Source organism: Raphanus sativus, chromosome 8 (genome assembly GCF_000801105.2).
Source record: "Raphanus sativus cultivar WK10039 chromosome 8, ASM80110v3, whole genome shotgun sequence".
Lineage (NCBI taxonomy): Eukaryota > Viridiplantae > Streptophyta > Magnoliopsida > Brassicales > Brassicaceae > Raphanus > Raphanus sativus.
Genome location: NC_079518.1, coordinates 4020240 through 4141727, shown reverse-complemented (window position 1 = coordinate 4141727; position 121488 = coordinate 4020240). Strand labels below are relative to the sequence as shown.

The following is a 121488-nucleotide window of genomic DNA, read 5'->3' as shown; positions in this document are numbered from 1 at the left end:
CAGAGAGAGAATTACTGGTCTATATACTTGCACAGAATACAATTTAATTTCTTTAAATAGTCGACAGCATATGAAGATTTCATAACGCACTAAATAGAGACATCAGACATACGTACCCGCGTCGATTATTGGTCTATAAGACCAATTCTTTTAAAAACATCCTACGTAAATTAAAATTGTATGCTATTCAGTATTAACTATGAAAAGAATAATTTATCATCTTAAGATTCGAAAGCTAAAAATGTAGATGAGAGAAGTCAGAAGAGGAATGCTTGTTTCGGCATGCATGTCTCCGCCTCTTTGATCTCTTTGATTGCAACATTTATTCTAATGTAAAAGACGAATAGTATATATAAACACGAACAATCATTGTTATGACTTGTGCATTTTTAATGTATTTGAAATTAATTTTCGTGGATGTATATTTAATTTGATAGATATCGGTAAAATTATACTAATAAACGAGTGCTGAAACTGTTGGTCCAGTGGGCTGTCACACTGACAAAAAAAATTAATAACATGGTCAAACCATATAAACCACTCGGACCAATACTAATATGTGAAATATTTTTATAGACATAATACTAATACCAGTATCAATATCCGAAACGATGCTCGATACTTTTAGTTTTTCGAACTTCTCATAGTTTGAAATTCAAAGTATGAGCTGCAAGTAAACCTGTCCAGCGCAATCATCATGCTTACAATAATATTATTGAAATTTATCTTCATTTTTTCTGGGACCATTGATCTATTGACTTTTATCTTCTAATTAGGTTACTTACTAAAGCATACAAGCAGACAATATAATTACAACTTACATTATTTAAAGTTTTAAACAAATAAACTCACGTCGCCTTTTCAACTTGATGTCCTAAAATTTAGAGTTTGCCAACTTGTACCTAGGACCCAAAACTAGACCTGAGTACAAGGTAAGTATCCGCTAATTTTCCTATATTTTATACTCGATTTAACTTATCCAAATTGTTACTTTGATTTGATTTGTTTAAACGAGTGTCTAATTATTCGTCAAAAACTTTAATACTTACAAGTTATTCCTTCCGTTTCTAAATAAATGTCATTATGATATTTTCCACACAAATTAAGAAAATGACAAAAATATATGTAAATTATTACTCCTTTCGTTTTATATTAAGTGTCGTTATTGAGAAAAATTTCCGTTGCAAAATAAGTATCGTTTTAGTATTTCAATGCATAATTTATTAATTTTATTTTTAATTTTATTTATCTATTGGTTGAAATATATGTGTAATGATGTTTTCTTAGAAAATATGCAAAATTAAATAATTTTATAATCTATGTGCACAAATCTAAAATGACATTTAAAATGAAACATATGGCTTACTAATTATACTTTTTTAACTAATAGTATTTAAGATAAATAAAATTATTTATAAAATCAGTGCAGTTTACAATTAATTTTAAAGTAAGTATAATTTGCATTAGAATGGTAAAGTAACATTTTTTGTGTAATAAAAAAAAGTTAAAATTATACTTATTATGAAACAGACAAAGTCAAATACTTTGTCTTGTTTTGTTATTTAATCAAATCTATTATTTGATTTAACATATTTAATTATTTGAATCTGTTACTTATATCTTACGTATTTAAAACTCATTTCTTCTAAATAAAATTGATTATTTGGATTTGATATTATAATGAAGACTTTGATTTTAAAAACACAATTTTTTGGGTTTTGTTGATGACAACACTTATTAAGTATAATTATTATATCAAATAAATGAGTAACAAGTAAATGGGGTAAGTATTAACAAAACTAATAGTACTTGACTACATCAAGTATTTACTTATTTAAACCAGTTATTAGGCAAGTAGCTGATACAAGCCGAGTAAAGAGTAACTATTATCAGCCCTACCCAAAACCAGTTGGTTGATTCACTGGCCAAGGCCACACTGTAACGTTTCATTTTTCACCAACTAGCTTGGTCGAAACTGCTCTTTAATCAAATTGGTGTTGAAAAAAGTCAACTTGCTATGAGCCGTTCGGCAATTCCCAGTTGCCCAGTTGATTGGCTCATCTTATTTAAAAATGTTAATAAGCACTCTTGTTTGCTTAAAGTTCATTTAACTACACTACATTAGCGGAAATTGTTCCAAACTCCAATATAACAACTAGATTAACGGAAAGTGTTTACCATTACGATTAAACGTGTAATTTCTTTTTAAATGCAACTAGTATTCTTGTTTTAGTAAAAAATGCATAATAATAATGTAATCGAGTTTTAACTATACTTAGAGATATATAATTAGATAGATAATTATTGAAAACTTTACCATAGTCTTAATTCAGAAATTTAACTTATTGTTATACAACTTATTGTTATAAGTTGCTCAAAAAAAACTTATTGTTATACAATAAAAACATTGAATTGTGATTTTTCTGCAACACACATTAAACATCAATTAGGACACATGTATATTGTGTTTATGATTTAATGTTGACATTATAGTTTAAGATCCCGTCACCCATGCTAAGGAGATCGTAGAGATATATTTCCATATATTATATATATGCCTTTGTAAGTATTTGTATTAGAAAAAGTTTTCCAAGGCGCATGATTAAGGTATATGGCTTATAGAAGTAAGTGGACAACGGGGTTTGGTAATAGACATAGCACATGACCCCTAACTTTAATCCAATTATACATGTATATAAACTACTATCTTAATTTTACTAGCTAATTCTTTGCTAAAAGGTCTATTTTCTCAATAGACAAGTGTTTGGACTGCAAAGCTTGGCATCTCATGTTTGGTAGCTACTGATTTTTGAAAACGACCAAAAACAAAACAATGCGTTGTCTAATTCTACGAAAGATGACTTTATTATTCTGTGGTTACAAGAAAAAAATAAAATTTTCTTGTTCAATACGTAAGTGAATGGTAAACCTGTCTCCCGCCACCAATTTTCAGAATCAGAATTATTACAAGAAGGAAATAACTGGTTGAGCAAAGACACGAACCTAATCTAGTCGACTATTTTGACTTTCCTTCGGTCTATATATTATCCTAAGCAGTAATGGCAGTAAGCATGATCATAATGATTCGTTCTGTTGTATGACTTTTTTGTTTGCTTACATATATATGTAATATATCAAACAGCACTTTAGCTAAGTAGAGCGTAAGAAACATCATCACAAGCTTGCCTATTTGCTACTTTTTCTATCGAGTGATTAATTAAACACTATATATTTCGTGATTCAAAATTGGAGTTCTCTTATCGCATCATTGCCCAATAAAATTCGAAAGCCAGACCATTGCATATGTTACAAGCTGAAAATAAAGAGGTCCGTCCAGTTTATATATATTTAAGAAAGCCCTAATTGTACCCGATCAATATTACCTATTTCTATGCTCAATACAACTCATAAGCCCATTTATTCTACTAGACTACTAATATTGGGGAAGGTTGAAAGGGCTATAAAGTCTTAACGTAACTTTTATAGGTACACGTAAGTTAGGTTCAGTTAACTCCAAAAAGCCCATGGACGCTGCAGCCCACATTACAAAAGAGTGTCAAGCAGGATAAAAGTCATGCGGCTTTAATGTTCAATCCCAAGTACTGGAGTTTTTTTTTCCCGTCAAAGAAAATATATTAAAACGGGCCAAAAAACCCAACAAATTATAAAGCCCATCGAGTTCGGATCCAACAAACCAACCCAAACCGGGCATACCGCCCAAACTCACTAAACCAACGAAAACCCTAGCTAAACCGGTGGTACCAACACTTGCCGCCGCGCCGATCTTGCAAAGCAGAGAGAGAGAGCGGGCACGTGTGATCATCCTCATCGATGAGGGACACGTGTCGCGCAGGCCTTCACGCCACCACCGATACTAGCTCACACCGGAGACTCACTGTCGGTTCACCGGACACACCGGATCTCCGAATCTCCACATCTTACCAACCACGAGCATCTACAATCTCAAAAGCGACCGTTTCCGGAGAGAATCAAACGCCACCGCACGATTTCGTCCGCCGTCCTTTACCCCAACAACCCAAGAGATAGTCGTCGCATGCATCGCACTCATCCCAACTGAGAACATCTCCGTCCACCGACGAGATCTCAAAACCACCAGATTAAGAACTAAAATCGCAGAGACGCGAAGAAAACGAAAGAGAAACCAATAATGAAAAACAGAACAAAAGAAAACAAAACTCTAAAAAACTAGGGCCAAAAGCCGGCGGCGCGAAACTGTGAGAGCCTTCACTCCCCGGAAGCAAGAGCCAACGCCGGCGGAACTGAAGGAGCTTCCCCGGCCCGGCGGCAAGAAGCGGCGTCGACGAAACTATGTTAGCCTCCGTCTCCCGAAAAGGTGAACGCTAGTGACTTGTTCTCAAGGAAAAACAGACTCCGGCTGCGGAACCGACGCTCATGCGCCGACCGATCACCTGAATCTCGATCCACTTTCTCTCTCTTCGCTCTCTTCTCTCTCTTTCACGGGACCGACCCAAGTACTGGAGTTTAGATGTCCCTTTTTTTGACAAAGAAATGCTATACAATCTACAAAAGTAGATTCCATGTAGAAGCGATAGGAGTCATATCAATGTCCTATCAAATCCTACGAGAAAATAAGGCAAGGTTTCTTACTATTATACTAGCTACTATTATATTATAAACCAAAATTGCAATCAATTTCACTTTCATGGGACTGGATCATTTAAAATCAGTTTGAAGTGGTTATAATAGTAAATCATATAAATGACTATTTTATCATATAACGTAACTGCGATTCTGTTGTACCTCCATAAAAGAGCAAGACGAAAACAGAAAAATAAACTTTATAAAAAGAATATTTCATTTTAATAAAATAGTTCATTTTTCAAAGATATGAACTTTGTCCCCAAGCAATGTGTGCATTATTTGACATACCAACCTTTTCCACGGCACATGAAACATTGAGATTCCTCTGAATATAGATAGTACTATACATAATAGTTTTTTTAATCAAACAAGTAATGATTTAGGAAGAGACATCGGGAAAAAAGTTTAATTTGCTCACATCTAAGTATCTAACAAACAAATAATTTTTATATATCAAAAAACTCTACCACTATCGTCTAATTAACTTTACCATTATCAACAATGTCTTTTAACTAATGATTGTTTATTACCAAAATAAGAAATTCAATGCAAAGATAATCTGTTGGGTTGCAAAATCACTAGATTTTGGTAGTTACTCGCCACTTGTGACATATACATAAGTAAATAAATTGTTTTTTTTTTAACAAAAAAAATATAAACTTTATATGATACAACACGCTTTACATTAATAAAACTTAACTAAAAGGAAAAGTCACATGAAGAAGTCAAAGAAATGAGAAAAAGGCTTCTTCTTCTTTTTTTTCTTTGAAAAAGAAGAAAAAAGCTTCTTCGAACGTATTGCTTCTTCTTTTTTTTCATGTGATCTTTCTAGACCACCCACCTCTTTTACTCCCAAACGTATTGCAGTATTGACATATAATAGTTTCAACTTTATTACAGTAAGTTATCATATTCGTCGTCCATTCTCTCCAAGAAACAAACAGCTTGAAAAGTATAATTACGACTAACTAAAAAAAAGAAGTATAATTACGAGTAGTTAACATAACTTTTTGTTAAATGTATATTAACTAATATATAAAGAGAATTTATAAATGATAAAAATTGTAAAGTATGTATTCTGGACCGTCGGATCAACTGAAACTCCAAAGTGGAATATCAGCATCTTCGTAGAAGTACGCATCGACCATATTCGTCGTCGAGTTCAATAGAGGAGAGTAATTAAACGGAGCTCCATCGTCGAAGAAGAACATCCCGTTATGTTCATTATCATACCACGATGATGATGGATTCATCAAAGACACATGATTGTCCACGAAAGACCCTATCAAAGATTGCATGCCGTCATCATCAGGATGATGATCATGATCGGACGGTGACGAGGCTGCTGATGAAGAAAGGGCAAAAAGATCAGATGAATTGTTTGCAGCTTGAGCGGCAATTTTTTGGATGGATTTAGGGGACAAAATGGTCATTTCATCTAATAGAGGATGAGAAGAAGCAGAACTAGGGAAGTTGAGATTGGCCTGAGGACCTTTGAGACATAAGAGTGCAACATCATAAGCTCTAGCTGCTGCTTCAGCTGTTGAGTAAGAGCCCAACCAAATCCTTGTCTTTTTATTTGGTGCTCTAATCTCAGACACCCATGATCCCCAACTTCTCATCCTCACTCCTTTATACTTCTTAATCTTATTCTTCTTGATCTTAGGAGAAGACGAAGAAGGTGAAGATTGAGATGGTGAAGACAAAGACATTTCCTTTTTGATCTTGAGTTCTTGTTTCACCATTGTAATGTTGTTGTGTGTATTGATCAGGAGCTACGTAGGTTGATTGGACAATGTGGTATTTATCAAGCGACGAGGAGATTGTTCTTGAGTTCTTATTGTTGTTGGTGTTGGATATTGATTTTTGGATGAGTGTTAATGTGAGGAGAGGAGATTATATATAGCGGTAGATTGATATGAAGGGGTATGGGAGACGAGGGGAGAAATATTATTATTTGATATAGATCTAAAATAGGGTCAAATGTGATATAGTATGGTTTATTGTGTATGAATGTGACATTTTGGTGCATGACAGATGTTTTTCTTCTATTTTTTTCGTTTATCAAGCAAACTGTCAATCGTCATTAATACAAATTTGATTCTTTCTCATTTTAAAATAATTATTTTTATCTTTCGAATCTAATTATTTATTTCGAATATGGATGTATGTTAAGTGTTCAAAGTTCGAACAAAGAACCTGAACATGGCTTTTTTTCTTCTTTTTTCTTTTCTTGAACTGTGAACATGGTTTTCTTTTAGCCTTTTTGCTAGATTTGCATCTTCTTATTAAATTCCTGTAATGTTACTTGTTACTCAAAATAGAATAACTAAGAATCTTGAAATTTAGAGGAAACTATATTTACAGATGTCAATCGGTATACTATTACCTAAATATTTATCCATTATAGGAAAACAAATTATGGAACTAATAATTTACACTGGAGCAGAGTTGATCCTTGGTTTGGACCAACATGACAACTTTTCTTATAATGGAAACTACTAAACCAATACGGCGTGGATCGATATTTGTCCAAAGAATAATTAGTGAGTGGAGCCAATATTGCTAGAAATAGTATAATACTATATTGCGTACGGAAATCGGAAACCACTTGATGAGCAAATCGAGAACGACGAGAAATAATTCTACTAAATACAATATTCATTGATTGAGATATCAATTTTCTTTTAGAGTTATTTTCGTTGCAGGTCAGGAGATTATAGTTTTGACTATCACCACTGTCAGGAGATTATAGATTACAGCTACGTTTAACGCGTTAAGTCATATACAATGATCCTTCCAAGAAAGAGATGGATGGTTAGTAAAAAAAGAAAGAAAGAGATGGTTAGTTATGGAGTGTACGTTTACAGATTAAAACATGAGGTCTAATCTCAAGTTAAAACATGTCGTATTCATCAAAAAGCTTGACGGTAAAGTCTCAAAATGCACATAAATGTTCTTTCTCGTAATATTTTATCGTTTGTTTCAGTTAATAAAACTTTATTAAAGTATGATTGGATAGTGTTAAATAAATGAGAGAAAATTAAAGTAGCTAGACGTAGTGGAGTAAAAAAAAAAACAAAAAAAAAAACAGAAAACAGATATCAGCTCAACTTTTTAACTCTGCACTAAACCTACGAAAAAAGAATAATATGTTTTCCTCTGCTTAAACAGTAATTAGAGTAAAAGAAGTCAAAATGATTTTTAAGATTGGCACAACAAAAGCTGAAACCAGAGTAAATGTTTTTCCCATTCAAAATATATCGATAAATATGCTTTCCAATCACATTCTAAGATTGACGTCTACCAAAGCGAATTATTCTAACTATCTAAACACGTATGGTTTTAAACCCGCCATGTATATGTGGCGTCACAATGATTTCTTTTTTATCTTGTTCAACATTAGTATAAAATTCTATTATAAATTCTGCAATATATCACATAAACAATTTTATAACCGATAGTTTATACTCTTATAAAAGTTTACAGAATATTCTGAGTTGTTTTATAAGGATTTATGACTTACGATTATATCTATAATTACTAAAGATCTAAACTCGAAACTGGGCTCTTATAATATAAATGTATTAATAAATTTTCAGTTAAACCACTATAGCAAAACAACTTCTATTTGTTTTTGTATGTCTGATATATTTTACTGTAAACAACTTCTATTAATAAATTTTCAGTTAAACCACTGTAATAAAACAACTTCTATTTGTTTTTGTATATGTCAGTTAAACTCGTCAATTTTATCATTGATCATATTTTCGTTAAAATATTTATTACTGTATTGTGTCACAAAATCCAGTTTAGTATCTTATGAATAATGTAGCAAAAGTCCAAAGAAATAATATATGGTGAGAAATGAGAAGAATGAGTGAAGTAAGAAGAGTGGGAGAAGACGATGATGCTACTGCTATAGATTGATAAGAGAGTGACTTCAAATTACAGCTGTTCTCAATCTGTCTCGTTGCTACCGAAAACCAAACCGCGTTATCTCTCGTCACACTCACTCCTAATCAATATACTATATGCTAAAACTTGTATAAACAATTGTAAAGGAGAAAGCAAGCATATATATATAGACTTAAGAAATAATAAAAGCATATATAGCTTTAAGACGCGCAAAGATGCACATGATCTTATGGGAGGTGACATGTTCTATGTGGACAGCCTTGACTTCCTCACAAAGCTTACGACTAATCAATCATGAGGTGGTACTTTTGTTCTCTTCGTCTTGAGATTTCACACTTTGGTTCTACGCAAAAAACTCTCCAAATGAGAGAAAATGGGCAAATTTTGTCAGCTTTCCAGCAAAATATATGCGTTTGCATGAAGTTAAAGAAGCATCTTGATAGTGGTTTCTTTCAGTTTCACTTTTTGAAGATTAACACTTGTAATTTCATGTCATAACAAGAAGCTGCTTCTCAATATACGAATTATTTATTATAATTGTCGCATAAGCCATAACTTACACTCGAAAGCTTACATAAGAGTAGAGAATTACCACATATTTACATTTGTCCAAAAATATCTATTTTCCAATGTGGGCAATTGTAGTAACCACCAAATCTTTTATTTGTATATTCAGATCTATGATTTAGTCGGTTTTGAGAAAGTTGTTTTGAGAAAGTTAAAACTGAGGTGGGGACATAAAACATGATAGATCCCCATACATATACGTATGTTTCGTAAACAACAAAGAAGACTCATACATAGTTGTTCCTCTTGCAAGAATAAAGATTTTATTTTATTCGATATTTGTATTTTACGTTGTGATCCTTCAAAACTCAAGATCATATTAATAAAACATATGCTGCAGAAAAAAACATCGTTCATCCAATGAATCAGGCATAGAAACAAAACAGAAAATGACAAAATAATAGCTAAGGCGGGAAGGTTCTTCAAGCCCATTTATGAATTTATATGGGCCGAAGAAATAATCGTGGGTCCAATCTAAAAATCTGTTGTTATCCCACCAAACGGAACCCTCTAAACCGTTCAGAAGGTAAGCGAGATCAATCGATGACGCGCCACCTCCGTTAAAGACACGCCACGTCGACAATTATTCACAACCTGATTGGCTGATTCCACGTTGAAGCAAGTCACTTCGCGTCGTGCAAGACCCCCACGTGCTCGTGAACTCTCTCTTTCTCTTTTAGTTTGGTCCGGTTTTGGAAGGGACTTTGACTTTCTCTTGTGCGCTTAGACTTGGTCGGTCGTAGCTCTCCGATGGCGATCAGAGGAATCGTTGCGATTTCAACGGCGGTGGTGGTGCTGTTTCTGCTGACGATTAATCACGGAGAAGCTATATGGCTGACGATTCCGGCGACGGGAGGGACGAAGTGCGTCTCAGAGGAGATACAGAGCAACGTCGTCGTTTTGGCTGATTACTACGTCGTGGATGAGCAGAACCCTGGAAACACACCTGCTGTTTCTGCTAAGGTACGTCGTCGTATTAGATTGAGTTTTATTTAAAAGTTGTGAACTTTGTGTCGGTAGATATTGTACGGATCAAGAGCAATCATCATGTGATTTGCAAACCTTTCAAGTTCGTTTAGTTTTGCATTGTTAAGACTTATGGTTTGTTGTAGGTTACGTCTCCATATGGGAACGATCTGCATCACCAAGAGAATGTAACGCATGGTCAGTTTGCGTTCACGACGCAAGAAACGGGAAACTACTTGGCTTGTTTCTCGGTTGATTCAAGTCATCCGCTACCTAACCCGTTGACACTTGGGATTGATTGGAAGACTGGTATCGCCACCAAAGATTGGGACTCTGTTGCTAAAAAGGAAAAGATCGAGGCAAGTTAACATTACATTACATTACATCTCCTCTCTTTCCTCTTTCTGATGTGTGCTACAACGTTGTGAATGTGTATTGTTTTTTGCAGGGTGTTGAGCTTCAGTTAACGAGACTTGAGGGGTTAGTGCAGGCGATCCGTGAGAACATCGATTATATAAAGAACAGGTAATCTCTTTAGCTTTCATCTCTTGAAGTATGACAATCAGAATTGGAACATAAAGCAAATTTTGGGATACAGGGAAGGAGAGATGCGAGAAGTGAGTGAAGCAACCAACGGAAGAGTGGCTTGGTTCAGTATAATGTCACTTGGGGTTTGCCTTTCCGTTACGGGTGTACAGATATGGTACCTGAAGCGGTATTTCCACAAGAAGAAACTCATCTAAAGACTTTGGCTTTGAAGGATACTTTGCTATGTTTAGTAACATTACAGATTCCCTCCCACCTTTGAAAAGAGGGAAAATCTCAAAGATTGTAGAGTTAACTGGTTACAATCACATTTACATTTATTATTTTCTTTGAAATTTATATCGATATCAGATAGGCCTGGGATTTTGAAACGAACTGAAATCTCTGAAAATTCGGTAGTTTTTGTAGAAAACTTCTCTTTTTAGTTCAACAATCGATTTGGTTTTCTTTTAGAAAAGAAAATTATACATAAATCCTACCAAAATCCGAACCGAATTAACCGAAAAAACTGAATTTAACTATATGAAATGTCTGAACCAAACAACATAATTTAACTGAAATAAATCAAATCTATCTGAAATTTTAACAAATTTAAACTAAAATCTAGTCGAAATCAATAACTTTGTAATATTTTCTTTGTAAGATATTCAAAAACCGAAGTAACCGAACGGAATTTTATTTCAAGTTAATTCGGTAATATTTATATCAAATCATATTATCCAAACTAACCAAACCAGCAATCATAGTTAGAGATCATAGTTAGAGATCGTTGTGTTTGTGTACAACTCACATTGTGTTCTGATTGATCTCTGTTGGAGTAGAAAAATGTAGTTGTGAAACAGTGAAAAAGGAGTTTTAATGGTCGGATAAATAAACAAATTGTTGTCGTTGATGAATCAAGATGAGAAGACAAAGGAGAATGAAGAGACGGAGATGAGAAACATGATAAAGAAGTAGCTTAGAGAGGAGAAAGTGGCGGTTGAGATGCTTCCAGCTGGACCATTAGCAAAGTTACCCGGCAAGGGACCACCGCCTGGAGGAATCACAGACGATCCTGGTGAAGCTGCTATTGATCCTGGACCATCAAAATCCGGTGAAGGCGCCGGTGCATACATTAAATCCTTAGGAACAGTATCAGGTGGAGCTAGAAGCGGCGCAAATCGTTGAGGCCCTGCATTTAATATATAACATTAGGACCGGCCAATTCTAGCAAGTGGGTTCGGTTCTTCTGTGAAACAGACAATGTTAACTTACCAGGACAGCGTGGTTGTAGAGAGTTAGACAGCCTGCAAAAATCAGGAGAGAAAGAGATGATGGTTAAAAGTCTTGTGATAAGAGAGTTTAAGGTATAATGTGTAAGTTAAACTTACATGGTCAAGATGGTGCCGTTGGCGAAACCATTGTAATCACAAGTCGTTACATTACAGCCAGCGCTACTCTGCTGAACAGTGATGTTACCGAGCATGAGGTTGCTGTTTCTACACTGCATACTCGAGCATGATACGGCTAAAGAAGCAGGCTCACAATACAAACTGCATATCACACAAACACACACCACAACCAATTTAACGTAGCTTGAAAGAAGAAATGATGATCTTGGATATTGTTTTTAATACCTGCGGCTCCCAAGCGCGCAGCTGCATTGCACGCAGTGACCCGCGGCTAGAGCGTAGCTACCATTTGGAACTATCAATCCAAAATCCGAAGCATACTTGGGGAAGTTTGATGCACAAGCTGAAGATGATGATGATACATAACCAATCATTAAAACTCACACCAACACACAACAACTAAAGAAACATTACTAACAATAGAAACTACTAAATGCAAAAACTTTATATAGACTAGACCAAACCTGACAAAGGAACGGCGAGGATATCACCGGAGCTAACATCAGGAGCACCCATAGCATTCACATTCATCAAATCAGAAACAGTAGTCTCATACCTCCTCGCTATCCCCGCCAACGTATCAACCCCTCTCACCACATACGACAGATAAACAGCAGGGAGAGAATCATCACTCCCGTTGAAGCAAGCGCAGGGGAGAGGCACGACAAGACTCGTCCCGACATCGAGCAACGACGGATCAGCAACCGAGTTAGCCTCCTGGATCTGCTCGGCGGAGACCAGACCGCCGTAGACGGAGCCGGCGATGGAGGCGAGCGTGTCGGAAGGGCGGGTCTTGTAGCGCGTGGAGAGTGATTTTCGGATGCCGTCGAGGCAGGAGCAGGTGAGGGGGATTTTGAGGAAGAGGTTGGAAGGGAGGATGTGGTTGTCGACGTCAGGGTAGGAGATGTCGATGGCGTTGGCGAGGAGGATGGAGATTGGGTCTGTTTGGAAGAGGGACGCGACTTCCGAGACTTTGAGGTCGGTGTAGAGGGTGTAGCCGAGTAGGGAGTTGCAGGTGTCGTTGCTTGAGCATGGCTCGATTGTTGATTTAGCCGTTGTTGATGTGAGGAGTAAGCTCGAAGCTAGGAGGAGAAGGACAATCTCTCTCATGCTCTCTCTCTCTCTATTACAGAACAATGGACAGAGTAAGAAGTCTCAGGAGTTTGGTAGAGATAGAATCTTTCTTCTTTTTCTTGTTGAGGAGAGAGAGTGAGAGTCAGAAGAAAAGTAGAAACTTTTTTGAAATGGAGGAGAGAGAGAGAGAGAGTAGTAGACAAGTGTGTTGTACAGAGTGAACAGAGAAGGGTCGATCTCCGAGACAGGACAGGCTTTTGTGTGTTTGTTATGACTGATTTGCCCTTTGCTCTGTAACTCGTTTGACCGGTTAAAGACAACCCGTTGCCATGAATGAGAAAACCGGAAGAAGGATATGGCGGTAAATTAATGACTTTAAGGCTGAGGCCCACTTTAAAAGGCCCATTTTACTTTTTAGAGGAGCGAAAGCAAAGAATCTTCTTTGAGCTAACTAATATTCTTTACTTTGGGAGAGCAGAGAGCTACATAATATTTTAGAAACCTAAAAATGGCTTAACTGGTTAAGTTTAAATCTTGTGATACATTAGAGCAAGAGCAGGTTTTGAAAAACATTCAACTTGATTAAGAAAAATATATGTATTGATTACTTAGTTTTCATTACGTAATTGTTTCAAGTTCTATAAATTAATTTCAGAGCCAATTAATAAAAGTAGGGTGAAAGCATTAGTATAACTGAATAACAAAATGGGCATGCGTTTATTGAGGATGTTCAATATTAAATCTAAATCCTTTTTTCTTTTCTTTTTATTTGGCTTTCAACAGTAGCTCTATGGCTTGAAGAATTCAATTACACACGTTGCATGTTCAAACTTTACCCTCGACTTTATCATTAACAAGAGGGATCAGGAGTTCCATCTTGTTCCTTGGTGTACAAGGAGTCCTAGGAGTTCCAGGTTGTTGCTGAGACAGCATGTGACTTACATATCCATAAAACGTGCATCCCACGAGTGTGATTCCACATCCAACACCATTCATCGGTGATATCGGGTTTCGGAATATCATCCATGAAACCAGAACAGCCACTGCAACCTACAAAATCATCACATCTGATTAGTTAGGTTTCAAAATTTGTTTGGAACAGCTAAAAGACCAAAAGGGTTACGAGTTGTTTCGTTATTTTACCTTAAGGTTTCCAGCTACATTGAATGTAACTGCTGTTGTGGAGTGAATGACATAGAAGATGGAGAAGTTAAGACAGAAAGCAACAACACCTGAGCTTAAAATCATGATGAGAGCCGACCATGGAGAAGAGTGTGCTTCAAACCAATCCAATATCCCGTTGCCTTCGAGTAAAAACGCCGGTACTCCAAGAATCATTGTCGCAAAAGGAGCCATATAGTACACCGTGTTGATGCTAAAATATAGAGACATGATCACAACGAGGAGGAAACAAACACTAAGTTTCATACTTTCAAAACACATTATGTGAAACTAAATATCAAAAACCTAAGCATGATCGGAACTGAACATAACTCACTAAAAAAATGGTTTTGGCCTTAAAATTTTTAGAGGTTATATACATAGACAGTTTACAACTTATGAAAAAAAATATTTATTAAAATTATTAGTAAAATGTTTATGACCCTAAAATCTCATATCCGGAAACTTAAGGAGACAGAACACTGACCTATCAAATTTGTAACCGTGAAGAAGAGATTCAGCAAGAATGGTCTTAGTAGAGGTAGCTAAACAACCAAACAGAGCAGCACAGAAACCAAACACGTTAAAGCTAAGTTCTGTAATAGAAGTCAGAAAAATCCCTCCTACAATTGGAACCAACGACGCCCAAATACGCCAATTGAAATATTTCCTCCATACCAACCACTGTAACACAACTGCCCTCGCAAGAAAAAAAAAACATAACATAAAAGACTTATCAGAACAAGAAACAAAAGATCACTGTGTTTCTTGTTGTGCAAGTCTTGTTAAAAAACCTGTTGTTGCTGGAGTGAAGGATTTGATTGTCTGCATAAAAGAGACAGGGATGTATCTAAGACTGATGTTTCCTAACACAATGTTGATACAGAAGACGAATGACATTGGGAAGATCCTCTTCCATCGATCTTCTGGATCAACAACGATCAATGGTTTAATCTTCAGGACTTTGATTACAATGTATGCTCCGATCGATGAACATATGAAATGAACGCATGAAACCGACAGAGGGAACTTGAAATCCAGTTTCTGCAACATAATGTTTTCAATCAAAAACGTCTTAGAAAAAGACGTAAACTCATTCTGTATCAGAAGTTGTTATTATGTACCTGGAAGATCCATTTGTTCATGATGATAACTGTAACGTTGAAACCCCACCATTGAAGAATGGCTAACAGAGATCTGATCATGCTCCATTGATGCCAAAGACTACCTTCCTCCATCATTTCTTTTCTCACTCTCTAACTCAGTCGAAATGAATCTGAGAGGAGAGAAGATGAGGAACGTTTTAGGAAGGTGGCTTAGGAGATGCAAAATAGGAAAGGCCGTAACGGTAAGCTCTCTGCTTCCATGCGATTTGTTTCGGATTCTCTTCTCTTCATCAATGTTAAACGTTTCCCTTTCTTGTTGCCATGAGAATAATGTTTTGCTCCCACGTAGGTTTCCTTGTGATTAAAGAAACTTTCCCTCTTTAATGCTTATAGTCATTTAATAATGAATATTAAACCAATTCAGTGGTTACAACTTACTATAATTTTAGAAATAAAAATAAATAAATAGAAGTCTAACTCTTGTCCGAAAGAAGAAACTTATTTTTCACTGAAGAGAAACTTCATTAGACTTGGCAACAACTGATAGTGTTCTAGGCTCGAAAAACAGTAGAGCATGCACAAACTCGCTGAGAAAAACAGAGTATACACGAACACGCTTTTAAAAACAACACTTTTATCCTATTGTTATCTTCTTCCTCACTTATGTGTTTAATTACTATAAATGCTAAATGAATACTATAATTTATTTATTTTTGTTTAGAATTGTGAATAAGATAATTTGGTGAGTAATGTTAAATTGAATAATATCTCTAGAGATCAAAAGATACATAATCGTCTGATCTCGATTGCTAGTGTGGTCTTATCCTATTGTTTTCTTGTCTTTTCCCATGTGATGCTAAAAGCTTGACAAAAAAAAACTGTAGGACTAAAAGAAAAAGGTTCGAATTGAAAACAGAAAAGTGACCAACAGATATATGATGCCCATACTACAGAACTTCAATAACAAGAACATGACTTGAATCCTATCCAAAGATTCCCATTCCTAGCATGTGCTCACTCCTTTTAGGTTTTTATTTTATTTTGCTTCACCTTTCTATATTATAAAGTTCCTTTTTATGTGTTCTGTATATAACCTTGTAGGACTACTTTTATTTCCCTCAAAATTGATAAGATCGTATAGATACACGGATTATCTACCACGAAGTGGGTGAGCAAGACTTGTAGCCAATTAACTAGGCAGTAACCAGCTACTTGAAATCTATTTTGGTTTTTTAAAAAAATATATCTATCTGTAGGCATAGCATTGTGTTTAGGAAAAGGTATTTATACGGTATGTACATTGTAAATAAGAAACTGCAATATTAAAATCCCACGACCCAAAAAGAAAAATTCAACCAACAATTATAACATTTTTTTCTTTTGGTTCGACGTATCAGAGCACTCCGCACTCCGGTAGTTTTAGGTAATTTTTTTACAAGTGAATTACATACAGTATCAGTATGTAATTAACCACATCTGATTTTAGGAATTTTTATTTTAGATTTTAACCACTTCGGATCCTCTAGTACTCTTACTGTATATCTTAGTTTACATAAAATCAGCATAAAAAGTTGAACCCTGGACTTCCTTGTATGAGAAGGTCGGACCAATCCGATCCAACCGGTTCATATCGGTTTGTATTGGTTAAAGACATAATAACTTTGATAACTGTGAGTCAAATAGTATAAAGGAAGTATGTGGGATGGTCTAATTGAAAAAGTGATGATACATTGAAACTCATCACTACACAATCACATCACATGTCAATGTCTTGTTTCAAGTGTTGGGGTGTTTTAGCTCTTTGATATTGAAGCCTGTCTGTTCCTTCTCCTTTTTCTTTAGATCACGTGAACGCTCAAAAACTTGACCTACACGTAAATGTTATCACACCCCCCCCCCCCCCCCCCCCCCCAACTTTATGAATTAGGTCAATCTAGCTCCAAAACTTTAATTATTACTTATTCCCATTTGTTGGATATATGAGCACGTGATTTCAAGTTTGTGAATACAAATAGAATACTTAAACTTGGCGATTTTCAAGATCATTAGCAAATAGGGAGAAGTTTCATCAAACCCTAAGATAAATCTGATTTTGTTTCGCTCAAAGAAGAAAGAAGTGTAGATGAAGCGATATGTGGTCTTGATAGTGCAGATTTTGCCCATGTGATGTGAGATAGCCATTTATATTCGAGAAGCAAACATAATAATTCTCGCACGGAAATAATATATGCACTAAAGCAAATCAATCTATGTAAACACACATGAGTCAACTGATTTTGAGTTTCTAACTGAAACTTGAACATGATGAAGTTGTGTTTATATTTATCAAAATTACGTTCTATATTCATCTTTTTATGCTAGATGCAAATAGAAATAGTATCCAACTATTATACAAACACCAAGATCATATAAATTATTAACAAGGTAATTTCTTTAGCATTCATAACTAGAAGAGAAAAAAGGAAAATTATTTAAATTATCAATATCTGACTAGTTTTAGCTTGAGTTTTAATCCAAATAGTTTATATGGTAGGTGATAACAGATGATCAGTGCCGTGCGAAGGCATGTAGAAACCTAAGGCAGAGTCTAAAATCGGGGCTTTTTTTAGTGTAGATTAATAAAACATAATATATTATTAATATAGTTTATAATCATATAAAATATTAATAAACAGTTAAACACATCCATAAGCTAACAAAGAGAAAGAAAAAACAATGTGTAAAAGAATGGTTGATGATTCCAATGAACAAAAACAATACAGGCATTTTTTTTTGTCATCGAAACATTTTCTTTTCTATATAAGCTTTTGTTCAACAAATTACAAACATACACATAGGAGATTCTAACTTGTTCAACATCATTGAGAATTGGAAAACTTAAATTCTAAACCACTTATACTACATACTACATTTTGGTAATTTATGGGGCCCTAAAAACTTATATGGATTTAGGGCCTGTGGCAAATGCCTTTTTACAAACACACTAGGCACGGCTCTACAGATGATCGGTCAATCTCATGACATTAGTTAGAAGGTATTCTAAATTTAGATTAGACAGTATGTTACCTTTTCCGGATAATCTAATATGTAGCACTAAGTACGTTTTTTCGGAGCCAATCGAATTAACCGATAAGATTTATCAAAAGAAAAAAAGAGAAATTATGTTATCAAAATTGAAATATCGATCGATAATCTTTTTCATGGTTAAGTCTTATTTTGATAAAAATGTGAATATTACCAATTTTCAGGTTTGTGACAGAAGTATATAGGTGATAAGAAGCATAGGAAAATGAAAAGAAACACTTAAATAGAGACTCGATTGTAGTTAAGTTTCATCATCTTCCATGGGACTCTGTGGAGAATAAATTCTATATAGATAAATATAACATATATGTATTTGCTACAAAACATTTTTGACCCATATTTTTAGTGGAATTATTTAGGAGCTTCAACGTTCGCGCCGATGTCCTATTACTCCTACTGCAGGAAATTATAATTAGATGTGTTTTATTTTTTCATATAACCGAACATGGTATGATAGTATTAGTTTTATCGGCCTAAATTTGGTTTAAGAATAGTTAACAAAAATACAAAAAAAATTTGAAGTAAATTTTGTCAGCTCCCAAATAAAAACTTGAAGTTAAGGTGAGTAGATATAGAATTGAATTATGTCGAGAATGGAGAGAGACCTCCAAAATCACTCACACATTTCAAGAGAATGATGACTTGTCTTGGTAGGTCCCTTGGATTTCGGATACATTCTCTTCTGAGTTTCGAATACTACAAGTGGATTTTCTCGGCCAGAACGCCCAAACTTCTTAAAAAAAAGAAGCATATAATATCTGTTCGCAGTATATATTTTCTAGATTATTGATTAGTTTTAAATAATACTATCTGATGCACATGCCACGGATCCACATGCGATCAATCATCCAATGTCAAGTATCTGTTTAATTTTATATCTGGCAAGAAGATCGGGACACTCTTCCTCTAATCGGTAAATTAATACAAAAATGGATTCAAATTACTAATTACTTGCTGAATCAAAGTCCCTAGATACTAAAATCGGTTAATGATAGTATCATAAAACCTTGATATGTTCATTTCGCAAAAAAATAATAATTACACAAATACACTCAGAGATATGTTCTTTGATGTTTGCTAAAAAAAGAAGCTTTTTTGATAAACCGATGCATGACTTGCACCAATTTACTTGGCTCAAAAATAAAAATATAAACTTTAGGTCTATATTAACTTTAGGTCTAAAATGATTAATTTTCTAGATTAAGTCAGTATCTGAGGTGCACAAAAATGTCAGTATCCGAAAACTACGATGTCCGTAGGATCTCTACTAATTAAAATAAATCAGCCTATTTAATGGATTGTAGATTAGATATTAACTAAAATCAAATCGTAAATAAAGGCTCGTCTATTTTTCTTCCTTTCATTTTAGTTTCTTTGAGCAACTAAAAGGCTTATTTACTTGGGAATAGTACGTAATATAAAAAAGATATATTTGGTATATATTATTTTTCTTTTTGGAAAACTATTTGATATATATTACAAAGCTTCAATTTCAGACCTCAGCACATCTCATTTATTACGAATCTTATTTCTCTCTTTCTCTTATTTCGTCTCTCCTTTTTTTGTAAATTTTTACGTCTCTTCTTTGGTAGTGAAGATGGATATGTACAACGATGATAGCTCTCCGTACTGTTATTTCCATCCAAAGGAAGAATATGTTGGAGTGTGTCCTCTCTGTTTGAACGAGAGGCTTCTGGTTTTAGCTTCAAAGCAGAGATCATCAAAAACCAGACACTCTTCATCTTCGCCAATCATTAGCCTCCCTAAGATCTTCACCTTGAGCTCTCTCCTCAGTCGCTTAGATTTCCGTCACCACCGGAAATTCCATCCCTCTTCCGATCTTGAAGTCTCCACAAGCCAAGAAGGTACACAAGTTTATATATACAATATACTTAATAGTATATATGCATGTATATACTACACATGATTTACATATACTTCATAAATAATATACATTCATATTATTGTAATCAACTCTATTATCATCATGATTTCAAAGATTAAGTTACAATTGGATGTTTTCTTCTTCTTTTTCATGCTTTTTTGTCAAAGTCTAATTCCTCTTTTTGTCAAAATCTTCTTCTTCCTCTTTTTTCAAGTTCATAATCGTAAAATTCACTTTATCCAAAAATGAAATTCATAAATACTAAACACGAGATTAATATCTACAAAGTTCCGCAAAAAGACGATAATCCTTTTCTATTTTGCATCTATATACTGTACATAATTTTCTGTATGACCATATAAAAACATTCACATATCTATATTCTACATTTTCCACAGGTATGCGTACATATAATAGCATTATTTAAATCGGCCAATTGAAAGTTTTGTTTTACTCGGTATAATGATTTGTGGGCTATGGCTAATTATATTGTATAGTTGGTGATTGATGCAAGTTATATTGTGTGTGTTTATTTATTCAGATTCTTTTATTTCCATAAAATTCGAAAACGATGGAAACGCCTCTTGGGAGAGGAAAACAGTGTCAAAGGTTTGTGTAGACAACACAAACTCAACATGTAAGAAGCAGCAAGCCCCTCTCACGAGCACTACGAGTATCGTAGAGCACAATAGTGCCAAGTCATCTCTTAAGTGGCGCAGACGTATTGGTCATCTTTTCCGTGTCATCAAACTCAGATCAGGATTTCCCACCTCTTCTTGTCATGTGGCATCATCCAAGGTCGAAGGAACCAAAGCGAGGAAACATGGTTGGATGGTTAGGACTTTAACCAGAAGAAAATCCAGGAAAAATAAAACGTGAATTTTTATTTTTCATATGTTTATTTATTAAACTTAGACAAAAGTTTCTATATTATTTTTTCTGAGTTTAATATTTGGTTTGGTCGTTATTTCAATGGTTGATGCTTTTGTTTAAAGAAGAAATATGTTGAAGCTTTTGTCGTAAGTAATGATGATAATACATGGATTGAAAAACGACAGAAAAATCCATAAATTAATTTATTATAAATTATTATATTTTGTAGAATTAGTTATATCATTTATGTATATGTTTATGTGTGTGTGTAAAAGGGACAAGAGGCTTGCCCTTTAGGCCTTTACCATACTTCTTTGTTGGCATGTGATCTAAATCTGATAAAGTTATTAAAAGATGGGAGAAGGGTCAAAATAGCCTTTCATCATTATTGTCAAGATGACAAAAGAGAAAGTTTTTGAAGAAAAAAAAAAAGAAAAGAAAAAGTAAGGTAAAGAGTTAGTAGAAAAAAAAATACAAAAGCGAGTTGCCTTAAAATAAATAATTTTGCATGGGACTTTTGGAAAATTTCTATGACTTTTATTGCTCACCTTAATTACCTTTTCCAATTTTATAAAGAACATAAATGAGAATAGTACAAATTATAATGTAAGAAAATAGTCCATGTTAGGTTGTTCACAATAGCTAGTGGGAAACATTGTAGCACAAAAACAGACCCCAAAGCATTGCCCCATTCACATTGTCTTGTAGTTGTCTCTTTTGTATACATTGTATATTTCCAAATCCTAAATCAATAGTTTTTTGTGATAAATATTACATAGGAAATTGTTGTGATAGTCATAGCACATCGCTTTATGCTGGAGAATTGTCATATCATATGCATCAAAATTATACCAAGTTCGATTTGATTCGAAATGAAATAGCTTGAAATGTAAAATCAATAGTAAGATTCATTGACAATGCTGATTTTGATGTATGATCTTTATAGTGTGTTTGACGTGACCATTCAAAGAAAAAGTTGCTTTCGTTTTTTTCTAAGCTCGACAAGCTTAGGAAAGCAATGTGACTACTACAAAACCTAATGTGGTAAGACTGATGCGAAAGAAAACCTAATGTTTAGCTTGATTGAACGAGTGGACATTTTTTTGGTTTGTTTACTTTTATCTACTTTTTGCGTCCTTTTTTTAACTTTTCATATTTTATGAAAGTATTATCAAAAAGCTGGATGTCAAGTAACTGAAATGTTTTTATTTTGGTCAGGATTACCTTTTATTCAAATCGAAACTTCAAACAAGTTAGAGTAAACCATGTAAGAAGTCAAGATGATTAACATCGTTTTGGTCAGGAGTATGTTTTTGGTTAGGATGATGATATGCCATCGTTTGGGAGTTGGGGACCTATGCGATTTTTATAGCACATGGGTAATGTTGAAATTGTTATAAATTTTGCGTAAATTCATAAATTTGGGTTTTCATTTGTCGAGAGTGTTGGCTGTAGGGTTAAACGGGACCATTTTCATAGATGATCGTATTCAAAACTAGGAGCAGGACCACGCACCTTTATTTGTTTTACCTAACTAATAGATTTTGAACAATTAAATGAAAATTTTCAAAAAAATTATACCCCTAATTGATTGATCCAATAAAGACCTTTCAATCAATTAGCGCACATACAAAAATATTGGGAAATTTCATATGATGGCCAAGACAAGGATCGTTGATCAGGGCGTGAGTACCGTTGCTCTGCATATATGGATACAATTTACAAACAGATATCACATAGACGAATCATATATTACGATATAGGGGGTTAATTAAATGTTTTGGATAATGAACATGTTACAAACTTATGATCCCATTGAATGGTGATGCATGGTTTCTATTATATATATAAACGTTTAGTCATTGAATCATCTTGAGTGACAACAACATGTGGGATTCAAATTTCAAAGTCTTGAACTACTGAACATGACGTCTGTACTTACTACCTAGAAGAATTACTTCAACTACAACACGTCTCCAGTTTCTTATCTGGCGATATATATGCATATTTGTACTTATTTTCATCAAAATACTCGATTTGCCTTTATTTGTTTTCTTGAAATATTCGGTTTCGGAGAAACAATCATATAGAATTGCTAAGGGGAACTTTTGTTGCAGCTATTTCTACCCTGGTAATCTTGTTTTCTCATCAACTCTTTTCTTCTAGTGCCCTGTTTCAAAAAACAAAAGAAACACAGAAATGTTGTCAATCCCTTTTAATGAAATGTTATGAAGTAACAAAGACTTCATTATCAGGTTGTGTTCTTCTTGTCCAGTTCAGTGGATAGTTAGTTTAATGCTACTGTATTTTGAGAATGGCTTGGATGCAACAACAAAAAAAAAACTGTGAAGCCATTATTAAGCGAAGTAGCCTCTTTGTTTTATATGTTTTCAAAAAGTCCAATGTTATGTTGAGTGTCATGCTCCTTTCAAATTCAAGATTGTTTCAGTTTCTCAGGAGGAAGGCCTGTTTTGGTTATAGTGTATCGAGGATCAAATATGTTTCTGTTTCTATTCTTCAGATCCTTTGAATTTGTGATGATTGGTTAATATTGTGATCTTGGAATCGACAATGGTTTATAAATTTGAGCTTGTGAAACACCATGCCAAGCTTGTAACTTGCTGGTGGTAACCAGTCTTTCCTTTGGAATATGTTTTTCTAGTGTTACTCTTGGGAGAAAGCAGAGAATAAAGTGGCTGAGCTGAAGCAGAAGCTCGAGGATGCGGCTAATGAGAACATTGTGTTACAAATAGGGCTTAAGTCATCTTGATGGGGGGCACTCAAGGAGTAGTGTGTTAGACAACTAACGCGATCAAGAGACGGAACAAAATGAGCAGAATCAGGAAGCTATGAGTCTATGACTGAGAGAACAAAAGAGGTTCTTAGAAACTCGGTCCCAAGGATTGCCTCAAACTACTCATAACATTAAAAGCGAACTGAGTTCAAAAAGGAAAAATTGACCCAAAAGAAAAACAAAAGAAAACAGGCAAAGCCATTATTGTTTAGCCAGCGTGCATGTAAAAACTCTAACGAATAGACACAAACACCTTCTCTCTCTACTGTGTATTTTCCTCAAAACTACCAAACTAGGCTAGCAGCTAAGAGACACAACACACTTCTCCTTTTCAGAGCTCGTCCTTAACGACCTCAGCTGTCGTTTCCTCCTTCTTAGGCTCTCCAGCTGTGTCCTTGTTCTTGTCGATGAAGCTTATGATGTCTTCCTTTGTCCTGTCTCCTTCGTAAACCACAATGTTTCCGCTCGCTGATCTCAAGTATATTGTCGGGAAGCCCTTCACATCGAAGGTATCATTTGGGAAGTCGTTTGCGGTTGCGTCCTGGACAAAGGAAAGTGTAAGAATATCCAGTAAGATAAAACAGCAGATGATCAACCAACAATCTCTTCTGATGCGAGAGAAGGGAAAAGTGACTTACTAGCTTAGCTATGACAACACTTGGGTCGCTTTGGTATGACACAGCGACTTCGTCCAAGATTGGAACAAGCTTTTGGCAGTGTCCACACCATGGTGCATAGAATTCAAGCAAGACTACAAGTAAAGAAGAGGGAACAAAACTGATAATGTGTTCCTTTAGCTATCAGTAAACAGGTGTTTGTGATTTAATAGTGTACTATAACTCACCGTTCTTTCCAGAGTTGAAGACCATCTCGTCAAGGTTCTCAGCAACAACAACCTTTACTGGCTCGTTGTTTTCGGTTGGGATGGGTTGAGATTTTTTATGTGGGGCAACTTTTCCATCTTTGAAGTCCTTGACCCACGATCCAATCTGGTCAATCTCCACATTTGTTTTAAGATATTTCTTGTCGTCAGTAGTCTGGATGATGATGAGAGGAACTTGGCTCTCTTCTAGTCCAAAGTACTGTTTTTGTTTCAGAAACACACAGAAATCTGCTTAGTATTTTGTTACAAACACATGATGGAACGACAGGGAGGGAGATAGATAGTCGAGGAAGACTAACCTGGAATGCGCCTTGGCTGTTCTCAGCATCTCCGAGAAGGAAGCTAAGACCTTGTCCCTTGAAGGATGCAGCAACTTCACGGTACTTTGATTTAAGAGCCTCAGCTCCTTCACCGGTGAAGTTAATGAACAACATAGCCTGAAAATAAAAATAGTATCCAACATAAAAAACCACTACTATCTAGATTCAGCTAATATGGCATGCTATCACACTTAATTTCTACGCATCAGTTCATTTCAGTTATATATAAATTAAAAAATACTTATCCACTAAAAATAAAAGGCCTAACATGAATCCATCTTTGTAGTTTATCATAAACTGGTTACTGCTATGAGTTACCTTGGTGTTAGGGCTGTCAAAGAATTTGATAACATATGGGTGGTTGTTAGGATCCTTGTCAAAGACGGTGATAAGTGGAATGCTTGATTCTTTGACAAATTTCTCCAAAGCTTCTCCATCAAAATCCTGGATTGCACATAAGAAAAAAAAATCAAACAATCATATAACAGGAGCCCCACTCTTATCTACGTCGTACACAAGTGAAAAGCTTTTTTCTCTTGTACCTTGGAATCAACAAACAATTCATCAAAGGGTTTGAACAGCCTGACCACAGGTCCTGTAACAGAGTCTCCACGAGGAAGAAGCTTGGCATCAGAGGTGTGTGCGAAATCATAGTCAGAGCGCAGTTTCTCAGCAGTGGCCAAGAAAGATTCAAACTCAGAGCCAGATAATTTAGGGAAAACACCAACCTAATAAAACAACAGAAAGTAACGTTATTCGAGTGTGAAAATATATTATGAAGAAATCATGAAACAAAATGATACTTACCACAATAACCTTCTTGTCAACCTCAGAAGCATCATCAGCCGACTTGATCTCAAAAGAAGCAGGCCCGCTCTGTTTCTTCAAGTAAGTAACAATACCCTCAGCTTCACGAGGTCCGTTGTACTCCTGAACAGCCTTTCCTCCGTTTCTGAAGATCTTGATCGTTGGGAAGCCCTGAACCTCGTACTGAGTAGCAAACTCCCTGTTGGTCTCCTCGCTCGCGTCGATCTTGGCGAGAACCACCGGAGGCACGTGACTGCTCAACTCCGATGCAGCCTTCTCGTACTGTAAATAAATAAAAAAACCATCACACAATTAGAGTCAACGCTACATGAATTAGAAATGGCTATTCAAAAGACATGCAGAGCCAATATCAAGTGACTGAAAAGCTATATCTACCTCAGGAGCTAGCTGCTTGCAGTGTCCACACCTGCAAGAAGGAAACAGATCAAATGACAATGATTAAGATCCGATACAATTACAGATCAATCATAGATCGAATCGTTCAGATTCCACAACTACAACCAAAAATCTCTACCTAATAAACTAGATCAGCTACATGCAATTCAAGTTCGATCAATTCAGATCCATCAGATTCACAAATCACCAGCAAATCTAACAAGTACTACTACTACTACTAACGGAAAGTGTTTGAATCGAAATACCATGGGGCGTAGAACTCGACGACGATGAAATCGTGCTTGTTGATGGTCTCGGTGAAGTTAGTGTGATCCAAGGTCAACACGAACTCCTTCGTCTCCGTCGCCGCCGCCGTCTCCTCGCTTCTCACGAAGGAAGCGAACAGCGACAATACAAGGATCGAAAACAAAGCGTATCTCCTCATCGCCATTATCTCTCTCTCTCTCTTCTTACTGTAAGCTCTATGGGGAAGCTCTGGGAGATATTTATTAGCTGAATGCTAAATGGTCACGTAACCACGTGGCGGTCTATCATTGGATATAACGTCGTCATAGTTTGGCAAACTTATGTGTATTATTAATGCAGTGTTTTGACGGTATTGACCTTGGCGGTTATAAAATATGGTGTCCGTGACTTCGTGAAAGCAAATGGTCAAAATAAAATAATGCGTTTAGATCTGATCCGTTATTGATTCTTTTAGTTTAGTTTCATGACATTGTTATGGTTTAATTTCATAAGTATATCGTAGATGTTGTTGACTGTCTGTTGCGGTTAAAACCTAACATGTTCATCAGACAAGACCACACTTTTCTCTCCATTGCTGATGTGGAATCAAGAAGCATGTGTTTGATCTACGGTAAAATGTTCTCTGGGATTAAGTCTCTAAACATACCAATGAGCTTCACAGATTGGCTGATAATCTAATCAATACAATTAAAGCATAATGGCCGATTTGATTGGAATGTGGGATATGGTTTGTACTTTCCAAAATGGCCGATTTGATTGTTTTGTGGATGCTTTACATGATCACAGTCATGAAGTTACTGATTTTTCTTTTTATTTTTCTTGTTGTTTGATTATCAGTTTGTTATGTTTTCCTATTTTTTTGTTATGTTTTCCTTATTTTTTACTCAAAACTATCTGAACTTGTTTTGATTAATTAAAGTGAAAGAGAAATTATATACAGGAACAAAAATGCAGAATATATCAATTAATTATAAGTAGATACACAGTAGATTAATCAAAGCTTTAGCAAATGTTTTTATTGATAAGATATTAGTGGGTCACTAGTGTAACCAATTATCCATGAATCAACAACATATTACCTTCAACAGAATTTCGCTAAAGGTAATCTCTTCTAAAAATGCTGTTTTACTTTATTCAATGTAAAATTCGATTAGTTAAGCTGGTTCTATAGTAAATTGTAGTTTCTGCCTAACCCGAGTTTGATTCTTAGAGTCAACACATTACATATGTTTTGTTGTCAACCTTTGTTTTATAACAAGACCAAAAACAGCCCAACAAAAACTAATGATCAAATGCCAAATATAGGAAGATATTCAATCTTTTACTAAGTGTTATAAAAAAATAGAAAATTCAATCTGATACTAATGATAGTAATTTATTGATGGAATTAAAACTACCGAAAATGTGACAAAAAAACAGAGATTGGTGTGAGGTATTTTAATATATATATATATATATAAATGAACTATACATAGCATAACAATTTTCAGCTAAAAAAAATAATAAAACTGTATCAAAAGTCTTTTAAAATATAAAAAATGCTGAATGTTGTTGATAAAAATATAACTAACTTTCGATTATATAAAAATGTCCGAAGGGATTTACAAAAGTAACTATATTTTTAAGTTTTTCATAGTTTCTCATTTAAAAATATATCTAATATTAATGTTTTGTAAATTAAGGAAAAAAATTACAAAACAAAATTGAGGGACCGACTTTCTTTTGTCGCTTGTAACTCTATAAATGTACCGGTTCTGTCACTAACCCTCTCAATTTTTGTGAAACATAAGATATATGTCTTAGGACGCTTTTTGAGGAGCATATTGCTTCCTATGAAAATGGTGAAACATCGCTCGAGAAACTTACTCAAAAGGTATTGGGTGATCGTGTAGAGACGGTTCCTGGAGACAAGATGTCCTCTATATTCGCCGAGAAGAAAGATTACCATGGAAAGAAATGGTATGGCATTCTCAAAAAGAAAAAGCGGTATGGAACAATGAGCTCGACGGCCTTCTACGTCAAACGAGTTCTAGAGGTAACAGAAGAAGCGGTTGTTCATGCTCTTGAAGGGACCTTCTACGAGCTATATCACTCACGCGGCCGCAAAGTCACATTTGACATAATTGAAGCATAGAGCATCCATGGGTCACACTAGTAAACTAAATATATGTCTAAAACAATAGAACCATAAATTATGTTTTTAATATATTGTTGTCTTCTTGAGTTTGGTATTGGTATTTAAAACAATAAAACATAAATTATGTTTTTAATATATATTGTTGTCTTCTTGAGTGTGGTATTGGTATAAAAATGTTTAAAACAATAGATCATAAATTAAAAAAAAAAAACAATAGAACATAAATTATATTTTTAATATACTCTTTTGTGTGTTTTAGATTTGTGTATAAAATATATATAAAAGGTGGGAAAAAAGACATTAGACGTTACGCCTCTTCTAAGCAAATTGTTTTTCTGAAGGAGGCTTTTTATTTTCAGAATCATGTTTCTAAGTTGTATTCTATCATATCTTTATAGTTGAAACATGTATTAGAGTCAGATATGTCTCATGTAGGTGTGAACGTTGATGGTTAATTAAAAGTTTAAGTTGAGCCAAAAAAAGAAAAAAAAATAACAAGTTGCTTTTGTGAGAATTGTTTTATGTTTGTGAACGTTGCTCTTGAGTTTGACATCTATGTGATTCTCTTAGACCACAAAAGAACATCAGTTTCTAAAGTAGTCTGGGTTTGCATCTGGTTAGTTGTTTGATTTCTTTTGGTTTCGGCCACCTAACCGAGCCCAATCCTGGGCTTTGGTATAGGCTTTTTAAAACTAAAAAGCCCCAAAAATTTTGATTAGTTTTGTTTTGATAATTAAATATCAGTTATATAAGACCGGTTTTTAAAAATCAAAGCCAAATCTCTTTATGTTTTAACTAATAGATGATGAGCCGTTTGCCGTCAAAAAAAAAAAAAAAAAAAAAACAAATAGATGATGATGTGAAAAGAGAAACAACAATAACTAGCTAAGATGAGAAGCGATTAAGCCGTTTCTATAATCAAACACTTGGATAGAAGCAGATTGTGATGATAAATCAGAATTAATCCATCCTTCCCTTTAGGATCCTCTCTTTAATCTCCGTTGGTGTTCTGCAACATAAACCAATAGAGTATGTTTAAGATGTAATGTGGGAAAAAAAAACACAGAAGAAATTGGAAAACTTACACAACGTAGACATGCCCTCCCCAACCACTCAGACAATCACGGTCAACTGACGAGAGAAGTGCTTGTGAAATTGTCTCGAACAGTTCCTCGGCTTCCTGAAAAAGTTCCAGTATGTTAACTTAAGCCAGAGTCTTGAGACATAGGTATAGAACAATGGGAGGATGGCTAACAAGATAAAATTTTTGAACACCTCATATAGTACCAAAAGGACAACCTGAAGATATCCAACAGAACAGTAATGGCTATTCTGTTTCCTATGGGCATTAAGCACCCTGGGTTTTCACACAAATTCAAGATTCTACATTTACATAGACTACCACTGAAACTTAAACCTAACAAACTAAACCGTGGTAATTAAAGAATTCGCATCGAATGGATTCAGTAATAATGAACAAAAAAAAACACAGATGATAAAGTTGCTAGTAGACAAACCATGTCTGGCTTGTACATTGCTTCACAGGCTCCATACAGTGATTCTGAAGCAGTTCCAGATACAACAAAATCTTTAGCCAACTCCCTGCAAATTTACAAAATAGAACCACAAGTATCAAAACATGTCCGCCATTATATCAATCATCCAAACAAAATGTAAGAACAATGGAGAACTCATTCTCTAAACAGCCAGAAACAGCAAACACAAGTGATATGAGTATGCATCATAAGACACAAACTCCAACAAAATATAGAACCATAATGAAAACAAATGAACATCCACGAAGCATCCATACAAGTAACCAATCTAAATGACACTGAATAAGAGAAACTACCTACGAAGCAGAGAAGCAACAAAGGAAAGTATATATAACAAGCTTACTTGGCTCCAATGGAGTCCATGGTGCAGATGAAAGGCTTATCATCTTCTCCCAATCCAGCAATCACTGGTTGGCATAAGTAAGGACCAAATCTAAAACCAAAAAAGAAAAACATTCAACCTGTTCATCATCTTTCTAACTCAATGAAAGTAAATCAATTTTTTGACAAAAGTAGCAAACACACACAGCAACAGACCTCTTCTCGTAAAGAATGGCGGATACGAGGCTAGCGAAAGTCTCAGGCTTCATGTCTCTCTCTTCGCGAAGCTGATACAGCTTATGACGAAACACAAGGCGCTGATACAGTGTTTGGACATCGGTGGCGAGGCCAGAGAGCCCGATGAAGACGCGATCATGGATCTTTGAGATCCTCTGGAAATCGGTGGCGATTGTCTGTAGCTGCACACCGAGCCTCCGATCACTGGCGATGGCGAAGCAGTTCTTCCCCACCATAGCCACAACTGCACTTCCATTGTACTCGAAGATCTGCATCGCCGCCAACGATTAGTCACCATCAGAAAAACAGAGAGTTAAAGATTTTTGAAATTCAAATAAGAAAGTGGAGTGAGTAATAAGCTTACCGACATGGGAAGGTTTTAGGGGTTTGTATAGATTGAGATGTGGAGCTTCGAAGAAATCTGAGACGGAGGAGAGACGACAGTTAAGTCGACCGGTGGTGGCTTGGAAGAAACTCCAGTTCTCGTTTGGGCCTTTTAGGGCCCATGAAAACAAACTCGTACACGTGTCGACATCGAGGTTTATACAATAACAAAATACCTGCCGTTTTAGTAGCTTTGCTTATCACGAAAACGGCACGCCGGTTTAAGTCCCAAAAGCCTTGCCGCATCTTGGCTATCGTTTAAGAAACCAATAGGAACCCCAGTTAGTCATTTGATATCACACATATGCTAAAGATGCAAACGGATGAATCTATGTAAAGAACAAAATTATATAGAATGTATATACAACTACAAGTGGCAAAAGTTATATTCTGTGCTTCTACGAAGGTTTTATCCTATCTCTTTGTTCATGCTTTAGATCTCTTAATCTAGTAGTATTACTATTTGCATTGATTGTATTTCAGATAACACGTACACGAAACAATATACTATACGTCTAACAGAATTGCAACTAAACATTTATGTCTACTTAAAAGCTGAAACATCATTCTTCAATATAAAGTTATTTCTACCCCAAAAGGAGACCTCTCAACTAAGCCGCCTCCCCTTTCTTCTTTGTCTCCATCGCTGTTTTCCCGGTGGCCGCCACCGGGAAAGACCCTCTTCCTTCCGGTTTGTTTTTCTTCTCGAATATCTTTCTTTTGCTTTTTTTCGCTGGAAATATTGGTCTCTATTGTTGGGTCTTCAGCGTGTGTAGTTGTGGCGTGACTCTCGGATCTGGGCTTTTGATCCTCATTCCCATCTAGGGGCAGTTCTGCTCTAAATATGGTGTCAGATCGGTGGTGGTGTCTTCGTCTGTGGTGGAAGGCTGTGTTCCAGAATTGTTTGGCGATGGATTTTGTTACGTTAATTGTGGTTTATGTGTTTTCTCTCTCTGTTGTTGGTCGTGGCGCAGTTGATGCTGTCATGATGGGTTAGGTGGGTTGCACTTGTTGCTTCGCCGAGGACTATGTTTGGCCTTGGGACGAGGGTTAAGCAAGAGATTCATCCTCACCTTTATCTCATTATGCTTGTCTGATGGCGCTTTTGACATTCCGGTTATATTATAAGCCTTGGAACGAGGGTTAAGCAAGAGATTCATCCTCACCTTTATCTCATTATGCTTGTCTGATGGCGCTGAAACATAAATAGCTAATTAATATGATCAGACAGAGATTTAGGTAAGAGGCGGGAGGGGGCATCGTTACCACAAGTAAGATCTAGAATGTTGTTCACAGGCAGGTAGAAGACCAAGATGCAACGTGGCATATATAAACATGAAACGAAGATAAGTGATATCTACTAGGGTTTTTGAATATGTAGCCTACAATGTAGAAAAATGGTAATCTAACAGTACTGTAACCATTAATTATGGGCTTGTGGCTTAAGTAATCATTTACAGACACTTGTCAACAGGTGGATTAGTGGTAGAAGTTAATCTGAGCTATTTCGATTGTCTTTGATTGATTGCGTAGTTATGGATTCGTAGTAAAAGTTAATCTGAGCTATATTTCGAACCTAGATTGAAGTTGAATCGTAGTAATAATTCTAACAATTATTTGACCAAGATGTATAATTAAATACGGTAACAAAAAATCCAATTATCCAACTAACTCAAATTTTCAAAGAAGAGCTTACCGCCTTACCCGGTGACTTGGTGGATATTCACAATCTCTTTACCGTTAAGGTGAGCTGTGGCAATGCCGTTGGATTCACGAGTATAATTCATATGTATAACAGAATTCAAGCAGTGATGACTGAAACTTTTGACATTTAATCATGAAAACTACAACCTCTATATAAATAATAGATAATAAAAAGTAGAAACCACCACAAACCAAATGAAAAAGTTCTCCATAGCCACACAAGTTATCTATCGGGGCTGTGTATCTAAGAAAGACTCGAAATTAAGATATCTAGAGGAATGCGGAGAAGAATCAGACATATCAATGTTGTGTAGAGACAAAGGTCCATCGGTGAAGTGACATAGCTGATAGTCGGTGTATATTTCATTGTTATCAAGGGTATTTGTCTTGGCGTGATAGCGTATCAACTGCCCTGTCGATGGTAGTTCGAACAAAACTTGGTCTGACAGAATATCTAGCATCTGCACTTTACCATTCTTGTTTGGACGGGTTCCTCCAAGGTCGATCTTGTGAATCTTGGCCCATCCACTTTCTTCCATCTTCCAGATCTCCATGATTTGAGATGAGACATCAAAATCTACCATCCATAAGTTTCCACGGCTTCCACATAAGGTGAAAAATCTAGATTTTTGTGATCCTTGTGTGTCAAGGTGGAAGCATGAAGGCTTAGAGTTTAGTGTTGAGAAAGTCTCGTCTTGTAGAGAGAAAGAAACGATCTGAAAATCAGCAGTGATCCAGTAGATGAATCCATTGACATGAACCTGAGAAGAGAGTTGTAGTAGATAGGGACACTGCATCTTCAGCATTCTCCAAGGGGATACTATAAGACGACCACCATCTTCCACATTAATATCTATGTTTAATATCTCAAATTTGAGCTGATTGACTTTCTTCCAAGTCGTGACGATGCCATTCGGCAACCTTCTTGTACGGTTTTCATCCAAGTCGTGAGGCCACTTGACGACTTTGTACTGCATCGCGGCGTCAACAAATCCAAAGGAGACGACACATTCTTGGTGGGATCTGTTGAAACACCATGGAGACGAAGGAGAGTCCGGTAGTTTCTTCAACACGTTGTTCAAGGGGTCGTAAAGATGAATCCCAGTTGAACAAGCAACGCATAAGAGCTGGTGTTGACAACTTAGCAATTTGATTCGAAGGCCAATAAAGTCTAACGTGAAATCATGGACGAGGAGGCCCTTGTTTGTCACTTGAAAATTGTATCTTATTGTCCATAAATTTCTCGGATCATTTAATGCGGCCACTGCCGAAACTACCTTGATTTTCTGGCATGCCTTTAGAGTAAAAAGGGAATCACGTGAACGGCTGTGATGGAGGCGGAGGAAATAAGGATCCGAGAGGAGAGACCTAAATTGTTTTGAGACTGAACGGAATCTGGCTAGGGATTTACCTGGGACGCGGGACATGATCTCCGTAACAACAAGGTCACTTGCTACAATGGCCATTGTGGTTAATTTCTGACAAACAAACAAAAACTATATTTGATACTTTTAACCTTATGCCCTTGCTCTATCTACTTATATACCCCCCCCCCCTCCTTTGGGAGAAATTATAAGATCTTAAACGAATTAGGAATCTGTTTCTTTTTCTCCCTATATAGTTAGGGATAAGGAAATACGGATTTTTCTTTATTTTTGAAAATATCCAAAAAAATTCAAGAAAGGAAATTGTGTTCAAAGATCATTGCACATGTATATATTTTTCCATAATGTGTTCCAAAAAAAGTCTATTTTCTTTGCATATACTCTCTTGCATATACTCTCTTCATCTCAGCAACAATAACCTTTCTCTCTGATCTGAAGCTCTTCCTCCTATACGCGTCTTGCTAATTCTATACTAGCCTTCTTAGTTCTTACGTAGGCTTAATCTCACCAATTCACTATTTGGTCAAATCCCAGTACGAGTATCATCACTCGCTCTTCTTCTCTTCAGTTTCTTGCCCTTAACCACAATAACCTCTCTTGTCCTGTCTTAGACACTTGGGTAATAACACTTCTCCTAATATCCGTGTCTTGTCTCTTGATCACAACACTCTCTGCTCCGTTCCAATTTTCACTCTGCAACTTAATTCAGCTACAAGAATTTTTCTTAAACTAAAGATTATTAAGTTCTACATATTAAACATAGTTACTAGTCTAAAGTTTGAAACAGGTTAGAATATTTGTAATAAATTATTGTTAATCACTTAGTGCAGTATATAATCTCAATACTGGGTTTATACATTACAAAAAATGATATCATGATATTTAAAAATGGATTTACAAAATTACAATTGTTACGTCATTTTCATCACGGTTATGCATCTTGTACAGTTTTATTTCACCTGATTACTGCTAATGTCTACGTCAGAAACATCAAGTCGGACTACGGTCAAACGTATGCGTGGCTGGCCCTACGTAAACAAACTTAAAGGTACACTCCTTATATTATTGACTGAATAAACCAATGTAGACTAAGGTACCAGATTTTGACTACATTTTCGATTAGAGCATGTCCAACCATTAGATACCTACAGTATATAGTATCTAAAAAAACACAAATCAATACTATTAATTTTGGAACATGACCAGTTGATATGGGTTATGTCCAACTAATAATATAAATATTTTTAAATATACAAACTGCCATTTATCTATATGTAACTACCTATTAATAATATAATTATTTTCTGATATCTATTTTAGTTCCAACAATTTCGGAACTGACAGTTACGAGATTTATTTGAACGGTGAAAATTAATAACTAACATATGTTTGACTAACATATAACAGTTGATGGTTAGAAGGCCACCGTAAAGTTTCAGAGATTCATGTATTTAATTAGTTATCATCCCAGAACACTACAATAATTTGTTCTGCTTATAATATTTAGTTCTTTCGTTCATATTTTTGGTTATATAAGTAATCTATCAAATATATAATATAACATTAGCTTTAATGGTTTTTTTATTTTTTTATAAGAAACGACCAAATATACATTACAACAACATAACTTATATATCTTATATACACTACAACATAACTTAAAATAAATATACACTACAAATTACGTTAGGTAACTAATAAAAAAATATAATATGTTGCAAATTTAAATATTAATTTAAAAATAATTACTGAATTGCATATAGCACAAGTATATAGTTATGCAGCTTACCAAAAATTATATTAAATTAAGTTAATATTAAACACAAATATGATTATAAATATTAAATTTCTCAAAAAAATAAAAATAAAAATATACTCGACCTTTAAGGGTTGGTCAGAATCTAGGACATATGTTGGTAAATTAAAAAAAACAAATTTTTAATATATAATTTATTATAAATATATTTTTATATTTTTATAATAATTAAATTGAATAATATATTTTTTTAAATGATAACCCGCATATAACCGCAAAATTAAATGGAGCGTGTGCCAATACAAATTATTTGTTTGCGGGTTGTGTAGGTCATATTTTTTGACCAAAACAAAATTGAAACCCGCAGGTTGGCGGGTTCGACCGGCAACCAGCCCTACCGGATCAATTTTTTAGATTGTCATTATTTAATAAAATATATTTTGATTAAGATTTACACATAAAGAAAATACAAATATAATCACAAAGAAACATAAATATGAGAATTAAACTAAAACAAAGAATATATCCGCCATTTAAAGGGCGGATCAGAATCTAGTCAATATTATTAAAACAAGAGAACTTTTTATCGACCATATTTTGGACTATCAAAAAAGTTATAACAGTCCAACTAAAATAAATTCATTAGTTATAATGTTTTTTCTAATCTAACAATTATCATTTAATATTTTAAGATTTGTAAAATAGAATTGATTCAACCTCCTATTTTCTCTTATTACTAACTTAATTATTATTAAATATATACTATAGTCAATCTATTATTTTAATATTTTCAAAATAAGATATCCAAAAAGATATTGTCAAGTATCTTTTTCTAGGATTTTATTTTAAAAATATCCTTTAATATCTTTTTAATTATTATGTAAACATAAATTCTTGTTAATATATAATTTTAAATAATAAAATTCGTAATTAATATTAAATGATTTATTAACGAATATTAATTCTTTCATTATAAAATAAGAAATAATATTCCCATAATATTTACATTCATAATTAAATTAATACATCAAAAATAAATCTAAAATAACTTAATTCATTTATTAAATATTTTATAAATCATACAATTAAAAAATAACATACATTCCTGAATTTTACCACATACTTTAACGTATTAAAATAAAATAGTAAAGTAAGATATATAAAATAATAAATACTTACATATTTAAATTTGAACATTAAAAATATTTCGATATACTATGTTACAGGTCGAATGAAATATATTTTATTTATGTAATAATAAAATATTTTTTTACCAATATAAAAATAAAAAATAAAATTTTACTATAATTTACAGTTTTAAAATATAAGTAAAATTAATAATGCCTACCAACCTAATAGGTTTGGTACTCAATATTTGTGTGTGTTTATGGCAATTATTGTGTGTTTTATGGTAATTTTGTTTTAGGAGAATTTAGTGCAAATTAACATCATCAAAAAGTGGCATAACTGAAATCACATAACCAAATAAATGAGATAAACCGGAATACCAGGGTAAATATGATCAAATGAAATGTGGCTTTTTGTCACAATCCAAAACAGTTCTTTAATGCAACCCATCCCCATTTGTCCTTATGAAATCAACCAAAGGACTTGGGAATGATGAGTAATATCAAGAAAGACAGAAAAAGTCAAAAAGATCGGAACTTTAGCGATTCTTGGTGATTCTTGGAACCAGAGCAAGCAAGAAGAAGAGAGAAGTGATTAGCGCGGAGTAACAGAGCTACAAAAAAGAAGCTTTTATAGCGAGCACATGGAGGAGTGTGATCGAGAAAGCCATTTCCGCCTAATGTAATTTATTTATTTATTCATTTTCTAATTCATGTGTGATATTTAAAAAGATGGACCCTTATTAGAAATAACCATTCATTCATATATTACTTAAGAAATAGAATTATAATATGTCTCTTACACTTCTATAACAAACAAATCAAATAGATATTCATATTTTTTTCTCCCAAATTGTATTTGAATAAAAATCTTTTTATATATTTTTATAATATAATATATATTTCATTTTCATTAAATAAACCTTTTAAATATTTAATTAATTTTTCATATGTTTAAAATAAATGTATATTCCATTTTCACTTAAACAAAACTTTTATTTTTAGTTAATTTCGTGTTTATTTGAAAATTAAATATATATTTAATTTTAACTAATAACATATACAATATTTTACAAAATTTGAAATATTAATTTAATATAATAATTTTCAGTTAATTTTTTGATCCTTAATCAATAAGATTTTTCAATTTAAAATTTTATATCACATGATTTAATATATGCTATCACTAAAAATTTAGAACAAATAAATTAAGTTACTGCATATGAACTATAAAAATTTCTGTTTGTTAAAATGTGATATTAAACAATTTTTAATATGTTAAATATGATAGTTAATCATTTAAAATAAAAAATATGTGTAAATGAAAATAATCCAAAGCCAACTTATCAGTTCCCAAACCGATTGAAAATTAGTTTTGGTTTCGTGTAACCGAAATAATTGATTTCCCTCTTCCAAAAACCTCTGTATCGGTAAGAAGGTTAGGTCTTGATGAATAAATTACAGAGACTAGCGAGAGACAATGGCAGAAAGGTGTTGGTGTTGTTGCTCCAAAGCTGAAATTAGAGAGAGACTCGGAGGAGATAGAAGAAGAGAGGAAAAGCAATTTTTATTACACTTGAAGCTCTCTTTGCCTCAAAACTCAATTCAATTCTCTCTCGAATCAGAGATCCCACAACAACAACAACAACAAAAATGCCAGCGACTGAAGGTAAACAAGACAAAGGAACTCTCTTTCCATTTCAAAATCCGATTTTGGAATTACCCATTTGTAGATCGTATCCATGGGTAATGACTAGATTCTCCTTCTTTCGCAGATAGAAGAGGGAAATGGAAACGGCGGAGGCGAGGCGGGAGGAGACCTAAGCAAGAGGAGGACGATATCGAGGAAGAAGACGACGACAACAACAACGAGGAGATGGAGGATGCTGATAATGCCGACGAGCTTCACCAAAACGGCGCCGCAGCTCCCGATCCAGGTACTAGCGAGGTGGTTGAAGATTCCGTTGGTGAGCGCGTTTCGGGTTTCCCTTCTGTTGTCAGGCGCGTGGTGGTACGCCCTCACGCGTCTGTGACTGCTCTTGTGGCGGCTGAGAGGGGTTGTTTGAGAGGGGAGGAGGTTAAAGGAGCGGGGCAGGGCTTGTTGCTTCCTCCGTCTCTGGAGAATATTTCGTTTGGGCAGTTGCAGGCGTTGTCTACTGTACCTGCTGACTCTTTGTTGGGGTTTGATACTGAGAGGAGTGAATGTGATGGAGCTGCTACTGCGGCTTCTTATGTTATCTCTCCGCCTTCTATTATGGAAGGAGAAGGTGTTGTTAAACGGTTTGGGGATAAAGTTCATGTCTTGCCTATGCATTCAGGTTTCCTTTTTATTCTTTTTTATTCTCCTTCAGCTCATGATTTTGCATATATAAATTGAAGACATTTATAGAGACTTATTGTCCTAAATTCATAAGTTCATGTCTGATTCCTGGTTTATGTTACTCTGGCTTTGAGCAGTCCAGTCTTATGTGTCTTGTGTTATGCTTCGTGGTTTAGGTTACTCTCGTCTGGAGCAGTCTTATGTAGCTTATGTTATGTTGCACCTTGAATGGATTATGCAAAGTGATTATGTTCTTCTAAATTTCACTTAGGCTATGTTCATGTAGTCTTGTAGCTCAGATGTATGTATAATTATCTCCCTGCTAGTCTTTTATTTTTCTAATCATTTTTGTTTCTATTTGAGCAGATTGGTTTGCACCAAACACAGTTGATCGCCTTGAAAGGCAAGTGGTGCCACAGTATTTCTCAGGAAAATCGCCAAACCATACACCAGAGAGTTATATACAGTTCAGGAACGCCCTTGTTTCGAAATATTTGGATAACCCGGAGAAGACACTGACGATTTCTGATTGCCGAGGATTGGTACATGGTGTTGACGCTGAAGATCTTGCAAGAGTTTTCCGTTTTCTTGATCACTGGGGGATAATCAATTACTGTGCCGCTCCCCAGTGTCATCCTGGGCCTTCTAGGGGTGTATCTGATGTCAGGGAGGATACAAATGGTGAGGTCCATGTTCCGTCTGCTGCTTTGACATCTATTGATAGTTTGATCAAGTTTGACAAGCCCATCTGTAGACACAAGGCAGATGAATCCTTGCCATGTTTGGATGTTGACCTCCCTGATTGGGACATCAGGATTCGTGAACACTTATGTGATAACCATTGCTACCATTGTTCTCGACCGCTTCCAACTGTGTACTTCCAATCACAAAAGAAGGTTCCTATCCTACTTCCTCTACCTACTGCTTTTTGTGTTTCATTATCTGTTACTGATCCTTATCATCTCTACTTTCCAGGAGGATGTACTCTTATGCTCTAATTGTTTTCACGATGCAAGATTTGTTGTTGGACATTCTTGTATTGACTTTGTAAGAGTGGATACAAGCAAAGATTTCAGGGACCAAGATGGAGAGAATTGGAGTGATCAAGAAACTCTCTTGCTTCTTGAAGCTGTGGAGCTCTACAATGAAAACTGGGTTCAGATTGCGGACCATGTCGGTTCCAAATCAAAAGCTCAATGCATTCTTCATTTTCTTCGGTTACCTGTGGAGGATGGTCTTTTGGATAATGTTGAGCTTCCAGGTGTTACTGATCCGGAAAACCCTACAAATGGACATGACCACAGAGGAACAGATTCAAATGGGGCTTTACCTGGTGATTCTGTTTACTTCCTCTCAGACTGTGAATTATTCGCCGTGGTTATGCTCTTTGACATGCCTTTCTCATTGTCGACTTGCTTTTGCAGGAACTTCAGAGCAAGGTTCTGGCACTGAGATCAATCTTCCTTTTGTGAAGTCTCCGAATCCGGTTATGGCATTGGTATGTGTATTTTTTTCTGCTGCAGAATTCATATACACATAACTTTTTTTGTGATGAATCGATTGCTCTGAAACCTATATTGTGTGCAAAATTGAGAGTGGGAAAAATGGTGCTCTGTTAGTCTGGAATATGATGATACTGATACCGAAACATGTTAGGTTGCATTTTTGGCATCAGCTGTTGGACCTAGAGTTGCTGCGTCCTGTGCCCACGAGTGCCTCACGGTTCTATCTACGGATGATAGGTTAGTGTATCTCGTGGTCACCATCCATTTTCTTAGTCTTTGTTGTAGCTTTCATTCATTTTCTTTGTTATACATCTATATACTATTCTGAATCTTATCAATCTATCAAGGTTGAAATCTGATGGCTTGCAAGGAAAAGAACCTAGCTTGCTTGATAGAGCAAATCAGCAGCTAGATGGTACGGCATTGTTGCTTGATTGTGTTCTTTACAGTAATTTTTTGGCTCCTTTGGTTTAACCTAATTGTCAATACCTATCTCCTTTGATGGTAAAAGATAACTCGGGAGCACAGAAAACATCCTGTCAAAACGGAGCAGAAGCACCGACTCCACTGCCACAGGACAAGGTCATGGCTGCTTTTAGAGCCGGTCTATCAGCTGCATCAACAAAAGCAAAATTGTTTGCTGATCATGAGGAACGCGAGATTCAAAGGCTTTCTGCAAATATTGTAAATCACCAGGTATATTAGCAGAACATAGTTGCTGTTGATAATTTAAATCTTTGGTTGATTTGTTTATTGCTGATGTGAGTAAACAACTTCCTAATCATCTCACAGTTGAAGAGGATGGAGCTGAAGCTAAAGCAGTTTGCAGAAATAGAAACGTTGTTGATGAAAGAATGCGAACAAGTAGAGAAGACTCGTCAGAGATTTGCCGCAGAACGAGCACGTATGCTGTCAGCAAGATTTGGATCAACACCTGGAGGAATCAATCCACAGGCTAATAATAGTAATAATCTCCAAGGCATGTCTCTATCCACAGGTGGTGGTGGTAACAACATCAATACTCTCCTGCAGCAACAACTACATCAGCAACAGCAAGTTTCAGCTGGCTCTTCTCAACCAAGCATGATCCCAGGGTTTAGCAACAACCCACAAGTTCATGCCCAGATGCAGTTCATGGCACGCCAACAACAACAACAACAACAACAAGCGTTCTCCTTTGGGCCGAGATTGCCTCTTAATGCAATACAGACGAATGCAGGATCAACGGCTTCACCGAATGTCATGTTTGGCAACAACCAAGTTAATAACCCTGCAGGTGCATCCATCAACCAGCCTTCGTTTAGTCACCCGATGGTTAGGTCTTCCACGGGTTCTGGATCCGGGTCTGGCTTAGGCTTAAACTAAGACCCATGTCTTTAGCTTATGTAGCCTATCAGAGTTTTCAAAATTATTTTGAGCCAAGTTATTGCTTTGAGACCTTAGTGTTGTTATAAGTTGAGTGTCTGCATGTAGGTATCATTAACTTTCTGAAATCGTCATTGTGAATCAAAAACAGTTACAAAAATCTCTGCTCAGATTTTTTCTCTACTTGGTCATATGATCAAACATTATAAAAACCATTTCTTTTTGTCACATTTAATAATAATAGCTCGACAAGTGCCATTGTGACAATTCATAAGGTAGAGATACGTTGCAAACTCAACACTAGCAGAACAGAAATGAAAATCAAGATGCAGAGCTTTGAATTTGGCGGTCATTTGCTTCAGAAGTCTTGAGCCATTTCTGAGAGTGCACGAATTGTATTGCTTGCTACGTCCAGAAGCTGCAGATACTCATCCGCACCATCTACAAGTCGCTGTATGCATTGAAAAGGGAACATTATGATGTGACACGCTTTGAGTCAGACTGAAACACATCTAAAAGATCCAAATGACAAATGAAAAATGTGAACTTGACTTAAAATGCTGGTTACTATTTTTCACATGAATCTTCAACTAATTCCATAGAAGGAAGGAAAAGAGAATCCAACAGAGAGAAGTCTCACCTTATCTGTTTCAGCTAGACATTTGCAGATCTTAGCCTTTTGATTGTCTGTTATGTCATCACCAGCCTCAACGACTATATCAAATAACTGAAAGGAGACTTGTATTAGACATGGTTATTACTACAGTTGCGAGACTTCAAGTGCCAAAAAAATAAAGAGGAATAGAAAACCTGATTGGTGATTTGAGATGCAGGATATCCTTCTGCGACTATGTTGTCCACTTCCTTGTTTGCAATATCGAAATCACCACTTTTGCATGCTGTAAAAAATCTCTCTACTACCTCCAGAGGAACTACCTAAACGGTCCAAAAGACATCTAAAATTAACTCTCTTGAGTGAATTTTGTTTTTAATGAAACTACTATACACTTGCGCAAAAAGTGGATTTTCATCAGCCTTACCCCAGACACATCGAGTAAATCTCTAGAAGTTATTGTTGATCCAAACAATCGAGCGCCACTCTGTTATATTCAAGGAGAAAGACTGGATTAAATTTCTTGAATCACAGTCAATTTCGTCCAGTAACAATATTTCACAGACAGTTTAGTTTCCACCTAACCTGCAGATACGTGATGGCTCTACGAAGATCACCTTGTGAGATGGAGCTCAAAGTTGAAAGACCCTATACGGAAAGTAGCTAGTATAAGCAGTTTGGACAAAGACTAAATAAAAGAAAGGCAAACCTTAAAGCATATGTACACACCTCTCCACCAAGGTTGAGACCCTCTTCATTACATATATGCAATATACGGTTACTCATGACTTCTTCAGAAAGTGGTTTGAACCTGAACTTTGCACATCTTGAAGCTAGGGGCTCTATGATCCTTGAGAAAAAAAGAAATGAAAGTTATTAAGGGCTAACTTCAGCGCTCTACAAAATGATCTTCATTGTGAATGAGTACTAGCAGCTCAATCATAAGACTCAAAGAGTCTATAAACGAAAGCAACCATAATAAAAGAGATTACCTGCTGATATAGTTACATATGAAAAAGAATCTGGTGACTTTGGAGTAAGTTTCCATTGTGCGCCTCAAGGCGTTCTGCACAATCGTTAACATAGTTCAATGGTAAACGCATTTACAAAATGTGGTAGTACATAAGATGTTCAGCGTACCTGAGCATCTTCCGTCATAGAATCAGCCTCATCTAGGATGATGATCTTAAACGATGGGCAAGGGTAACCGCTGAAATATGAAATCATGGACTTATTAGATGAAATGCACACTACACACAGAGAACCATAAACGAGAAACTTGACAATAGCCAAAAAAAAAGGAAAAGGTTATTATTTGCATAATAATACCCTTGACGGTAGTTGGAGCCAACAGCAACAGCAGCAAAATCCTTGATCTTTGTGCGAACAACATTAATCCCTCTGTCGTCACTAGCATTCAGCTCCAACACCCTAGACTTGTACAATTCAGGGCTGTAACAAAAAAAAAAAATCTTTAATTAGTTGACCAGTCATAACTGCAGATTTTAGGTTGCAAACCACAGCACAATGAAAAATCAAACCAATGACACTTTGATGATATGCAGACATTATATAAACCTCAAAATGAAGATTAAACTTAACTCAGTTGAGATACATGGAACAAATAAACAATTCAGCTTCAACGAGGAAACACTTACAAGGCCACACCACGTAAAGGCTAGTGTCTACTACTCTCACTATGAATTCAAGCAGACTAAAAAGGAAAAAGATAATATCCCAAGTTTCCACACTAGGTAGCTTAGCTAGACAGTGTATTAGAGGTCACAAGGTATCTCGTACAAGTTAAATGAATGAATCAGATATACTTCAAATCAGAGTTTGAGCATATTACCCAAATAGTTGGTGTGCGATAGCAAGTGCAGTAGTGGTCTTTCCGGTTCCTGGCGGTCCATAAAAGAGCATGTGCGGACACTGCGAACCACAGAATCAAATTAAAAACCAAAGACTTGAGAGATCCCTAATTCCACATCTAGCGTTTTCGTAATCGAAATCCAGAGAATTTAATCAATCGAGATTACAAGCAAAGGGGGTTTCTGTGAGATTATTACGTTAGCAGTCTCGAGAGTGTTGGTGAGGACACGAACCACCTCCTCCTGATGCGCCACGTCCTTCACCTGCCTCGGCCGGCTTTAAACCCCCAAAACACAAGAAAAAAGGAGTTTGTGAGTTAAAAATTCCGATACGAGAGTTTCGTTAACGTAATCTATATAAGCAATTAGGAAGTAAAAGTCGTACTATTTCTCAACCCATGGCTGTGTGCTCTCTACAACTCGCGCCATTCCTCTCTCTTCCTTCTTTACAATAATAAAACTTCTCCGTCCGTTCTAGTGTGACTGGGAGGGAGAGACTACTTTATAACCCTTGATGACGTACTCCGGGTTTTTTTCCGCTCCCTCCAAAACCCTCCAATCGGTTCAGAAGGTTTGGTTATTTAGCTTAATGTCGTGATTAAAAGTATCAGCTGTAGATTGTAAGACACTGTTAATGAACGATAATACATCATTAATTGTTGCGGGACATTGGTATCAAAATGAAGAGAATTACATAACAGTCTCGTTTATATGCATCATAGTATTATTCAATATGATATGCATATACATCAGCAGTCTCATACAAGTCTCTCTAACTATAGAGGCTGGGATACATCTATCTTACAGTGAAACAGCAGTTCTGTGAAAATGGATACTGTAATCATATACAAACTAACATGAGATTATTCGAGCTTCTAGTGGTGGGTGCTTATCGAGCCAGTGACAGTCAACGAACGAGCAACTCGAATCATTCTTCCTGCGCAACACCACATCACTTGGCCTGATGACCCGAGGCGCCCATGCTGGAGTCCCATCTTCGTACGAATTATGCGTCAGTTCTCCTTAAACCAGACCCATCAAGTTTCACCGTGAAGATATCACCATACGGCTGGAAATGATAACCCAGCGTAATCAGACGTGAATACAATACTTTTACTGTCCGGTCTAAAGATGGGATGGTTATTTCTCCCATCAGTCCCACTCTGGATCAGCTTCCTCAACCCGGTCCCGTCTGGGTGGATCAAAACAGCTTGAAGCTACCCGAGCCAGGGCTTTCTCTATACACCACCGTTTTCACCTCTCTCAGCATCCATCGAGTAGAGGTTCTTATGACGGGAACTCCCCGAACGAAACACGATTCGCTTCCCGTCCGGAGACGGCCAAGGGAAAGCATTGTTCTGCCCGTTCGTTGTTAGCCTTCTAATTTTGAGTAAGGACACAAGGGGTAGTAGGCTAGTAGCAACAAAGGTCATACTAACTATGGAATATAAAACTCAGGATTCATGGTTTCTTAGATGACAATTACTACTCGCCATCACTTATCTGGCTTTTTATAAGCCTAACTTTATAGATGGGACTAAACCTGACCATTCGTCTAAGAACACAAAGTCATAACACACAACTACAAAGTCGAGTATAGATAAGTGGAGGAAAATTCTAAAATTCATGAAGTTGGAAGTATTTTTGAGTCTTTTAGTGCTAAACAAACAAGATAATCCAAATGTGCTTAGTAACCCCATGCTCTTCTGATTCAGTGCCTTTTAGATTTGGACTCAGCTTTGGAGAGCATGTATCCTGAGATCTTGTTCATCTCGTACAACAGCCCCGCAGAGAACAAGAAACTGCAACCACAAAACATTCGAACAACAAAAACACTCACATCTTATTCAGCGAGAGAGAGAGAGAGTTATGAAATAAATGTTTGTCTCATTTAAAGGTTGAGCAGAAGTCTTACCAGGTTGTAATACAAACTCGATGCACGGTGCTAGCAGCAACAAGTGCTATGATTTCCGCAACAATCACTGCCATCAAACACAATAATTATCTTTAAACTTACTGCCAACGTGAAAACAAACTTTAGGATAGGCGATCGATAATTTTCACTGTGATCATTTGCATAAGAGTATGACAAAACAAAACAGAACAGATCAATTTAGCCTTCTAATCTTATAACAAAATTCACCATGAGACCTTTCGGAATCTGTTATATAGGAAGAAACCTAAACCTTTGGGAGGCATCATCTAAATTTTCAAAACCTAAACTTCTCAAACTTATGAACTAGACAACTGATAGTCACATTGTCATTGTGTAGGGTGTAAGTCAAAGACGAAACTTACCAGCACCCCAGCTACTCTTCCCACCAGAAGACTCTTGGAGATTCCCAATGAACTGCAAAAGTTAAAAGGACATCGCATAGAACCAGATCGTCAACCAATAAGCATAATAAACACACTAACTACTTGATTCGAGTGTCGGAATATTCAGGACCAAAAATCTCAAAATTTGTGAATATAGCTAAGGTGACTTACAGTGAGAGAGAAGAGAAAGAGGAGGGAGCTAGTGAAGCCTCCAAGGATGGTGAACAGCTCAGAAGAAGCTAGTTTCCCTCGGTACACTTCTTGCAGCGAGAGCACCACTGTGAAGAGAAGAATAGATCCGAGCATCGATGTTCCAACTCCCGCCATTTAGATTCTCCTTTTTAGCTCCTCCGGAAAAAAAAAACGAAAGATCGTGTCAGGAAGAGCAAAGGGTACAATCAAATCATGAAATCTTTGAATCGAATAGCTCAGTATGATCAGAGAATGTGATTGATTACCTTGAACAAAAACCCTACCAGATCGAGAAAACCCACTTCTTCTTCTCGTGACTTCCTCAGTCAGCTCCGCGGAAAAAGAAGAAGAAGACAATCGAGAAGAAAAAAGGCTTATTAGAAATGGGAATTTAAGAGTTAAAATGATAATATCTAAAGTTGAGTGACGTATTGCGAGAAACTAGAATTTTCAGGGACATAAATATCAAAACTTTTAAGCAAAAAGGTTATTTAAAAAAGTGCTAACCAGCTGCAATTTAGCGCCACCCAGTCGGTCGGTGAAACATGTTCTAATTTTCATGAGAGACAGAGATTCTTTCATCCATTGATGCTTGACCAACGAACAGAAAACAAAGTCACTGTAATAAAGCAACACTTGTGTGAATATGAGCACTGTTTTGAATCTAGTGAACCTTCCTAATACATGCCATCCACCTCCACCATGCTTACTGTCTCCAAGTAATAAGTTTCTACAGACAAAACCCTTTCTATCTGGTTTTTTTCTCGCTCGGCCTGTAACGCCGATTCAGAGGTGTCATGTTGTCAGGAGAAGCCGTGTCTCTGCTTCCTTAATGGTAAGGATAATTCGTTAAAATTTGAGAATACTTGTTGCGCACCAACTGTTCGATCATTTGTCTCTTTCTAGTTGTTTTCTGTTGTCTCTTTCTTCTCAATGATTTTTCTGCTGATTGTTTTTTTTATTCGTGGGATTGGTTTACTTATTTTAGGGTAATTTGGGTCGTCTGAAGAGGAATTTACAAGATGTAACGAGCATGAACTATTGGGTTGTGCGTGACTACTATCGTCTTGTGCAATCTGTTAATGCCGTCGAACTACAGATTCAAAGTCTTTCGGATGAGCAGGTTCTACTTAGTGTGTTCACTTCTTGAGACTTTTTTGTTTTTTCAAGTGATATGATGATTCATTAATGTGTTATTGGTTTTTGTTTGTTGGCCTCTGTAGCTGAAAGCCAAAACTTCAGAGTTTCGGGAAAGGTTAGCACGAGGGGAGTCCCTAGCAGATATGCAAGCTGGTTCGTTCAAAACCTTAATTGGATTTTTACTTTAGTTTGTTTTTTACTAAGAATGATACTTGGTTTTGACAATTCTTTGTTATTGCTTTCTCTCTCATTTTTTTGTATGTTCGCATTCTCTAGAGGCGTTTGCTGTTGTTCGTGAAGCTGCAAAGAGAACGATTGGGATGCGTCATTTTGATGTGCAGGTCTGCCAATATAATACTCAAAGTCTAACCCATATAGGAGAGACTGTGAAGCATACTTATAGTTTTTGGTTTCATCAGATAATTGGTGGAGGAGTGCTTCATGATGGATCAATTGCAGAGATGAAGACAGGTGAAGGAAAAACACTAGTCTCTACATTAGCTGCATATCTTAATGCATTAACTGGCGAGGGCGTTCATGGTATGTTGTTTGCTTTCTCTCCCAAACTTGATAGTTTCTATATTTCTAGAAAGACTCGCTCCTAGTTGCCTCATCGTTCACGCACTATTGATAAGCAATTATATACCTACGGACAAAGTACCGTTTAACATGTAGCTTAAGCTGTTGGTATTGATTTTCTGGTGGCAGTGGTTACTGTGAATGATTACCTGGCCCAGCGTGATGCAGAATGGATGGGTCGTGTTCACCGCTTCTTAGGCCTTTCAGTTGGTCTCATTCAGGTAGCTTTCATAAGTGCTGTTTGCATTCTACCTTCAAAGTTTCAAAGCAAAAAAAACTTATGGCAATTTTTTCACAACTGCTTGTACAATTAGCGAGGAATGAAAGCTGAAGAGAGAAAATTCAACTATGGCTGTGATATAACATACACCAATAACTCGGCAAGTATCTTGTTCATATCGATTCTTCTACTTGAGTTATACTTTATTGTTTTTAATGTCGCATCTCCTTTAATTAACACTTGTGCATATCTCAGGAGCTTGGATTCGATTATCTGCGAGATAACCTTACTTCAAACAGTGAACAACTTGTGATGAGATGGTAGATCCTATACATCTTTTTACTCCTCTATTTTTTCCAGTAGTGACAGTTTATGATCTACAGGCCAAAACCATTTCACTTTGCAATCGTTGACGAAGTGGACTCAGTCCTCATCGATGAAGGGAGAAATCCTTTGCTAATAAGTGGTGAGGTAATAGAGCTCATTTTGATAAGCTTAAAAGTTGTATTCTTGGGAGATTTAGACATCTGGATCATAGTCTGGATCTTGTTAAAAATTGCCGATGCAATAGCGAAAGAAAAGCAATATCATTGGGACATAATTGTAGTGATTGATGGGGTCCTTTCTGTTGTGCTTGTACCACAGGCTAATGAAAATGCCGCACGATATCCAGTTGCTGCTAAAGTGGCTGAACTTCTCGTAAAAGATGTTGTGAGTTTGACCTTCTTCTCTTTTGTGTTATTCTATTCTGACCTCTTTTCAGGAACTGATTTTCTAAAATGATATTTGAAAATCTTGGTAATAGCATTACAAAGTTGAATTGAAAGAGAACTCAGTGGAACTCACGGAAGAAGGTATATCTCTTGCTGAAATGGCTCTTGAGACCGGTGATTTATGGGACGAAAATGATCCATGGGCCAGGTATCTTCTTGTTACTACCACTGATATTATTTATGTTCCAAATGGTAACATGAGACTTTGGCGGTTGGTCGTTAGTAGTTAGACATGGGAAGTTTTTTATTTGGCGATCATGGTTACAATATTTTTGTTAACCGTTTATTGAATTTCTTTTCCTTATTATTGCAGGTTTGTTATGAATGCTTTAAAAGCTAAAGAATTTTACAAGCGTGATGTCCAATATATTGTGAGAAATGGGAAAGCACTTATAATTAATGAGGTATAAGTAGTTCTGGCTTCAGTTGTAGTGTTTCATTTTCTAAATTGACGTGACCTAGCTATTAATTATAGGATCAAAGCTATTATCAGATTTAAGATTTCAAATATTTTCAGTTGACCGGAAGAGTTGAAGAGAAAAGGAGATGGTCGGAAGGAGTCCACCAGGCTGTGGAGGCTAAAGAAGGTCTCGAAATTCAGGTCTGTCACACAGACTCATAAGTCCTGGTTAAAGCTATGCCTCCAAAACTTCATGCTCATGAAACTAAACTCTTTGATGTAGGCTGATTCAATTGTTGTGGCCCAAATAACCTATCAGTCGCTCTTCAAACTATATCCAAAGCTCTCTGGGATGACTGGGACAGCAAAAACAGAGGTATATACATGGAGGTTTACTTTGATCAACCTCCTTAATCTGTTTTTAAGATATCATTTTCTTAACTAGACAGGGCAGTTTGAGACACTTGTTTCTACAACTTCTTGCAGGAAAAAGAGTTTTTGAAAATGTTCCAGATACCTGTTATTGAAGTTCCTACAAATTTGTCAAATATTCGAATCGATCTACCTATTCAAGCTTTTGCAGTAAGCATCAATAAAAACTTACATTTGCATTTGCATCCTTCATCTCATTTCTAAAATGTAAACTAGTTTGGCCATCTCGTTTATCCCTTTGGTATGATGTATGTTAGACTGCTCGAGGTAAATATGAATATGTTCGTCGAGAAGTTGAAGATATGTTTGGACAAGGTCGACCTGTTTTAGTAGGAACAACAAGGTAGCACCATCTGCTAAACTACTTCAGCAACTTTTAACACATAAACTAAGCCAATTTTTTAAAAAATCAAAATATATTGCATGTACTGGTGTCGGTTAAAAGTATAGATTGATGATAGGGACAATGATTTCTTTTTTAAAACAAATTTATGCTTTTCCGCTATTAACAAGTTAGCTTTATTTTGCAGTGTCGAGAATTCTGAATATTTGTCAGCATTGCTCAAAGAATGGGGTATTCCTCACAATGTCCTGAATGCGCGACCCAAGGTGGATCTGAAACTTACCCCTTTGCATAGTGAAACTAACATATCATTCAAATTATATAAGCTTAGTTCTAATACTTTGTGTTTTACTTCATTCAGTATGCTGCTAGGGAAGCTGATTTTATAGCCCAAGCAGGAAGAAAATATGCCATCACCATTTCTACAAATATGGCTGGCAGGGGCACTGATATTATTCTAGGAGGAAATCCAAAGGTATTTTGGATAACATCATTAACTTTCCACTACTTCCTGATGTTTGTCTGATCTGCAATTGATTGGGTGTCTTCTTGATGACTTAAATTCTGGGGACATCTAGTTGTGTATTATTTTTTTCGCCAATTAATGTCACCTGTTATGTTCTTGCGGCTGTGATCCTGCAGATGCTTGCAAGGGAAATCATAGAGGATAGCATCCTTTCATATCTAACAAGTGAAGTTTTGGCAGATGATATTGACGATAATGAACTATCACAGAAGGTATTAGTTGCAAAGAAGAACTAATATTATGAGCTCTTTACATTGGTATTCTTAAAGATAAAGGCCAGATCATTTGTAGCTACTTCTGTCCCATTATACAACAATTGATTTTTTTCAATAAATTATGTTAGGTGCTGTCAAAAATAAAAGTGGGACCATCGTCATTAGCTTTGCTAGCCAGAGCTTCTCTTATGGGTTTGCCTCTGAACTTTCAGCACTCATTTTTTAAAACTTGTGCACATACTCAATGGATCATGTTTGATGTTTCGTTTACTCCTGGAATCGTTTTTTCAATTCAATTGACACAGCAAAATATGTTGGCAAAAGTGAAAGCAAAAGCTGGACGAGGAAGAAAGCAAAGTCCGTGGTCACAGAATCTTTGGAGAAAAGCCAGACCATGGATCCTATGGAACTTCAGAATCTTGTCAACGAGCAGTCAGAAATGTACCCCTTAGGCCCTGCGATTGCTCTGGCTTATCTGTCTGTCTTAAAGGACTGCGAGGCCCATTGTCTGTATGAAGGTTCTGAAGTGAAGAGGCTTGGAGGTCTTCATGTGATTGGGACATCTTTGCATGAGTCTCGGAGGATTGATAACCAGGTAAGGAAATGATTTTACTTCTCTGCCTGGATGCTACCTTTTTAAATGATTAGATTGCTAATCGTGTCCATATTGTTTCTTATAGCTTCGGGGCAGAGCTGGAAGGCAAGGAGATCCTGGATCCACGCGTTTTATGGTTAGGTAATCACATCTATTATTCTCCTGGACTTTGAACCAACCCGGAAATGTTTGGGAATAATATCAGTCTTTCCTCTGCAACATGATTGTACTACTGTTGGTTGTACAGCTTGCAAGATGAGATGTTTCAGAAGTTTAATTTTGATACTGAGTGGGCTGTGAGACTTATATCAAAGATTACAAACGATGAAGATTTACCAATTGAAGGGGACACAATAGTAAAACAGGTAAGTAGTTCATTCATCTATTTTTCTTTGTGGGTTCCATCATTGTGATTTTCTTTGCAAAATTGGTTTTGCTGCTAATTTGGCTCATATCATTGACATTGCAGCTTCTAGCTCTCCAGATAAATGCAGAGAAATACTTCTTTGGTATAAGAAAAAGCCTGGTCGAGTTTGACGAAGTGCTAGAGGTACCAACTACTGTTACTGTATCTGCATCTCGAGTTCTTGACCAGTTATATATATATTTCAACCATGATTAAGTCTTAAAAGACTACAGCTATTTTCTCGTAACCTTGTAGCACAGTGTTGTTCATTTTTTCCATTCCTAGTAGACTACTTGATTAGATATCTCCCAGAAGATGTTACCGCGTGACCAACTTCACTCTATAATATTTGTAGCTCATATTACATGTATGTCAACTTCTGAGGATACACCGTTATCCGAATCAACCATTTTCCTTTTTTTTTTTCTTCTTCAGGTTCAGAGGAAGCATGTCTATGACCTAAGGCAACTGCTTTTGACGGGTGATAACGAAAGTTGCTCCCAGCATATTTACCAGTAAGTACCACACTTTCAATAGAGTTGTTATGTCTATGGACATTTAACTTTTGGCATGTGTTTCATGCACATTGTTTTTTCTCAGGTACATGCAAGCTGTTGTAGATGAAATTGTCGTTGGAAATTCTGATCCGAATAAGGTAAATAGAACTCGTCTTACCTAAACCTGTAAGATAAAGGTCATCGATTTACTCGTTTCTCTAAAATAAAGCATGCGTAGTCAGTTTCGTTTTCCTAATATCTTATTTCTTGTGGTAGCATCCAAGAAACTGGAACTTGACCAAGTTATTGAAGGAGTTTATGGCTATTTCAGGGAACCTACTGGATGGTAAAGCTTGTTTCTTTGTTTTTCATTTTTAGGCATAATAATGTCTTGCTTCCTGGGAACGACTAACCGTCTCGCATGAAATCGCACCTATCAGAATCATTTTCAGGGATCACAGAAGCAACCATGTTACAGTCCCTCGAAAACCTGCATGAGACAAGTTCAATAGATATGGACAACTTCCACCTTCCGTACCTTCCAAAAACCTCCAAACGCCTTCAGGGGAATACGCAGGAAAAACTCTTCACTAAGACGTTGGCTCGATATTTGCTCCGATGATTTGACGGGGTGAGTGCTATAGTTAGTAGAGTCTTTGTATATATGTTGTGTGGACGTGCGTCAGTTACTCTTGAGTTTTAGTTTTACTCTTTTGAGGATGTATTCTGTAGGAGTGGGAGGTATCGAACGTCAATTAATCTTCTCCGGAAGTTCCTTGGTGATTATCTGATTGCTTCCTACTTGAGTGTTGTTCAAGAATCTGGTTTTGATGATGGATACGTAAAAGAAATAGAGGTACAATGTTTGTTCTTGCATCTATGAGTGTTAGTTTCACTGCAACGCCTGATCGGTTTTGCTTTGCTGAAAACAGAGAGCGGTTCTCTTAAAGACGTTGGATTGCTTCTGGAGAGACCATCTCGTGAACATGAATAAACTTAGCTCAGCGGTATCAACCGTGATCTTCATCTGTTTTCCCTTTATTTTTTTTTGCTTTCCGCATGTCTGATACTTGATACTTCTATGTTAAAACAGGTGAATGTTAGAAGTTTTGCGCACAGAAACCCTCTTGAAGAATATAAAATCGATGGTTGTCGTTTTTTCATCTCAATGCTAAGTGCAACCAGAAGGCTAACCATAGAGTCGATCTTGCAGTACTGGTCATCACCGATGGAATCCCAAGAACTATTTGTATCATAAGATTCAACTAGGGAAAACCATCAACAAACTTTTCTGGACGTATAATATTAATAAAGATTGCGTTAATTTTTTCCGTTGAATACAAAAATGGCAGAAAATAGATATAAATATAGTACATGGACGTAATATACAGTTGCATTCTACAGAATAATATTCGATAAATTAATAAATATAAACTTCGCAGTCACAAAACTATGTGACATCAAAAATAGATTGATGCCCACGATTTGGTTCCATACTTTCTATTAATACTTATACAGTAATTGAGGGAATTACGGCATATACATTACTGCATATATTTAGTGATATATATATATATATATATATATATATATATGAGAATATTACCTTTTAAAAGGTATCAAAATATTAATGCATATATTTGGTGAGATACATATTGACAACACATGATAATTATACGAAGTCACAGTTTGATTTGATTATACGATATAGATGCAAGTTGACCGCGAAATATATGTGGTATATATGTTTCTTTCCAAAATATTATGTATGTTATTATTTTAAGTTCTTTTGTATTTGCTTCTGCCCATAAATATTCTGACTACACAAATGCAAAAAATAAAATTATTTGTGGTAAGCTATTTTTCATTTCGAATACGCCAAAATATACATGCTATCTTTGAAATATTTATTCTACGTATGATGTGAATATCCCATTAACTAAGTTTAACCTACGTTAGGATTAGTAAATATAACCTACATTAGAATCTGTACAAACACAAAAACGAACTAAGCAAACGAAATATAAGTCATAAGTCATAAAAAAAAAAAAAAAAAAAATATATATATATATATATATAGTATTTAAATTAAAAAAATATAGGAATAAGATGATTTTAATATATGATAAAGAATGTTAATATATGCAACTTGAAAGAATGTTAATATATGATTTAAATTAAAAAAATATAGGAATAAGATGATTTTTTTTTCAGTACATGTTGGAAGTATGTGAGATTAAACTTTTCCAGTAAGAGTATTTAAGAAACTAGAGCCGGCCCACCCTACGGGCGGGATGTAAATTTAAAAATATTTAAATTGTTATTGTAAATATATAATATATATATCAAACTGGAATATGTAACTAATATTTATATTTTAAAATTATTATATATATATATATATCTATATATATATATATATGTCTGATCAGTTTATAATCGACCAATTTTCAGCTTATGATGTTGGTTAATCTGATTCTGGTAAAGTACATGTCTAGCATCATCCATGTTGCGGTTTTATGCGCGTTATGGTTGAATAATCATCTAACAGTTGATGGAATTGATGGATTGTGTCAACTATAATCTCAAAAGTTATTTGAATGAGTTTATTTTTAATCGTAAGTATCTAACATGTGTATTTTGTGTTTATCTTTATTTCTTTTCCTAATACGGGTACGACCGATGACTTTGTGATTATTGAATATAACTTAAATTCTAGAAAGTATTTATGATTTGCAGTGTTCAAATTTTGAAATTTATTAAATACACTTAAATTCTAGAAAGTATTTATGATTTGCAGGTTAAAAATTTGAAATTTATTAATGGCTAAGAAAATATAATAGGAACGTATAGAATGAAAGGTGTGAATACCAAAGGTGAGATCGTGGTGGGGGCTGTATAAATTGGAGAATTAGCGAGACCTAGGGTAAATTGAGAAGAGAGTTGGGCCAGATGCATGATAGATTCCTACTTCACGCTAATCTTTTGTTCTCCTCTTCAAGCACTTCACAACACTCGTGGTGGTGATACTCATGCTGGGTTTATATTTTGTAACTTGCCACAGGAAAAATTGGATCTTTGTATAGAAGAAGAAAATAACACAGACTTTTAAGTCTGATAGTTAGCCATGTACATGATTTTAATCTCTTTTGGTCTCTCCTTCATCTGACAAATCTCATCTTAGCTCTGCATCAGACTCGTGTTTCCTCATCATCCCTTTACTCTCTTCTTCTTCTTATCTTAGTTGTTGTCCCATCTGATCAAACAGAGATTCCATGTATCATTAAACATAGAAGAAAATGACAATTCTTATTTTAGATCATATGAACGAATCTCAGTAGATTTGATGAGCATTGTCTACACTACTTGAAAGCTCAGACAAAATTTGAAAAATAGCCAAACCCTTTATATCACAAAAGCTCATCACAATAATAAGCACACTGTTATTTTTACTCTCGAGATCACTTCAAATCAAATGTTCAAAAAATGTATCTGGAACATGTCTTTTAGCCAGGAGATAGTAGATACAGTATAAGCAGAATAAGCACACTGTTATTTTTGCTAAAGCAAAACGGAAAAAAAAAACAGAAGGCTTCAAGAGAGATGATACCTTTCAACCTCTTCCTTTGGCATATATATCAGTAAATGGCAGTTCATCATCACTATGAAGCAGATACAATAACATTCCAAAACATATATAAAAACGCAACTGGCGAGAAAAGACCAAGCAATATAAAAAAATATTGTAAGAAGCAGATTTCTTCAGAAGAGGGACGACCAAGAGCAATCTGCATCACTTTTTAATGGCCAAGGAAGAAACAGAACCAATAGAACTATATTTCACGACAGTCTCTCTGAAACCCTAAACCATCGAAGGCGTCTACAAAAGAACACACAGCTTTCCAGTTTGCCGTCGTATAATCGTCTGAAACACGTGTAAAGAGGAGAACCTCATCAACAAACAGTATTGAAACTATCTCGCAAAGAGTGAAACAAATGTTCGGATTGAAAATAATGGAAATTTTGAGATCATATGCAGGATTATGTTTTAAAACTACGATGAACATGACTCATGAGTTTGAGGAATCGACAACCTTAGCGTCTACGCGGAGCATGTCTACACCTATAAACTACTCACCACGTTTCTTGCTTCCCAAAATCTAAGCCGCACTGATATCATTGAAGAACAACAGACATCCTTCAAATCAGAGAGTATGATAGATGAGGTAGCCATTATACCCAAAATAATATTCTTTTGATATTAGGAATTGGGAGGATGATGCTCAAAGGATGAAGCCTAACCTTTATATAGGTGGAGAATCACCGCATGGAAGAGGGATAAGATTCACTGAATGAGAGATCCTGGCTGTAGTGGGTCGGAAATTGTTAATGACAATGAATCAATGCAACTTGTAACGGTTTGGTAGTGAACAATCGAGACGACACGATCAGACATCAACGCATAGATTACTCATGAAGTCTCCTCTCACACGACCTCTCAGAACCTCCATTGTTAGAACCGTAATCAGATTTCAGAGGAGCCGATGAATCCTAAACTCTGGAAGGTGAAGGTGAAAACTGGGCTAAGCTTTTGTTTCTTTCTAAGCCCATAACACATTAAACAAAGCCCACACATAATTACGTAACTTAATGAAACGATGCGTTTATGAGAGACAGGACACGTGTCGCGTTGATAGCCTTTGAGTTTATGACCTGTCCGCCTACGTGGACACCCTAAGAGAGATTAAAACCCTCTTTTATATAAATAGATAGGTATGTGATTCTGTGTTTCATCAGAGATTTGTATTATATGACCAAAAGATATCCATTTGGGGTGACTTGTCAACTCTGGCTTTAAGTTCTTTTTGTTGTAAAATTGAATTCGTATATTTATTTGATGTAATTTTTTTGATATTTTTGTATATCACTATTATTTGCTTTGAAAATAAAATTCTCTGAAAAGAAAGATTTTAAAAGAATTTTTTTAAATCGGAGATCAAAAGAAACTTTTAAATGGCAAAATAACTATTATATATCAACAACAAAAATAAGCAAACAGAGAGAAAACCAAACAAGTACATAAAACTCTTCCGACTGTGAGAAAAACAGCAAACTATATGTATGTGATCATACTCGCATCACACGTGGGCATGGGGGCTAGAAGGCATTCCAGTGATCAGAGCTCCGAGGTGTCTCAGCTGTATTTGTCGTTGTTTTGAATGGTCCCGTAGAACCGAACGGGTCATGGTCATCGAACCCAAACCCCTGACTGTAATCAGAGTCTCTCGTGCTTCCAATTGAGTCGAATCTCGTCAACGAAGCTTTAGGTGTCTCTGAAGTGTTGTTGTGGTCATAGCTTTGTGCATTGAAGGAATCATATCTCTGATAGTTGAAAGAATCAAACCTTGATGCGAATGGGTCTGGCTCGCTTGTGCTGCGCATCGAGTCTGAGCGGGACAGAGAGAAAGCGTCATTGCTGTTGTTATTGCTGTTGAATGAATCGAAGCGGGAGAAGCTGTTGGAAGAGTAGTCATCGTGTGCAGCAGGTGTGCTTGGGACAGAATCGAACATGAAGGGACTTCTTCCTGGGAACAAGTTGTCCGAACGTGGAGTCTCTGATGCAAACGGCTTCCCACCAAAATCAGACGTGCTATAAGCAGGAGTGCTTGGGACAGAGTCATCGAAGAAGGATTTCTTCTCGGGGAACAAGTTTCCAGGATAAGCAGGAGTGCTTGGAACAGAGTCGTCGAAAAATGATTTCTTCTCGGGAAACAAGGTTCCAGGATAAGCAGGAGTGCTTGGAACAGACTCATCGAAGTACGATGTACCTGCGTAAGCAGGAGTGCTTGGGACAGACTCATCGAAGTATGATTTATTGCCTGGGTAAGAGGCAGTGGTTGTTGCCGGGGTGCTGGGGACGGAATCAGCAAACAAGGAAGGTTTTGCAGTGAAACCGTCGTTGGCATTTGCCGGGGGACTTGGGACAGAATCAGAAAATATAGATAGCTTTGGAGGGAGGAAGTCATTTGATAGGGTGGAACCCGTTTTTATAGGTTTAATGCTGAAATCATCGAATCCGAACCCGAATCCAAAATCAGTATCATGCTTCTTGTCCTGCGTAAACACACAACACTCAGAACAATTAGATTAAAGATTGGCGAAGTATCATTGTATCAAATATTAATTTAGAGCTCGTGAGCACATTATACCTTTCCGTTGTCAGGGTTGAAGCTTGAAACTGAATCTGTCTCATCGTGAGAGTCATAACTAGGTTCTTTTACAGTTTTTCCAGCAGAAGGGGTAGATTCACCATCATCATGGCCATTTTCACTGAGACAACATTGAGTAAAATTTAGACAGTTTTAGTCACCCGAGATGTGTAGGAACATATCATACTCAACTTTACATATTATCCATGGTTAAAAAATATGCAATCCAAAACACACAATGTCTAAAATAAAATAAAAAAGGCGTACCTCCGCGTATCTTTGGTTCTGGGTGACCCATCCAGAGATCCGTTTCTATCTGTTTTACCGTCTGAATGTTCAGATGCCTCTTCTCCACTGCTTGGATTTTTCTCTGTTTTAGACTCAACATCTGAGGATGAAACGTGTTCACCTTCATTTGAAGAGACGGTAACTTCTTTCTTCCAAGTAGATGATTTTTCCTTTGGTGGGGCAATGACATTTTGGACATCAAGTGTAAGCTCCTTGACGAAGGTAAACCCTGGAATGAGAGAAAAATTAGGATGCAATTCTTCAAGGGTTAAACTACAAAATCCATTCCCTGTTTTGGAAGACATGACCCCAAAAGACAAAAATATAAAGAAAAATGATTAAACATGTAAAGCCATTCATCTTGATAATCTCACCTTCTTCCTCTAGCTTATCCCAATCTTCATCCCAATCAGCAGCACCTTCTTGGATTCCAGGTTGCCAACCTGTAAAACGTGAGAGAATCCCATGAATATATAGAAAGGAAGATACCACATGTATAGAGTTGTATCGATAAAGTTTTCTGGCAACAATACATAAAGTGCCAAATATACTGAGTTTAGGTTGTACAAAAGACCACCATTTGATCATATTACTAGATACTAAACTAACAGTCATGTGTTAACCTTTCCTGCCACTGATCAAGAAAGTATTATACTAAAGTTGATATTTAACTTGAAAGGAGAAGGTGTAAATCTATACCAAAGGGAAGCTCCACCAGAGAAGTGGGTTTGCCACGTACTCCATATTGTTTGCAGCGCTCATTCAATTGTTTAATCAGTTCCTCAAGGCCCGATTGGATGTGTTCAGTGCGCTCCTACAAGACAAAACATTCAGGCAAAAGAACTACCAATCACATTCAATCAACCAGATAGCACGTGAGGTTTACCTTAACAATACTATCATCAAGCTTGCCTTCTTCAAATTTGACTATAGCCTGGTACAATTCCATTTTCTTCTCCTGCATTTTAAAAGGGAAGATTATCATATTTCTGAAGGCGACAATTCAAAGTACGACATACTCCGGGGATGATGCTTCTAAACTACCTGTATATCGCGGAATGTCGCTTCTTCAATTGTCAATTTAGAGCCTACATTGCCAGACTTCTTGTATTTCTCCTCGTATTTTTTTGCTAGGGATTCAAGCTGGATTACAGGTTGATTTTGTTAGGTAATCAAACTGGATCTTTGATACCATTATAGAAGAAGTACGACATAAAAGAAACTCAATACCTCACGTTTATCACCCGAGACTCTCTCCGTGATCTCATTGTACCGGTTGTCACATCTACTCTTGTATAAAACCTGCACCCAAGGAACCAACTGGAAAATGTTAGATACACAAACCGATCGTTGGTAATAATAACGTGGTCCCTGAAAACAACTATTTCCTAGAAATTTTGAAAGCGCATAAGAAATATACAATCATAGAGTCAAACAACTGTTGCGTCTACTTCTTGTGATCATTAAAGCGATTTCAAACAACATTATAGGAAAGAAACGACCAAACTTAATAAACAAATATACTTACAAGTTCCTGCATTTTAGCATGGAAGAACTCAATTTTCTGCTTGGAATCAGCTATTTCCTTTTCAAGGTCGTCCACCTGAAAGACCAAAATACAAGGATCTTGAGAAAAAAAAAGAAACGGGTCACATAAAATACTAGGTTACGTCAATAAAGACTATATGGACAACTGATCACCTAACGGGAATAGCACATGAATTGTAGTAAGTAGCTTAAATCAGGTTTAGAAAAGAATTAAGAACTATGCATAGTTCTCAGAGGCTGTTTGATTATCTTCTAGGTTTGGAAACTTATAATCTAGAATATGACTACCAAAATCTACAATTATTCATATTAGTGTCATATGAAGAAGAGGTGGGGGTGAGGAGGAAGACACCTTCAGATGAGAGAAAAAGAAGAAAAAAAAATTGACTTACGCTAATCAAAGAAATTCACCACATTAGCAAATTAAAATCAGAGAGAAACAAGAGAGTGCCTTTTTATCAATAGCAGTGGCTTCTTCAAACTTTGAGTTGAGCGAATCTTGCTCCTCTTTGCTAAGTTGATCCACCAGCTGTTTTTCCAACTCAGGCATTTTACGCTTTGGCTGAGTGGACTGGACCATTCCATCACTAGGAGAGAGAGGGACCGGCCTTGGAGGCTTTCCTTTGGGAATTGCTGGTGGTCTCGAGGCCCCATGAACTTGACCTACAATATTTAATCCAAGAATGAATATCCATACTTCAGAAAACTAATGCAAGTAAAGCAGAATTAGGTTTGTGTGATGCAATACCATGTGTATGTCCCCAGGATGCATTGCCTTGTGGTGCCACAGATTGACTAGGAGAGGTAAACATGCTCTCACTAGATATTATAGTGCTTGGGAATACAGGGGGAAGAGGTCGGCCCTCTCTATAACGCTCCATTAGATAGACAGCAATACAGAACTCTCTCAAGGAAAGCATGCTATCATTATCTTGATCAGATAAGTCCCATACCTGCCTCAAAGCGTCTGTAATACCAAGGAACATCATTGAACACATAAAACGGTCTATAATCCCCATATAAAGTACAACAATTTCTACTTGGGATGATATTAATATCACTATCCATGTATCGTCTACACGTTGAAGAAAACATGACTCAAGATTTCACCTAAAATGGCAGTTGACCAATAATTCCAAGACTATACAAACAAATATACATAACTGGAGAAGTGTCACTTAATTATCATGCATGTTCACCACCATTATAAGAACATGGTCAAACTGAAACTAAAATAGTGGTTAGCGAATGAAGCTACAGAAAAGAAATGTAGCCTACCTCGCGGGAGCTTCCAACTTAAGAACAGATTCCGAGCCTGGTGCCCAGTGATCTTGCCGTCCCTATCAGTGTCAACTTGCACAAATACCTTTGCATATTTCTGGACGTCAGCTGGAGTCATTCTTGGCCAAGGGGCTTGGGACTGGGGGTGGGGTTGGTGTTGGATTTGAGATTGGGGGTGGGGTCGGGGGTGGTGCTGGGGTTGGTGATGTGGTTGATGCTGGGGTTGGTGATGTGGTTGGTGCTGTGGTCGGGGTTGGGGTTGGGGCTGAGACTGACGCTGCGTCATCTGACCAGAAGCTGCAAGCCCAACACCAACAGTAGAGCCAGTTGTACCAGAAGAAGGTGAGATGCCCATTGTCGACGTAGTTCCCACAGGATGTTGTTTTGGCTGCGAGGAAGCAACTGTAAACACATCTCCGAAAAGTGAGTCAGAGGGAAAACCATTTCCTGATGCAGCTAGTTCCTTTGGATCCTTGGCTACCAATTGATTGGATGGAGCATCTAGAGCACGAGCACCTGAAGGAGCAGATGAATCTTGGGGCTTATGCACCGGCGCTGATTCTTGAGGTCTGGCTGTTGTAGAGCTTATTACAGCAGGTGTCATATGCGGTTTTGGTGTATTGTTGGCAATTGAGTTAGGTGCCGTCAAACCATATCCACTTTGATTCGAAGGTATTTGAGAATTCACTTGCCCAGAGGGCCCGACACTTCTGCCGCTGAGCCAATCAGATGGCATAGGTTGGTTTGCCGTACGAGGCGCAGTAGTCCCTCCAGATGGCATAACCTGGCTTTGAAAGTTTTGCTGTGGTTGAGATGGAGGCGCCCCCATAAATTGGTTCTGCTGGCCCGTTCCTACTTGTTGGTTACTACTGCTTACAGTTCCACCCATTTGAGGCCCTCTCATACCAGGCGGAACTGAAGGCAGTGACGCACCCCCCTGAGCTTGTGTAGCAGGCACAACTCCCCTAGGCTGTGGAGAGGGTGTTGCAGCAAGATTTATTTTGGGAGCAGGGATATTGGCAGAAGCAGGACCATAAATTGCAGCCTTGACTATCTCAGGAGTTAATTCCCGTCTACTTTGCGCCACAGTAACCAACTTTAGAGCATTATAAAACTCCGCTCGACCAAGGTAACCAGCCTTTTTTGCATCTGCGCAGGACCATACCTACAAGAACGTTAAAAAAAAAAAGCTCAACCATCAACAATCCAAAGACTAATAGTACAATAGACGCTGAAACTTATATCTAAAAGAATCTGCAGATGTTATCTATAGTCCAACAACGTATGATGATACTTAAATATTTAGAGTTCCCCTCATTGCATACAAGTAGATACATCTAGATTGCTTCCCTATCTTTCAATATCCTCAAGTAGCAACAGTACATATTACAAAAATGGATTCTCCTATAGAATCACACAAGTAGAGTACAAGCTCTAGAATGAAAAGAACCACACAGAAGAAAACAAAATGGGACAAAATACGTCACGCTTCTACCAAACGATCCCAAAGATCAAAGATCCGATTCGAAAAACTCTAGGAGCTACAAGTATATTCTCAACAATCAATCAAATACTGCAACGAAGGGAAGAGAACCTGAGCAAGGACGTTTTTAGGCAAATTGGAGCCTTGGAAGAAAGCGACGGCCTCAGCTCCACTGATACGACCATCTCCATCCAAATCCGCTCTCCTGAAATAAGCATCGAACAGATCCTGGCTCCCCGTCGGCCTCGGCGCTGCCATTTGAGGATGATCCGAAATCTAGCAGCGAATACAGTGTGTAGAAGAACGCGATCGAATCGTAGAGAAACCCCTAATTCACAAGGCTACGCAGAGAGCAATCGTAGAATCAGTGGGAGAGATGGAGAGAGATCACCACATCGCAGGAGGGAGTCTCGATTGGGATCTGTGACGGTGACGGTGACGGTGACGGAGAGGAAAAGGAAGTAACGGAGGTCGATGAAGATTCTCGCGACAGAGAAACAAATCTAATTTCCCCCGGGATTGAGATGGGAAAGCCGGTACAGCGCGATGGAAGAAGAGAAGCTTTTTTTTTTCTGGGGGAAAGTTAAAATGTTTATTATTATAAGATCGATCGTATAAGAGCCTCGAGAGTCGAGATGCAAATATCATACGGACAGAAGCTTACTGTAAAAAGTAAATAAACAAAATTAAAATTTACTTTTTCAGACACTGAGAGAGAGCTTTATCCCATTTACCCATGCCGTCTTCCGCCGCTTCTCCCTCCTTATCTCTACTCTCACTCACTTCCAAACCTCCTCCGCCTTCCTCCACCACACAACGTCTCTTTCCTTCACTCACAACCTTCCCCGATTTCGCGCCATTAACACTCAAACCCCGCCGTGGCCGTTCTACCATCGTTAAAGTAGAAGACGTCGACGCCGACGGAGGTGGACGACGACGAGGAAGTGGACAACAAGAAAGACTACGACGTCGAGTACGACCCCTTAGCGGCGTCGGCAGCGCCGGCGACCGAGACATCGCTTTCGTGCAGAGCAAGAGCATTGTATCGACGCAGGGATGGGACTCGGAGATGGTGGTTGATCACAGGATAAACGAATTACGAGTTCCATAAGATCAGCTTGCTTGACTGTGATTTCTTTATCAGGAAGCCGCCTGATCCTGATAACGATGTTTATGATTTCAGAGAGGTGTGAAGAAAGTTCTCTGCTTTAACTTTTTTTTTTTTTTAAATTCTCAGTTGCTCATTTACGGCGTCGTTTTTCTGATGTGGCTGCAGATGTATGCGACTCCTCCGGATACGGATATTTACTCCATTCCGAGAGTTCTTGCTCCAGTGCCTCAAAAGGTCAGCCCTTTTAATCCTTGCCGGTCCTTGTTTGGAACTTATATGCTCTGTTCTGAGATTAAAATGTTTTTCATTTATACTCAATTGCTAATTCATTTGACATGGTTACTGTCTCTTATATGAACATAGCTGCGCCAGTTTTCTATTCTTTGCAACTGAGAATTGAAATTTTGAAAAGTGAAATTTGAGTTATGTAAATGGTAAGAGCTTGTTCCACCTCTTAGTATGATCTTAATGTGGCAGCTAGGTGTTGCTCAATCAATTTTTCCCCTTTCATTCTGTTTTTCATCCAAGTTTTGTTTACTAATTTTTGTATGGTGCTAATAACACCTCTCTTAATGATGTTTTACAAGTACAGTATGTTCGATGTGCTATGAGTGACTATGAATGTTACAATGTCACTGAACCCCCTATTGATGCTCCTCGAGATTCACTCTACAACTCTGAGAGGGAGATTCCAAGGTACGTCATTTTGAACGGTTAGACTCATCAGGTCGTTGGTGCAGTGATTATTTGTTTTGGCTACATTGCTTGAAAAACACACTACTAGTATGACACTAGGAAACATGTTAACTCGAAACTACTTGGTTTGGTTCAGTAGTTAGTTTCTGTTACATATATGTCTTTGATCATTGTTTATTCATTATGCAGGTTTTCTTGACGATTAAACGACCCAGAATTTGTGCTACACCTTGAAGAGATCTATGTTATTGATTCCAAGAGAAAGTCAATCACCAGAGCCAGAGTTTAGGTATGTCTGATTGTTGCTTTCCACTTTATTTAAGCTTTCTTTCTCATTCTGGGTCTGAGCACAAACCTGAGCTGAATGTGTCTCATGCTGGTTTATGTTGATGCTATCTATATATAATATATGTCATAGTTCTGAATCACGTTAGCTTGCTTAAAATACCTTGTGTAGTTCAAAGCTGCTAAGACAATCTTCCTTCCTTCCCATATTAAAGGTTTAGAATGTTTCAGGTGACAGTTCCGGAGGAAGAAAAAGGGATTGGAAGGATGACTTGCTCGTGATACGCGATAATGGAAACTCCTTTAAAATCATACACGTGGTAGCTTTCAATATCCCCAACCATTCTTCTGGCAGTCCTTTTGGATTCCTTTGAACTAGCGTTACTCATCTCTGCTCTGTGTTAATATATTTTGTTGCTTCTTTCAGGGGGAAAGAGTTGACCCGACAACGGTAATAGAAAGGGAAGAGTGGACCAAGACCCGAGAAGACAAGGAGAAACATCTCAGAAAGCTACGAGACTTCAGAGTTCAGAGTCTCAAATTGGTTCTAAAACAAACCGTGAGAACCAAACCAAACCACAAGTTAGTGGAGTTCCTTCCTTGTCCATATATTGCGTATAGGTATATAATATGAGAGCAGAATCAATGATATGGTGGGAAGATTCAAGATGTGTAGTTCCATGGTAGACAAGGATTTTTGAACTAAGGTACTTCACTAGTAGCAGCAGAGATGAATGCATTATTAGATGTTATAGGCTGTAGAACAAGTATGTAGATGTAATAGTCTGACTAACATTAAATGACTAGAGAAGCTAGTTTATTATGCTTATTGTTACTTTAAGAACTATAATGAGGACACGTGTACGGTGGCTTTGTTTGGGTTTCACGTGAGTGGGATGACATTTGCAGGAATGGCCGACAGTGGCTTTCAATGTTGTGTGAGTGGTTCCACCGGCCCATTCTGTGACCTCAAACATTAACTACCCTATTCAACAATCACAAACTGATAAATGAATTAATATGTGCATGCTACCATAGGTTAAAACAAAATTTACACGTAATAAGTGATAATAAATCATCTTAAGCAGAAAATAAACACACGTGTGTAAATATATCTCAAATAAAAATGAGATTGCACGTTAAAAATAAACAAGATTGGCAAGAGAAAACATTGGTCAAAGACTCAAAATGGAATTACGTCAACGATTAGGACCATTAGATCAACAAACCGATAAATATATATATATTTTAGAAAGCGTATACGAACGTCGCACAATTTTTGCGACCATTTACTATACTTATCTTTGAATCGTCAACCTACCAAAATACATTAAGGATCAAACAAAAGACAAGGACCTGAAACGTTGACGACAGAGAAAAAAGGTGACAAGGAATGGAACCGTATAAAACAAAGGAATAAATCCAATATTTATTTAAAATTCTTTTTCTATTTTAGAAAACAAACCAAGTTGTTCAAAAGAAAAAAAGAAATCAAACCATAGATATTTATAAATTGCATTGTCCCCTCATGTAATCATACATGGCACCACCACTCCGTGCTACAATTACTCTATATATAATTAACCGATAACCGTGAAACATGCCGTATAAAGGTACGTAGATTACGAGTTTATTAGACCATCTCCAATAGCACTCTATAATTTCTTTTATATTTTACACTAAAATAGAGTAACTGTATTATAGAGTTGGATTTATTTCAATGGTTCACTCTATAATAGAGTTACTCTATAAATAGAGTGAATTATAGAGTTATGTTGCTTTTCCGCTCCAAATATAGAGTAAAAATCAATATAACTCTATAATTCAATCTATTTATAGAATAACTCTATTATAGAGTGAACCATTGGAGTAAATCCAACTCTATAATAGAGTTACTCTATTTTGGTGTAAAATATAAAGGAAATTATACAGTACCATTGAAGATGCTCTAAGAGTGGTAAAACATTTTTCTTACAAGTGAATATTATCTAATGTTTTTTGCTTTATCCTCCATAAAAATCTTAAAGTTGACTTGTTTCACGATTCATGAATATATATCTGGTAAAATTAATTTTCTGACTGCCAAAATAGGTACTAGTAATAAATCAGCTATTTATTTTATTTATTAACAAAGATGTCAGCTCCTCCATTCTTATACTCTTCTCTTTCTCAGAAACTGCAGAACCAAAATCAAAGCCGCCATAAAGACAGTGACGAGAAACTTTGTTTTGTAGTCATATAATCGTCAAGATGATTATGTTTCTCCATGAATCACACTTCAGGAAAGGATACAGATCACTCACCTGAAAATTAGACAAACAATTTTTGAAGAAAAAAGTGACAAAAAAAACAAGAGAGCTAGAGAGAGAGATGACGCAAAACAGCGTCGTTACAGGAGGTCGTACTATAGTGGTGGGTGTGAAGTTCGATGCGGCGAGCAGTGAGCTGCTAGATTGGGCTTTGGTTAAGGTTGCTGAACCGGGTGATACCGTGATCGCTCTTCACATTATCACCAACGGTACTTTTCGAGGCTGAGATTTATAAATATTAAATAAAGCTAACGATTTTTTTGGAAATGGGTTTTCTTATGTTTTAACGCTCTCTCAAGCAGGTGACGACTCTTCGTTGATCTCTCTTGTTAAAACTTTCGACTCTGTTCTTGAAGCTTATGAAGGTTTCTGCAAACTGAAACAGGTAAAATCTACAAAAAGAAAAAAGGTTGACAACTTTGAATATCATTATTTGTTTCTCTGCTTTTGATCTAAAAAGATTACTTTTAATAGATTGAGCTGAAGCTGAAACTATGCCGAGGCTCTTCTACTCGCAAGGCTCTAGTCAGAGAAGCAAAGCTATGTCATGGATCCAAAGTTGTAGTTGGAGTTTCCAAAACTTGTAACCACTCATCTGTCTCCGTGGCTAAGTACTTAGCCAAGAAACTGTCAAAAGACTGCTGGGTTATGGCCGTCGACAACGGGAAAGTCATGTTTCAGAAAGATGGTTCCTCATTGAAAGGTATGTCCTTTTTTTTGAGTATTCTAAAGTTTTTGCATGGTGATCTGTGTTCGTCTAAGTGTGTTTTTTCATAGGAAAAGGCAATGCACATAGGAACACTTTGTCTAGCTTCTTTCAGATGCATAAGAATACCAAAGTAGTCACCAGTTGGGAGGAGGATCGTTTCAATTGCCTTAGTCTACGGCAGGCTTTAGTGTCTTCCTCCTGCCTTGGGAATCTCTCTGTCTGTGGAGATCTATCTAGATCATCTAGTTGTAACGGTGATCAAGATGATTTCCACACGTCAAAAATGGCCACTGAGCCAGTAAAGGTTCCAGAAGATTTGACCAGATTCATCACTATGCTGGTCAACGAACTGCCTGAGTTTAGACCAGGCTGGCCTTTGCTCTGTCGTGTAGCTTCTCCAGACGTGTTAGCTAGTGTTCCGACGAGAAGTTATTCCTTCAGACAGATACCAGTTGCACAGTGGGTCCTCAAGCTTCCCTCTAGGACCAATTCTCTTGTTAGCAGTACTACTTCAGACGCTAAGCAGTTGTCTACTAGCTTAAACAATGAAAGTCTAGATGGCAATGATTCTATGATCGTGAAGGGTCTTCATGAGAGGTTCTCCACATCTTGCCGATCTTTTAAGTACAAGGAACTTGTTTCAGCGACATCCAGTTTCTGCCCTGGTTTGTCCAATGTTTAAGACTCTTTTAATATATTTTTATGTCTTTAACTAATAGAAAAGCAATGTCTTTTTTTTTTCTTTCAGATAATTTCATCGGAAAAGGAGGAAGCAGCAGGGTTTATAGAGGCTATCTTCTCAATGGAAGAGAGGTTGCGGTGAAAATTCTCAAGCAGACCAAAGGCGTCTTGAAGGATTTTGTGGCTGAGATTGACATCATCACAACGTTGAACCATAAGAACGTTATTTCTCTTTTAGGTTACTGCTTTGAAAACAGTAACCTCTTACTTGTGTACAACTATCTCTCAAGAGGAAGCCTTGAAGAGAATCTTCATGGTAAAGCCACTAACCTTTATTTAGCTACTTGTAATGTTTCTCGTTCTAACAATGCATGGTTTTGAACCTTAGGTAACAAGAAAGATCCGGTTGCATTTCGTTGGAACCAGAGATATAAGGTGGCTGTGGGAATAGCTGAGGCGTTGGACTATCTGCATAACAAAGCTCCACAGCTTGTTATTCACAGAGATGTTAAGTCATCGAACATATTGTTGTCTGATGATTTTGAGCCACAGCTTTCTGATTTTGGGCTTGCGAAGTGGGCTTCGGTATCTACAACGCAGATCATCTGCTCAGATGTTGCAGGCACCTTTGGGTGAGGAAAAAAACAACTAAATCAAGTTCCGTTTATGTTGTATAAGAAGAGAGAGCAATCTTAAGAATGTTTATGTGTTTCTTGGTGTAGGTACTTAGCTCCAGAGTACTTTATGTATGGTAAGATGAACGATAAGATAGATGTGTATGCATACGGTGTTGTACTCCTCGAGCTTCTCTCTGGAAGAAAACCTGTTAGTAGCGAGTCACCAAAGGCTAGAGAGAGTCTAGTTATGTGGGTATGTGGATACTAATTCACATTGAAAGGTCAAACCTCTCTCTGCTATTTTGCTAATTAAAAGATTATGTATTGACACGTGCAGGCGAAACCAATTTTGGATGATAGAGATTATTCTCAGTTACTAGACCAGAGTTTGCTTAATGACAGCAATGGTGACCAGATGGAGAGGATGGCGTTAGCAGCCACTCTTTGTATAAGACATAACCCACAATCTCGGCCAGATATGGGAATGGTGAGAGTCATTAATTTGACAGTCCCATTATCTTAGACCTTGGTGTTAACAAAGATATGTGTTGTGGAAATGCAGGTGTTGAATCTTCTTAGAGGTGACGTGGAGATGCTAAAATGGGCAAAGGAACAAGTTAGCAACGGCCTAGAGGATTCAAAGCTGCTCAAAGACGAGAAACTGAAGAGGTCTAATCTATTACAGTCGCATCTTAATGTAGCGTTCCTTGACATGGAGGAGGACGAGTCTATCTCCATGAGAAGTATGGAGCGAGGCATCTCCGTGGAGGATTATCTTAAAGGCAGAGAAAGCCGCTCATCGAGTTTCAACTGAGCTTGTTCCTTTTCACAATAGCAGGACTTTCTTAGCTGAGCCTGTGAGATGGTGAAGAGTATCTTGGGACCTGTTTAGAGTTGTAAATGCAAATTTTAATTTTTCGGACCTGTTTTGGAAAATTTTGCCTTTATTGGGGCAAAACAGAAATACAATATGTGCATATCGTCAACGTCAATGGTCTTTGTCTTGTACTGTGATGCTCGTACCGTCGTCGTACGTCTCACTGTCATTTTCTAGCATTATCTTATCGATTATAATTTCATACCATAATGTTCGAGAAGTTATAAATGTATTATTGCTCTCTATAGTGCCTATCACAATCTGAGAGACAAACCATGTGTGTGAGTCTGACTGAGTCAAATCATGGTGGTTCTGTAGTAATACATGACGTACGCACCTTCCTGTCCTCTTCGTTTGCGTTTGAAAGGAACGTAGTAACATTCTAATCGCCAGATTTCATTCCAATGATCTAATCCCACTTAAATCTTCCTGTCCTATTAACGATTTCGTTTGCGTTTTAAAAAGGAACGTTGACTGGACTTGGACGAAATAGCTAATCAAATTAGCCGCCGAATCTCACTCGGATCAAATCTTTCTTTTCCTTTCTTTTACCGTACAAATTTGAATTCTCGTTAAATTAATTCAGTCAAAGCCAATACAGTTATTCAGCCCAACAAGGCCCAATAAGATTAGGGGTGTGCAGCCAAGAGTCGCCGCGCTTCGGAAGAAAATTTCGTTTTTTTCTTCTTCTTTTTGTATTAATTCTTAACCTCTCGCCGTTATCGTGCGTGCGTGCGTGCGTGAGTTTCAGCAGAAAACAAAGAAGACGCTGGCGAAATCAGCAATGGATTCATCTCATTACAATCCGAGCTTCGACCAATGGAATCCTCCTCTTCCTCTCCTTCCGCCGCCGCCATTGCCTCCTCCTCCTCGTGAATCTCATCCCGATAGCCCTAGTTTCTATCTCCCGTCAAGCCAAAGCGGTGAGCAACGTCACCATTATCTTCCACCCATGCCGGGGGCTAATCAGCCGTCTTCCTTCATCTACTCCCAGCATCCTCTACCGCCGCCGCCGCCGCAACAGCATCTTCCAGAGAAAGTTAGGTTTGAGTTTCATAGAGTCTCGCAGCCGCCGTCATCCATTATAACATGTACGCAACGGCGAGATATCTCTCAGTCTGCTAGGGTTGGCTACAGTGATAAACGACTTGATTCATTGACAGTGGACCCTTCTCAGGGACGAATGGATCGAAGTCCAGGACGTAACCATCAGTGTGACATTAGGGACTCATCGGGTGTTGGCATCAGTCGTGGTTTAGATGGTAGTTCTAGGTGTAGAGATGAGTTTCGTAATCTTGGATATGTGAGAAAAGAATCTGGAGGAACTAGGATAGAGGGAAACTATCAAGACCGTGGTCAGTTAAAAGCAGAATCCGATAGATGTTTTAGGGGTTTAGATGAGGGAAACAGGGGTTTATCTTCACGTGTTGGTGTTACAGTGAGACATGATATGAGTAGGTCATCAGCAAGTCATGGAGGGGATAGAAACCAGAGGTGGGATGAAGCGCGTAATGGAGGGAGGGTTCTCTATCCGCGGAAAAGGGATGACTACTATCATTTAGATCGTGGAAGGAGAGATGGGAGCAATGAATCGAAGAGAACAACGCCTGGGAAACAAACGCAGAAGAAGAGTGCTCTGCTTAGGCTTGGAACTCCAAGAAACTATCACAACGGTAGAGAGAATGCACGGAATCTTACTAGTTATAGTGGGAGAAGGTTGGTAGCTTCACCTGCCAGTGCAGGCATCCGCCCACGCCGGTCTGTTACACCTAGGTCTAGTAAAGCTAGAAGAGCATTGGTGCCTGATAAATTTGAGAAAGCTTCGGTAACTAAAGAAAATGGAAACAGAAGTATAGTGAAGTCTCACGAAGATCTTTTGGACAGAACGGGTACTGGTTCTAAAACTCTTTTGCCCAAGGGTATGGAGATGGAAAACAACGGGAAGAAGAAGACTAATACGTCTCCTAAGAAATTAGTTATATCATGGTCAACAGTTGCTGATCTCTCCGGTGTTTCTGAAGCAAGAATTCGTTTTGCTGGTATGTCCATGTGTAGTGTTGGGTCTCAACCTTGCGAAGACCTTGCTGACCAGGTGTTGGCGAAGTCTGATAGTGGTTGTATTGAAGATGACAGCAAGGGGATCAATAAGAATGTAGATTCTTTGTCTCCTGAATGTAGAATAGAATCCATGGAAACTACACCTCTTAATAGTGCTGCAGAAATGGCTGACGATCGGGACAGTGATAAAGGTAAAAAGGCTTGTGTAAAAGGTACTTCTTCATCTCTTACAAAGGTTGATGTAAAGGAATCATCAATTGTGTTTCCTGTTGAAAGAACTGATGACTGTTCAGGTAGTGATGAATCAGGTTTAGCTATGGTAGTACCGTCTGACATGTGTATGGAGAATGTAAGTGCCGAGAGACTTGTGCCTGATGAAGATCTGGGTATAGCATCTCTAGGTGGCCTCATGCATGAGGAAAATAATTGTGCTGAGAACACTGCTGTAGATGCTCAAGAAGAGAAAACAAACCCTTCTGGTGGAACTTTGAACTACAAAACTCCGGGAACTGATACTGTTGTTGTTAGTGGGAATGCAGTGTTTCCATGTAATTCTGTATCCAGCTCAACGGTGCGGAGCTTCCGGCAGATAAGGAGTGAAATTCATGTTGCTGCTACAGTTGATGAAACTTGCAAAGACAAACCGAAACCTAAGCATTCTGGTGGTAGTAGTAAGTACAGAACTGGGGGAACGAATATTTTTGCTTTTAGTGGGGATTCAGTTCCACGTGATTCTCTATCCAACGCACCAAGGCTGTACAGGAAGATACGGAGTGAAGTTCATGTTGCTTCTATGGTTGATGACACTAGCAATTACAAAGAGAAAGCAAAGCCATCTGGTGGAACCTCTAAGCGGAGAACTCCAGAAGCTGATGTAACATCTGATGTTGGCGGTCAAGAGAAAGGCTCACTGAACAGGGTTGAGACTGATATATTTGATGGTGAAGTATGGTCATCTGTTGTAAAAGTTTCTGGAACTGAAATTCTTGGTGATTTAAGAGTTCTTCTGCCTAGATCACACTCACATGCAGAAGTTAAAGATCACGTAATATCTGTCCAAGATCGGGATTCCCAAAGTAAGACATCTCTGAGCTCTAGGTACAAAGTAGAAAACAGGAAAAAGAAATCGAACTGCTCTACTCAGAAAAGGTATTCCCGTGCCCTGCCTTTTGTGTCTGGCCCTAAGAAAGATGCTAACCCTCCCAATAAGTGTCACACTTGGCATCGAAAGCTCGATACTTCTGCCTCTCCTTTTGTAGCTGCCAAGCCGTTGTCGTCGACTTTGTTTACACAGCCGAAGCTTCCCCTAGTGACTGCCCAATCTAGTGGTAGTTACGTACGTATAGGGAATAGCCTTCTTCGAAAACCCTCGTATGGTTCTCCTGGTGTTACCCTTGGACTGCTTCCATCTGCCATCCAGTTAAACTGTATCGAAGACAAAAGCACGGGATCTGCCAGTAGGGTTGATGTAGGTAACGCTTCTTTTCGTGTTAAAACAGGAGAAAGAACCACTCTCGAGAGGCAGTCAAATCCTCCCTCAGATAGCAGCACCTCCAAAGTATCAAATGCCATTGTTACTTCCTCAGGTAAATGTCCGTTATCTTACAGCAGGGATCACCTCATCACTGGTTTACCTGAGTCTATCATGGACGCTGCTATATCTGGAGAAGCCAATCTTCCACACTCTGGTGGAGATGCATCTAAGACAGACACACTAGCTCAGACAGATTATCCTTCAGATTGCCAGCAGAAGAGAAATCATCCTAAGTTGGATTCTTCAAATTTGAAGAGAACGGTATATGTTCAAAGGAAGGAAAATCAGTTGATTGCAGCTTCAGATATTCATGGTGCAACTAAGGGCCAGATTCCTGCCTCTGATGGCTATTTCAAACGAAGTAGAAATCAGCTAGTAAGGACTTCAGCGAGCTGTGTCAATCACTCACCTGATGATGCATTAGATTCACAAGCCACTACAACCATGGTTTCGAAAAGATCATCTAGCCCAGCTTTCTCCGACTCTGGTATGAAAAGTGAAGTAAATATCTGCTATTTGAGCATCTATCAGGACTATGTTCAAATTGATTCTGATACGCTTGTTTCTTTAGGAGATCGTAAACAGAGGATGGTTTATTCCTGGAATAGAAATGAATAATTGGTTTAATTTGCATTATTCCTTTTCTTTTTTCAGGAACGCACAATCCACGGTTTAGGATTTTTCCTACAGAAACAGGCGTATCAGAGTCACTTTTTATGGACTTGCATATGTTTTTGCTGTTTTGCACCCATAACCAGATGCGATAAATTAACTGGCCTTTTTTCTTAGTTGCAGCTGTCACGAGACCATATAAGCGGTCAAAATTTTCTCTGGTTTGGACGCAAGATGATCCACAGTCAAGATTGCGCACAAGTCACAGGCGCTATCAGAGGATATTACCGCAACTTGTTCCTTGGAAAAGAGTGACATACTGGAGAAGACTAATGAATTCAGTCTCCGGCTCTACTTTGCGAAATGTTTCTTTTTCCAACAGCAGGTATCTAGCATCTAATGTACTCATATTCCTTAAGCTGCACCGCTTTTGTTTTTGCGTGTTGCAAACTTGATGACAGGGCCTTCTAATCTTCAGCCAAAAATTGTCTATGATGAGGAAGAGACATTCGGTTTATACAAGATCAACTAATGGGTATTCACTTAGAAAATCCAAGGTATTAAGTATTGGTGGTTCGCATTTAAAATGGTCCAAGTCCATTGAGAGAGACTCGAGAAAAGCTAATGAGGTTAATTTCTTCACTCCACTGAAATTGTCTTTGGCCTGTAAGGATTCCTCTTTAGCAATTAGCACAACTGAAAGCGGTGTCCACGTTCTTTTTACCCCTGTTTGTACAGGAAGCTACCTTGGCTGTGGCTGGATTTTCAAAGAAAGAAAATGAAAAGCATTCTGGAGAAAGTACTACTAGGATGACAAACAGAAACCATCTGACACGTAAGTTGGTTCACGAGTAGTATACATGGCCAGTTATTTGGACGAATTATTCTCTCTTTTTAGGCCTCCTGGCCTGTTCGCACAAAGCTTCAACTCCAATTATCTTGGGTTTATCTTCTTGATGTTTCTTGAGATGCCCGGATGACTCTATTTCAGCACCTCACAGTTTCTCTTATCAACTTCTATTTTTCAGGGGAGCGCGTTTTCAGGATTGGCTCCCTTCGTTATAAAATGGATTCTTCTAGGCGAACTCTTCAGAGAATATCTGGTATGATATTTGGAGTGTTTTTTTTGTAATAGTATATGGATGATCTAGGTAGTTGGACATGAGAACTCTCTAGATTGGAACTGTTAGTTTCTCGTTAGCTACCTCTCCTGAGCTAAGGCATGATTCTTTGTCAGATGTTGATTCACTGTGCTCTGGACCTACTGAAAACAGTGAAGGCGCAAAAACACCGTTCATTCCAAAGAGATTGGTCATAGGCAATGAAGAGTATGCAATTCTAGATTCAAATTTTTCCAATTTTACTCTCTACAGTCTGGAGCCTCAGTCAAACTTTTGAATTCAATCTTGCAGATATGTACGTGTGGGAAACGGTAACCAGCTAGTCAGAGATCCAAAGAAACGAACTCGTGCGTTGGCAAATGAGAAGGTCAGATGGAGCCTGCACAATATTCGCTTGCGGTTGGCTAAAAAGAAGAAGTATTGCCAGTTCTTCACAAGATTCGGGAAATGCAACAAAGAAGACGGGAAATGTCCTTATGTTCACGACCGCTCGAAAATTGCAGTTTGCACCAAATTTCTGAATGGGTTGTGTGCCAATGCAAATTGCAAATTGACTCACAAGGTTATCCTACTAAGTCATTGCTTCATAATTTTGATTTACAGAAAACTCTTAACTGTACTTATTTCTTCCACAGGTCATTCCAGAAAGGATGCCTGATTGTTCTTATTTTCTGCAAGGTAAGAATTTTCACTGAGATCCCAATTACGGCTACGCGCAATACTAATACCTATAACGCATGCAGGCTTATGCAACAATGAGGCGTGTCCATATAGGCATGTGCATGTCAACCCGAGTGCAGCCATATGTGAGGGGTTCTTAAAAGGATACTGTTCAGACGGAGACGAGGTAAGGATTCAACTTAGTGTACACTGCACGGTTTGCAATTATCTCATTTATTGATTTTTTTCACATGCATATGCACGTTTCGTTTATGCTCACTATGACTGACTCTTTGAGCGACCTCAATCCTATATACTTCTTTCGAGGACGTCAATGCAACGTATTACGTTGACTAAATGCCACAAGGAGTATAAGGGGAAAGAGAGATCCTTCTCTGGCTTGATGTCACATGTTTTATTTATTCCTCTCAATTCACACTCACAAACCCCTCGATGAAGTTAAGATTGCGGATTGTCTCTACGTAATGGTTAACAGTGTCGGAAGAAGCATTCCTACACCTGCCCAGTTTTGGAAGCCACTGGATCGTGCTCTCAAGGATCGAAATGCAAGCTCCACCACCCCAAGAACCAAAGCGAAGGAAGAAAGAGGAAAAGACTAAGCGAGCCATCAGAGAGAAATTCCCGTGGGCGTTACTTTGGCTCACTTCACAAAGTCTTGGACGAGTCTGAGCCAATGGTAGTGGATAGACTTCCTACTAGTAACAGCGCAGATTTTGGAATAGAAGGTCTGGACTTTATATTTCTTGGCGCTACAGAGTATGAAGAAGGTGATAACAATGATCTAGCCGCCGGGGAATCTGTCTCCAGTGCTAGTGAAGAACCGGGTTTAGTTTACAATCTAATCAGACCAGTAGCTTTGATGCAGTAAGAAGCAAGTATCAGTTTTGGGGTGACTACAAAGGTAAGCTTTCTCTGTTAGGAAGACAATTGTCTTTTGTCTAATACGTTATCTTGTAGCTTTTTAGGGAGTTAGTTTTAGCTTTTGTTCTCTTCAACATGTGTACATGGTTATTTATCTGTAAATGATTCAAATACATTTGTTTTTGTTGTCTATCTTCTCTTTTCTTTTATAAGTTTATTGCACTTGAAAAGACATTATAGAGATCAACAAACAAATAAATGAACCTGAAGACATAAATGAACCTGAAGACACTTCAGAAGCCTTAGAGATACACAGTGATGAAATTATTATTACTCAGAAGAAGCAAAGCCTAGTCCGAAATGTCGTGAAGCAACGCCTGATTGTTGTTCCATGAAATCGGAATTGGTGACCTTTTTTTTGTCAGAACTCCAGTTTTTTCACACTTGAAGTGGAACTGGCGCTGAATCATGTGACCATTTAAAAGTAATCATATGGTTGTGTTTACATTTAAAGAATTTATGATATATTAATCATAATTATATAAAAAACACATTCATAATTAATTAAGAGTAACATGACTGAAAAAAAAAAAAGAGTAACATGACTGCAATATTAATATTGAATTTGAATCATTACATCACATATACAACATTTATAAATACGGTATTGTGATATGATCAAAACACTTAAGAATATATTTTTTCTATAAGTTTAATTATTTAACTAATTTTTTGTTAATTCTACTAAATAATAAAAAAAATATTTTTATAAAACGTCTATTTTCTTTTTTCTTTTTACAAAAAAATTGTACATATGACATTTTTGCCAGCAAAATTAGTTAAGTAACATCCAAGTATCAAAACTAGATAAAATGTCGGCCGATGTGGCAACTAGTATATGATTTTGTCAAAAAAGTAAAATCAGATATGTTATTTGAAATTTCATATTTTTACATGGTCATATAAGTCGGTTATGAATTGAACATATTTCGATATTTTGAATATGAAATTACCGTTTTCAGAGGTCAAAATCAACTTTGTCACATTTAGAATTTACATGATCTTTTGAATTCTGAAAATAAAAATGTCAATTTAATAATAATTTTCAGTTTTTCATATTTCTTCCATCTAATCAACTTGGTAACCAAACGGTTTGTTCATCACATGAAGAAACTTTTGTCTAAGGTTGGAGCTTTGATTACCATTGCAATGGTTACTACTATGTGCTATTATGTGTACCCTGGACACTGCTGTACATGATTATTTCAATCATCCAACGAGGGAATCTTTACTCCTTAGCAACCGTCGACATTTTGTTATTTGATGCACAAAATCTGCTTTTCAGTGGAGGGAAGAATGTCACGTTTAGGACATGGAGAGAAACCGTCTTTGGCTGAATGTCAGGTTATGGGTTATACTACAAAATATGCCTCTGAATTTTTTTGTATTCTATAGATTTTATTAAGATTATTTTTGTCTAATACCAAGACTGGTTACTGGTACTGGTAATAAGTAATCATGCCTCAAAACATACCCAAGGCCTTGATCTCCACCCAACTGGAGTTCCATATCAGCGTCTGGAAAGAAATGAGCGACTACCATATCAAGAGATCATTCGTGTTTCGAACTATCATTTTATACACATTAGGTTATTACTTATCATTTTCTAGTTAACTATGTGAATTCCGACGTCATAAGCTCTCTTAACAGAAGAGAGATTTGACGTTCGTTAGGGCTGCAAACTAAATATGTAAAACGGGATGAATAAGAAACTCAAAAATAAGATAATCACCGAGTATTTATCCAATTAAAGTGTGACGAATACTGATGGAAAATAGTAATTCTCAGAAGTGTGAAGTTCTATATAGGTCATGAGATTTGTGGAATTTGAAATATTCTAAGAATAATGGTTTCGTTCACGAGCCAAGATTTGAATGCATCATGGCAAGCCACTTTCTGAGAAACAACAACATCAAAACAATCAAATCCATAGTACAAACGATTCCTTCATTCATCACTATAAATAGGGTACTAGACTCATTGGGCAGCTCTAAGTGGCAAGAAGACGAGGTTTCAGGGTAAACAAAGTTGCATATAAAACAGACAAAGTATCGTTACTCTTTATAACAATTGAAATAACAGATAAATAGGTCACATTTGCCGCTAAATAGAAGATAAACCCACGTAACAGGTTCAGAGCTCTATGGCGATCATTTCCATCTAAAGATCTTTCAAGCTTCCTTTTGAATTCTGTGAAAAATCAAAAACCATAACAAAACTCAAAAAGGTACCTTCCTTTTTTATTAAGCATTATCAGCCTCATTGTTACTAGAAGATAGCTAAGCAAACAATAAACTTCCAAGAACATATTGTCTGGTATACCTGGATAAAGATCGAGATATGAAGGTTTCTTTTGATGGGTTTCATAAGTCAAAAAACACCTCCATCTAATAGTTCTTTAGATTTTGTCAACCATCTACACACTGATGCTTCGTGCTCAAGTTCTTTGAACTCTTTTTCATTGTATGGTTCTTTGAGAACAATCATTACCTCTCTCCTAAACGAAGAGTTCTATTCATCACCGTCACTGTTCTCTTCCTCCAAATCCTCATAACAAACCAACAAAAGATTAGAAAGGGAGTTTAGTTGATGCAAAAGCGAAGGTGAATGAAGTTCATATATTATACTTACAGCCACTTTATAACTTTTTGATGACACAAAAGGGACAATCCTCTTCATCAAGAAACGGACGATCATCAACCGAAACGATGTCGGAGTCAGACAAAGACATTACGTCTTCCTCAAGCAATTCACTTGAATCTCCTTTTCGTGGTTACTTGTTGTGCTCTCCCACTTTTCCACTAACGATGTGAGATAAGATATGTAGTTCTCATCAGGTACAACCACAATATGTGCTTCTCTAAAACTATCAGACATCTTCATATACTGATCATCGAACTTGTTATCCCAATCATCATGGTTAGCAGCAGTACAGCAAAGCCCTTTGCATGTTGGAAGGATTAACTTCACAGAACATTACAGAGGAATCCTAAACTTGCGTCGAAGATATTTAGTCGAAATTAAAACTAGTTGGGACTTTTCTTTCCGAGTATTCAGGGAACAGAGCACCAAATTGGATGATCACTTACATTGCAATTTTTAGAAGTCTCTATGTAGCCAAAGTAGCGACAAAGCTGAAAAAGAGGAAAAGCTGTAGTGACTAGTTAAAGTGATTAACTCATTTCATCGAAGAACTCGCCATAGCTGATAGCTACCACTGGACTCCAAGTGTCAAAATCAGTGTAGTAGAGAGAGTAAAAACCAAAAGCGCGAAATCGATAAGAGAGCGTTTCCACTTCTGTAGCGGCTCATTAACTAGGATATTTTTCTTTTGGGCCGAAATAAAGGATAAGGCCCATATATGCGAATTAGGCTCAGGTTCTTGTAGTATCCGTATAAAAACTTGCGGCATTTTTATATACTAGGTATTGTGCCCGCTCAAGCGGGCCTAATAATTTTACAATTACTAACTAAATATCATAATAAGTTATTGTTATGACTTTTAATTTTTTTTTACAGAACTAGGTGTTTTCCTGCACCATGTGCAGTAAAAGAATTTTAAAATATTTTTAATAGATAAATATAAATTATATTTAATTTTTTATTAATATTATAAATTTTCTTTATTCTTATCAATATTTTAATATAAATTTGATTTAACTGAACATTAAAACTAAGATAAAAAACAATTTTGTTTATTTTGAATTATATTTAAGAACGTGCATGTATATATTTAAAATTATAATCTTATGTAGATTTTTCTATATATTTATTTTAATTAAATATATTAAATAAATATGTGAAATTGCATAATTGTCAAAAATTAAAATCAAACAATATTTATAAAATCTGTAGATATATATAAGAAACTAATGATTTTACGATTTAATTTGATTTTATGATTTAGTTTTTATAATTTTATAAAAATATGTATATATTTTTGAAATATTTTTGATTTAAATGATATTTCGAAATTTAAAATACCATAATTGAATATATTTATTTTAATGATGATTTATGAGTTATTATCATATTTTTAAAAAAATCCAAAAATATAAATCGATAATAAATGTAATATATGAGTTATTACCATATTTTAAAAAGTTTACAAAAATATAAATTAACATTAAATATAATTGTCCATGTCGTATTAATCTATAAGACATGTCAACAATTTTAGTAGTCATGTCACAATTATTAATCTAGGTGTTTTCCTACACCATTTGTAGTGATGAATTTTTAAAAATTTATATTTTATATTTTAAAATGTAATTTATTAATATTATATATTTTATTATTTTGGCCAATCTTATTATATAAAGCTTGGTTCTTCAAAGTTACTAATTAACATGATCGCGACACGTGTCATTAAAATTTTTAAGATTGCGAGATGTGTTAATCTATATTATAATTAAAAATATATATTAAGATAATAACAAAAACAAATTTTGTTAAAAAGTAATTGTAAGTATATCTAATAGTAATTTTCCATTTTAAAATCCTAAACAAAACATAGTTGCAAATAATTATTTGATAGTAATTTTCCTTTTAATATTTGTAAAGAGGTTAAAATTCATAATGATATCAAATATATATACTAAGTAAAATATATAATAATATAGGGTGATAACCCCTCGCAATATTTGTTCAACGGTAAATAATATCACAATTACTCACTTAGCATTATTTTATACAAACTTTTTTATGATACAAATGTCACTTTGAAGGTTAAAAGTGTTAGTGAAAAAACTTCAAGATTTAAAGTGCTAGTAAGTGACACTTTAAGGGTTAAGTCTATACGTTTCTACGAATTTTCGCGTAAATCGTAAACCGCAGGAAAATCTCGCTTTGTACAAACGACGGATACGGTGATCATCAGGGAAGCAGGAATGAGACGACAACTCACATCATGTCCCTCCAACTTCCATAGACAGAAGTTCTCAAAGGGTAATTGTAAAAATATTAATAAATGTCACTTATATCAACACTTGTCTCAACAAATGAAACATAATAAATGTGGATATGTTATAATATATTTTTAATTAAAAAAGTAAGAATGATGATGAGTGACATTTTTAACTATAATTATTTTGGCCAATAATTAATATAAATATCACTAATTAAGCATAAAATTAAGAGAAAATATTTTTTATTCTAAATTATATTTAAGAATATATATGTATATATATAAAGTTAAAATTTTAGATAAAAATTTATTTATTTCATTTGGTTAAATGTATTAAATCAACTTGTACGAAATTACTAAAAATCATATAAAATTGTATAGTTATCAAAAATTAAAACTAAATAATATTTATATAATTTGTAGATATCTAAAAGAAACTAATGATATTACGATTTAGTTTTTTTTTAATTCAAAAAATTTAGAAAATTTTAGGTAATAAAGATTTTATAATTATATAAGTAAAATTATATAATATTTCGAAATTCAAAATGTCAGATTTGAATATATTTATTTTAGCAATGATTTATGAGTTATTACCATATTCTACAAAGTTTACCAAAAATATAAATCAATATTAAATGTAATATATGAGTTATTGCCATATTTTAAAAAGATTTCCAAAAATATATATCATTATTAAATGTACTTGTCCATGTCATATTTAACCATATGACATGTCATCAATCTTAATAGCCACGTCACAGTTTTTTTTGTGAAAACGATTGTAGAGAAGACACGTGGCAAAATCACTTCTCAAATATAGTCTAGGGGATATCAAATTATTTATATATGAAATTTATTTATCAAAATATATATATTCATTATTTCGTTAATTTCTTGAAGTTTTCATATATATAGTAGAAATACTTTGAACTATATATTTTTGCAATTAATTTTATTTATAATTGAAAGCTATTCTTTTTAGATGATAATATATATATATAGAGAGAGAAATAATTGTTTAATATTTATTAAAGATATTCTTGGATAACAACAAAATATGTATATGAATTATCTTTTTATTTACAAAAAGATTTTTATTATATCAGTTTTAATGAATTGTCTGATTTCATAAAGTTTAAATTCTTTTTTTGTGTTTGGGTTTTATTATATTAAATCATAGTTACTAAATATTTTATAATTACTCATTAATATATGTGTTACGAACTAAAAGACTATGATAATAAATTATTATTTTATTTCGTTTGAAAGTTCTTACATATTAATTACAATTTTTTGAAAATTTCTTTGTACACATATTTATTAATTATTATATAGAAATAAATCTTAAAAGTCAATTAATATTATCTTTTCAATTATATAAATTAAGAATTTTATTTGATTAATACTTGGTTATATACTTTATGTTTTCAACTTTATATTTTTAAAAAAATTCAAATAACAACACAACATACATATATGAATTATATTTATATTTTAAAATATTTTTAGATTTTGGATAAATCTTACTATTATTATTTTAATCAATTATCTAATCAAATAAATTAATTTTCGTTTTTATGTTTAGCTTAATTATATATTTTATTCAATAAGGGTAATATCGATATTAACCACTCTAACTTTTAACGTATGAGCTCCGTTGCGAAAAATCACTCCGCAAATAATAGTATAGATATATATTTATTTATATTTTCACTCCACCTTTTTTGGTTAAAGGATTTTTCTTAAATTAATAAATCAAAGAGACACCAGGAAGTCAGAACCCATTTTTTCACATTACGAATTTTTCGTGACCTTTTCAATATTGAGGAAAAAGTGAAGTGTAATAATTATTGTCATAGTTCTTTTGTCAAATTGCCAATAAAAATCTTTTTTTTTTGCAACTGTATAAAAACCTTTGTTAATGCTCTCGTATATAATTTTATTGAAAGCCCGCAAGTTGTGCGAAATATTGCTTCCGATACAACTTTCATGCGACATTAAACCAAAAGAAATCAATTTCAAGTGAATAATTAAGAAGCTTCCTCTATTATATACTCTCGCCGTTTCGAATTATTTGTCATTTTAGAAAAATTTTTTGTTTCAAAGTAAATGTCGTTTTCGGTTTTTAATGCAAAATTTATTGACAATATTCTCTATTTTATTTTTCTATTGGTTGATATATGGTTAAGTGTATTGATAATAGTGTTTTTATTTTGAAAATATGTAAAATTAAATATTTTCTTAATCTGTGTGTATAGACTTAAAACGACAAGTAATATGAAACGGAGGGAATAGGTGGGAGACTTTAATTATTTATAATGTTATTTTAATAAATGTTTCGTATAGTTCCTGCATGTATCACTATTCACTTTAGATACTTCAACTCTATTTGTATAGGTCTAAAGAGATAAATTTAGGTAAAAATCCATGAATCGAGGACAAAAATCATATAGAGGATCATCCCTTTAATTAGAAAGACATGGTTACCCACATCAAGATATCTCTTTCAAGATATGCTGCTAGTTTCTTTCAAAAAAAAAATATGCTGCTCGTTATATAAAAATAATAAGGGGGTAATGAACCCAACAAAATTAAAAAAATTACTAATGGGGACATATATAGAATAGACTGTAAATTATACTAATTTTTCTAATTTTGTTGGGTTCATTACCCCATTAGTAATTTTTTTTTGCCTCCATATCTTTGTCTATGCCTCCAACAATAGTATTTTCTCCCTTCCCCACTGGATATGCTGCTCATTTGAAATGAGATATAGTCACATCCATAGACTATTCGAATTTGGGTTTTTAACAAACAAGTATCATACGTGGGTCACTTCAAATTTCAATTCTTACATCCTTGAAAACATGTTTCGGTAATCTGCTTTTAATCAGAAGAAATTCATATATTTTGGTATAAATTATATTAGGACAAGACGAGTCTGGAGATTTTTCCTGCTGCTATAATATTTATTTGGTTCATAAGTGGTGAGTTTGGTTATTTGTTAGTTAGCCTTTTATTTAAATTTGGGTCATTCAAATCTTTAACCACAAAAATTGTGGATTGGGGGACATTTTAATCTCAGAGCTTGCCCTTATTAGAGAATCAATCGATCAACCTATAGTATTTTGTTAAATATATATCTTATTAAAACAGAAGTACACATATAGAATACTCCTTAGTTTTCAGTGTTATTTATAATTATATGCCACTGGGAATTAAATTGAATTTCCTATTTTAATTCTTGTCTTTTTCAGTTATATTAATGTGTTTTTTTTTTCTTTCATATTTTAATGCTTGTCTTTTTCACCTAGATTAATGTGTTTTTTCTTTTTTATTTTAATGTTTATCTTTTCAGTTAGATTAATGTATTTTATTTTTTATTCTTCAACAATTAATGATATTTTAAAGTTGTCTTTTTGTCAGCTTAAAGTTGTCTAAACTATTTGAAAATATAAAAAATAGTCAAAAGTAAACATATAAAGTAGATAAACAATAATCAAACACCAAAAATATTTAAAATATATATTTATTCTCCATCCAAATATTGAAGTTCAACCTGTTTTTTAATTTTTAATTTAGGTATTTTGGTTTACATTACTCAAATTTATATATTTTGAGAAATTTAAAATATATATAAATTTTGAAAATTTTAAAATAATTCAAACGGGTTATCCGTATCCGAACTCGAAAATACCCGAATCAAACCGAAACCAAAATTTATAAATATTTGAATGTTGCTAAAATCTTTAAACTCGGGAATCTCAAACCCAAATAGATTTTAACCGAATCAGTAGGTATCCAAATACACATCCCCAACATAGTCAAAGTAAAACGATCAAGTATTACAAATACATCATTTAGTATAAATAAATAAAAACTAAAACAAAAAATTAATACCCGTGCGATCGTACGGATCAATATCTAGTGTCATTTTAAAAAGAAACAACAAAAGTGTAATGACTGGTTTCAAGCGTTCTCCGTTAGCTGAATTTGGTTTCTCACTGTCTTCATATGAATTGTAATAGTCAAGATGTTTGAGATCGAATATGTAATATGGTAATGTACACATGATTTTTCTTTTGAAATTTTACTTCCATTGCATGTCTTACCGTCTATTTGGTGCATCACCCTTATATAATTATTTATTCAGAATAATCCAAGTTCCCAAAGTTAACGACCAAGACCCAGTGAGCCAGGTCCGCCGCTCCAAGACCTTTAAGAAATGGAAAGTCAAAAAGCACACTTAATAGTATGTCTTTATCTATCATTTATTTCCTCACCGAATCGTATGTTTCATAACTAAAACAATAAAATAGCAACTGGATACTTTACTACTAATCCAGCACTACTTAATGCTTAATATCAACTATTTAAGAAATACAGTATAATAGTGTAGCGTATAGAGTATAAAAATATACGCATATACTCCCTCCGTTCCCGAAAGTAAGATTTTCTAGATTTTATTCTTGTTCCACAAATATATATTTTTATATTTTTAAAATATTTTTGTATATTTTTGAGAAACATTAATTGTAAATATTTGAACTAATTAAATTTGATTGGTGGATAATTATTGGAAATCGTATAGAAAAAATAAATAGTAAACTAAAATGTAATTACTTATTAATTTCTTAATAAACATGAAAACTCTTTTTTTTTAGTCAACAAACATGAAAATTCTAGAAAATCTTACTTTCGGGGACGGAGAGAGTATCTTATTGACCCTGGCTACTGCTTGGTTTAAATGCTATGCACTTAACTCTGGATTCGCAGACCGTGATGCATTCACACTAGTTTAACTGTGTAGTTCAGCTACTATATTTATTGTGGTGCAGTTTCGGTTGAAAGTTGTAATTACAGGTACATGACTTATTTATTTATTTGTTTCTCGCCAGAAAACAAATAGACGTAGGGTCAACACAAGAATGTAATAGTATGAAATTGGTTAATATGGTGGAAGATTTTCTGTTTCTTTTCGACTTTGTATTTTGTTACAAAAGTTTAAGCAAATATAGTTAAAAACAAAAGCTTAAGCATCTAGAGGACTACGCCTTTTCCATAGTTTCGTAGAAGTATTAAGTTTATCCAAACACGTTGTAGCCTAGACTATAGTTATACCCACTTACATGGAGATCATTGGCAAACGACAACACTATAAATTACAATACTTAAATGATCAAATCCAACATTCTTTTACTTATTAAATCCACAACATCTTAATAAATGTCCTTTAACATTTTTCACATAAATTAAAAAATAGATTTTCTATATTTTAAGGTACTTTTGTATACTTTTGAGAAACATTAATTGTGAATATTTCAATTGATTAAATTTGATTGGTGAATAATTATTGGAAATTGTATAGAAAAATAAATAGTAAACTAAAATGTAAATATTTATTAGATTCTTAATAAACGTGAAAACTCTAGAAAATCTTACTTTCGGGAACGGAGGAAGTATATAAATTGTTATTAATTACATATCTGTAATCAATAGTACTTGAAACAAATAAAATTATTTATAAAATCAATGCAGTTTACAATTAATTTTCAATTAAAAATAAATATAATTTACATTATAATTATAAAATGACATTTAGTGTAACAAAAAAAAGTTAAAATAAAACTTATTATAAAATAGAAAGAGTAGTATTTTTTAGCAAAATAAAACATCTTAATAGTATATGACGAATTTTATTGATGAGATCCAATGCTAAAGATATCACCCTCAGCTTGGAAATGATGATTTCTGAAATAAAATCAATTACTCGCAATTTATATACTACTATCAATATATAAACTGAATGAAGTCAATCAAAATAATAATTGTGTTTATTATCTATAATAAGCCAATCGACTTTCTCTGTAAGCCAATCTTCAATCCACGTGACCTCTTTTCTTCCACCCGAATCTTTCTTAGACTGGATAATTAATAGAACGGGTCCCTAACAAATACTATAGACCCGGAAAGCTATAAATGGTTCGGTGGGACAGAAGATCTTTATAATGGAATATGAAAATTAAATATATAAAAAGCGCTTCAATAAAGGTTGACAGACACTGTAAATTATTTATAGAGAAAACAAAAACAGAAACAAAAAATAACACTAATGTAGAAAAGCCTATGACTTTGAATTTTTAATCTTCCTGACACGATGATTGACACAGAAATGAAGGACCTTGTCCAAATGTACTCTATTTATTACAAGAGTAAAAGCAAAGGACCTTATTATTTCACTAAAAGGTCAACGCTTCTGTTTAAAAGATTAAAAATAACTCATCATTCTTTTTGTTTCAATATTTATTATTTAAAAGACTTATTTAGTCAGAGTATCTTCTAAAAAAGCATCCGTAAATGTATAATGAAAAAGAATTATAGATTAACGTTAGCAGCAGGAACATTTCTATTTTTTTTTCTCCCTACACGATTATAACCATAAGACACAAGTCTTTGATATGAAAAAAAAGACACAAGTCTATGTAGATCTATGCCAGTCCATATATATAATATTTTCATTTCAAGTCATACTTTACCTTTAAGTTCAAAAAAAAAGTCATACTTTACCTTTAGTTTTTATACTGTTGAACTTTATTTTCGTTTATTATATGAAATAGAATTAAAATCAGAGTCATGTTTCTAATAGTTCCTTGTCTTAGAAACTCATATTTCTCTCATTTATCATTATCGTCTTTTTAATTATAATTCAATGCTAAAAACCATCCTTTATTCCTGCGATGAGTACTCTAATAAAAGTAAACTGGTTCTTACTTTCAAAGTTGGTGCCTATTCTTCTCTCTAGTAAATACATATACTATAAATTACTCAAATAAATCATGATGCATGTAAATTTCTTGTTATTGTAATGTTTTATTTGATTTTAATTATATGTGATTTATGTAAACCAGAAATATCTTAATATTAGGAAATTAATTGTAAGTTTCGCTTGCTATATTTTATTTTTCGTTCCAAGCTTCCATCGTAAGTAGGAGATCGATGTCAACTAAATTCCTCTTTACAACAAATGGGTGTCTGACAAGTGTAATTTATGGTTTATGTAAACTGGAACTATCCAATTGTTAAGAAATTATGTAAGTTTCTTTTAAATGAAAATTAAATGCAAGTTTCGGCTCATTTTTATTTCTTTCTAAGCTTAAATCACAAGTAGGAGATGTAAATTTCCTCTTACAACAAATGACTGGCTGACACGTTGGTGTGAACATGAGAAACTTAGAGCACAAGTTTAATTCTCACGTAGGTATCTCTCTCATTCTTCTCTATATAAACCTTTGCATGCCTAGCTTCAAAACTACAACACAAACAAAACACACACATATATCATATACATTCACAGAAAACACACAGACACATACATACATATATACAAGTACATCTACTTAAACAGGCTAAAGATGAGTTCCAGAGGAGAAGGTTCTAACTCTACGGCGGATAGGAAGGTGACTAAAGAAACAGCGAGTGTGATCCCCGTTGAAAGAAAGCTGGTTAAAACCATGGTCTTGAAGACCATTATCTCTGCCTTCACCTCCTCTTGTAGTGATCAGGGTTCTGAGCCTACCGGCGACGGCAACGGCAACAGTAACGGAGGCCGCGTGCATCCTAGTGGCTGATCGATCCTTTTCTTGGGGCTGAAGATATATGTGCCGCCGTTGTGACCTTTCTTGGGGTTCATGCTTATCAGGGCATATACTTAAATAAGGTGGTGTTCTAGTGGTCTAAGTCTTTGGTAATAATGCGTCTCTTTGTGTAGTTTCTTAATTAAATGTTTGTATTGTTTCCGGTAGGGGGGTGGTGTGTTTATGATATTCTCTTTTAAAATTAAAAACAGGTTGTGATAATTATGGTCGGTTGTGTTTATATGATATCACTATTAAAACAGTACTCTTTTTGTTTATCGTAATCATGTTGATAATTTTGATCGTCTTTCTTATTTCATATATATATATATATATATATATATATATATATATATATATATCACCGTGCTGTCGTATCTATTACCTCAATTGGTTCTCTCACTTTTCTTCTAAAAAGATATCTCTCTCTCTCGCATATCTCTATCGGTGATGACAGTTAAACTTGGAATTATATACCAAACCGACCAATTGTAACATCACGTTTTTAAACGTTACAATTGGAACCCCCACTATTATATAACATTTTAGTAAAATCTATTAATATGAGTTACCTACATACTCACAAATTATAATGGTCTTTGGCGAATGGCAACTCTGTAATGTCCTGAGACTGAGCAAAATAAGCCAGGGAGAGAAAAAATATACTTCTAGCTAGGATATACCTAAGGCAAGGAAATAAAATTATATGGAAAAATACACACAAATATAGCAAAGGCCTAGGATAAGAAGATAATATATTGTTTAGATTCACTGAACAACAACGACTAATCAACTGATAGTCGTGTTCACACACACTTGTTTCCACAAATTCTCTTCTCATCTGCTTTTTGTTTTGTTTATTATTTTATATATCCTTTTAGGTTTTACTTAATTGATTAACATATGCATTAATTAATTAACATATGCATATGTTGATAATAATCCTTTTGTCAAAATCAACAGTCAACGTCAGTATTTGGTGAAAATATGGCTATAAAGCTAGCCATGAATTCTTACCTTTAAAAACAAAATGGGTTCGGCAGTAGAAAGGAAACATTGTGGACTGATGTTAACTGCCTAAAAAGCTAGAACACTTAAGAGACAACTCATAAATTATGGACTAGTATGTTTGATCCTCTTCTTGAGTAAAACTAATTCATATATGACTATTATGACGCGTTGTGATTGATTATGTTTTTGGTTTTTAACCATACTGTTTTATTGTGGTGGATCCTATGATTTATATTCGAATAGGATATCCAAACGCGCTGTCTCAAAACAAACAAAAAACTTTGTGATTATGATGTAAGGAAAAAGAAAAGATAAAGAAAAGAGAGGAGACTGGAAAGTGGAAAGATAAATGGTTGTACGGACAGAAACTAATTATCCAATATGTATCAATAAAGGAACTTCGTGAATAGAAAATTAATATTTTTGGAAATTTACATGAGTTATTCTTGGTGCAACTATGCTTAAAGTATTCCTAGGTCCAGGACTTCTTTTATAAGTGGAATTTGGATGTGTGTTTGTCGACTTAATGTTTCTATTATTTTAAGTATTTTGATAATAATATTATTACTTTGGACAATGTCCGAAATAATAGCAAATTGCAATGGAGAAAATATATATAACTAGATTTTAATAAAGAAAATCTAGTCCTTGTCCAACAAAGGTAATATATAAATATAGCATTTTTGCCAACATATTTTCAGAGATACCTCTTTACAAATAAATATAAGTGACAAAAGTTTCTTACAATGTAAATAGTTTTATTTTGTAATGAGATTATAAAGGAAATAAAATAATAAAGAGCCGAAACAGGAAAATAAGCAGTGGAAACTTGTAATTAACTTATGTAATTTTTATAACTAGTTAAACATATATATTAAATGATATTACTTTTGTAAAAATAACAAACTTTCTTAATATTAGTTTTTAAGTTTAAATTACTTATATTTTAAAATAAAGAATCCTGATTAACCAGTAACATTAGCTGGTGACAAAAATAACAAAAAGACCTTCATGTGTTTTCCAGCAAGAGGACAACGTGGGCCATCAAAGTAGCAGCTTGTCGCCACTAGTGACTTCTCAGAAGTCCAGTTTTGTAAGTATTATTGGCTCTAATTTGAAATGAGCACGAAAGCATATTCAAGTATTTCTTCTAAAAGTAGCTGACGTTTACTTAAGATTTGTTAGGTAAATAAATTCAAGGACATCTTCATAACAAAAATTAACATCTACAAGAGAAAATGCTTAAAATACATTAGTTATAAAGAATAAAGGAAAATAAATTGTCCCTTAAAAATAACAAAAATAATGGATTAAATCTTGCTATCAAGCAAAGTCACCAATGGAAAAATTGCCTTGATCGAAGTTAACCAAGAAATTTGTAACTAGAGGTTTAAAATGTCTACTGATACGCGTGAACAGTGAACACTCTTAACTTTTAAGTCTTGCTTTTAAAAGCCGAATAAAACCAATGCATGAAGTTGTGTCCCTAGGTTTATGGACTCACATAAACGGGTTAGGCCTCCGAACCTAATCATTTTTAATCGGGTTTTATGTTGATCTGGATTGCTTCATCTTTCTGTAATGGGATTAAGTTTTTGTTTGTTTGCTGAACATGTGTTTGCCTGCACATATGGCCGTTTATGTATTTGTGTGAAAGAGTTTTTAAATTTTCCCGGTTTCTTATTTTATTTAAGGGTTTGTGATGACTGATGATCAATTAGATCAAAACTCCCATACTTGTTTTTGTATGCGTTTGTAATAGTTTAGACTGAGGAAAGCCGGCCGATCGGGTGTCTTGGCAACGATACAGAAGAAGTACTTGAATACAGCTTAAGGAGTGTTTTAGATTCTTGAATGGTGTGGTAGATTCTAGTGCAGTGTCTATTGAGAAAGCGATTATGCTTCTGATCTTCTTATCAGCTGCTGGTTTTGAAATCTCACTAACTACTCAAGCTGAACCTTTGCTTTTTTGAGTCTTTTACAAAAGCGGTTTAGCCACTGGTGGGTCGACGCGTAGACGTTTTTCGCTGGATCCTTCTATTGAAGCGATTTGACAAAATAATTGTAAATAACACAACGCATATTTGACACAAAAAATTATAATAACACAATCACAGTGCAGACATAGCCAAAGGCAATTGGCTCTTAATTGGATTACGGAATGGCATACTAGTTTGTAGAAACAGTATGATAAGTATGCTTACCAAGCCAGATCATCAAATAAGAACCAGCAGAATCTCTGAGATAAGTACCCTTTGCTTTCTCCTTGGATGGAACCGTAAAAGTGTGGAGTTGTTACGAATATGGTCAATAGGTTAATGTTTCGAATCACATAGAATGACACATAAGTTTCACTTTATCCTATTCTTTTCATATCAACAAACACAACTTTTGGTAACTAATTGTTTTGTTGCGGTTTGAAACAGAGTTTACATGCTCTTTGTGGTATGATTGAAGGAGAGGCTACACCTGTCATATCCAGTTCTAACCAAAGTGGAATGGTAAACCTCTATATCTACGATGATGGAAGGTTAGTAAACTAATGTTTTATTATAATCCTAATTCATGTTTTCATTGATTGTAATAAAATATGTTTTAATGTGATCAGGTTCATCTCCTTAGCAACCGTCAACATTTTGTTATTTGGTGCACAAAATATGTTTTTCGCTGGACGGAAGAATGGCACGCTTAGAACATGAAGGAGGAACGTCTTTGGCTGAATGTAAGATTTCAACAAAAAAATATGTGTATTTTGCAAAAACAAATTGAAAAAAATCAGTCGATAGAATCCAAATTATATTTTTAGATAAACATTTACTTCAAATTTATAGGTCCTAGTTATACTACAAACTCTGCCACTGGATTTTATATATTCTATAGAATTTTTTTAAGTTTATTTTTGTCTAATACTAAAACTGGTTATTGGTACTGGTAATAAGTAATCCTACCTCAAAACATATCCAAGGCATTGATCTCCACCCAACTGGAGTTCCGTATCATTGTCAGGAAAGAAATGAGTGACTAAACTATATCAAGAGATCAAACGTGCCATCATTCGAAGTTTCAAACTATCATTTTATACACATTAGGTTATTACTTATCATTTTCTAGTTAATTATGTGAATTCGAAAGCCATAAACTCTCTTAACAGAAAGAGATTTGACGTTTGTTGGTAAGGGGACAATAGGCCTTCAAAGTAGTAGCATGTTGCCACTAGTGATGTCTCAGAAGTCCAGTATCGTAAGTATCATTGGCTATATGACACTAAATTTAATTGAAAACGAAAGCATATTCAAGTATTTCTTCTAAAATAGGAAAAGTAGCCAACATTTCCTTAAGATTTTGCTCGGTACATAGATTTAAGGACATCTCCATAACAAATCGAAGATAATATCTAGAAGCCGAATAAAATTCAAGCATGAAATTGTGTTTCTCGGTTTATGAATTCCCATAAATGGGCCTAAGCCTCCAAACTAATCAATTTTAAAACCGGGCTTTATATGGATTTGGATGGCTTCATTTTCCGGTAAGACTCAAGTTTATGTTTGCATGCTGAAGATGTGTTTGGATGCACCGGCTTGTGTATTATTTATCTAAGATAGACAGTTTCCTCAATATTCCCGGTTTCTTATTTTATTAAGGGTTTGTGATGACTGATGATCAATTAGATCAACAAAACTATAATACTTGTTTTTGTTTTGTTTCTGAGACAATTTTTATTTGTATGCATTTGTGATAATTTGGATTGAATACAGCTTAAAGAGTGATTTAGATTCTTGATCGGGGGTGGGAGTACAGAATCAACTGAGACAGAGATTTTGCTTCTCTAATTAATCTTCTTAGTCTTATCAAGCTGCTGGTTTTGAAGTCCCATTAACTAAATACTCAGGCTAAAACCTTTGCTCAATTTGGAAATCTTTTACAAAACGTTTTAGCCACTGGTCAGGTCGGTGGAGGCCTAGACGTTTCCGGGAAAATAATAATAACACAGTGCATACATACATATTACATACATAAACGAAATAACTTTGATTTGATTCTCTCTTTCACTCTCTAATTCTTTATCGGAAAAAATCAAAAAGCGAAGAAGAGGATCTAAAAAGTTAACATTCGTCCTGCTGCTGCTGGAGCCAACTACTTGCTCCGACTGATCTCTTCCAGAGTATGAGGCTTCCTTCTCCTACTCCCGTCGAGCCCAGGCACCGACTACCAAGTCAAACGTAAGTCTCCGCTCCTTTCTCTCATCTTTGACTAGACTAGACTAGCTAAAGCTTCGTCACTTGCTGGTATTTGACGGCATCGGATCGCTATGATGTTAGTCCCTTGTGTCAATTTGAGCTCCGATTCTCGAATGTTTTTTCGCTTTACTTTCTGAATGTGAATCATCGAGATCTGACTCTTTTCCCGTTACTGCGATTACTAGAGTTCTCTGTACCTGGTTTGACTTTCCGTTACACTTGCATTTTGACACATACGTTCTACTCGTTTTGGTAGCGATGACACAAACAGAAGGAGAACTCTTAGAAATCGAGATACCAAAGACCTCGAGAAAGCAGGATCACACAGCTCCTTCTTTCACTATAGAAACTGGAGCGCCAAGTTCTCCACCTTGAAACTCGTCTTGATCCTTCTCGTCCTGGTTGCTGTGTTCACTCTCTACCGTTCACCACCTGTACACATTGCAGACCATCCATCCAATTTCAACTCTAGGTATATCTCTATCTCTATCTCATGCTTCCTCCCTACACATTTATATTTATATATCTATCTCTATCTCAATGTCTAGTTTCGTAAGCAGATGGAGTAGTAGAGAGTCAAGTGGGATTGATGATCCTCGCTATGTATCTACAGCTGAGATAAACTGGGACCACGTGTCAGACCTTGTAGAGAAGCTACCTGGGAAGAGCGAGTATCAAGGAGTTGGGTTTATAAATCTCAACGACGATGAGGTTGTTCGATGGAAGGAGCTGATACCTGACTGTGACCATGTGGCCTTTCACCTTGACCGTATTGCGAATAACGTAACTTGGGAGTCTTTATACCCTGAATGGATCGATGAAGAAGAGCAGTTCGAAGTCCCCACTTGTCCTTCTCTTCCTTGGGTTCAAGTTCCTGGAAAGCCTCGGATTGATCTTGTTGTTGCCAAGCTTCCGTGTAATAAAGGTGGGAAGTGGTCGAGAGATGTTGCTAGGTTACACTTGCAGCTTGCTGCAGCTCGTGTGGCTGCTTCTTCCAAAGGGCTTCACGATGTGCATGTGCTTTTTGTTACTGATTGTTTTCCCATTCCTAATCTTTTTATTGGGAAGGATCTGGTTGCACGTCAAGGGAACCTATGGCTGTTCAAACCCAACCTTCACCGGCTTAGGCAAAAGGTTGAGCTGCCTGTTGGTTCCTGTGAACTCACTGTTCCTCTTAAAGCTAAGGGTTAGTATCAATTTTTATATTTTCTTTATCTATCTACTTTTGTATATCCGCTGCCTGAGCTAGTATATTGTAATGCAGATACTTTCTATTCAGCAAGTGCAAAGAGAGAAGCATACGCCACCATATTACACTCTGCTAATTTTTATGTCTGTGGAGCTATAACAGCAGCGCAGAGCATTCGCATGTCTGGCTCTACGCGAGACCTGGTGATACTTGTCGATGACTCCATAACTGAGCACCATAGATCTGGCCTGGCTGCAGCTGGATGGAAGATATATCCCATTCAAAGGATCAGGAATCCAAAGGCCGAAGCTGAAGCATATAACGAATGGAACTACAGCAAGTTTCGTCTTTGGCAGTTGACTGAGTACGACAAGATCATCTTCATTGATGCTGATATGCTTATCCTTAGGAACATTGACTTCCTCTTTGAGATGCCTGAGATATCTGCCACGGGAAACAACGCTACACTCTTTAACTCCGGTGTGATGGTGGTCGAGCCATCAAACTCCACATTCCAGCTACTCATGGACCACATCAATGATATCGTCTCGTACAACGGAGGAGACCAAGGTTACCTCAACGAAGTGTACACGTGGTGGCATCGTATCCCGAAACACATGAACTTTCTGAAGCATTTCTGGGAAGGAGATGAGCCTGAGATCAAACAGATGAAGACGCGTCTCTTTGGAACCGATCCTCCTATTCTCTACGTCCTACATTACCTTGGTAACAAACCTTGGCTATGCTTCAGAGACTACGACTGCAACTGGAACGTCGACATTCTGCAGGAGTTCGCAAGCGATGTAGCACACAAAACGTGGTGGAGAATACACGACGCGATGCCTGAGAACTTGCAGAAGTTCTGCCTACTGAGATCGAAACAGAAGGCGCAGCTGGAATGGGATAGGATGCAAGCCGAGAAAGGAAACTACACGGATGGACATTGGAAGATTAAGATCAAAGACAAGCGGCTAGAGACTTGTTTCGAAGAGTTCTGTTACTGGGAGAGTATGCTTTGGCATTGGGGTGACAAGAACTGGACTGACAATTCTACTAACTCTTTATCACCTCCTCTACCACTTCAAGCAAATCTTTCTTCAGTGTAATTTCTGTTATATGATTATATCGGGGGGTTATCGTATAGTTTACTTCTCTGGGTATAGAAACAGGCATAGTTCCTTGATAGATGTTGAGTTCCATACCTTTGATGAACTCAATTAATGAAAGTTCATGCTTTAAAACATCGAGAGAATTCATTACAATGTCAATGACTTACCTTTTTAATGAGCTTTGTTGATATAGTCAAACTCCTACTGTAAGTGGCAATGGCATGATATAAACTTTACCAAGAACTAGCTCTCTTTCATATGCTTCCCTTGGTATGCATCAAAAGTCTGAGAGAAAAAAAAAAGAAAAAAAAAACTGATCCTCATCTTGCAAATGAATGGTATAGGGAATATTTAAACTGGGCCTTCATTAAACCCAATGGGCCTTCGTAATAAATTTAGTTACAAATTTAAACGGTGCCGTTTAGCTAACACCCGCGTTATGATCTCGACGCCTCTGCGAGATCTAATCAAAATCTCTCTCCGAAAATGTTAAAGACGGAAACGAACAGCAAGCAGTGAGCGAGGGGAGAGGGAGGGAATGGCGAGCTTAAGTAGTAGTAGCAAGCCTAGAAACTTCGGCGCGTACAGTCATTACTACGCCACTCCCTGCACCCGCACGCACCAGATTGGAGCTCTGTTTCTTGTCGTCTCCACCTTCTTCGTCACTAGGCTTTTCGATCAGTGGTCATCGGAATCCAACTCCGTTACTCCAGCTATTAACATCCACCGTACTTCTTCCTCCGGGATCACGATCGATAACGACATTCCACGGTGGCCGGAGCGAGGGTACGGATCCCACCTCTCGCTGAAGATCTACGTATACGACGAGAACGAGATCGACGGTCTCAAAGAGCTGATGTACGGTAGGGACGGTAGTGTCAAAACCACCGCGTGCTTGAAAGGCCAGTGGGGATCTCAGGTGACTGACTGACTGACTTTCATCTTTTTCGAATCACACCACTAAGCTCGCGAACTGTGTTAGCTACTTGATCGCCTCGTGTCTTTGTTAATTCTCTTGCTTATGAATATGATGATGATGATTAGGTTAAGATTCACAAGTTGCTTATGGACTCTACGTTTAGAACGAGTAAGAAAGACGAGGCGGATCTGTTCTTCGTGCCAGCTTATGTCAAGTGTGTGAGGATGTTGGGAGGTCTTAATGACAAGGAGATCAATCAGACTTATGTCAAGGTGAACCATATCGTCAACTTTTGGTTCAATTGTAGTCTGATACGTATGCCTCACAGTCACATGTATAGATGCTTATCTAAATACAACTTGTAGATGCTTATGTCTTTTGTTTTCAACTACAGTGATACTTATGGCGTTACATATTCTCTGATTCATATAGGTTTTGAGTCAAATGCCGTATTTCAGAAGATCGGGTGGTCGTGATCATATTTTTGTTTTTCCCAGGTATGCTTAGTTTGTTACTCTTTCGATGGATTGTATATTGTTTTGTGCTATCTTTGACATAAGGTTTCTTTGTAGTGGGGCTGGAGCTCACTTGTTTAGGTCCTGGTCGACATTTATCAACCGTTCTATTATCCTCACTCCTGAGGTACTCTTTCTCTTGAGCAAGATCTTGTCTTTTAAAGTGTATATATTTTATATATATATATGGTGTTTTAATGTGAAAGTTTTTTCTCTTCATTGGAGTCTATGGGCTTATTTACAAATTCATGTGAGCTAGGTTTTACAGAGTAGTGAATGATTCAACAATTGCGGATGCAGGGTGACAGGACCGACAAGAAAGACACTACTGCCTTCAATACATGGAAAGATATAATCATACCAGGAAATGTCGATGATGCTATGACTAAAAATGGAAAGCCTGATGTTCAGCCTCTGCCTTTGTCGAAGAGGAAGTATTTAGCTAATTATTTGGGTCGTGCGCAAGGGAAGGCTGGTAGACTTAAATTGATAGACCTCTCGAAGCAGTATCCCGATAAGGTTTAGTCTCACATCTGATGATCTGCTGAAGCTATTTGCATGTTTATTTGGTGGTTGTCTTTTCCCTTTGCTTGATTGATTGATATGAGTGGGGTTCTGTGCACAGTTGGAGTGTCCAGACTTGAAGTTCAGCGGAACTGAAAAGTTTGGAAGAACAGCGTATTTTGAACATCTGAGGAACGCCAAGTTCTGCCTCGCTCCTCGTGGGGAATCATCATGGACTCTTCGCTTTTATGAATCATTCTTTGTGGTCTGATCTCTCATACCAAACTTTTAGTTTCAAAGCATTAACTTACCTTATTACATACTAATAAATTTTGGTGATTTCTTGCTTGTTCAGGAATGTGTTCCGGTTCTCTTATCTGACCACGCCGAGCTACCTTTCCAGAATGTCATCGACTACGCCCAAGTCTCCATCAAATGGCCATCATCTCGAATAGGCGCAGAGCTTCTTGAGTACTTAGCTTCAATACCCGGTAACAACTGTTTTTCTTTGTGACAATATCATTTGATTTGCTTGAGATTCTCAAACATCCCATGTCTCTTTCTTTCTTTAACAGATAGAGACATAGAAGGAATGATAGCTCGTGGTCGGAAAATCAGATGTTTGTTTGTGTACGGTCCAGATTCTGCACCATGCAGTGCGGTTAAAGGGATTTTATGGGAGCTTCAACGCAAATCCAGACATTTCCAGCAATCGACTGAGACGTTTTGGCTGCACAATGGCAGTGTTGTGAATAGAGAACTGGTTCACTTTAGTAGCTGGAGACCTCCTATGCCTCTACCGTGAGTGTTCTTCAGGTTTCAACATCCCCACAAGAATCTCCTTGTTTTGTAAGGCCTTTACACATAGTTTTTGGGATTGTGAAGTTAACATACTAGACGAAATATTTTGTTAGTGAATGTACAAGATCTTATCTTATATATAATAGCAAACCCCAGTTTCTGTCTCCATTGAGATCATCATTTTTTATAGGAAAATAAAAGTTGTATCGTACGGCAGAGATTACTTGGTTTTTCAATCTAATGATTAAGTTTAAGTTACATTTAAATACATGACATCATCGGTTATCCAAACGGTAATGTCCTTACGTTTGGAAAGACGCAACACTTCTCTTTTTTTTTTGTGGGCAACAAACACAACGCTTCTCAAAAAGATTTAATATATTGTTTCTTCATCACTTCTCTTCATTGTTCAATTTTATTGTCATACAGATTTTTTTTTATTTTTATTTATTTTTTCATCTGAGACATAATTACAACTTGAAACATGAGAAAAATAAAGAAAGCATTAAAAAAATGTTTGTGAAGTATAAGCTAGAAGATAAGATGATAAAAAGATAATTCGCTGTTAGATCCACAATGACAAGAAAGATGCAGGAGAGTCATGATTTGATGAAGGGTTGATATTAGCCAAAGTCAGACTGTTAGAAGCAGAATCTTGATCAAGACCAAGGAGTTGAACCCTTATTTGCAATTGTATTTCCATGACAAGAACAAGTGCTGGTTTTAGAACAGAGTAGTGAAGACTGGTATTCCTCTCTATAGAGATGAATAACTCCCTGGAAAATGAGTTCTAAAATGGATTTAACTACCGCAGCGTACCAACCGCACCAAGCCACGAGACAACATCATCAAGAGTCTCTTTCTTTGAATTATTCCCTTGTCGGTTTTCACCATCATCGCGGTCTTGATGTTTCCTCTTGCCGTCTTTCCTTTATGTGTATCTCTATCCTCTTTTCTGTATACTCAATCCACTAATATCTTAATTTATGATTCATATGTGGAGTTACTCAATTTCGGAAAACATATATTTTTTTTCAAAACCTCATTGATCTCTCTGCAACTGTTTCCCATCCAGAGTTTATAGTCAATATTTTTATAGAATCCATGACTTAAAACCACTTATTCATCTTTGTTTCGCTCTATCTCCAAATCAAAAAGGCACATTTCTAGACGGAATCGCCGTTGAAACGCAAACAAAACCAAGATTTGCAACTTCTAAAGTTGTTTACTTTTTAAAACTTAATTTCTAAAGTTGTTTCATTTAACAAAAGATCTCAAGTGAAGAGTTATGATTTTATGTTCATATGAAGCTGATTGTCATCGTTTGTCCATTTCAATTCCATGAATCAGTTAACTCAAAAATGTATTTTTACCAAGTTTGTTTTGGTCGTCCATGTTAGATAGAGATGCTCAATTTTAACTCATAACTCAAATATCACATGATCACAATCATGAACAAATCATGTGAGGTTATATTTTTAATATATAGTATATTTGTTTGGTGGGAGCATTATAGTTTTATAAAAATTTATATATAAGTATTTTATCTTTGTTTTTTTCCAAATACACAAATAAAAACTAAAAGTAAAAATTATGAATTTGTTAGTTATAAAACATCTTCGATAGTATATTATAGAAATATTTAAAAATAGAAAAGTTTATAATATCTAAATCTATTCGATTTTTTCCATAAATATAATGTGAGTTTGCCATATAAGATAAATTTTAAAATATAGTTGTAATTTTAAAAATATATTTCCATATATTAGTTTATTGTACTTCTGTTTGAATTTCTAAGATAGTTTGTCTAGAAACTTAATAAGGTAAATATTTCTAAATTTTTAGATAACAATATAATTTAATATCCAACTAAGTGGTGATATTAGTGATACAATAACTACTAAATCTAAAAAAGTAACCATAAAATTGAAAAACACCTCTTTGAATGAAAAAAAAAATACATTTAATAAGTTGTACTTGCATGTGTGCCAATACATGAAATTGGTTGTTGGAAAGTCTAATATAATGGTTTAAACTAATATCATAAATGTAAATTATTTAAGTAGGTTTCATATTGGAAATAAAAGGAATCCATTCATTTGAAATAATTTTATCTCTTCCAAATGTTACTTATATTTTTTTGTTATTCTATAATATAGTATTCTTAAAAATATATTTATCTTGGAGAACTCTATGCAACATAAATTTGGCACTATATTTCCATTACATGATATTTCATGTACTCATAGTTTCTATTTAACTGTAATTTATTTTATTTTTAGTTTTAGGTTAGAATATGGAGGATCCTCACTTTTTAACTTTCTTAGATTGACATTCTCTATAAGAACTTTCTATCTAAATATTTTAGATTAATTTATTTTAAATATGAATTACCTACATAGGATTGAGATTAGAAGACAATCATTCATTTAAGTAGTCACATCTCTAAAGATATTCATTTCATTCCGTAAATTAAAGTTATTCAACAGTTGCGTCTTCTAAAATTGTATATTAAACTATATACAATTGGTAACACTTAATTTTTAACATTATATATCTTCACCACTCGTCTGTTATTTTCCAAAAGAAAATATAAATATTAATTAATTCAACCCATAAATGAGCAATCAGAACAATCTTTTTGGTTACCTAGAAAAAATTAGTAGCTTACAACGATTTAGACAATATTCATCTGCTATTTACTATTCCATTAGTCTTATGTCATAGAGGTAGAGATATATGTTGTAATAAAAAATCTTTATTTTTTTTTGTCAACTAAAAATCTTTATATCTAATAAGTTTCTTTCCAGTAATAATAAGGTTAAGATCAATTCTTATTTATAATTGTAAATGGATTCGTTTACAAATTGCTATTTGTTCTAAATATTTATTAAAACATATTTAAGGATTTTTTCGTTATCCTTTTGAGTATCTAATATTTTCAATATTTTATCTTTGTTTTTCATAAATTTCTTAATTGATCGGTATTTTAAAATAAAATATAAAATAAACTTAAAGTAACCCAAACTAATTTTGAATATGCGTATAGTATATTTTTCAGATGTGTGTATAGTAAAAAATACATAGTTAATAAATGTTGGAGAAAAATTGTACACAAATAATATTTTTGTAAGGAACTCAATAGTCTGCGCGAACGCGCGAATTTTTTTCCTAGTTTCACTAAAAAGAAACTAAATTGGATCAGAAAACCAAACATGACATCTAGTTAATTCGGATTTGGGTTCAATTTGGATGTACCATCAAATAGCCAGCCAATCAACAGACTAATAAGTTGATCGAGATGGAACACATGAAACTTGAGCGTTTTTTTTTTTGCAACATTTTGACTGAGATTAACAGAAGCAATCAGAGATAAGAGAAGATGCTTTGTTTGTACAATGACAAAAGTTTTGCTACAGTATTAATTGACCGACAAGAAACCAATGATACAATCCTACCGAACAGAGTTCCACACAAAAATTATCATTGCATGTTTCTATGGATGACCTTTTATAAGAAAGGGTACAAATCTTTTTGTTTGTAGTGTATGTAATCGATACACAGCTCACCACAACATATAGAAACTTTCTATTTCACGTAATAATCTATTACAAAGCTTTTGTATACATGCTTATATATGTAAAGTCAAAGATTTGACATCTTCCTAACAGTTACTCTGCCTTCAGGTTTCTCTATTGTATTGTTTTTAGCAGTCCTTAGCAAATGTAAATACCAAAAAGCATTAAAAAGTTCAGTATATATTTTTTGAATGATCTTGCAACTTTGTGATGATGATGATGATATGACTGGGAAGTTTGGTGGTTACTAAGAGTCCATCAATACAAATGGATCATAAATAGCTAGAGGCCAAAAGTATAGGTAAGAAGTGTGCAAAGCCATTATTATAATACATTCGAAGGTGCAAAGTTTTCAAATATAAGCAATTATGAAATTTTAGAAAGGTCGAGAAGAAAGCCCTACCCTTTAGGGCAAATCAAGTATTTAATTCTGAGAAGTTATGATCAAATCTCTACATATAAAATGTCTCCCCGATGAATATAGTACCCTTTGTTCAATGTACATCGTTTTCTTTTAATTCGATCCTATCAAGAACCTCCATTAGAAGAAAAAAAACAATTGATCTGTTGAATTGTTACATCAAGAATGAAGATTGAGATAGAGAGAGAGAGAGAGAGAGAGAGAGAGAGAGAGAGAGAGAGAGAGAGAGAGAGAGAGAGAGAGAGAGAGAGAGAGAGAGAGAGAGAGAGAGAGAGAGAGACTATATCTAGAGTTTATCTTTTAGGTAGTAGGAGTTTGGTTTTATCAGTGATCACTCGCATTTGGCAAAATATTATTTTTTCTATATTTGAAAAGAAAGTACATATAAATATTATCCAGACAGAATATAAAACTATCAAACCTTATATATAAAAGGGTATGTATTTCTCTGTATGAAATGTGAAAATAGTAGTTATTATTTATTGGCCTTCTCGTTCCTTTCATTCTGTTTTTTCTTTTGACAAATTCTTTCATTCTGTTTTTCTATGCTAACGATAGTTCTAATAAGTTGTAACCAAAAAGTACACAATAATGGTCCAAGAAAGGGCTACGTACTCGTGAAGAGTTGTGCCATGCCATGTGTTGTTTATACGAATTGTATCCTGACGTTATCATTTCAACTTCTTCTGATAATTGTTTCTTTTCCTTAACTCTCTATCTTGTTCAGTCTTTTGCTTTTCAATCATTGACGTGGGACTCAAACTGAACCTCAAACTGCCATTTTCTTTATATTGATAAATGATGATACTTGTGTTGTTGTGCTCGCGCGCGTGTGTGTAGCTATATAGAAACTAACAGAATATGTGGAAGCACAATAATCCATTTGTTGGTCCATATCCAAAATATTAAGCGTCTATATTTGTGACGTGAAATATTGTGGATATTAAAATTTTTTTTTTTTTGGTAATCGGATTTTTTTTTTGGATATTTTAAATTTTTTCAAAATGTTCACGCGAAAACAAGGAGAGCACGCATAATTATAAAGTATGCACGTCTCTTACAGACTGAAATTATATATGATATAGGAGTATCATAATAGTAAAAACAATATGGACTTGATAAAGTCTGTCATTTGATAAACGCGAGATAAACGAGTGTGGCTCTTTTATATTATTTGGAGATATTTTGTACTCTCTTTTTTTCCTCGGGAGAAAATTATGTCAGATTTTAAAATTTTTAGCTAATGCATGTGCATATAACTATTTATTATATGTCCAGTGTCCTATACTAAACGTATAATGAGAACCCCAGTTTCATGTTTTTTTCCTGCACATTAGTGCGGTCATGTTCCATAATCAACTGAACTGCCCACGTTGTTCCATTAACCTTAGCCTCGCAATCGAACCGAATGGCCTTTTTGCTGGTACTACACAGGTTTCGATTATCATGAACCGATGGTTTGTTCGAACACAATAACCTAACCTATTCTCTCAATACAAAATAAATAAATTACTTGCTAAGTTTTTCCAAATTTTACTACTACCACAAATTAAAATCTATTTATTATAAACAGACTGATAACTATCTTAAAAAAATCCAGCAACGTAATGTCACTAATTTATATGGGCCTTTTTGCAATTTGATAATAAATGGTGTTTCGCGGTGAAGCGGTTAGCACACACCGAATTTTTCATATTTATACCCCTAAGGAAGATGCTTCTCGATAACAAACACTCACCACATTCTCTCTCTCTCTCTCTCGCTTAGCTCACAAACAAAGAACAAAGAGAAAATCTTCAGACGCATTAGAGATCAAAAGATGAACATAGCTCACACCATCTTCGGCGTTTTCGGTAACCCTTTTCCCTCAATCTTTCATCTTTCTCCATGATAATAAAGCTCTGACACTATCGTATCTCTCATTCTCTGTTTTTATAGGAAACGCAACTGCTCTGTTTCTCTTCTTGGCTCCTTCGTACGTATTCATCCTCTCTCTCTATTTCTTTCTTTCCTACTGTCTCAGCTCGTGAACTGAGTTTGGATTCTCTCAGCTTCTTGGTCTAACTAGTGTTACATCTAAAATGATGTCTTTAAACCAAGAAAGACTCAAAGCTCTGTTCTGTTTCTGTTCTTCAGGATAACATTCAAGAGAATCATCAAGAACAAATCAACCGAACAGTTCTCTGGCATCCCTTACCCTATGACTCTCCTCAACTGCCTCCTCTCCGCCTGGTAAAACCCATTCTTGAATCTTAACGTCTCTTAACTCCCACTTATCACATCGCTTTAACAACTCTGTTTCTATTTTTCCTCTGTTTTTCAGGTACGGACTTCCCTTTGTGTCAAAAGACAACACGCTTGTGAGCACAATCAACGGAACAGGAGCAGCGATAGAGACAATCTACGTCTTGATCTTCCTTTTCTACGCACCGAGGAAAGAGAAAGCCAAGATCTTTGCTATCTTCACCGCCGTCTTGACCGTGTTCGCAACGGTGGCTCTAGTCTCTCTCTTTGCCCTCCATGGTAACGGTAGAAAACTCTTCTGTGGTATCGCAGCTACCGTTTTCTCCATCATCATGTACGCTTCTCCCCTCTCAATCATGGTAAGACAAAACAACAAAAAGAATCGAATCCTTTCATGTGTTGCTGGATTGTTTCTAAGTATTTGTAGTAATATTTTGAATTTTTGATGAAACAGAGATTGGTGGTAAAGACGAAGAGTGTAGAGTACATGCCATTCTTTTTGTCACTATTCGTGTTCCTCTGTGGAACTTCTTGGTTCATCTATGGACTCATCGGTCGTGACCCTTTTGTTGCAGTAAGTTAACTTACTTCTCTCTTCCTTCACTGAAACTTGATTTACTAAAAAAAAACGTTGATGTTTCTGTTTTGTGTTGTGAAGATCCCAAATGGGTTTGGATGTGCTTTAGGGACAGTGCAGTTGATTCTCTATTTCATCTATTGTGGAAACAAAGGCGAGAAATCAACAGATGCTGAAAAGGATGAGAAGAAGAGTGTGGAGATGAAAGATGAGGAGGAGAAGAAGCAAAATGTTGTTAATGGAAAGAAGCAAGATCAGCAAGTTTAGATCTTTTGAGAATGATCTGTTCCCGTTTTTAACTCTTTCTTCATTAGAGTTTTCTTTTACTTCTGTGTTTAGTTGTCATGTAAAAACAAAACTATGCTGAAAAATGTATGATTCCTACTGATAAGTGATAAACACAAGTGATTGAGTTACGAATATTAACAAAACAAATGTTGAAACTATCCGTGTATTAAGAGAGCCAGACATCAAAGAATAAACAAAAAGGTTCTATGGTGTAGTGGTTAGCACTCTGGACTTTGAATCCAGCGACCTGGGTTCGACTCCCGGTAGGACCTTTCCTTTTTGGATAATCCAAGCCCCCATATCACATACATTTTGTACCTCCAACTAAAAGGCCCATTTTGTCAACCATCTTCATCAAGATATTCACAATCTGATCTTCAAGTATCTTGTAATAAGAGGAACTTTAGTGAACAAAAAAAAAGTAATTAGAGGAACTCTATCTTCGGTAATAAGTAGTAACCAAGAGTTCATAGTCCTCTCGGACATTGCACCCACCAACACATACAAAAGATTATCATTCAAGACAACATAAAAGAAACCAACTCGAAAGCATTTTCAAGTTTTGGCATCTAATCTCTCCTCAAACATATTATGCTTCTATATACAAACATAACCCATTCCCTCTCTCCTTCAGTGAGCAGCAGAGTGAGGAACAACCGCGCGATGAGCCTGAAGAATACAAGCACAGTGCACAGACGTCAAGTTCAAACACCCGCTCATCACAAGCGAATGTCTTCCCGAACACGTGTGAAGAGCAGGGAACGTATCGCAGACCGCTTGAACAGCCGAAGGTGTGAGTGCAGTGCACTGGCTGATGTTGAGACTTCTCAGCCCTTCTTCATCGTATTTGCTCTTCTTAGCTGATGATTTCCATTGCCCCGGTTGTTTGTTCTTCACCCCGCTTTGAGCTAGCGAGTACATGGCTCTGTCTGTTATGTTTCTGCAGTAGTATAGCCCCAGGGACCTCAAGTGGACACACCAATCAGCTAAAGCTACCACACTCTCATCTACATGAGAGAAGACAAGTTAGACGAGTCTCTGATATTGAAAGTTTCTGAGTGATGAGTTTAGTGGTTTAACCTGTAATGAGAACACAACCACACAAGTCCAGAGTCCTGAGATCAGGGCAGCCATAAGCTAAACTCATAACTCCATCATCACTGATCTTCTCACACCATCCCAAGTTTAGTGACTGCATCTGATTGCAATTGTTCCCAATAGCCTATACACAAACACACTAATCAGCCACTCAATGACAAAATGAGTAAACACCAGGCTGAGAGAGAGAGAGGCAGAATCAACCTCCAAGGTGTAGTCAGAAACAGCGTTGACGCATCCACAGAGATTGAGAACTTTCAGGTTTCTGCAGGACCTGGTCAGATACGCAATAGCTTTGTCGCTGAACGAGGTGCAGCCGCTAAGGTTGAGTTTAGTGAGGTTAGGGCAACCATGAGCAAGTGCATAGAGGGAACGATCGGTTAGTCTCAAGCTTTTGCTGAGATCGAGCTCTTGTAGCTCATGGCAGTGATTCGCTATGGCCTCCACTGCATTGTCCTCTAGTTGTGGTTTGTCCTGACGCAGTATCAAAGTCTGCAGCTTTACAATCTTGGGAGCGAGAGAAAGAACTAAGCTGTTCATGTTGTTGTTGCACCTAACAACACAAAAGAAGAAGAACAAAAAGATCAGAGAGTGTTAGAATAAGACCAATCTGTAAACACTGCAAGTGACAACAAGAACAGAGCTTCTAAAGGTTCAAAGACTCAAGAAACGGCAAAAGATCTGAACTTTACACAAACCAGACAGTAGATCAAACATAAACACACTAAACCACAAGATGAAACCAAAAACAGAGAGCAGATGAACTGTGCCTTAAGACACCAACACAGAGAACATGTGATTTTGCCTTAACAAAGCTTCTAGAGGTTCAAAGACAGACAAAAGATCTGAACTTTACACAGACCAGACAATAAATCAACATAACCCACATAATGAAACCAAACACACAGACCAGATGAGATTGTGTCTTTAACACACCAACACAGAGAACAAATGACAAAATTAGGGTTTAGAGAAAGAAAGAAAGAGAGAGAGAGGGTACTACCAAGAGAGACGGAGACGAGTGAGACCAAGAGAGATGGCATCTCTCCAACCACAGCAAACACCAGAAGCAGCAATGACATTCCGATCATCAACAAGGGAGAGGATTCTCATGAGAAGCTCAACAGGGATGTCTTTCCACTCTTTGATCGAGACTCCTTCCATCTTCATCATCATCATCTGAAAGCACTGGTCTAGCTCCATGGATGTTTCTCCTACTACCATCACCATCTCTTTTTTTATAAAACTCTTTAAAGTGAAGCGGGTCTCTTGATCCTATCACCACAAAGGATAAAAGTTAGCATAAAATATCTTGCCTTTCACCGATTCAAAACCTCGAAAGTCGAGAAATTAAAGTAAAAAAAAAGCACTGTGTATATATTTAGGTAAAATACAAACTTTCGTTTCTCAGGGAACTACAGAGCATTAAAGTTGGTACCTTTGAATTTAGTTTTTTCGTCTCTGTTTCTGGGTTTTTGCTCTGTTTCCTTTGAATTTTAATTAAAAAGTGTTTTTTTCTTTTTCTTTTTTCTGAAGTGAATACACAAGCAAAGCTGCCTGCCATATAGACCAGACTAGAAGATAGATAACACGAGAAGAAAGAAAGAGACCAGACAAAATGAAAAAAGGAAACGTGTGGGAAAGGATTCGTGACGCGTAAGCTGCCACGTGTGTTATGCCGAGTGGCAAATACTTACAAATTTGCAATGTAGTAGTGTTAATTTCGTTCTTTATGGGCCATTGAACATGCTTTGAAAAGCGTTGTATAAGTTTTTTTTTCCAGAAATACTAATAAGGGAATTATTCTTCTTTATCCAAAAAAAGAATTATTCTTTTGAGTAACAAAAATAGAAGAAGATTTTTTTTTTTTTTGAAAAAAAAAAATAGAATAGAAGAAGATTTGAGAGGAATGCTTAAAGAAAATAAAAGAAAAGAAAAAAAGAGTTGATAGGAGTTTTTTCTCAAAAGAAGAAAAAAGAGTTGATAGGAGCGAATGTGTTGTGACAAAATCGAAGCCGCAACCCGCAACGAAGGAGATCCACTCATGTCACCAATTTCATGTTGTGAGCTAACTTCCAAAGAAGCATCTTCATTACTTTCTTTTTAACACGTATAACGTTACTTAATTAACAAAAATATTGTGGTACACATTTGAGTATTCATATACTAAAAAACTACACATGTGAGGCTACAGTTAACGCATGTCACGATATTCAAAACTGGGCACTGTTCAGAATAACTTTTTACTCAAATGCACGAGTCTACCATCATCCATAAATAATACATAGTTTTTTTATGTACATGTCTAAGTATTAGATACCATGTTTATACAAAACCATACAATGATTGACGTATTAGAAAGAAAATCACTTATCATGCAATCATAATAGCTTCACTACAAAGATGGCATTTAGATAGGTGGGCACGTTTTTTCTTTCTTGAAAATGTGCATATACTGGTGAGAGCATGCTCATGCATAGAAAAGACATTTTGAGATTTCCAACTCAATTCAAATTACATTAAGGTCAGCCGTTGTAGCTAAACCTTCAGACCATGAAAAAAAAAACCTTCAGACCATGAAATTTTATTTAATGACAGAAAATAGCATCCTCAAGGCTCGTACTACTGATTTTGAGAATGAATATAAATAGTCTGCGATGAGAAGTCTATAATACATCATGCATGAAAACGAGATCATCAACTTCACAGTGTCCTCCTATAGATTCAGATATGAAAACCAGGAGGATAATCTTGAGGTTGTTTCTCTACCAATTCCTTTAAACCAAGTTCTTGCTCCTCTAGATTCTTCGTCTTAACATCATATACGTCGCTAAACAACTCTGTCAATGGTGGTTTCTCCGACTTCTCCGCCGCCTGAATCGCTTGTAGAAGCTACAAACACACACACAAACACACTAAATAAATTAAATCTTAACATCAAGAATATAGTGATGTTCCAGGAATCTCTTTTACCTGTTTTCTTGCGTCGGATCTTAGCTTGGATTCATCTTCCTCGCTCCACCATCCATTATCCTCCACCCATTTCCTGAACCTATTCACAGGGTTTCTCGACATTTTCCAGTATTGTATTTCATCGGCCGCCCTGTACTTAGTTGAATCATCTGATGTAGAATGATGTCCTACTCTATATGTCATTGCCTGAATCAAAAAGCAAAACATTAAAGAACTTGTTGTATACTATTGGTAGTTTCCTAACTATGGTTTCAACCTCGATGAGAACTGGTCTTTGTTCTTTTACAGCCATCTCTCTTGCTGAGCGCACCGCGCTATAAATCGCCAGCGCGTCGTTACCGTCAACTCGTATGCTTCTGATTCCGTAAGCTTGACCTTTCACAACGATTCCGTCACCTGCAAGCAACCACACAAGCTCACTCACAAAAAAACAGAGGATTTTTTGGTCTAAGTGTAATGAAAAAAAGACAGAGGAAGTTCGTTAGTTTCATACTTCTGAACTGTTCTGAGATATGAGTGCTGATAGCCCAACCGTTGTTTCGACAGATAAACACCACCGGAGCTTCCATCACCGCCGCAAAATTCAATCCGGCGTGGAAATCTCCCTATCCACAAATAATCATAATCTTTTCAATAACATTTTATTGAAAAAAAATATATATTTTATATTTGAATTTAGAATTTCAATGATTTAATATTTTGGGGAATGAATGTATGATTAAAGTTTGAGAGTTATAGAATATAACTCAAAAAAAAAAAAAAATTAAGGTGAAATTTTGGAGATTTGCCATGAAAACTATATAAATTTTAGTTCTTTGAAATATTTTTGTGTTGAGTGTTTTAAAACAAAAAACTGTGAGTGTGTAATAGAAACCAACCTCGCTTGTGCCTCCGTCTCCGATGAATGTTACTGCACAAGCGTTCTTCTTCTCCATCTTCAAAGAGTAACCAACTCCAGCAGCTTGAGGAAGCTGTGTACTGTCTAAAAAGAGAGTCAGCAAAGTCCCTTCATATAAAACAAGTACGAAAGATTGATCTCTTACGCGATAGGAGAGGAGACAGTGAAGTAGCTGTGTCGATTAGAGCCGTAATGTACCGGCATCTGTCTGCCTTTGCCGTGATCAGCTTTGTTCCCAAAGCACTGGTTCGCAAACTCTTGCAACGTGAAGCCGCGCCATAGAAGCACTCCAGGCTCTCGGTACTGAGGTAAAACGACGTCGTCTGGAGCGAGAGCGGCGGCTGAAGCGATGTTAACGGCCTCTTCTCCGACGGTAGTGATGTAGAAAGAGATTCTTCCTTGACGTTGAGCTTCGTAGAAGATGTGGTCCATCACCTGAAGCGTCGCCATGTGCTCATACATTCTAACCGCGAGTTTCTCGCTCACCTTGTAAAATACTCATAATTTAGATTATCGGTTTAACATTAAACTAAACCGTACGAACTCTAGTTATGTACATTTTCAAGAACTGTACCGGAATAAAATCGCTGTCGGGGATGATTCTTCCGTTTTCATCAAGGACTCGATAGCACGGAACCCTTCGAGAAGATGATTCAGGGATGAATTTCAGTTCAGATGTGTAACCGACTTTGCCTCCCGGAAAATTTAATTCCTAGAATTTTTCAAATACGGTTTAGATAGCTAAAACTTGTAAAGAATTAAAACTACTGAGGCAAATGAGATTCTTATTTAAGTGAAATTAGTAACTAAATGATCAAGAGTGTGACACCCACATAGTACTAAGATTGGTATTCAACTGTTCATACGTGTGACTTGTGGTCCTCTTCTTGTTTTGTATGATTTTCTTATGTACAAAACTACAAATCTTCGATACTAATAAATATAAAGTTTCAGTTAAAATGGAAACTATTTTTTATTTTTTCTTTTTGAAAAATTGGTTTTAATTTAGCTTTTATATGTAATATTGAATCAAGAACTAAACAGGGTTTAGCCCCTTTAAATCTAAATCTATCTACTAAATCCAAAGAACTAATTATATCCTTGACAGATTTCTACGAACTGAAATATATATACTTTTCTTTTTATGAACTAGATCCAAAGTTTTTAATTATATATAATCACATGAAACCTAGTATAAATATTTAAACGTAGTATATACCTGGGGGTCTTCCTCGTCACTTTGCTGAACCAAATCAAGCTGTTTCTCCACTGCCGTAGACTCGTGACGTAGGCTCGTGAAGGAATCCAAAAACACTGATCTCGAAGATAACTGAGAGTTTGTAAAAGCGTGACGAGGAGAGTGATCACGTTGGACGAGAATCCCCGACAAATTCAGATTATGTCTCAAGCTAGAAACGATGTTTCTTGATCTAGCAAACCAGATCGCCATGTCTGCAAAGAGGACAAGAAGAAGAAGAGGAGAAGAAATGATGAAGAGTAATACAGGAAAGACGAAAGAGATTGCGTCTTTAACGATGTTTGAGTGCAGAGCTTAATACTTAACATTTTACCAAAAAAAATGTTTCGAGTGCAACGGGTTACAAGGACGTCATGTGCATGTATTTTCTTGTCGGGCTCGACATGTCATCCATAACCATCTCCAACTAAATAAAAACGTTAAAGTTATTACCATCCTAGCTTTTGGGACTAGTACTTTCTTCAAGAAAAATAAACTAAAACAAATTATTATACCTAAACTGCAAATCATTTAAAATACTTTCCACAAACCAGACCAGACTGTACTGTGTGTTTTTTTTAATTGCTTTTGATCTTTACCCAACTATTCAAGTTTTGTATACCCACCTACTTGTGTGACTTTGTGTCTTTTTCTTTTGAATTTGTCATGACGTCTGTGAATTTAAAACCTTTTTAAAAGAAAAAGAAAAGTTTATATTGATTCCACGTGAAAATATTTCCATTTTTAGACAAATTGAAGGTTACAGTTACACAACGATCACCTAACCTAACACGACTTGAAATATTTTTAGAAGGTGAAGATATGTTGTTTCTCAAATTATGATTTATTGATGGGGTAACCTCTAACCTAACAAATAAAGTTTTCTTGAACCCAGGTTAAATTTATGGCTTGGCCTAAAATATCCCCATCACTGGTAGGAAATGGCCTATCAGAATCAGATTAAATAAGTGAATATTCAAATTCGTGTGCTTGGTATGTAGAAAAGTGAAAATATAGTCAACTAATCCAAATTCAACCCACATATAATTTTTTCAAATCTTCTAATGGACCATAATCATTTAACCAATCCAGCTTGTAGATGATACTCTACTTACCCTCTCTTCTGATTGTTGTTATGAACATATACCACGGACGTCTCGGTGTAGATTTTCTATGCACATAAACAGAGGCTCATTATATGGGCCCATAGAGAAACTATGTTTCGTGGAAGGTTTAGAGCATATTCAATACGAATTATCATATAATTTATCATTATTAAAATAAAATAACTAAAAAGGAAAAGGAAAAAAGACTTTAGCATAAAAAAGAAAAAAAAAAGAAAGAAAAAAGAGAATAGAAAGAAATTATTTTCTAAAAAACTTCAGTCTCTTGGTGAGAAACTCATATGTTATTTGTCACTTACTCAATGAGCATGTGCTATAAAAGAAACTAAATATAGTTATATAAAATCAAATACTAAGATTTTCAATTCTTTTTGAGATGGTTTTAGTCAATGTTGATGCTCTTAACTTTGGCTTACATATAATAATCCATGGACAAGCAGCAAAAATGAAGGATGGATTAAATGATGATGACATTCATACCGAGAAGAGGTCGACCAAGATAAATACTTGCCCAAGCAGTATAAGACGCTGGAAAAGGTAAAAGGTATCTCTATGCAGATATATTTGAACGTTTTAAGTCCATTTCGTAATTTCCTAGATCTTTAAGCAACTTTTTTCCAAGCATCTTTAATTGTTAAATAAGTAGAGAGCCTAAAATTTCAGGTCTGAAATGATATATATTAATATATACAGTATGTTACTTTCAGAATACACGAGTTTTTGAATAGGATTCGATCTTAATACAAAATGATTGCATGGAAATATTGGACTGTATTTCAGAAAGCTAGACTAGTCTCCAGTCCAGTCCATATATTATAAGATAAACTCATATTTGACTTCTTGTTATTTTGTTTGTCGGAAACCAGGTTCCAACCGCAACTGATGGAGTCTTTCCACGTTGTCCAATACACATGTCTAGGAACTTCACATTGGCACTATTTGTCCGACTTTGCTTTACCTTTTATCGTAACTCGTAAGCAACGCGATAAGCAACATGGTGATCCATGCCTTACTCATCTTTCCCTTATTTTGATTTGTTTTATTCTTCGGTGTTTCTAAGATTGATTAAGATGTATCTATATTTATCCATCACATGTCGACCAGGGATTTAAGCGCCAAAATACATTAAGAATTTAGGAGCATAAAAAACAAAGACTGTGTGAAGAGATGGGCCCAATCCCACTTCTGGCCCAATTCCAGCTCACTTACAAAAGACCAAACCATGCTTTGTCGGTTAATGTTTTCAGGAAAAGGAAACACCAAAGACGGTCTCGTGTTTTGCAAGAATGGAAATAATCCTTTTTCAGAGAGGATTGGGTCTAGTTTATGATTATATAAGAAGAGCTTCTACAGCAGGGAAAGATCATCCGATCAAAGAGAGAAGAGCAAAGAGATAAAGAGAGAACAAGAGAATTAGCAATTAGGAAGAGGGTTCATTGCTTAAACTTGTGATCTTTATATTTTGTTCTTGAGAAACCTATTGGTATTGAATAAAAGCAAAGACAGGTTTTTGGTATCAAATTTATTCCAAATTCTATAGCATAAAGTAGGTTTAAATCCTAACAAGTGGTATCAGAGCAATCCAGGTTTGATTGGAAGTGCTAGCTAGAATTATGGAACCAACTCGGGGAAGATTTGAGATGGAGAAATTTGATGGCAAAGGTGACTTCGGAATGTGGAAGTACAAGATGATGGCTCAGCTGGAGATACAAGGTCTACTTTCGGTTCTTAAGGAAGACTTTACGGTCTTGACAGAATCTGGAAAAGAAGTAGAAGGAACGGATGCAAAGGTTGATCAAAAGAAGGCTGACAAGGATCTTAGAGTGAGAAGTCTGTTGGGAATAAGTTTGAGTGATTCTATTCTACGGAAGATTATGCATGAAACAACTGCATTGGGGATGTGGAAGGCCCTTGAAAAGAATTATCAAACAAAGTCGCTTCCCAACAGAATCTACTTAAAGAAACAATTCTCTTGCTACAAGATGGAAGAAGACAAGACGATAGAAGAAAACGTGGATATCTTTCTGAAGTTAATTGCAGATTTGGAGAGTCTCAAAGTTACTATATCAGATGAAGATCAAGCTATTCAACTATTGTCGGGACTTCCAGAAGCGTATGAACAATTGGTTCACACACTTCAATACGGAACGGGGAAAGAGACGCTTACCGTGAACGAAGTTGTAACTTCAGCTTATTCCAAAGAAGCGGAATTGAAGCAGAAAGGATTACTTAACAGAAGTAAACCAGCTTCAGAAGGTTTATATGTGGAGTCACGTGGAAGAACTCAAAAGAGATCAGGGAACGGTAATGGAAACTCCAGTAACTGGAGAGGAAGATCTAAAAGTAAGGGAAGGCAAAAATCTGATGCGAACGACACAAGTTGTTTTATTTGTGGCAAGGAAGGCCATTGGAAACGGGAATGTCCTGATAGGAGGAGGCATCCGAGTTCAGCAAATTTTACAAAGGAGCCTGTGCAGCCATTGGTGTTAACCGTTAGCAATCACGATACACGCAAGGAATGGATCATGGATTCAGGTTGTTCATTCCATAGTACACATGACAAAGAAGTCTTGTTTGATTTCAAGGAGTACGATGGGGGAAGTGTATTAATGGCTAATAACACTAAAGGCAGCATCAAAGGAACAGGGAAGATTCAGATTCAAAATTCAGATGGTTCTGAAGTGATACTCAAGGATGTTAAATACATGCCTGATGTGAGTAGGAATCTGATTTCTTATGGGATGCTAGAAAAATCAGGCTGTAGGTATAGAGGAAGCAGCTTCAAGGTTCAATTTTACAAACGCAAGAAGAAAGTAATTTCAGGAAAATTCAAAGATGGGTTATACTTTCTTCAAGGAACGGTTGTAAAAAGTAAGGTGGATACTCCTAAAGCTGAGAAGGAAGGTAAACGAAAGAAGTTAAAGGTGTCTTTCAGTGAGAATCTGATCCAGGGACCAAGTCCGTGTGGTTTTATGACGGAAACAACATCAGCTCGAGGTGGAGACTCTTTTTCAATAGAGAAAGACGAGTCAAGTAAAGAAGCTGAGAATGGGCAGGCTCTAGATGATTATTGTCTTTCAAAGGATGAAGAAAAGTGTAATGATAAACCATCATCAAAGAAAAATAAAAGGCTTGATGGATTCAAGAAAAATTCAGAGGTTTGCATTGAAAGTTTTTCAAACTCAGATTATGCAACAAACGATGAGGAAGCATCAACTACAGGGTTTGAATTTGAAATTAGTGATGCAGAAAGCAATTCTATCATTACGGCAGTCAAGAAGGAAGACGTATCGAACAAGACGGATACTACAGCTAATCATGAAGAGAGGTTGAATGAAAAGGCACCTGATCAGAAGTTGCAGCTTTGCTGTGAACTTCCCAATGTCCACTAATAGGAGAAAAGCGTCACAGGTAACGTCATTATCGAGACACCTCGCACAAGAAGAAATAATGAGTAAGGAACTACTATTGTTTCTTATCGATAATGAAAAGGATTTAGAAAGGTTACCTGTGACGGATAAGACGAGGTGGATGTTTCAGTTCAAGGTGGAGCAGCTGAAACATAGGAAAGTTGCTAATAGGTCTCAAGTAAATCGGATGGAGGGTAGGAGAGGTTTTTTTTTTTTTGAAGTGCTACCTGAGAGAACGTCTTAAACATCAAGAATGGTGAAGGGAGACGAGTATCTCAGGCTAAAAAACAATTGCAACGGGTCGCCAAACAAGGAAGGGGAAGGTTGATGAGAGAACGTCTTAAACACCGTCAATGGTGAAGGGAGACGAGTATCTCTGGTACATGAGAAGCACAACGGGATCGTCGAAGAAACAAAAGGAAAGTCATCGTCAATAGGTTGAGGAAGCAGCGAATTTTGTCCAAGAAGCTAAAGTACACCGAAGGAAGATTTATGTGGTTTCATTATCAAGTGCATAACGAAGAAAAGGAGTTTAGTGATTATCAGCACATAGCTATGAAATAAAAGGGTTAAAGGAAGAGGATTAGAAGAAGGTCTTACTGGAAAACTGCAGAACTCCGGTGAAACTTGTTTTTCTAATTATCCTTAACGAAAGGGTCGTCTAGCGGTGACGGATCCATAAACGATGAGAAACCATCAGAGAATGCGCATAGTGGTTGAATCTTACGGATTAGAGCTATTGTGAACAGTATTAGAAAATCAGAGTTATGATTCAGAGATGTAGGTGGCAGAGACAAAGAAGATGATAATGGTAAAAGGTGTACCTGAACTCATTGAAGCAGCTGAAAAACCATGGTGGTTTATAGGAGTAGCTGTGAGAAAAAAAAAAAAAAAAAAAACAATGATTTCAGAAAGGAACTAAACCCAAAGCGTGAAAGGATGAAGAGGGGTAATGGTATAAGTGGTTACCTTCATTAATCTGAATTTTTTATAGGAGGATGAAAATCAAACGGTGGCTCTAGGGGATCAATTCGCAGCTTCCTGGAAAGACTAATTGACGAGTCAGGTGGTCAGAGTCGTTGGTGATGGATTCACCGGCTGGAATTGAAAAGAATCGGCAGACAAATCAGCTGAAACGACATAGAAGATGGTGGAGGAACTATTTTGGTTGGTGAAGAAGTCAGTTTGTAACTTTGATTACAACAAAGGATAAGTTGTGAAGGTTTATATTAAAAGGCATGCTTCTGGATATTTGCTTCCAAGTGAGAGACGTTGACGATGAAGACGACGGATTCTCCGTCAACGAGAAGACGCAATAGAAGTATGGAGTTGGGCCCAAGGTGGAGATTGTGAAGAGATGGGCCCAATCCCACTTCTGGCCCAATTCCAGCTCACTTACAAAAGACCAAACCATGCTTTGTCGGTTAATGTTTTCAGGAAAAGGAAACACCAAAGACGGTCTCGTGTTTTGCAAGAATGGAAATAATCCTTTTTCAGAGAGGATTGGGTCTAGTTTATGATTATATAAGAAGAGCTTCTACAGCAGGGAAAGATCATCCGATCAAAGAGAGAAGAGCAAAGAGATAAAGAGAGAACAAGAGAATTAGCAATTAGGAAGAGGGTTCATTGCTTAAACTTGTGATCTTTATATTTTGTTCTTGAGAAACCTATTGGTATTGAATAAAAGCAAAGACAGGTTTTTGGTATCAAATTTATTCCAAATTCTATAGCATAAAGTAGGTTTAAATCCTAACAGACTGCTTATGGTCCAGTGATTACGTACCACATTCTAGGGTCCCCAAAACATTTCAAAAAAATTTATAGTGAAAAATACTTTCAAATTTATAAAATTATTTTCTTAATTAAAACCTTACTAAAATGTTTATAACTTCTAGCATCTCAGAGACGTCCCTGTTCTTAGTTATAGAAGTCTAACATCTCAGAGCCATCTCTGTTCTTAGCTATAGAAGTCTTTGGAGGAATGGTTCCATGATCAGAGGAGATGATATGATAACCGTTTAAATCTGACACAAATCTAACAATTTGCTTGGTAAAAATACTAAGTTTTGCTTTTGTTAGCTGCGGATCGTTTTATATACGGTTTACGTAAATAGAGTTTTCATGTCTCTCGGTTCTTGGATTTTGAATCCTCAACGTACACAGTATGTGTAGATTAACTTTTCCTTTAGGGATCTACTTAATTAACATTAC

At 35.9% G+C, this 121488-nt stretch overlaps 20 protein-coding genes, 2 long non-coding RNA genes, 1 other non-coding gene and 1 pseudogene across 32 annotated transcripts; 11 read left to right on the top strand and 13 right to left on the bottom strand.

Moving 5' to 3' along the window:
* Positions 1-5244: 5244 nt before the first annotated feature.
* On the bottom strand, positions 5245-6518 carry LOC108820808 (ethylene-responsive transcription factor ERF012). Its single transcript, XM_018593815.2, has one exon. It carries the CDS (start codon positions 6366-6368, stop codon positions 5715-5717), a length of 654 nt encoding a protein of 217 aa, XP_018449317.1. The 5' UTR covers positions 6369-6518; the 3' UTR covers positions 5245-5714.
* Positions 6519-9751: 3233 nt separating this feature from the next.
* On the top strand, positions 9752-10955 carry LOC108820706 (transmembrane emp24 domain-containing protein p24delta5). Its single transcript, XM_018593708.2, has 4 exons — positions 9752-10071; positions 10221-10433; positions 10523-10599; positions 10673-10955. Exons 1-4 carry the CDS (start codon positions 9859-9861, stop codon positions 10815-10817), a joined length of 648 nt encoding a protein of 215 aa, XP_018449210.1. The 5' UTR covers positions 9752-9858; the 3' UTR covers positions 10818-10955.
* A 456-nt stretch (positions 10956-11411) lies between these two features.
* LOC108819395 (lysM domain-containing GPI-anchored protein 1) lies at positions 11412-13301 on the bottom strand. The gene is made up of 5 exons (XM_018592418.2): positions 12476-13301; positions 12237-12354; positions 11991-12152; positions 11875-11906; positions 11412-11791 (listed from the first exon to the last, which is right to left on the bottom strand). Exons 1-5 carry the CDS (start codon positions 13119-13121, stop codon positions 11517-11519), a joined length of 1233 nt encoding a protein of 410 aa, XP_018447920.1. The 5' UTR covers positions 13122-13301; the 3' UTR covers positions 11412-11516.
* A 593-nt stretch (positions 13302-13894) lies between these two features.
* Positions 13895-15484, bottom strand: LOC108821668 (GDP-mannose transporter GONST5). The gene is made up of 5 exons (XM_018594660.2): positions 15371-15484; positions 15041-15290; positions 14734-14941; positions 14229-14460; positions 13895-14135 (listed from the first exon to the last, which is right to left on the bottom strand). Exons 1-5 carry the CDS (start codon positions 15482-15484, stop codon positions 13911-13913), a joined length of 1029 nt encoding a protein of 342 aa, XP_018450162.2. The 3' UTR covers positions 13895-13910.
* Positions 15485-19924: 4440 nt separating this feature from the next.
* Positions 19925-21335, top strand: LOC108832971 (uncharacterized). The gene is made up of 2 exons (XM_018606420.2): positions 19925-20301; positions 20863-21335. Exons 1-2 carry the CDS (start codon positions 20034-20036, stop codon positions 21198-21200), a joined length of 606 nt encoding a protein of 201 aa, XP_018461922.2. The 5' UTR covers positions 19925-20033; the 3' UTR covers positions 21201-21335.
* A 2721-nt stretch (positions 21336-24056) lies between these two features.
* Positions 24057-26866, bottom strand: LOC108832973 (protein disulfide isomerase-like 1-1). Its single transcript, XM_018606424.2, has 9 exons — positions 26661-26866; positions 26395-26425; positions 25999-26280; positions 25734-25919; positions 25510-25635; positions 25171-25308; positions 24833-25070; positions 24627-24739; positions 24057-24529 (listed from the first exon to the last, which is right to left on the bottom strand). The coding sequence occupies exons 1-9, from the start codon at positions 26843-26845 to the stop codon at positions 24320-24322; spliced, it is 1509 nt and encodes a 502-aa protein (XP_018461926.2). The 5' UTR covers positions 26846-26866; the 3' UTR covers positions 24057-24319.
* Positions 26867-29561: 2695 nt separating this feature from the next.
* Positions 29562-31365, bottom strand: LOC108832972 (proteasome subunit beta type-3-A). Of its 2 annotated transcripts, XM_018606421.2 has the most exons (6): positions 31277-31365; positions 30892-31181; positions 30698-30787; positions 30316-30400; positions 29884-29978; positions 29562-29807 (listed from the first exon to the last, which is right to left on the bottom strand). In XM_018606421.2, the coding sequence occupies exons 1-6, from the start codon at positions 31280-31282 to the stop codon at positions 29759-29761; spliced, it is 615 nt and encodes a 204-aa protein (XP_018461923.1). In that variant the 5' UTR covers positions 31283-31365; the 3' UTR covers positions 29562-29758. The 2 variants fall into 2 exon arrangements, with proteins under 2 accessions (XP_018461923.1, XP_018461925.1); XM_018606423.2 differs by lacking the exon at positions 31277-31365 and having other exon boundaries at positions 30892-31187.
* A 1862-nt stretch (positions 31366-33227) lies between these two features.
* LOC108819727 (F-box protein At3g07870-like) lies at positions 33228-34466 on the bottom strand. Its single transcript, XM_018592774.2, has one exon. It carries the CDS (start codon positions 34464-34466, stop codon positions 33228-33230), a length of 1239 nt encoding a protein of 412 aa, XP_018448276.2.
* Positions 34467-38739: 4273 nt separating this feature from the next.
* On the top strand, positions 38740-42620 carry LOC108822639 (SWI/SNF complex subunit SWI3C). Its single transcript, XM_018595768.2, has 9 exons — positions 38740-38937; positions 39044-39586; positions 39955-40484; positions 40564-40921; positions 41013-41086; positions 41245-41330; positions 41441-41508; positions 41605-41789; positions 41886-42620. The coding sequence occupies exons 1-9, from the start codon at positions 38922-38924 to the stop codon at positions 42456-42458; spliced, it is 2433 nt and encodes an 810-aa protein (XP_018451270.1). The 5' UTR covers positions 38740-38921; the 3' UTR covers positions 42459-42620.
* A 41-nt stretch (positions 42621-42661) lies between these two features.
* Positions 42662-45468, bottom strand: LOC108822640 (replication factor C subunit 4). Its single transcript, XM_018595770.2, has 12 exons — positions 45328-45468; positions 45141-45219; positions 44924-45003; positions 44401-44523; positions 44212-44281; positions 44064-44137; positions 43801-43921; positions 43657-43719; positions 43499-43558; positions 43269-43394; positions 43099-43185; positions 42662-42909 (listed from the first exon to the last, which is right to left on the bottom strand). The coding sequence occupies exons 1-12, from the start codon at positions 45369-45371 to the stop codon at positions 42817-42819; spliced, it is 1020 nt and encodes a 339-aa protein (XP_018451272.1). The 5' UTR covers positions 45372-45468; the 3' UTR covers positions 42662-42816.
* Positions 45469-46441: 973 nt separating this feature from the next.
* LOC108822932 (uncharacterized) lies at positions 46442-47808 on the bottom strand. 3 transcript variants are annotated; one of them, XM_018596140.2, is made up of 5 exons: positions 47720-47808; positions 47433-47609; positions 47241-47292; positions 46858-46924; positions 46442-46744 (listed from the first exon to the last, which is right to left on the bottom strand). In XM_018596140.2, exons 2-5 carry the CDS (start codon positions 47586-47588, stop codon positions 46654-46656), a joined length of 366 nt encoding a protein of 121 aa, XP_018451642.1. In that variant the 5' UTR covers positions 47589-47609; positions 47720-47808; the 3' UTR covers positions 46442-46653. The 3 variants fall into 3 exon arrangements, with proteins under 3 accessions (XP_018451642.1, XP_056849180.1, XP_018451644.1); XM_056993200.1 differs by having other exon boundaries at positions 47433-47599; positions 47720-47797; XM_018596142.2 differs by having other exon boundaries at positions 47433-47599; positions 47738-47796.
* Positions 47809-48005: 197 nt separating this feature from the next.
* On the top strand, positions 48006-54907 carry LOC108822931 (protein translocase subunit SECA2, chloroplastic). The gene is given in 32 exon segments (XM_018596138.2): positions 48006-48288; positions 48442-48576; positions 48677-48746; positions 48870-48934; positions 49013-49133; positions 49302-49393; positions 49487-49552; positions 49648-49712; positions 49776-49863; positions 50038-50103; positions 50198-50313; positions 50479-50569; positions 50683-50766; positions 50849-50941; positions 51052-51147; positions 51255-51340; positions 51528-51606; positions 51702-51815; positions 51983-52078; positions 52210-52273; positions 52387-52676; positions 52762-52817; positions 52924-53041; positions 53146-53226; positions 53518-53597; positions 53683-53737; positions 53856-53925; positions 54020-54123; positions 54125-54210; positions 54312-54435; positions 54512-54586; positions 54673-54907. Coding segments are annotated over 32 exon segments (3180 nt in total). The 5' UTR covers positions 48006-48099; the 3' UTR covers positions 54838-54907.
* A 1693-nt stretch (positions 54908-56600) lies between these two features.
* Positions 56601-58165, bottom strand: LOC108822277 (uncharacterized). Of its 2 annotated transcripts, none has more exons than XR_001944738.2 (4): positions 57882-58165; positions 57674-57777; positions 57190-57504; positions 56601-56835 (listed from the first exon to the last, which is right to left on the bottom strand). It is a non-coding gene; the product is annotated as an uncharacterized LOC108822277 (long non-coding RNA). The 2 variants fall into 2 exon arrangements; XR_001944737.2 differs by having other exon boundaries at positions 57718-57777; positions 57882-58163.
* Positions 58166-58547: 382 nt separating this feature from the next.
* Positions 58548-64909, bottom strand: LOC108822276 (uncharacterized). Of its 2 annotated transcripts, XM_018595315.2 has the most exons (14): positions 64500-64909; positions 63422-64070; positions 62903-63307; positions 62373-62591; positions 62076-62287; positions 61605-61679; positions 61307-61378; positions 61121-61219; positions 60963-61034; positions 60776-60890; positions 60451-60519; positions 60056-60305; positions 59789-59909; positions 58548-59693 (listed from the first exon to the last, which is right to left on the bottom strand). In XM_018595315.2, the coding sequence occupies exons 1-14, from the start codon at positions 64644-64646 to the stop codon at positions 58737-58739; spliced, it is 3462 nt and encodes a 1153-aa protein (XP_018450817.2). In that variant the 5' UTR covers positions 64647-64909; the 3' UTR covers positions 58548-58736. The 2 variants fall into 2 exon arrangements, with proteins under 2 accessions (XP_018450817.2, XP_018450816.2); XM_018595314.2 differs by having other exon boundaries at positions 62903-64070.
* A 131-nt stretch (positions 64910-65040) lies between these two features.
* LOC108821020 (PLASTID TRANSCRIPTIONALLY ACTIVE protein 6, chloroplastic-like) lies at positions 65041-67416 on the top strand (annotated as a pseudogene).
* Positions 67417-68653: 1237 nt separating this feature from the next.
* LOC108833610 (protein kinase STUNTED) lies at positions 68654-71883 on the top strand. Its single transcript, XM_018607017.2, has 9 exons — positions 68654-68998; positions 69092-69174; positions 69264-69492; positions 69567-70163; positions 70247-70495; positions 70568-70811; positions 70902-71049; positions 71134-71283; positions 71359-71883. Exons 1-9 carry the CDS (start codon positions 68851-68853, stop codon positions 71608-71610), a joined length of 2100 nt encoding a protein of 699 aa, XP_018462519.1. The 5' UTR covers positions 68654-68850; the 3' UTR covers positions 71611-71883.
* Positions 71884-72346: 463 nt separating this feature from the next.
* LOC108833611 (uncharacterized protein At1g21580) lies at positions 72347-78734 on the top strand. 3 transcript variants are annotated; one of them, XM_018607020.2, is made up of 11 exons: positions 72347-73943; positions 74025-75752; positions 76055-76262; positions 76356-76506; positions 76616-76712; positions 76906-76980; positions 77115-77205; positions 77290-77560; positions 77634-77676; positions 77742-77845; positions 78155-78734. In XM_018607020.2, exons 1-11 carry the CDS (start codon positions 72458-72460, stop codon positions 78545-78547), a joined length of 4647 nt encoding a protein of 1548 aa, XP_018462522.1. In that variant the 5' UTR covers positions 72347-72457; the 3' UTR covers positions 78548-78734. The 3 variants fall into 3 exon arrangements, with proteins under 3 accessions (XP_018462522.1, XP_018462521.1, XP_018462520.1); XM_018607019.2 differs by having other exon boundaries at positions 72348-75752; positions 76061-76262; XM_018607018.2 differs by having other exon boundaries at positions 72348-75752.
* A 17429-nt stretch (positions 78735-96163) lies between these two features.
* On the top strand, positions 96164-98888 carry LOC130498306 (putative UDP-glucuronate:xylan alpha-glucuronosyltransferase 3). 2 transcript variants are annotated; one of them, XM_056991541.1, is made up of 4 exons: positions 96164-96374; positions 96649-96864; positions 96953-97578; positions 97657-98888. In XM_056991541.1, exons 1-4 carry the CDS (start codon positions 96319-96321, stop codon positions 98685-98687), a joined length of 1929 nt encoding a protein of 642 aa, XP_056847521.1. In that variant the 5' UTR covers positions 96164-96318; the 3' UTR covers positions 98688-98888. The 2 variants fall into 2 exon arrangements, with proteins under 2 accessions (XP_056847521.1, XP_056847520.1); XM_056991540.1 differs by having other exon boundaries at positions 96941-97578.
* Positions 98889-99148: 260 nt separating this feature from the next.
* On the top strand, positions 99149-101595 carry LOC108821993 (probable beta-1,4-xylosyltransferase IRX10). The gene is made up of 8 exons (XM_018595007.2): positions 99149-99609; positions 99735-99881; positions 100042-100106; positions 100182-100251; positions 100425-100643; positions 100750-100893; positions 100984-101119; positions 101204-101595. Exons 1-8 carry the CDS (start codon positions 99229-99231, stop codon positions 101431-101433), a joined length of 1392 nt encoding a protein of 463 aa, XP_018450509.1. The 5' UTR covers positions 99149-99228; the 3' UTR covers positions 101434-101595.
* A 5531-nt stretch (positions 101596-107126) lies between these two features.
* On the top strand, positions 107127-108695 carry LOC108821996 (bidirectional sugar transporter SWEET1). The gene is made up of 6 exons (XM_018595010.2): positions 107127-107281; positions 107367-107403; positions 107565-107660; positions 107752-108031; positions 108127-108246; positions 108331-108695. The coding sequence occupies exons 1-6, from the start codon at positions 107248-107250 to the stop codon at positions 108514-108516; spliced, it is 753 nt and encodes a 250-aa protein (XP_018450512.1). The 5' UTR covers positions 107127-107247; the 3' UTR covers positions 108517-108695.
* A 42-nt stretch (positions 108696-108737) lies between these two features.
* TRNAQ-UUG (transfer RNA glutamine (anticodon UUG)) lies at positions 108738-108809 on the top strand. Its single transcript has one exon. It is a non-coding gene; the product is annotated as a tRNA-Gln (tRNA).
* Positions 108810-108959: 150 nt separating this feature from the next.
* Positions 108960-111229, bottom strand: LOC108821994 (F-box protein SKP2A). The gene is made up of 5 exons (XM_018595008.2): positions 111074-111229; positions 110639-110910; positions 109840-110188; positions 109618-109759; positions 108960-109544 (listed from the first exon to the last, which is right to left on the bottom strand). Exons 1-5 carry the CDS (start codon positions 111197-111199, stop codon positions 109168-109170), a joined length of 1266 nt encoding a protein of 421 aa, XP_018450510.1. The 5' UTR covers positions 111200-111229; the 3' UTR covers positions 108960-109167.
* Positions 111230-112108: 879 nt separating this feature from the next.
* Positions 112109-115069, bottom strand: LOC130494349 (2-oxoisovalerate dehydrogenase subunit alpha 1, mitochondrial-like). Its single transcript, XM_056992070.1, has 8 exons — positions 114726-115069; positions 114081-114218; positions 113652-113992; positions 113487-113586; positions 113102-113213; positions 112865-113004; positions 112609-112794; positions 112109-112527 (listed from the first exon to the last, which is right to left on the bottom strand). Exons 1-8 carry the CDS (start codon positions 114954-114956, stop codon positions 112360-112362), a joined length of 1416 nt encoding a protein of 471 aa, XP_056848050.1. The 5' UTR covers positions 114957-115069; the 3' UTR covers positions 112109-112359.
* A 1948-nt stretch (positions 115070-117017) lies between these two features.
* On the bottom strand, positions 117018-120878 carry LOC130498416 (uncharacterized). 2 transcript variants are annotated; one of them, XR_008937313.1, is made up of 6 exons: positions 120247-120876; positions 120102-120149; positions 119878-120013; positions 119505-119745; positions 119213-119422; positions 117018-117071 (listed from the first exon to the last, which is right to left on the bottom strand). It is a non-coding gene; the product is annotated as an uncharacterized LOC130498416 (long non-coding RNA). The 2 variants fall into 2 exon arrangements; XR_008937312.1 differs by having other exon boundaries at positions 119213-119745; positions 120247-120878.
* Positions 120879-121488: the final 610 nt, after the last annotated feature.

What these genes read in the sequence shown, in the direction of transcription:
- LOC108821996 (XM_018595010.2), top strand. Translation starts at nt 107,248, where the DNA reads ATGAACATAGCTCACACCATCTTCGGCGTTTTCG. An exon ending in AACTGCCTCCTCTCCGCCTG is followed by an intron (nt 107,661 to 107,751) that starts GTAAAACCCATT and finishes TCTGTTTTTCAG; the next exon opens with GTACGGACTTCCCTTTGTGT. An exon ending in CTTCTCCCCTCTCAATCATG is followed by an intron (nt 108,032 to 108,126) that starts GTAAGACAAAAC and finishes TTGATGAAACAG; the next exon opens with AGATTGGTGGTAAAGACGAA.
- LOC130494349 (XM_056992070.1), bottom strand. Translation starts at nt 114,956, where the DNA reads ATGGCGATCTGGTTTGCTAGATCAAGAAACATCGTTTCTAGCTTGAGA. An exon ending in CCGACAGCGATTTTATTCCG is followed by an intron (nt 113,993 to 114,080) that starts GTACAGTTCTTG and finishes GTATTTTACAAG; the next exon opens with GTGAGCGAGAAACTCGCGGT. An exon ending in AAAGACCAGTTCTCATCGAG is followed by an intron (nt 112,795 to 112,864) that starts GTTGAAACCATA and finishes TTTTTGATTCAG; the next exon opens with GCAATGACATATAGAGTAGG.
- LOC108820706 (XM_018593708.2), top strand. Translation starts at nt 9,859, where the DNA reads ATGGCGATCAGAGGAATCGTTGCGATTTCAACGGCGGTGGTGGTGCTG. An exon ending in CTAAAAAGGAAAAGATCGAG is followed by an intron (nt 10,434 to 10,522) that starts GCAAGTTAACAT and finishes TGTTTTTTGCAG; the next exon opens with GGTGTTGAGCTTCAGTTAAC. An exon ending in ATCGATTATATAAAGAACAG is followed by an intron (nt 10,600 to 10,672) that starts GTAATCTCTTTA and finishes TTTGGGATACAG; the next exon opens with GGAAGGAGAGATGCGAGAAG.
- LOC108833610 (XM_018607017.2), top strand. Translation starts at nt 68,851, where the DNA reads ATGACGCAAAACAGCGTCGTTACAGGAGGTCGTACTATAGTGGTGGGT. An exon ending in GTTTCTGCAAACTGAAACAG is followed by an intron (nt 69,175 to 69,263) that starts GTAAAATCTACA and finishes TACTTTTAATAG; the next exon opens with ATTGAGCTGAAGCTGAAACT. An exon ending in GAGAGAGTCTAGTTATGTGG is followed by an intron (nt 71,050 to 71,133) that starts GTATGTGGATAC and finishes TGACACGTGCAG; the next exon opens with GCGAAACCAATTTTGGATGA.
- LOC108832971 (XM_018606420.2), top strand. Translation starts at nt 20,034, where the DNA reads ATGGATATGTACAACGATGATAGCTCTCCGTACTGTTATTTCCATCCA. An exon ending in AGTCTCCACAAGCCAAGAAG is followed by an intron (nt 20,302 to 20,862) that starts GTACACAAGTTT and finishes TTATTTATTCAG; the next exon opens with ATTCTTTTATTTCCATAAAA.
- LOC108820808 (XM_018593815.2), bottom strand. Translation starts at nt 6,368, where the DNA reads ATGGTGAAACAAGAACTCAAGATCAAAAAGGAAATGTCTTTGTCTTCA.
- LOC108821993 (XM_018595007.2), top strand. Translation starts at nt 99,229, where the DNA reads ATGGCGAGCTTAAGTAGTAGTAGCAAGCCTAGAAACTTCGGCGCGTAC. An exon ending in AAGGCCAGTGGGGATCTCAG is followed by an intron (nt 99,610 to 99,734) that starts GTGACTGACTGA and finishes GATGATGATTAG; the next exon opens with GTTAAGATTCACAAGTTGCT. An exon ending in CGAAGCAGTATCCCGATAAG is followed by an intron (nt 100,644 to 100,749) that starts GTTTAGTCTCAC and finishes TTCTGTGCACAG; the next exon opens with TTGGAGTGTCCAGACTTGAA.
- LOC130498306 (XM_056991540.1), top strand. Translation starts at nt 96,319, where the DNA reads ATGAGGCTTCCTTCTCCTACTCCCGTCGAGCCCAGGCACCGACTACCA. An exon ending in CACCGACTACCAAGTCAAAC is followed by an intron (nt 96,375 to 96,648) that starts GTAAGTCTCCGC and finishes TCGTTTTGGTAG; the next exon opens with CGATGACACAAACAGAAGGA. An exon ending in TGTTCCTCTTAAAGCTAAGG is followed by an intron (nt 97,579 to 97,656) that starts GTTAGTATCAAT and finishes ATTGTAATGCAG; the next exon opens with ATACTTTCTATTCAGCAAGT.
- LOC108832972 (XM_018606421.2), bottom strand. An exon ending in GCCATTCTTTACGAGAAGAG is followed by an intron (nt 30,788 to 30,891) that starts GTCTGTTGCTGT and finishes TTTTGGTTTTAG; the next exon opens with ATTTGGTCCTTACTTATGCC. An exon ending in CAATGTACAAGCCAGACATG is followed by an intron (nt 29,979 to 30,315) that starts GTTTGTCTACTA and finishes GAACTTTTTCAG; the next exon opens with GAAGCCGAGGAACTGTTCGA.
- LOC108821668 (XM_018594660.2), bottom strand. Translation starts at nt 15,484, where the DNA reads ATGGAGGAAGGTAGTCTTTGGCATCAATGGAGCATGATCAGATCTCTG. An exon ending in CACGGTTACAAATTTGATAG is followed by an intron (nt 14,461 to 14,733) that starts GTCAGTGTTCTG and finishes TCTATATTTTAG; the next exon opens with CATCAACACGGTGTACTATA. An exon ending in ATGTAGCTGGAAACCTTAAG is followed by an intron (nt 14,136 to 14,228) that starts GTAAAATAACGA and finishes ATGATTTTGTAG; the next exon opens with GTTGCAGTGGCTGTTCTGGT.
- LOC108821994 (XM_018595008.2), bottom strand. Translation starts at nt 111,199, where the DNA reads ATGGCAGGCAGCTTTGCTTGTGTATTCACTTCAGAAAAAAGAAAAAGA. An exon ending in CGAAAAAACTAAATTCAAAG is followed by an intron (nt 110,911 to 111,073) that starts GTACCAACTTTA and finishes TTGTGGTGATAG; the next exon opens with GATCAAGAGACCCGCTTCAC. An exon ending in TTTCTGACTACACCTTGGAG is followed by an intron (nt 109,760 to 109,839) that starts GTTGATTCTGCC and finishes GTTTGTGTATAG; the next exon opens with GCTATTGGGAACAATTGCAA.
- LOC108822276 (XM_018595314.2), bottom strand. Translation starts at nt 64,646, where the DNA reads ATGGCAGCGCCGAGGCCGACGGGGAGCCAGGATCTGTTCGATGCTTAT. An exon ending in TTGATGATAGTATTGTTAAG is followed by an intron (nt 60,891 to 60,962) that starts GTAAACCTCACG and finishes TTTGTCTTGTAG; the next exon opens with GAGCGCACTGAACACATCCA. An exon ending in TCAACCCTGACAACGGAAAG is followed by an intron (nt 59,694 to 59,788) that starts GTATAATGTGCT and finishes GTGTTTACGCAG; the next exon opens with GACAAGAAGCATGATACTGA.
- LOC108832973 (XM_018606424.2), bottom strand. Translation starts at nt 26,845, where the DNA reads ATGGCGATGAGGAGATACGCTTTGTTTTCGATCCTTGTATTGTCGCTG. An exon ending in TTGACAAGAAGGTTATTGTG is followed by an intron (nt 25,920 to 25,998) that starts GTAAGTATCATT and finishes TTGTTTTATTAG; the next exon opens with GTTGGTGTTTTCCCTAAATT. An exon ending in CTTCAACTCTGGAAAGAACG is followed by an intron (nt 24,740 to 24,832) that starts GTGAGTTATAGT and finishes CTTTACTTGTAG; the next exon opens with TCTTGCTTGAATTCTATGCA.
- LOC108822639 (XM_018595768.2), top strand. An exon ending in TTCAAATGGGGCTTTACCTG is followed by an intron (nt 40,922 to 41,012) that starts GTGATTCTGTTT and finishes TTGCTTTTGCAG; the next exon opens with GAACTTCAGAGCAAGGTTCT. An exon ending in CGAATCCGGTTATGGCATTG is followed by an intron (nt 41,087 to 41,244) that starts GTATGTGTATTT and finishes GAAACATGTTAG; the next exon opens with GTTGCATTTTTGGCATCAGC.
- LOC108819395 (XM_018592418.2), bottom strand. Translation starts at nt 13,121, where the DNA reads ATGAGAGAGATTGTCCTTCTCCTCCTAGCTTCGAGCTTACTCCTCACA. An exon ending in CCTCGCCGTTCCTTTGTCAG is followed by an intron (nt 12,355 to 12,475) that starts GTTTGGTCTAGT and finishes CATCATCTTCAG; the next exon opens with CTTGTGCATCAAACTTCCCC. An exon ending in TGCGCGCTTGGGAGCCGCAG is followed by an intron (nt 12,153 to 12,236) that starts GTATTAAAAACA and finishes TGTGATATGCAG; the next exon opens with TTTGTATTGTGAGCCTGCTT.
- LOC108822640 (XM_018595770.2), bottom strand. Translation starts at nt 45,371, where the DNA reads ATGGCGCGAGTTGTAGAGAGCACACAGCCATGGGTTGAGAAATA. An exon ending in GGCTCCAACTACCGTCAAGG is followed by an intron (nt 44,282 to 44,400) that starts GTATTATTATGC and finishes TTCATATTTCAG; the next exon opens with CGGTTACCCTTGCCCATCGT. An exon ending in GAGCCATCACGTATCTGCAG is followed by an intron (nt 43,559 to 43,656) that starts GTTAGGTGGAAA and finishes TGAATATAACAG; the next exon opens with AGTGGCGCTCGATTGTTTGG.
- LOC108822932 (XM_018596140.2), bottom strand. Translation starts at nt 47,588, where the DNA reads ATGGCGGGAGTTGGAACATCGATGCTCGGATCTATTCTTCTCTTCACA. An exon ending in TCTTTCTCTTCTCTCTCACT is followed by an intron (nt 47,293 to 47,432) that starts GTAAGTCACCTT and finishes TAACTTTTGCAG; the next exon opens with TTCATTGGGAATCTCCAAGA. An exon ending in GAAGAGTAGCTGGGGTGCTG is followed by an intron (nt 46,925 to 47,240) that starts GTAAGTTTCGTC and finishes GTTTGATGGCAG; the next exon opens with TGATTGTTGCGGAAATCATA.
- LOC108819727 (XM_018592774.2), bottom strand. Translation starts at nt 34,466, where the DNA reads ATGGCCATTGTAGCAAGTGACCTTGTTGTTACGGAGATCATGTCCCGC.
- LOC108833611 (XM_018607018.2), top strand. Translation starts at nt 72,458, where the DNA reads ATGGATTCATCTCATTACAATCCGAGCTTCGACCAATGGAATCCTCCT. An exon ending in ATTGCAAATTGACTCACAAG is followed by an intron (nt 77,561 to 77,633) that starts GTTATCCTACTA and finishes TTTCTTCCACAG; the next exon opens with GTCATTCCAGAAAGGATGCC. An exon ending in ACTGTTCAGACGGAGACGAG is followed by an intron (nt 77,846 to 78,154) that starts GTAAGGATTCAA and finishes AATGGTTAACAG; the next exon opens with TGTCGGAAGAAGCATTCCTA.